The sequence below is a fragment of the Anomalospiza imberbis genome, chromosome 15 (assembly GCF_031753505.1).
Source record: "Anomalospiza imberbis isolate Cuckoo-Finch-1a 21T00152 chromosome 15, ASM3175350v1, whole genome shotgun sequence".
In the NCBI taxonomy this organism is placed as follows: Eukaryota; Metazoa; Chordata; class Aves; order Passeriformes; family Viduidae; genus Anomalospiza; species Anomalospiza imberbis.
In genome coordinates this window covers 1,409,060-1,545,087 of record NC_089695.1, presented here as the reverse complement: position 1 = coordinate 1,545,087, position 136,028 = coordinate 1,409,060, and the positions used below count along the sequence as shown (strand labels likewise).

At 51.9% G+C, this 136,028-nt stretch overlaps 10 protein-coding genes, 2 long non-coding RNA genes and 1 other non-coding gene across 29 annotated transcripts; 6 read left to right on the top strand and 7 right to left on the bottom strand.

Annotated features, from left to right (window-relative positions):
- Window positions 1-1,432: 1,432 nt before the first annotated feature.
- On the top strand, window positions 1,433-19,730 carry DELE1 (DAP3 binding cell death enhancer 1). Its single transcript, XM_068205521.1, has 11 exons — window positions 1,433-1,545; window positions 1,630-1,726; window positions 1,841-1,961; window positions 2,268-2,411; window positions 8,749-8,804; window positions 10,565-10,658; window positions 11,376-11,518; window positions 12,353-12,511; window positions 13,340-13,432; window positions 16,692-16,848; window positions 17,675-19,730. The coding sequence occupies exons 1-11, from the start codon at window positions 1,448-1,450 to the stop codon at window positions 17,929-17,931; spliced, it is 1,419 nt and encodes a 472-aa protein (XP_068061622.1). The 5' UTR covers window positions 1,433-1,447; the 3' UTR covers window positions 17,932-19,730.
- LOC137482889 (uncharacterized) lies at window positions 8,413-9,706 on the bottom strand. Its single transcript, XR_011004260.1, has 2 exons — window positions 8,934-9,706; window positions 8,413-8,632 (listed from the first exon to the last, which is right to left on the bottom strand). It is a non-coding gene; the product is annotated as an uncharacterized lncRNA (long non-coding RNA).
- PCDH12 (protocadherin 12) lies at window positions 18,697-30,801 on the bottom strand (the record flags this gene model as incomplete). Its single annotated transcript, XM_068205413.1, has 4 exons — window positions 18,697-21,373; window positions 26,046-26,221; window positions 27,327-27,421; window positions 27,847-30,801. Coding segments are annotated over 4 exons (3,585 nt in total), but the record flags the coding sequence as incomplete, so codon positions are not given.
- Window positions 30,802-37,513: 6,712 nt separating this feature from the next.
- SMIM33 (small integral membrane protein 33) lies at window positions 37,514-38,940 on the bottom strand. Its single transcript, XM_068205392.1, has 2 exons — window positions 38,811-38,940; window positions 37,514-38,366 (listed from the first exon to the last, which is right to left on the bottom strand). The coding sequence occupies exon 2, from the start codon at window positions 38,348-38,350 to the stop codon at window positions 37,967-37,969; it is 384 nt and encodes a 127-aa protein (XP_068061493.1). The 5' UTR covers window positions 38,351-38,366; window positions 38,811-38,940; the 3' UTR covers window positions 37,514-37,966.
- Window positions 38,941-40,920: 1,980 nt separating this feature from the next.
- Window positions 40,921-59,002, top strand: ECSCR (endothelial cell surface expressed chemotaxis and apoptosis regulator). Of its 3 annotated transcripts, none has more exons than XM_068205516.1 (11): window positions 40,921-41,167; window positions 50,199-50,240; window positions 50,743-50,793; window positions 52,114-52,230; window positions 52,689-52,742; window positions 54,584-54,652; window positions 55,186-55,284; window positions 56,023-56,121; window positions 56,677-56,713; window positions 57,832-57,931; window positions 58,363-59,002. In XM_068205516.1, the coding sequence occupies exons 1-11, from the start codon at window positions 40,936-40,938 to the stop codon at window positions 58,369-58,371; spliced, it is 909 nt and encodes a 302-aa protein (XP_068061617.1). In that variant the 5' UTR covers window positions 40,921-40,935; the 3' UTR covers window positions 58,372-59,002. The 3 variants fall into 3 exon arrangements, 2 of the variants coding, with proteins under 2 accessions (XP_068061617.1, XP_068061616.1); XM_068205515.1 differs by having other exon boundaries at window positions 57,832-58,007; XR_011004258.1 differs by lacking the exon at window positions 56,677-56,713.
- Window positions 59,003-60,764: 1,762 nt separating this feature from the next.
- On the top strand, window positions 60,765-72,810 carry DNAJC18 (DnaJ heat shock protein family (Hsp40) member C18). The gene is made up of 7 exons (XM_068205517.1): window positions 60,765-60,908; window positions 61,030-61,175; window positions 62,501-62,686; window positions 65,381-65,493; window positions 67,279-67,388; window positions 69,060-69,232; window positions 72,680-72,810. The coding sequence occupies exons 1-7, from the start codon at window positions 60,871-60,873 to the stop codon at window positions 72,802-72,804; spliced, it is 891 nt and encodes a 296-aa protein (XP_068061618.1). The 5' UTR covers window positions 60,765-60,870; the 3' UTR covers window positions 72,805-72,810.
- Window positions 72,811-79,429: 6,619 nt separating this feature from the next.
- On the top strand, window positions 79,430-84,512 carry PROB1 (proline rich basic protein 1). The gene has a single exon (XM_068205467.1). It carries the CDS (start codon window positions 79,489-79,491, stop codon window positions 84,109-84,111), a length of 4,623 nt encoding a protein of 1,540 aa, XP_068061568.1. The 5' UTR covers window positions 79,430-79,488; the 3' UTR covers window positions 84,112-84,512.
- Window positions 84,513-85,060: 548 nt separating this feature from the next.
- Window positions 85,061-86,514, top strand: MZB1 (marginal zone B and B1 cell specific protein). The gene is made up of 4 exons (XM_068205520.1): window positions 85,061-85,303; window positions 85,576-85,682; window positions 85,889-85,993; window positions 86,069-86,514. The coding sequence occupies exons 1-4, from the start codon at window positions 85,112-85,114 to the stop codon at window positions 86,241-86,243; spliced, it is 579 nt and encodes a 192-aa protein (XP_068061621.1). The 5' UTR covers window positions 85,061-85,111; the 3' UTR covers window positions 86,244-86,514.
- Window positions 86,515-86,561: 47 nt separating this feature from the next.
- SLC23A1 (solute carrier family 23 member 1) lies at window positions 86,562-91,136 on the top strand. Of its 5 annotated transcripts, none has more exons than XM_068205502.1 (15): window positions 86,562-86,702; window positions 87,180-87,251; window positions 87,442-87,543; window positions 87,635-87,792; window positions 87,865-87,953; window positions 88,030-88,097; window positions 88,235-88,416; window positions 88,994-89,114; window positions 89,218-89,374; window positions 89,503-89,650; window positions 89,742-89,847; window positions 89,924-90,053; window positions 90,240-90,383; window positions 90,525-90,620; window positions 90,738-91,136. In XM_068205502.1, the coding sequence occupies exons 1-15, from the start codon at window positions 86,667-86,669 to the stop codon at window positions 90,983-90,985; spliced, it is 1,857 nt and encodes a 618-aa protein (XP_068061603.1). In that variant the 5' UTR covers window positions 86,562-86,666; the 3' UTR covers window positions 90,986-91,136. The 5 variants fall into 5 exon arrangements, with proteins under 5 accessions (XP_068061603.1, XP_068061602.1, XP_068061604.1 ...); XM_068205501.1 differs by having other exon boundaries at window positions 87,439-87,543; XM_068205503.1 differs by lacking the exon at window positions 87,180-87,251 and having other exon boundaries at window positions 86,592-86,702; window positions 87,439-87,543.
- Window positions 91,137-94,130: 2,994 nt separating this feature from the next.
- PAIP2 (poly(A) binding protein interacting protein 2) lies at window positions 94,131-101,665 on the bottom strand. Of its 3 annotated transcripts, none has more exons than XM_068205463.1 (4): window positions 101,642-101,665; window positions 97,954-98,119; window positions 95,584-95,763; window positions 94,131-94,370 (listed from the first exon to the last, which is right to left on the bottom strand). In XM_068205463.1, exons 2-4 carry the CDS (start codon window positions 98,089-98,091, stop codon window positions 94,305-94,307), a joined length of 384 nt encoding a protein of 127 aa, XP_068061564.1. In that variant the 5' UTR covers window positions 98,092-98,119; window positions 101,642-101,665; the 3' UTR covers window positions 94,131-94,304. The 3 variants fall into 3 exon arrangements, with proteins under 3 accessions (XP_068061564.1, XP_068061565.1, XP_068061567.1); XM_068205464.1 differs by having other exon boundaries at window positions 101,513-101,655; XM_068205466.1 differs by having other exon boundaries at window positions 97,954-98,113; window positions 101,513-101,651.
- Window positions 101,666-104,120: 2,455 nt separating this feature from the next.
- Window positions 104,121-129,901, bottom strand: MATR3 (matrin 3). 9 transcript variants are annotated; one of them, XM_068205455.1, is made up of 16 exons: window positions 129,785-129,901; window positions 120,913-121,991; window positions 116,583-116,644; window positions 116,012-116,053; window positions 115,660-115,763; window positions 115,325-115,375; window positions 114,472-114,524; window positions 113,865-113,990; window positions 113,136-113,261; window positions 112,778-112,948; window positions 111,423-111,554; window positions 110,208-110,251; window positions 109,349-109,739; window positions 107,386-107,779; window positions 106,680-106,801; window positions 104,121-105,185 (listed from the first exon to the last, which is right to left on the bottom strand). In XM_068205455.1, exons 2-16 carry the CDS (start codon window positions 121,801-121,803, stop codon window positions 105,135-105,137), a joined length of 2,760 nt encoding a protein of 919 aa, XP_068061556.1. In that variant the 5' UTR covers window positions 121,804-121,991; window positions 129,785-129,901; the 3' UTR covers window positions 104,121-105,134. The 9 variants fall into 9 exon arrangements, with proteins under 9 accessions (XP_068061556.1, XP_068061554.1, XP_068061558.1 ...); XM_068205453.1 differs by lacking the exon at window positions 129,785-129,901 and adding an exon at window positions 129,422-129,695; XM_068205457.1 differs by lacking the exon at window positions 115,325-115,375.
- Window positions 129,902-132,329: 2,428 nt separating this feature from the next.
- On the bottom strand, window positions 132,330-134,153 carry LOC137482862 (uncharacterized). The gene is made up of 3 exons (XR_011004252.1): window positions 133,773-134,153; window positions 133,234-133,461; window positions 132,330-132,633 (listed from the first exon to the last, which is right to left on the bottom strand). It is a non-coding gene; the product is annotated as an uncharacterized lncRNA (long non-coding RNA).
- On the bottom strand, window positions 132,776-132,978 carry LOC137483350 (small nucleolar RNA SNORA74). The gene has a single exon (XR_011004424.1). It is a non-coding gene; the product is annotated as a small nucleolar RNA SNORA74 (small nucleolar RNA).
- Window positions 134,154-136,028: the final 1,875 nt, after the last annotated feature.

Sequence of the window (136,028 nt, the reverse complement as noted above, 5' to 3'; positions counted from 1 at the left end):
AATCCTTCAGCACTCCCCACTGTTGAGGTGGTTCCTACATTTTGTCACCCCCAGGGCTTAGGGAGCACTCACAGACACACCAAAGCCACAGGAACAACCTGGGTATGACAAGCCTGGGGTGTGTCCCTATCCATGCTTTTCCTAGGAGGAGTTATCCCCCACCCCACACAACAGCAGAGCCCCAGGGACTCTCCCTGTTAACCCAAAACAGGTTCTTTCCTCTGTGCAAGAGGCTGATCCACACGGAGCCGAGGTATTTGATTTATTTAGTTTACATTTTAGCAAACAAAGGCATCAGTGTTCACTGGCTACATGTCACCTAGTTCTCCTATTAATTAGGATTCTATCTTCTATTGGTTAATGAGTCTCTCGCTTCTCATGCTAATTAGTCCCACACTCAGTCCTTCTCCTCTTTTGGGTCAGTGGTTTCTTGGGCCATGGGTCAGTGGTTGTGACCTGCCCCTGCTGGAATTACCTTCTACCCAATCGGAGCTGGTTTCAGCCCAGCTGCTGAGTTGGCTTTATGACATTCTTCCTTATCTTGTGGGTTCTGCCAAATGTCCTTGTGTCTATAAATTCTGCCTGGTGTCCACCATCAGTGGTACATCCTTCTTTACAAACTTCCTCAACCTCCCTGGGGTCTGAGGTCATTGAAACGTGTCCAGCCCTAAACCTTAGCAAGGCAATTCCAAGTAATTCGTCCTCCTAACACTTGGACATCACTTAGAGCTTGTTAGGTGATATTTGTTGCAGGGATTAAATCTCCCTCCTTGTTGATGTGGCTTGAAAGCATACAAAGATCAAGCAGCAAAGAACATCCTTCCTTATTTTTAATTCATTCCACATTCTGCAACAATAAGGCAGCACCCTGTTTCATAACCCCCTTCTCATTGCGTGTTACACGCTGGACAAATTGTTAACTATTTCTGACTCATGAAATGTCAGCGTCATTAGCAAGGTCACTCTGCCCAACAAGTAATCGGTCTTTCGAACACCTGGACATCACTTAGAGCTTGTGAGCTGCTGTTTCACGGACACGATCACCCTTCTTGTCGATTAGGCTGGAAAGCAGACAGAGATCAAACACCGGCGAGCACCCTTTCTTCAGAGATGTTTTACATACTCCCCATTTTGCAGAGCAGGACCCCCCGCGCCCTCAGTGCCCACACGGGACCTCCCTGCCGGGCGGCGCTCTGGGCGCGCTCCATGGCGGCGGGGCCGCTCTAGCCGCGCTCTGTGGTGCTGCTGCCGCCGCTCTGTCCTCGCCCCGTGCCGCCCGTGCCGCCGTATCCCCTCTCGGCGGCGATGCCGCCGCTCCGCCCGCCCGCCCTGTAGCCGCCCTTTTCCCCGCTGTCGCCTGTGTGCCCGCCGTGCCCGCAGTCCCGGCCCGCCGTGCCCGGCCGCCCGCCCGTCTCTGTGGCCCGCGCGTTCCGGCGGGGCGGGCGGGATGTGGCGGCTGCTGCTGCCGGGCCGGGGCCGCTGCGCGCCCACCCCCGCCCGGCCCGCCTGTGCCCCCGGGCTGGGCCGCGGCCGCAGCCCCGAGCGGTGAGTGCGGCTCGGGTGTCCCCCGCCCCGGGGCCGGCGGCGCGGCCCGGCCTCACGGCGCCCGTGTGTGTGCGGTTGTTGCAGGGAGCCCGCGTGTCAGGATGGCCCGGAGCGAGGAGGACGGCGGCGGCCGCTGCCCGGCCTGGTGCCCCGCTACTCCGTGCGGGAGGCCGTCACCTGGGTGAGGAGCAGCGCCGGGGACACCTCGGGGGATCCCCGAGCAGAGCCGGGGAGAAGGGGCGGGCGGGAGCGGGAGCGGGAGCGGGGCTGTTCCCTGACCGTGTTCCCTCCGCAGGGAGCTGTGGGCGCGCTGCTGCTGCAGCTGCTCCGGCAGATCGCGGGGCTCAGGTCGCTGCAGGACGCCCGGACAGAGCGAAGGCTTCCCTGGCGCTCCTCGCTGCCCCCCCAGCCCGCAGGTCAGCGGCTGGGCCTGGGGAGGGCGGCGGGGGGCTGCCGGCTGGATTCCTGCCTCGTGGTGTGCTGGGTGAGCCCGGGAGAGGCTGACGGCCGCTCTCGGGCCCTGGGGAGAGTGCCAGGAGAATCTCTGCTTCTTAACCGTTTGCTGCAGTCCCACTCTGTGTGCCCTTACCTTTGCTTTCCCTTCTGGATTCTGCTGCACGAGCTTTCCTCCTGCTTGTCTTTGTGGTCAGAGGACACTGAGTGCATGCACAGCCCGATGTTGTCACCTGGAGCAGACACAGCCTTTGTGCTCTGTGTTACAGTGGTGACTGAAGCCCCAGCCAGCTGTCCTGGTGAGCAGCTGGGGTCCCAGTTCCTGCAGAAAGCAAGTCCAGAGGCTGTAGCAGAGAATTCATCCTCAGGCATCCCCTCGGGGCAAGGAGAGAGGCAGCCCTGGGCAGAAGCAGGTATGTGCCATGTGCTGCGGGGCAGGATACTCCTGGCAAAGGACCTGGGACTTCCTCCAAGGCAAGCTGGGAGCCACGGAGTGTGTAGCCATTTTTTGACATTACAGGAGGCAGGTGAGAGTGGAAAGGCAGAATTTCAGAGAGATGAATCAGAGTCCAGAGACAGGAGGAAAAAAAACCTCCTGAAGGCAGAGACAAGGCTGTGCTGTAACTGCAGGTGACAACAGCTTTCCCAACAGTGCTCTGCCTTAGCAGACTTATTGCAGCATCCAGTCCTGTTCTTTTATTGTGGACAGATGTTTGCAGCCAGAAGGATTCAGGAGGATGCTGCACCATTGATCTGGGAGACTAGTGTACATGGTGTGAAACTGGAGGAATTATTCTCTTCCTGCAAGATGAGGATGCATTTCTGAGCTCTTATGCCATAGATAAGACAGTGCAAGGAGGTATCAAAGACATTATTAAAATTAGTTTTATAAAAATAGAAATATAGACTCCAACAAAATTGAAGTCTCGCCCAGGAAAGGCTGTCCTACATAGGGAATTTAAAGTCACACCAAGGAAGATCAGATGAGGCCTACAGCTCACTAGATATAGAAACACTGATAACGGCCTCAGGAAAGTTGTTGGAAGCAGGAAGCCTGCTGGAACAGGTGGTAAGGGGAGAACATTCAGTAGCGGTGTAGAAGAGGCACATCAGGAAACCAACCACAGATGTTGGCTAAATCACAAGGTCACAGACTGGTTTGGGTTGAGAGGGACCTGAAAGCTCTTCTTGTTCCCTGCCGTGGGCAGAGACACCTCCCAGTATCCCAGGGTGCTCCAAACCCTGTCCAACCTGGCCTTGGACACTTTCCAGGGATCCAGGAACAGCCACAGCTTCTCTGTGCCAGGGCCTCAGCACCCTCACAGGGAAGAATTTAAATAATGAAGATGCTGCAGAAAAGGTCGGAGCTGTTCCCCATTTTCTGCTTTCTTTCAGAATTTTGGCTTCCTTCTGTGCTGATTTCAGCTACTGCCCATCACTGCTTATCAAACCTTCTCCTGCCAGAGGTTACCATTCCCATCAGTTGGCAAATGGAGCATTTTGTTTCCATGTCTCCTAATTAACTCCAGGAAAACAGCCAGGTTAATTTACCTAAACTGCCAATTAGACTGTTTAACCCATCTGCTTTAGCCTGGAGCATATTAAGAAGCACTCCAGCACTGGCAGGTGACTGGACATGGACCTCTGGGAGGAGTGGTGGGAAGGAGTGGAGACAGCAGTGCCTGCAGTTGGCACAGCTGAACGTCCTGGAGTGACTGTGTGTCTGACAAACAGCTCCTGCTGAGAGTCAACAGGAGGAGCTTTTGGGCAAACTGATAAATTGAACGGTGACAAGTCACTAAGGCCACGTGGCCTTTGTTCAGATGTTCTTCAGAAGCTGGGAGATCACTGAGCCTCTGAGGATGATCTGTAATCCCATGCTCAAACCTGCTCTGTGGCCAGGGGAATGAGCATTGGCAGATTGCACAGCATGGCTTTTAAAAAGGGGTGGGTGGCTGTTGGTTTGAGGCACAAAGCTGCAAAAAAGGTGATTCTAATTTGGTAGAAATTTTGTCACAGGAGATAGGTGTCAGATGCTGGGATGAGTGGGCTGTATCAAAGGTCTTGGAAAGATTTAGGAAGCCATTTCTCAGTCCAGTTTGCTCCCTTGCAGAGACTTGAGAGAGTTGTAAATCTATTAAGACTTCTTTAGAGAAGTCAACAGGCATGTGGAGCAAGATAATCCAGCTTTTAGCTTTCTGAAAATCATCCAGACAGGACCTAAACCAAAGCTATCTAAAGAATTAAAGCTGGTGTGTGGGAACATGGAGGGGTTACTCTTGGGCTGGTAACTCCTTAAAGCACAAGAAAGTTTTCACAGTGGAGAGCCATTACTGTAGGATTCCCCTGTCCTTTGTTAAACCTGCTCTGTTCAGCCCAGTCAGCAGTGATTTGGAAAAAAGAGGTGATGAACGAGGCAGCAGAAGCAGCAAATGGTACAAAATTCTCCAGGACAGTCAAATCTGAAAGTCACAGGCAAAGGCTGCACGAGAGCCAAAGCCAGGGTAATCCCCAGGTGGGTTAAACGAGTGTGCACAGGGGAGTGTGGCTGTAAATACACATGCAGAGTGAGGAGTGTCAAATTAATAATTGTCTTGCAGAGGGAACATTTAAAGTCACTGTGGATGTGCTTTTGATAAGGTTAAGTCAGTGCTCGGCAGCAGTGAGGCCAATTAAATGTTAATTATGGTGAAGGAAGGAGCTGAGGACAAGGCAGTGCTGTGGGTTCATGTGAGTCTGGGATGCAGCCACGTCTTGAGCACTTAAGGAAAAGACAGTGCCTGAAAAACAGGGACAAAACTGCAGAGAAAAGATGACAGGGAGACAATTAAATCCAAACAGAGACTGACTCTTCATCTTAAAAAAAATGAAGTGGCAAAGAATGTGCTGGTGCTCTGTGAAACTGAAAGTGTTGAGAGAAAGAGAATAGGGACAGTCTTTTTCATAATGCTGATATAAAAAGGCAGCACAGAAGGGTCAGGTGGCCGGTTTGGAAAAAAGCAAAAGGCATTTTGTGTTTGGCCAGTGCCCAGGTAAATTGTGGAACTTGCTGCTACAGGCCAGAAGTATAAGTGGGTTCCAAGAAGTGATTAGGTAAAATTACACATTGAAATGAGACTTAATTGGTCCAGCCAAGCCTCCTGCTCAGATCACAGAACAGCTGATTGCTGGAAAGTTCTGCCAGGGAGAGCGTGACTGTATAATCCCTGCTCCTCGCCCTTTCTGCGCAAGCATCTCCAACTGTCACTTGTCAGAGATAATATATGTCAGAAATAATTTGATTTTGCTCCGTACATAAGTCCTCGGGTTACATTCCACATTTTGTTGTGCCTCCATTTTGTGGGAATTTATGGAGAAAAGTCAGGGGGAAGAGATTTGGTAATCTGCATTGAAGAGGGGTGAAAAAATGCAGGGTTTTGTCATGTGAGAAGTCCTGGGAATCTTTCCATGGAAAGTGAAGCTTGATGATCGTTTTCTTTCACTACATTTTGCTTTCTACAGAAAAACCTGCCTGAGGTACAGGCTTTTTTTTCCCCTGGTGTTTAGCTATTGAAAGAGGGTGAGGCTGGCAAAATGAGGATGCAGCAGGAAGCTGGGGAGAGCAGAAGGAAGGGAAGGACAGACGCCTGGCAGATGATGCAGGGGAATCTGGTAGCAAAGCCTTGCCATGAGAGAACAGAGCTCAGAGTGCAGCAGAATGTACCTTCCCTGCTCCAGTTTGCTGCTGCCAGCAATGGCAAGGGATCTTTGGAGAGAATTCCATGTCCTTCCCCTTTCTCTGGGTGTTTCAGTTCATTTCCACACTTGCTGGTGCTGGTGTCCCTGTGCCGTGACAATCTGCTGTTGTTGTGGCAAAGATCTGTGGGATGGATCCCAACATCTCAGCTTTCTACAAGAGCCATTCCAATTTTATTGGAGCACAGTAGGATCAAAACCTATTCCTTTGTTTAAAAAGAAAAGTTCAGGAAATTGACTTAAAACTTGCTTTAAGTAGCATTCTGGATATTGCCACCAGCAAGTCCTCAGCTCTGTGTTCACATCTTATTTTTTTCCATGCAATTTCTGCCTCACTCAGAGGCTTTTTGCTGGAAGTTAAAGGCACAGAGTGAGCAAGCAGGTGATTATAGCCAGTCTCAGTGTTACAGCAGCTGAATGATGCCCTGGGGAGTTGTATTTTACCCCTGGCAGAACTGTAAAATTCGTTATTTCAATTCCGAGATTACAGACATTGCAAAAGTGTGTTTTCATTTCAAAGCACAATGAAACCAATTGGAAACAGTGAAATTTTCCATGAGGCAGAAATTCTGGATTTTGGCCAGCTCTTGTTGTGACTTCGTTCTCGTGGATGTTTTGGGATGAGCAATCTAGGCTGTCTAGGAGAAGATTATTAATTCCTCATTTGGAGCTAGCTGTGAGCAACACTTGATTAGTCCAGGATGAACAGTGGAGAGAGACAAAAATATTTATTAACTGCTGAAGATGTGAGCGTTGGGCATCCAAAACACTGAAAGCTGCAAGACTGCATGGAAAAAAGAATGTGCAGTCATGTTGCATCATAGCATGGCTTTGAAGAAGTAGAAATAAAGTTGCACAGAAAATTCCAGCTGTGATATTCCCATCTTTTAAACATAACCTGAAGAATAATTTAGCTTGCCCAGCCTCAAAGGGGATTCTAAGGGAATTCAGGTCTCCCAGAGCAGCTGTGGCTGACTCTGGATCCCTGGAAGTGTCCAAAGCCAGGTTAGACAGGGTTTGGAGCAGCCTGGGATGGTGGAAGGGTTCCCTGCCCATGGCAGGGGTGGCACTGGGTGAGCTTGAAGTTCCCTTCCAGCCCAAACCATTCTGGGACTCTCTGATCCTTGAGGACTGGGGCTGGGTGTCAGGATATGTTGGTCCCTGTGCTTTTTTCCAGGTGTTCTCTGGGATTGGTAACCCTGATCAGTGGAGATTTGAGTGAGGAGCGGTTTCCCATGGTCGAGGGGCGCAAGGTGCTTCTGCAGGCTGACAGAATTCAGAATTCATGGCTGTTTATTTTTCATGGTTCAGTGGTTTGTCCAAATTACAACATTTTCACAGTAAACAAGGAGTCTCTGATTTAGGAGTAGACACCCATGCAAAATGTACAGTTTCTTTAAAGTGTGGATGTACTAATGCTGTTTAAACAAGTAGCGGGAGAATTCTTAATAGAGACCATTTTTTTTCCATGGGATTTGCAGTTGTTTGTGTGGCAAAAACCCAAATTACATCACAAGGGAGATACACGATAGAGCCTTACAGTGAGAAATATCAGATAATTTGATGCCTGCTCTGTAAAGAAACAGAAAGCACAACTAATAAATTCACAGATTATACTACTTTAGGTGGAATGCTGCACAGAAGTCATGTTTGCCACAGTGATGTTGCTTGTTGGGTGAGTGGGGCCTGTTCAGATAACACACATTTGAATACAGCCAGGGGGGAATTGTTTGTCTGGGAATAATGAGGCTGCAGCTGGCACACTGGCCAGGACTCCCTGTGTGCTGTACAGTACAGGCACTGCAAGGAGCGCTCCTGCCTGCTGCACACCTCATTGCTGCTGCTCCTGGAGCCAAACGGTGCCAGCAGCCCAGGAATCAGGCCCTAAAAGGACATTTTGTTTCGCTTGTGTTGGCTCTCACACAGCTTGAGAGGGAGTCACAGGGAGGGCCCAGCTCTGGCTCAGAGTGGTGGAGGCTCCAGCACCTGGAGTTCAATGTCCAGTGGGATCCAGCTGCTTGTGGTGACCCAGGTTAAAATCCTTGGCCTCAGGCTGTCTCCTCTTTGTGGAGGTCATTGTCCTCTTACAGGGGCAGGAGTGAATGCCACTGTAACCACTGCCAGCACAGTCCTGCTCTGAGCAAGGTGGCTTAGCTCAGGGTGGAGATGCTCTGTCAGATAATTCTGATTGAAACTGGGGACAAAGTGCTGAGCACGTGGCTGTCCCAGTGTGCCTGAGAGGGCTGATCATCCCCTGGCAGAAGCAGGGCTGTACCCTGCAGTGGAATTACCAGGAGAAGGAGATGGGGAGGCAGCCCCCTGAGGGGCTTCACCTGAGGGTTAGGTGTCATGCCCTGGGCGAGCTGGGAGCTGCAACAGTTCTGATCCAGGCAAACTGGGCATGAGGAGGCAATGTCACCCCTCCTGTGACACTGCTGACAGGAGCTGCACCTCAGTAACCCTGTTGGAAATTCAGGAATAGTAGCAAAAAGTCATAAAATTAACCAAGGCTGGTAGAAAAGTGCTGCAGTTGAAAGATGTGAATGGTGCAGTCTTTTTAGAATCACAGACAGGAATCAAAAGGGGCTGATTAGTCGTGTCAGGACTTTCAAAAGGAGGAATTGGCTTTTTAGTAAAGAAGAAAAAACCTAGAAGAGCCAGTGCCTGGGAGCAGAAACCCAGAGTAGAAGCACTTTAATTTGAAATGAAGCACAGGGGTTTAAAGCAGTGATTACAAGTTACTGGAACATTTAGGAGAAGCAGAAGATTCTCTACTTTTGCTGTCTTCACATCAAAACCAGGGCATTTCTGGAGGAGCTGCAGCCGCAGGGCTGGATTCCAGAGCTTGCTTTTGTTCCAAAGGTCAGATTGGTTTGGATTCCTTCTGTTCCTGATGTCCCTGACTGAATGGGAGATCAGATCTTTAGAAAAGAGCTATGGAATAGAGAGGCTAAGAAGAGGCAAAGATGCAGCACTGCTAAACTTTGCTTTTTTGTTGGATTTTTTTTAATGCAGGGGAGTTCCAGATCCCTGTGAGCACCAGGGTGGGGCCAGTTCTCCACAGTGCAAAGGTAAGGTTTCGTTTTCCACCTCCTCTGTCTGCACCTTCCCTGCAGGAACACATCCCAGAGCTACCCCGAGCACAGCCTGAGCAACACACACACAAGACTGGAAAAAAAAGGGAGATGGGATATACTGACCTCTGCTATAGCCAGAAAATTCCAGGATTTACAAACTGCCATCCCCATCCTTTGATCTATCTGTGTAACAGGGCTGCTGGCAAGGAAGCACTGAAAGAAAATGGTGAGAAACACCAAACCAAGCAACCGAACAAAAAAATAAATTCAGCAGCACCAGTGTGTTGCTGTGTATATGCATTTTGATGCAATCTTTCACTAGGTGATTACATGCTGTTGCTATTTTGGTGTTTACCAGACAACCCATGACTGAGGAAGGTGGTGTCACTCCAAACGCTGCAAATCAGGGCTGGCTCTTGTCTGGTAAAGAGGGAAGCACTTGGGGCTTGAAGAGAGTGCATCAGCTCGAGAGTCACAAGGCCATAAATTATATTATTGTTCTTGTTGTGATTAAACCTGCCAATTTTTTGCAATTCACATCTTAGATGCAAATAATTCCCTTTTTAAGATAATCACTCGGCTGAGCAATCGCTCAAGGACATTGTGAGCAGAGTGAGGTAAATTCAGTTTTGAGCAGAGTGAGTTCCTGCAAAAGGCATCAAGGAGAAATCTGCTGAGGGGGTGAGAATGGATCTCTCCATCCTGGGAGGTGCCCCTTGTGCAGGGCTGGAGGAAAAGCCTGCAGCTGGGTCAGGGAGGGGCCTTGGACCTGTCTTGGCCTCTTGGGAGTAGCCCGAGCTCAGCAGTGGAGCTGTGGGTGCCAAGGGGCATTTTCCTGATTCCCTGTGTGCACTGAGCTCTGCTCCACACTCGGGGTGTGGAGCTGGGCTGGGCTGAGCCTCCGGGATCATCCCAGGCTGTTCATTGCCAGGAGGAAAGGATTTGGCTGTGCCCTGCAGGGTTTCAGCACCACTGGGCAGTGCTCGGTCCAGCTGAGGGGCAGCTCAGCTGGAACTGGGTAAAGCAAAGGTGTGAGGGTGTTTTGGCAGGGACTCTGCTCTGAGCACGATGTGGGAGAGAGAACAAGGGGTAAGGTTATTTTTGGAGTGAGGAGCTATCTTAGAATCATGAAATATCCTGATTTGGAAGGGATCCATGAGGATCATCAGTCCCAGCCCTGCCCAGACCCCCCAACAATCCCCCTGTGCCTCCCTGGCAGCGCTGTCCAAAGGCTCCTGGAGCTCGCTCTGGCAGCCTCGGGGCTGTGCCCATTCCCTGGGGAGCCTGGGCAGTGCCAGCACCCTCTGAGGGGAGAACCTTCTCCAAAAATCCAGCCTGGCCCTGCCCTGGCCCAGCTCCAACCGTTCCCTGGGTGCTGTCCCTGTCCCAGGGAGCAGAGCTCAGAGCTGTCCCTGCGCTGCCCCTCGGGAGGAGCTGCAGACTGCTCTGAGTAGGATCAAGTGCAGACTGCTCTGAGTAGAATCAGATATTTGCTGAATTGTGAAAGGTCTGCTGGTGCCTGAAAGGCTGCACCAAGCTCCCTGGGCAGAGGACAGGGGTGCAGTGTCCATACAGCTTCCCCAACGAGGTGGCTGTGTAGGACAGGGAGGGTTTTGTGTGTACACATGACCTCACCCTTCTGATGACTGAACTACCATACAAACAGGTCTCACTGCTTGGTTTCCAAGCCAGAATCTCCTCTAGGGTTGATATGATTTAGCTGTGTTTAATAGCTTTTCTCTCTGACTCCTCAGGGTGACCCAGCTCAGCGAGGGCATTTGGAGGAAGCCGCTTTCCAATTGCAGCAGATTTTCCGAATTGATATTTCCATTGCATTGAATATCCTTGGTAATGTGGAGTTGGTTTTGTTTTGCCCTTAAACCACAGGTTTCTCATTTTGGAGGACCTCCAAATGGTTGCAGGTCTTGTGAGAAGGCAGGGATGGCAAATACCCAAGCTGAAGCCTCCTTTCAGCAATTTTAACTGTGCTTGGAGAGATTTATTGCCCTTTGTCCCATCGTGCCACCTGATTTATCTCAGCATATTTCAGTCCAGACTTGCTTGAAGCCTGCACTCTTGTCCTGACATCCGTAACTGGAAATTAAGCCATCTCTGTCTTTTTTGCAACACAAGATGTCATATCCTTGTATCCTTCTTTTATTGTCTGAGCTCACAGCTTTCCTGGTGAGCTGAAAAAGCAATTGCAGGATTGCAACTCTTAAGAAAAGCAGAAGGAAGATGCAATGAGCTAAGAAAAGTCCCTGCCCTATATACACCACTAGTTGCAGCACTGAAAAGCAAGTTGTTTCTGTGTGAGCCATACGTTGTGTTAGCCTGTGATCCCTCTCTGCCGTGAGCCCAGAAAAATCCCTAAAATGCAGTGTTGCCATTTTTCTTACGGAAACTGTGGAGGGAGGGTTGGTGAGCCAGCTGGAAGTGGCCCAGAGCACTTGGCGTGAGCCAAGGAAGGCCCAGTGGCTGTGGGGGAGGTTGCTGCATTGGAGGCTGGGTTGTGGCTGTGTGTTTTTCCCTGTTTTCCATGGTTTTAGGCTGTGTTTTCCTCAGGGATCGAGAGCATGAGGGCGGGGCACTGCCGGGTGGCCTTCACCTGCTTCAAGCTGGCGGCAGATCGGGGCTACAGCAAAGCCCAGTTCAACGTGGGGCTGTGCTACGAGCACGGCAGGGGCACGGAAAAGGACTTGGAGAAGGTATCCAGGGCCTGCCTGGGGGTGGGTGTGGGCAGCACACATCAGGAGAGGGATCTGTGCTGGGTGCTTGGAGCTCTGGTCCTTTTATGTGGCTGGGAAAGTCATGGAATGTCCTGAGCTGGAGGGAACCCCCAGGGATCACTGCCACAGCTCCTGGCCCTGCACAGACCCCCCAACAATCCCCCATTCCCCCTGTGCATCCCTGGGAGTGGTGTCCAAGGGCTCCTGGAGCTCCGGCAGCCTCGGGGCCGTGCCCGTTCCCTGGGGAGCCTGGGAGAGCCCAGGCTCAGAAGACTCAGTAGAAAATGCTGGAAATAATAAAAATTGCAGCTTTGCAGAGCTGCTTTCAGTGTCACCAATCCCCTCAGAGGGGTGTTTTGAGATCCCTTTCCCACAGCTTCTGAGGGTTCTCCAGGTGCACAGGCTGTGCTACCAGCACCCAGCGGGGTTCCAAGGAGAAACCTGTCATGTCACTGTATTTAAGACACCACTGCACATCCCAGGGCTTCTCAGATCTCCAGTTTGGCTTCCGTAACTCCAGCCTGCCATCTAGTGCAAGCTGGCCAGCAGCTGCTGGAGCTGGGAAGAGCTGCAAAGGCAGCTTGGCTTGAGTCATGGTTGGCCCAGTGCCACCCCCTTCAGCTCGGGCAGGGTGGTTCCAGGGCTCTGGGGTACTCACAGTCCAGTGTCTCACCTGACCCAGCTGATGTTCTGCTGTGGGAGGGCTCTGGGGTGGGATGCAGCTTGTGATGGGCCTAACCAGAGAGGTGAAGCTTGAAGGGAGCTATGTCATGTTAATGGCATGCACCAGCTGGGTTTCTCTCTCTCTCTCAGGCAGGTTTTTATTACTGCCAGGCAGCCAGCAGCCGTCACCCCATGGCCCAGTACCGCTACGCCAGGTACCTGCTCCAGCACGGCCCTGGCAGCCTCCGGGACAGGCACCACAAGGCTGTGGCACTCCTGGAGCAAGCAGCAGGGGCTGGCATCACAGAGGTTGGTGTCCATAGGTCAGAGAGCCAGCAGAGAGCCCTGACTGAAGGGTTGGAGTCGCATCCTAGACAGCACTGGAAGAGAAAGCCTTCCAATGTACTTATCCCTGCTCATAGCACAGAGGTTGGAACTAGAGGATCTTTAAGGTCGCTTCTGACCCAAACCATTCTCTGATTCTCTGTTTATATTCCTGACAGTGTCTGGGAGATAGCCCTGCCTGCAGACGGAGCCACTGTGCCACACATTGCTTGGCTCTTGTCAGTGGGGCTCTTACATTAAACCTTTGGCTGGGAGAGCTGACCTGTGCTTGAAAACACAGCTCAGTTTTCATCTCCTCTCAATTCCAACAGTACAGGTCATTGTACTGGAGGAACTTCCAGTGCTTGAAGCAAGAGCAGATCCTCATTTTGTATCTGTGACTTTCTGAGATGACTCATCTGTGCAGATCTGTCTCCTGCCTTCCTTTCCCAGTCCAGGAGATGCATTTAGGCATGTGCCATCTCGCCTGGGAGAGATGGGAATGCCAGGCTGGCAGTGCCTGTGCCTCCTGGAGCTCACTGGCCAGGGGGTGCATCTGCTGGATCTTGGGGACAGGACACGAGTGGGAGCCATTCCCTGGCTCTGATTCCCAGAGGGAGTTTGAAATGATACTCTGGGTCTCAAATGTGAATTCTTTGTGTTTACAAAATCATGCTGATTCTTCTTAGGGCAGCCCTGCCTCTCCTAAGAGCCCCTGCCACAGTAACCCCAGCATCTGAGCAGCTTGAAAATCAGTAAAAATCCCAAATAATTAAAATCCTGGCTGATCTGGACCATGTGGTTTTGTTGCAGGCACAGGCTTATCTTGGAGTGTTCTACATGAGGGGGCTGCAGCCTCAGGAGAAGAGAGGTCTGAAGTACCTGCTGCAGGCAGCAAACAGTGGGGTAAATAATCCTTCTGCCAGGGATCGTCCTCAGCTTTGTATCTGCTGGTGGAGGATAGGGTTTCTTGGAAACGGGAGCGAGTGTCAGGATTTTGCTGCCCAGTGTGAAGGGACAGGGTGGAGCCTTGGTGCCTCTTGGAGGGGAGATAGGCCCTGGGCACAGACCCTACAGAGACAGCAGGAGAAGTTCCTACAGCACCAGTGCCTGTATCCAGCTTCCAGCACAGTACAGCTTTCCCATTGTGGAGCATCTACACCCTCTTCAGTCAAAATCTTTCACTACTGCATCACTTGGAGAACTTCATTGTGTTTATCTCAAATCTGTTCTTCAAAATTGGCCCATTGTTTCTGTCCTTTTATAGAGAGGATGGAAAGACTGTTTCTGGATTTACTTTTAAATTCAGGCACCTTTAAGATATTTAAACACTTGAATCTCTATTCAGCCTTCCACCATTGTTGCTGTTTCTCTTCACAGGTCACGTTAGATCCCCAAGAATCTTCTTGCATGCACTTTCCCCAGGTGGCCCAGGCTTCTCTTTCTTGAAGGGCAGTGCCACAGTGTGGGCACAGCACCCTCCTGAACCCCCTCCAGCATTTAGAGGAGCAGAAGTTTCCCCAGCCAGGTTTCTGCATCCCACAGTTCTGTTGCTTGCCATTGTCCCCTTGTTTTCAGCTACATTGTAATGGCCAGGGCTTTTTTTTTTTTTTTTTTGCTTTTTTTTTTTTGTCCCTGAAGAGCTTGTTCATTTTAACTCCAGTTCTCACAGCTTTTGTGCAATGGAAAATAATGAATAGCTATTGCCTGTTCTGCTGGCTAATAGTTGTGGTTGTGGTGCCCTTTAGTGTGTCCTCTCTGAGTCATTTCTTTTGCAGGCTGCAGAGTATTGGTTTAGTTTGTGTCTCCGTGTAGTTAAGCTGTTCTACTTTGCTTGTCAGTCTTCTGTCTATTTTTCTAATTCTCCTTTGACCATTTTAAGATGCTTGGACTAAAAGTGGACGCAGGATGGAGGTATGCCATGGATCTCACATAATGAGCTCCTCCGCTTTGTTCTGCATTCCCTTCCAATAATTCCTAGCCCTGCTTGCCCTTTGCCTGGCACTGAGCAGTGATGAGATGGTCTCAGGGAACTATCACAGTGTGATACCCAAATTTCTTGCTATCAGCACTGCTTTGCATTTGGCAATTCTGTTTCCTCTGTGATTGTGTTGCCCACTCCTTAGGTGTGTGAGATCTTCTTTAATTAATTCATTATAGTAAGTTTGACCATTTTGAATGGTCATTTTTATATAATTGTAAACTTTGCTACTTGGGTTTTCACCCTCTTTCCAGCATGGAGACACTCTCAGTCTGGTGGGACAAGGCCTGACATGCCACAGCAGCTCAGACATCACAGTACACAGTATTTAGTTCTAAATCTGCTTAAGATCTCTCCCAAGCTTCATCCTTGGCTCTTTTTTTCCAACCTGGAGTCAGAAGTTTATGCTGAACAGTATCACATTGAGCTATCCCATTACATAGATGATTGGCATTTACTGGTAATGCCTTAAAAACACAAAATATGTCAGGTAACTGGAGATCCTCAGGTGCACCCCGGCATGTTTTGGTCAGAGTTCTCAGACCCCCAGCATCCTTCCTCATCTCTGCTGCTCAGAGGATGCTGTGGATGCTTCAGAGCCTCCAGCCTTGAGGGCAGACATCCCAGGCTCCCTGGGATGTCCCCATTTTCTTGGGAGAAGGGCTCCATAGACAGGTTCACTTCCCGTTACCCTGCAGTTGGAATTTATGTTTAGTTGGCTGAAAGAACACTGGGCATGGATGAAGCAAGGACAGCACAGTTTAGCACAAATCCAGAAAAAGGAAAACAGCACAAAAAGTCACGGATTCAGCGTTTCTCTGGTTGTTCTCTCTGCTAGAGCTGAACTGGGAACTCTGACAAGTGTTTTTCCAACACCAGAACTGTGTTCTGCTTTGTTTCCCACTTTTTATCCTCCCTGATTTCCAACATGCAGCCACAGAATATAAGCCCCTAATAAAGAGTTCTGTTGGAGAACTGAGTCTGACCTGCAGATTTCCAAGGGTGTCGCAGTCACTTCTGCCGTGCTAATTTGGGGATCTCCCCTCGCTGCAGTCTTGGCTCTGAGGTGTTCATCCTGTGAGAGATGGTGGTGCAGCTCTCCTGATTGAACCCTATCTCTTGTCACAGCTGAAGTGCCAATCCTTCAATGTGTTTATCTCATCTCTAAAGGAGTTTATTGCTGTCATAAGCTGAGACTTGCAACATTTTGCAAAGCACCCACTCACCAACTTCTTCACTTGCCTCTACCAGCTACATCCTAGACAGCAACACTTGCAATATGTTCTTTTCTAGTGGCTTTATTAAACCTTGCTACTTACTTGGGTTGTTTTTTTTCCTTCCTTTTTGTTTTTGCAAAGCCTCGTTTAGATTATGTCTCTAGCAGTCGCACTCTTCAGGCTGTGCTGATGGCTTTGTTGCTGGAAAGGTCTGTGTGACCACAAGTCTTTTTAATGTCTTCAGGAGTGTCATCCTGCTTTCCTGCTCTCTGAGATCCTTTGCTCCCATTGGATCTCAAGGATAAACTGCACAGCTGACACATAAACATGTCATGGGTTTGAATTTGGCTTCACTGCAGTGCCAACCTTTGCTTTCCAGTTCATTCCCAGCAGTTACATACATCTGAGTGGTTCAGGTGCTTTTTCTCTAGTGCATATTTGCTTAATTTACTTCATTTCTCCTGCCTGAGATTTCTTCTGGAATAGAATGAGGTGAGGCTGAGCAGAAGAGTGCTGCACTCTTGTGTTAGAGGGGAATTTCCCAACCCTTGGCAGCAAGCACCTCTGGGCCATTTGTGATGTTTTCACAAGACTTGGGCTTGAACTCTCTTAAGGCAGTCTCAGGGTGTGCTTGGAGTTTGGGTGGGATCAGGATGTGGCGCAGTCGGGGCTGCCCAAGATACCTCAGCTCTGACCTCTGAGACAACTGGGATGCTCTGCAGAGCCAGCTGCTCCTTTGTTCCCCAGCCACAGCCCTGGGTGTTGAAGGGAAATCAGTGAATTTAATTGGAAAGGGATGGGAAGGAGCAGAGCCAGATATTATGCTTCTCTCCAGGGGACTAAACTACTGAAGATACAGCCTGAGGGATGGAGCAGTAAACTTAGCAAGGTGACCAAAGACAGAGCAGTAAACTCTGAAGAAGGTGCTAAAGACTCTGTTTCCTTTCCTGTGTGTTTGCTGTGCCAGGATGCCCAGAGCAGGTTCCAGGTGGGCGTTTGCTACGAGCAGGGCCTGGGAGTACAGCAGAACCTGGCGGAAGCACTGAGGCACTACCGGCAGTCGGCAGCCGCGGGGAACAGGCAGGCCCGGGACAGACTGCGGGCATGGGAGCAGGAGCTGCAAGGTACCAGGGCCAGCAGGGCACCAGGGGCTGGGGGACTGCATGGGCAGGTGGCCCCATGAAAGTGAGGCCTGTATTGCCAGAGGAGGGCCCGCACAGGGCCACGGCACAAAGGAGTTCTTTGTGCTGAAGGGAAGGCACCACTTTTCCTCCTCAGTTCTTTCCAGTCCAGTTGGAGAAGCTGTTCCCATAGTATGATGTGTCACAGAATCATTTCTGTTGAAAAGACCAACTGTGTCCTGGGGGACACCAGGCCCCCAGTCCTGCGGGCAGTTTTGGGCACCACAGTATCAAAAAGACATTGAGCCATTAGAGAGTGTCCAAAGGAGGGGGAAGGGTCTGGAGGGGAAGCCTTGTGAGGAGCAGCTGAGGGCACTTGGTTTGTTCAGCTGGAGAAGAGGAGACTGAGGGCAGAGCTCATTGTGGTTTTCAACATCCTCCTGAGGGGCAGCACAGGGCTAGCTCCAGTATCTGCTCCCTGTGACCAGGGACAGGACCTGAGGGAATGGCTGGAGCTGTGTCAGGGGAGGTTCAGGCTGGATACCAGGAAAAAAAGGTTTTTCACCCAGAGGGTGGTTGAGCAGTGGAACAAGCTCCCCAGGGCAGTGGGTACAGCACCAAACACCAGACCTGTCTGAGTTCAAGAAGCATTTGGACAATGCTCTCAGGCACAGGGTGGGATTGCTGGGGTGTCTGTGCAGGGCCAGGAGTTGGACTTGATGATCCTTAGGGGTCCCTTCCTACTCAGGATATTCTGTGATTCTATGGTTGTATGATCAAGTCCAGCCTTTGCCAGTGTCATTAATACTTTGTTTTTCTTTACTTTCAGATGTGCACACAAAGCATCCATTCCCTTCAGGATTAAGAGCCTCCTCCTCCAGCCCCGATTTCTGGACTATTGAACCTGTGTCTGCAGGTCTCCACAGCAGCCAGCCAGGACAGTGTAGCCTAACCCTGCCCCACTCCTGGAGCACAGGCACACTGCACATGATGCTGCTCAGCAGTGCAGGATGGAGCTGTGCCTTCAGAGCCAGGACAGTGCCAGTGGAGCTGCAGGGCTGGGAGCCCCAGCACTGCTGGCAGTAGAGCAGGCAGTAAGTGACACCAGCAGGCAGAGGGCAAGGCAGCCCTTGGTGTGGGCTGGAACCAGGCTGGCAGTAAAAGGAAAGAGAAAGCTCTCTGTTCATGGGACGGGAGGCATTTTTAAATACCTGGGCTTAGAGAATTAACCTTGTGATATCTCCTGCACCACCAACTCCTCTAACTTCCACACGGGGATGTTGCTTCTGCACCTGCATTTCTGTATTAGAGCCAAGCTGTGGCTGCCCCTGGATCCCTGGAAGTGTCCAAGCCCAGGCTGGATGGGGCTTGGAGCAATCTGGGCTAGTGGAAGGTGTCCTTGCCATGGTAGAGGGTGGAATGAGATGAGCTTTGAGCTTTTTTCCAGCTCAGACCATCTGTGGTTCTGCACCACAGTGGTTTGATCTGGGGTTCTTATTGCCCTAGCCCTGCATGTCTTGCTCATGGTCCCCCAGGGAGGTTTGCAAGCCACCATATGGGGACGTTGGCAACTAACCCTGGGGTCATCCTGGCCCTCCCCCTCTGAGGCAATTTCCTCTCTCTCTCCGAGGCAAGTCCCCACAGTGCCCCTGCTACCAGCACAGTATAGGCTGGCTCTGTGTTGCCATTATGGCAGTTTAGTCTGCTTTCAGACCCGGGCAAGAAGAGAGTGAATTCTCATCACTGGGCAGAGTTTTCTATGGGATGTGACAGATCCACCTGTGGCAGTGAGGTGACAGCTGTTCCCGGCCATCCTGCACCATGTCAGTGTCCTTCTGTCCCCACTCCTCCTGCAGCCCTGGCAGGGAGCTGCTCCCACGGACACACCTCTCTGAGACACAGTGAGCAAGGTTTGCTTCAAAATCCATCGTGTCCCTGTTTGCTGAGCACACCAGCTCATTTTCAGCAGAGTGGATAAGGGATGCTCCCAGCGGGAAGGCACCACTGGCAGGCAGCAGCAGCAGGCAGCTGGTGTGATAATTTCTTCCACTGGGGCAGCTGAATCCGGAAAAAGGCATTTGTTCACACCAGTTTAAACTGGTTCAAGGGCATCTGTGCAAGCTGCCCAGCTTCCTGTGGCCCTGCTGCTCTGTGTAGATCAGGCTCTGCAAAACAAAGGCAATGGCCCCATACTGAACTTCTCCATGCAGCAAGGGAGGGGCGCAGCCAGCCCTCAACACATCTGATTGTTCTTCTGGTCTGCTCTCTCCTTCTGCTCAGACCCAGCTTTCTTAGACCATTTCCTTTATCAAGCAGGATACAAGGAGCAGGAAATTCCTGGGGTGGATTTCCTATGCTGTGATAATCCAGAGTGTGCTTACGCATCGGTCAGGATGGGAGAGGGGCTGGGGGGGGCTGAAAGCAGTTTGCAGAATCAGGAAATTGAACCAAGAGGGAGGAATTTGTCTCCTTTTAAACCTGCTTGTTATAAGGTATTTTTGTGTAAGGATTTTCCTCTGACAGGAACATCAAAGCAACTTTGCAGAGGGAGATGTGAGGTTGTGCTGGCTGTTTGTCCCTCTGCCTTTGCTCCCAAGGTGCAGAGGACTCCCACAGGGCTCAGTCACAAATGCCTCCCTCATGGTTTGCACAGCTGCATCTCAGTTAGAATCTGGCTCTCTGACTTTGTTTTGGTGCAAGAACCTGTTTTGTTTGTACAACAAACCAGCAAGAGATTTGTGTTAGCAGAGGAGCAGCACGAGCAGGCTAAGCCAAACCCATCCGTGGATGAATGCCAGACATGGGTTCATGTGCACAAGCATTTTGGAGACTCAAAATAAAACAGAACATTTTGGATATTAAAAAGTCCACCTGGAGAAATCTCACTCTATTGCTCTTGTCATCTAGCCCCAAGAGCAACAGAAAGGGGTAACTTTCTCATTTACTCTGTTTTAAATGATCTGTGTGATTGTCTGGTGCTGTGGCTTGTGTGTGTGCACACCTGAAGCTGGGAACTGTCACCTCCAAGTACATGGAAAAGAACAGGGGTAGGATACCTGAGATGGTCCAGGAGAGCCCAGAAGCCCTTACCTGCCACCCCCACAATGCTGCATGAGCCCATGGGTCAGCACTGCCCTTCCCTTCTCCAGGAGTGCAGAGGCACAGACACCTCTGTGCTTCTTCCTTTGCCACCAATATCTTGGTTTTCCCACCCATGCTGTTATCCCAAAACTGTCTTACAGCTCCCAGACAGACAGATCAAAGTGAAAACCCATAAAAAGGGTGAAGCTTGTGACTGAATATTTCAAAACAGCATTTTCACACTTCCTTTTTCCCAGGTTACCTTTGGCAGACTCCAGCCATCTGGTGTCTGCTTTTGGGTAAGGACTGTGCTCCAAAATCCAATGGTCTCAAAGGAGAGAACAGAATAGAATGGAATCATTAAGGTTGGAAAATACCTCTGAGAACATCAAGTCCAGCCTGTGATTGATCCCCACCTTGTCATGCAGCCCAGAGCACTGAGTGCCACATCCAGTCATTATGGAAAAGGAAGTGATGGGCAGTTGGAGCAGCCATAGGAGACTCCAGTGCTGATTTTGGGGGCTTTTACAAAATGCCAACTTCCCAGTGGCAGAACCACGGAAGCTGGAAAGACCCATGGGAGACAACAGGCTCATCTCCCCTTCCCCAGCTGCCACTTCAGGCTTTCTGCACATACATTATGTCAGCTACATTGCTGACAGAGAGGGTAGTGTTAGAAAAAAACAGTTTTATTTAAATAACTGAAACCCTGGAGCCCAGCTGCAGCAGTGTCTGTGACAGGTATTTTCACAGTCTGTGATCACATGGATGTATCTCACTGTGCTGTGGTTGTTCTCACAACCCCCTTGCCTGGGCCTGTCCTGGGAGGAAAGGGCCCTCCTGCTGCTGGGTGGGGTGGGAGGCTGGCAGAGCACTGGGAGAGCAGGGTGGGAGAGGAGGAAGGCAAGGACAGGCAGGTGGAGGGGAACTAAAGGTGAAATCGATTGTGGAGAAATTTGATGGAGCAAGGCAAAGGAAGAAATACACCTGTCTAGTCATGGATCATACAGTGACCCTGCCGGGGCTGGAGATAGGGTTGGGCACCCCAAATCTCTGACTGTTCTCTCCCTGCCACAGCCACAGAGCTGCTACAGCCCTGGAGCAGCATCCCCCAGACCAAGGCTGTGCCCGCGGGCCGACAGCTGCCGCAGCAGCCCCGCGCCCGCCTCGCTGTGCTCCTGCACCTTCTGGGACAGGATCATCTCAAACAGGGTGCTCATCTCCGACAGGAAGGTGCTGGCCAGCCTCGTCCCACCGGGGTCAGCACCAGCACCTTTGCCAAAGGTCTCAAAGGTCCTTGGTTTCTCCTGCCTTGCAGCTTCCTCATCCTCAGGGGAGCACGGCGACTCGGGGCAGAAGACGTTGTCCTTGTAGCTGCTGGTGAGGGGCAGGGACAGCCGGGCCACCCACTCTGGGTCTGCAGCTGTCAGCCTCTTGAGGGCCAGCTCTGGGAGGGACAGCACAGCAGGGAAGAGAGGGGAGAAAATAAATTGATAAAAATATTGATAAATGAAAATATCTAAAACCAGCTGAGAGGCATGACTGTAAACAGATCACTGGTGACACCATGCAAACCAGCAGCTTAAAAAAGGCAAACAAAATAGAACTGGTTTGAAACTATTGGGGGATTTGTTTTGTTTTAAATATAATAGCCATTAGAATCACTGTACGTTCTCATTTGTTGCAGTCTCAATTGGCACTTCACTAAATCGCTAGCAGAGCCTGAGAGAGGGAGGGTTTAGTACTGGCTGAAGGGGAGCAGACAATGAAAAGCTTTTCAGGAGGAAGTGTTGGACACAAAGATAGTGGACTTCCCTTCAGGGTCACTCCAGGGTGGGAATTTGCTGCTAAGGAGGCAGATTGAGACCAAAAAGAAATGGGTTACTGTGAAAACAATAATACCAGAATGAAATTCTGGATTATAAAATGCACAGCTGGATGGTTAGAGACTGGGACCGAACAATTGAGCACTAAAGTAGTTGCTCCTCGATTGGAAACAGCTGAGGAGCAGGGGGAGCCTGGGCTGGGGACTGGGGCAGGCTCGTTAGTGCACCAGTAATTTGATTGTGGCCCACAATGGGCAACTGGAGTCACACAGAGGACTCAGGGTATTCCCTGCTGGCAGGGAGGCACAGCCAGGGTGGATTGTTACTGGGTCTGATTAGGGGAATTACACACAAATCTGATTATCCATCTCTGGGAGAGGGAGCTGAAACGACACCAGTAGGGAAAACTCTGGAGATGAAACCAGGAGTGATCCAGGCTGACACAATGGAGACCCCAAGAGCTGGGGGTTGCTGCTCCTAAGGAAGCAAGTGCTCTCCAGGGATTTGACTGCAACCTGTCATCATTTTGAGGACATACGTGCCAGCAGAGGAAATCTTTATGCTTAAAATAGTGTTGGCAAGAGAAGAAGTGATTATAGCTGTCCATGAATAAACATCTCCTGGAAAATAAAGGAAGGACCCCATAGCAGGGAGAGCCTGGAATAGCTTCCTCATCAGACAACAGGAAGGGGAACAGGGATTCTTGTTTCTTGAGGTAACTGGTAAACAAGAGTCTGTGCTGTGGTGCACAGAGGCTGCATTCCAGCCCCTCATTGTTCCTTCCCAAAGCACATCCCAGAACCTCACGGGCGTTCAGAGCAACTAGCCAGTTTAGGAAAGGTGTTGGGAGCAGCAAAACCTGACTGGTAACAAAACCCAGCAGTCCCAGAGTGGCAAGGGCTGGTGTCACTGTAGTAGTAATAATTGTGTGGCTCTGACTAAAAAGTGTCATCTGAAAGGAGGGTCCCCATTCCAATGCTCTTGTCCTGATTCCAGAGGGTGGTCAATACCCTGCCACAGCTGGGACCTGGGATCTGCAGTCAGGGACTGAGACAAGGCTCCTTCCTTAGCCAGCCAAGCAATTGCTCCTTCTTCTCTGGAAAACAACTGTCCTGGTATGGGCTGGGGGCAAGAGCTGGGACTCCAGCCTGGTAAGGAGAGAAGGGCAGATACATCCCTTAGATTTTTGTTTCAGCTAGAGACCCAAAATTCTTTTGTGTTGCTTCACATCCAGGGTTTCTTGCTGCAATCTCAGTATCTGAGTTGCAGTGACTGTTCCTGGAGATATCACCCAAGTGTGCTGCAGGTTTAGCTGTAAAACATGCAGTTTTCTCCTCCCCAGTCTGCAAGAAGCCACCTCATTCCCTGAATATTTGGCTGCCTCAGCTGTGGAGCAGGGCACAACTGGTCTGCTCTCTGCAGGGAGAGCTGGGCTGATGGTCCCGTGGCCATGAAAACCTCATAATTAGGTATGTTTAATTTGACCAATAACTCTTTACTGCCTTGTTTTAATGGTGTTTTGGGAGCAGGGGTTGTTTTTATCATCCATAAAGTTCTATCTCTCATCTGCTGCTGGGAGTGCTGTGCTGGGCTGCTGGGGGATCAGAGCTAACAGACGGTGCTGGGAGTTCATCCCACAACATCAACAATCCCAGAGCTGCCTGGGCTTGCAGTCCCCCTGCTGGGAACAGCACAAAGGCCCAGCCAGCCTCCGCCAGCTGTTAGGATGCTCCTGAGCACCAGCAGAGCTTCCTTCCTCCCTCTCAGGATGCAAGTCCACGGCTCTGTTTGTGTCTGGGAGAGGAGGAAGGAGCCCAGAAGCTCCGGCGGCTGCGCTTGGCCGCCTGTGCAGGCAGGTCTGGGCTCCTGGGGAAGGTTTGGCAGGTCTGGAACAGATCAGCCTCTGGGCATGGCCAGCAGGAATCCACACAGCCTCAGCATTCCCTGCTGGCGTGGAGCAGGCTGCCCAGGGAAGTGGTAGAATCATCATCCCAGGAATGGGGATGTGGCACTGGGGACACGCGTCACTGGTGGACGTGGCAGTGCTGGGGAACAATGGTCTGGAAGGGCTTTTCCAGCCCTAATGATCCCATGGAATTCCAGGACTTTGTCCAAAAGGATTTTTTTCCTGTCAAATCCAAGGATCACGGGAGATGGTGCTTCATGTGGATCAGCCTCACCATAGCCCAGATTTTCTATCCTTGTGTGGGCAGGACTGGATCCAGAGCTGCTGGGCAGCTCCACCAGTCCCTTTTCTGGGATCAGGGCGTGTCAGTGCACCTGGGATGGAGCTGGGCTCCTCTTTGCTCCCTGCTCTTGGCTGCAGGACCTCAGAATCCAAGGAAACTTTTAGGTCTCAGCCTTTCCTTCGTTTGCTTCTTACTGGAATAAAAGAGCAGGGAGGCAAAGTGGGAGAAGCAGCAGGTTCTGTCCCAAAAAAAGGGTACCAAAAATGCCCAGCTCTGGTATTCAAACCACCAGCTCTGAGCAGCAAAGCTCATTGAGTTTCTCTTTTGTGGAGGAGCACAGAGGCTCCACAATGAAATTTCTGCTACAGGACATGAGTCAGCCCAACTCTTTCAAATTGAAATGCCAAGAGAGGAGATTTTTAGAACAAATCAATAAAAGGAACATGTAGAAAATGTCAGGCCCAGATGGTATTCACCCCGAAGTGCCAGAGGAACTCAGTTATGAAATTGCCTGGTTTATTAGCTGCTGTTCATTAACTACTGCTTCAAATGCGGGATCAGAGGGAGGGGAGGTGGAAATGGTGACAGGAGTTTTTAAGCATGTGAAGGTGAACCCAGCCCAGGCAGATTCAGAGAAGTCCTTCTGTGCAAGGCTCAGCACAGAGAGCCATGGAGCTGCTGCTCCCAGAGGAACCACCTGACATTGTCACATGGGGAACTGTGTTCTGGAAATTTGGAAGGGCTGCATGGAGAGTCCTGGATGACTTTGGACAAGGGTCTGGAGTACCAGGACAAGGGAATGGCTTCTCAGAGCCAGAAGGCAGAGATAGGTGGGGTATTGGGAAGGAATTGTTCCCTGGGAGGATGGGCAGGCCCTGGCACAGGGTGCCCAGAGCAGCTCTGGCTGCCCCTGGATCCCTGGAAGTGTCCAAGACCAGGCTGGACATTGGGCTTAGAGCAGTCTGGCACAGCGGAAGGTGTCCCTGCCATGGCAGGGGTGGGAATGGGATGGGCTTTAAGGTCCCTTTCAATCCAAACCATTCCAGAATTCAATTCTGTGAAGGCAGAGGTCACCTGAGCTGATGGAACAGCACCAGCCAGGCTTGCAGGGGACCTGAGCCATGCCTGAATTTACAGCCAGGTTCTGTAGGGACTAATATGTGTTAAAAGCTGGGAAATGAGGGTAGGAATAATTAATCTTCCTCTCCAAGAGAGGTCATTAGCAGAGTCCCAGAGTATCTGCTCAACACTGTGATAAATGACATGGCAAGGGGACAATGTTGGTGTTGACTCCACTAAAACCCAAAAGCAGAGGGTTGCTGAAGGACCTGATAATGCTGAGTGCCATGAGCAAAACGTAGCTGGTGAATTTCTGTGTCACTGTCAGATAATTGTCCCAGGGAACAGCAACCTGTCATGTGTTGATGGCTTTCCCTCCATGCAGAGGAGGGATTTGGGAGTCGCAACAAACAGGGCTCAGAGCTTGGGCAGGACAGGAATGAGGAACACACCAGAAAACCTCCTTGTACCCCTGGTGGATCCTAAACACTGTGCACAATTTTGATCATACATCTCAAAAAAGATAAAATTAGCAGCAGGTTGGTCACAGGAGATGAAGAGGAAGGAGGACCCAGTGGGGCTCTGAGGGTAGATAACATCTTGAGCGGTTTGACAAGGACAAGTGTCCACCTTTCTCACTCTGCATGGACCAGAAGACCACGAAGGGAGGGCTCAGGCCAGCATGGGAAGCAGTTCACCAGCTGCAATGTGAAACCGGACCTCACCCCTCAGCAATGACAGAGGCCAAGTTCACACATCACTAAACCCTAAACCTCAGCATACACGTCCACGGGAGGGAAGAGCAGCCATAAACACATGGCAAAACCCAGCATGAAGCTCAGCAAGTCCCTTGGCCTGCTACCAAGAGCCTGGAAGTTCCAGACATTGGAACTGTCCCTGCCAGAGCCACTCTGGGAGGTGCAATGTGCCCTGGCTGCTGCAGGCCAGCAGGACCTCCTGGATGGGGTTAGTGTGGGTTACCTGAGGAGGAATCACTGCTGGAGCCCCCCAGCCCCACCCTGTCCCAGCAGCGAGGTCACCTCACCTGCCTGTGGCTCCAGGAGGGTCTCCAGCTCCTCTCCCACGAGCTGCTGCACGGAGAGCTCGAAGGCGCTGTCGGAGTCACGGTCCCCGGCCTCGCTCTCGCCGTGCCCGCTGTCCTTGGTGCTCAGGCAGTCCGTGTCCAGCCCCGTGTCCAGCCCCATGTCCAGCCCCGCAGCCCTGCCAGGGGTCACAACACCCAGGTCACTTCAGCCCCAATGAGCCCTGGGAAGGGACTCTTATCTCCCCAAAATGCCCCAGAGAGGGGCTCTGGCCACCGTCCCCATGCATCACTCACAGCACTAAAGGCATTTTGAGTGCCCATCATTTAATGAGTTTTGGGAGGTTGCTCCACATTTCTTGCCTGAAAGGGTTTTTATCCTTCTGCAGCAAGATCAGAGAACCACAGAAGGGTTGGAAGGGACCTGAAAGCCTAACTCATTCCAACCCCTGTCATGGGCATGGACATCCTTCATAGCATCCCAGGTAATCCAAGCCCCATCCAACCTGGTCTGGAACATTTCCAGGGGTCTAGGAGCATATCCTGAGCAAACAGGAGCCTGCTGGCTCCTCCCCATTAATTCAGAGGAGCTTCCCCCTGCAGGACCAGGTGAGGAGCACCCCAGATACCCTGGAGCTGCTCTCCCTCCCTCTCCATCCTCTGCAGCTGCAGGTGAGAAACGTGGAGAAAGCTGTGTCTGCCCATGGCCTGGCCAGGTGGGGACAGGGGGATGAAGGCAGAGATGAAGACTCAGCATCCTCAGGAGTATGTACCCAGAGCACACAGCATCATTTAATGAAGCTTGGGGATATCTTTGGCACACAGCTGGGATATCTCAGTGCCTCCAGCCCTGTTGCAGTTCCTCACTCATCTGGCCCCTGGCACAGGGTCAGGTGTCCCAAACTCATGTTGGCCAGCACTAAGAAAGTGTCCAGAGCCATGAGAACACTCATCCTTGTGCTGCTGCCTCCAGAGCTGGGCCCCTCTGTGCTCCTGAGCACCCAGAACCATCGGAGTTCTTGGCAAGGGATGGTTCATGGCCATGGAGGAGCCAGGTAAGTATGGAGGGACTTGCCAAAGGTACCCCGGGAAGGAGGCAGAGAGCAGCTGGATACCACTGGGAGCCAGGACCAGAGGAGCACAACGTGCCCCTGAAGGGAGAACCTCCAGTCTCAGGAGATGAGGCTTTTCCTCGTGTGCCTCTGCCCTCGGAGGTTTTGGCCTGGTGGGGCTGGAGCAGGGGAAGGGGGCGTGGGGAAGGGAAGTGCTGGGAGCCAGCCTTACCTGCTGCCGTTCTTGGCCGTGTACTTGTTTCCCCTGTAGTTTGTTTTGGGCTGGAACTGGCCCTGGTGCAGCAGGGAGAGCAGCTGGGAGATTTGCTGCAAGGCAGGAAAAGCCTGTTGAGCCCCGGGCTGGCCACTCAAGCTGCTTCCTGCCAGGACGTCCCTCCGAGCCCCCCGGCCTTTTTATAGCGTTTCCTCCTCCTGCAGATGGCTCAGCATCCCCGCACCGGGGGAAAAACAAACGCTGGGCAGCCCACCTGGGCCTGAGCTTCCCCTGCACCCCTCCTGCTGTTCCCTGTCCCTGGGATTGTCCCCTTCCCCCTGTGACAGCCCCGCTCCTGCCTGTCCTGCTGGGGTGACCCTGCTGGGGTGACCCTGCTGGGTGGGGGTGTTTGTTCATCCTACCCAGGCGAAGCAAAGCCCCTCAGGCTGCACATTCCCACCACCGCAGGGTGGGCACGGCCCAGGCAAGGAAGGACTGGGGGTGCGCACACTCTGGGAACGCCCGGAGCCGCTCCTACCTGCACTGGGGGCGACTCCATGGCGAATTCCCCGGTCGGGCTCTGCTCCGCCAGGGCCACCAGCGACAGCCGGACCAGGCTCCTGAGGATCTGCTGGTGGGGCTGGGGCTGCCCGGCTGCCCCCGCACCCACGGGCTGCTCGGCTGGCACTCGGGGCTCTCCCATGGGTGGCTTCACCAAGCTCTTGCCGTGCAGCGGTGCCTCCGCGGGGCCCACAGCCTCCTTCACCGCGTGTTTGGCTCTGTGGGGCGGGCAGGGCCGGCGCTGCAGGACGGGCAGCTCGAAGGCGCCCTGCTGCTCCTCTGAGCCTTTTTGTGTCCTCTGATTCCTCAGCGTCCTGTAGAGAGTGGGGGTGAGGTGGAGGGGCGCCTGTGGGGACCCCCCGGCCGCAGGGGTGGCTGTGCCGGGCTGCTCCTCCTGGCAGGCCGGGGGGGGCTCGGGCTCCCGGGGGCGGCCCCGGAGCAGCGGCACCAGGTGGATGTCGGCCTTCTGGATCTGCCTGTGCGGCTTCTTGAGCTGCTGCTGCCTGCGGGCGTCCTCTGCCTCCCGGCAGTTGTAGGCCATGCCGTCCTTCTTGTCCTTCTTGCGCAGGGACAGGGTCAGCGCCAGCAGCAGCACGCACCCGCCCAGGAGAGCGGCCAGGCAGATCAGCAGCACCACGGAGAGACCGGGCCAGCCGGGATCCCGCGCTGACATCTTGGAGAAGGCCCCGTGCCGCCGGAACAGCAAGCGGAGCCGAGCCAGGGTGTGCAGGGGGGTGTCCCCCTGGTCACTCACCCGGACCAGCAGCTCCCGCTGGCTGCCGGCCAGGCTGCTGGCATTGCTGGCATTGAGGGACACCTGCCCCAGGAGGGGGTCCAGGATGAAGAGCCCGGCATCATCCCCACCCACCAGATCATACCGGAGAGCCCCGTTGATGCCGGAGTCCACATCCTTGGCCACGATGGTGAAGAGGAAGGGGTTGGCAGGGCACGACACGAGTGTGGCATTGGTCACTGCCACAGCCCCCTGGGTGCTCCCATTCCCGGGGACCACCCAGCAGCACCCAGTGTCCACATTGACCAGGACAGAGAGCGTGGCCACTCCTCCCACCAGTGCTGGTGTGGTGATGATGGGTGCGTTGTCGTTCCGGTCGAGCACAGCCAGCCTGATGGAGATGTTGGATGCCAGCTTGGGATGCCCTCCATCCTCTGCTGTCACCAGGAACTCCAGGCTCCTCACATGCTCATAATCAAAAGCTTGGAGGGCAAAAATGTCTCCAGTGATGGGATCAACTGAGACCAGCCCCAAAGCAGAGGGGTCCAGGATCCTGTAGGTGACTTTCCCGTTGGAGCCCAGGTCGGGGTCGGTGGCACGGACGGTGAGCAGGAAGGCAGGTGCTTCACTGTTCTCATCAACAGCAGCCTCATAGACGGCCTTCTCGAAGGCTGGAGCGTTGTCGTTGACATCGCTGATGCAGATGGTGAGGTGTTTCAGCACGGCCAAGGACAGGTCCCCCATGTCCCGCACCACCAGCGTCAGGTTGTACTCAGCACGCCGCTCGCGGTCCAGCGAGGCGTTGGTCAGCAGCGCAAAGCTGTGGCTGTTGGTCCTCTTCAGCCTGAAGTGCTCGTACCCCTGGCTGAGGGAGCAGAGCACTTGCCCGTTGGTTCCCGAGTCGGGGTCGCTGGCTGTCACCAGGGCCACAAAGCTGTCCTTGGGGAGGGCCTCGGACAGCACGGGCTCCCGCGCGGCCCAGGTGACGTGGACATCGGGAGCATTGTCGTTGACGTCCAGGACCCTGACCAGGACCTTGCAGTGCGCTGGGATGGGGTTGGCGCCCAGGTCCCGTGCCTGCACGTCCAGCTCGTAGGTGTGGGTCTCCTCATAGTCCAGAGGGAGCCTCAGGAGGATGCTGCCCGTGCGGGCGTCGATGCTGAAGGTGCTCAGCACCTCGGGGGGCGCGTGCCTGCTCAGGCTGTACTCGATCTCCCCATTGGGACCCTGGTCGGGGTCAGTGGCCGTGACCATCACAAGGAGGGTCCCGGGCTGGGCGTCCTCCCGAACCTCCACCGTCAGGGAGCTCTCTGCAAACACGGGGCTGTTGTCATTGGAGTCGAGGACAATGACTTTAATCAAAGCAGTACCTGATTTTGGTGGCTCCCCGTGATCAGTGGCTGTCAGCACAAGGTCAAAGGAGGAGTGCAGCTCCCGGTCCACCTCCTTAACCACGACGAGCTCCGCGTGCCTCGTCCCATCGGAGCTGGAGACGACCTCCAGAGCAAAGTGCTCGCTGGGGGAGAGGGCGTAGGAGCAGCGGGCGTTGGGGCCAGCGTCAGCATCCAGGGCTCGATCCAGAGGGATCCGTGTCCGCAGGGATGCGCTCTCTGAGATCTCCAGCTCCAGCTCGGGCGTGGGGAACCGCGGCGCGTTGTCGTTGACGTCCATCACCTGAACCTCCACGTGGATCAGGGCCGGGTTCTGGGCGGCCAGCACGTTGAAGGACACCCAGCAGGGATCACTGTGGCGGCACAGCTGCTCCCTGTCCACCCGCCCGGCCGTGCTGAGCACCCCATCCCCACTGCCCACGTGCAGCGGGAACCTGCCGGGGGTCTCCATCAGCTGGAAGGTCTCGGCCACCTCGCCGCTCTCGCCGCCCTCAAAATGCTCGGCCAGGCTCCCTATGACAGTTCCCGGGGGCACCTCCTCCAGCACCCGGTACTGCACCGTGAACGTGGCCACCTCCTGGGCATCGGCGCTCAGGAACAGGTACCACCACCACAGCGCCGGCAGCCGCAGCGCCGAGCGGCCCCAGCCCCAGCACGCTGCTGGCAGAGCCCCCGCGGCCCCGCCGCGCTGCCATGGGCTGTCCCGCCGGCCACCGCATCCCTGCAGAGTCCTCAGGGCCACCGCAGGGCCTCGGCATCCTCTCCCAGCTCCGAGGGCCGTGGGGTCCAGCCAGAGCTTGGAAAGGAGGGGAAATCACAAGCAGGGCTGGTGGTTGTCCCCCGCGCTGCCATCACCGGGAGCTCCCCGGGCCGGGACAGCCCGGAGCGGAGGGACCGTCCCCGGAGCAGCCACCGGCCGGCTGGCCGGGCTGGGATGGAGTGGCCGACATCCTATGGAAACCCCACCTACAGGAAAAGGGAGGACCGGACCGGTACAATGCCGGGGCGGGGTGGGGGCTCGTGGGGCGGCACGGGCCCGGCTGCGAGAGGGTGTGGACGTGCCCTCCGATCCCAGCCGGGGGGGACCGTCACCGCTGTCACCTGCAGAGCACGCTGCCCAGAAGGTGGGATTCCTGCAGGCCCTGACCCACCACAAACCTCTTGTGCTTCAGGAAGAGGTGATGGACTCCTGCTCCTGCATTGTCCCAAAGCCTTGTTCCCCACACTTTTACATCTCAGACTTTGACATATTTTCATTTTGTCTAAATCCAAGTGCAATCCCTGCTCCTTGCTCTGCCTTTGGAGGGCGATGTGCCCGAGTCACCTTTCCCAGTACAAAGGTGATGATGTCACCAGCTCCAGCTGGACATACCAAAATGAGCTGATGAATCAGCAGGAGCGTGGCCACACCAAACACAGCCGGGAGGGCACGAGGGAAGGAGGGAGGTGCTGGCACATACAGCCTGTGTCCGTTCAGGCCTCTCCCCATCCCTGCATCTGTCTGTCCTGGCTGCTCCCTCTCTTGGCACATGCTCCATCCCAGCTTGGCTCAGTGCTGATTTCCCTGGCGTCACTCCTGCACCATGAAATCCCTTCTTGGCCTTATTTCAGCACCTCACCCCAAGCCCCCACCTTCAGGCTGCCCAGCTGTTGCACAGTATCACCACAGCTGGCCAGCTGTGCACACACAGGTAGCACAGCCTGAAGGTGTTCCATGTATTCCTCCTGAGCCTGCAGAGCTCCCAGACCCCAGGCTGGGTTTGATTTGGTCTTGAGGTGACTGAAGGCATTCAGGACAGGGAAGGTCACATGGAATTTTCTTTGGCTGTTATGGAGTATCCTCAAGGTGTGGTTGGAGCCCCACCAGCCACGTCATCTTTGTGTCTCCACACCTCCCAGGCAGCCTCCAGCTGCCTTTGGTGTCCTGTGCCCACCTCGCCCTCTCCTCCTGCTTTTCCAGCCTTGATGGGCACCCCTGTCCCCCCAGCCTATTCCCATCCTCCCCCGACTCCCCTCACCGCTCTGGTTTTCCCAGGTGAGCCTCTGCTGACATCACTTTTCTTTGTCATGGCGAATTTTGATGCCCCAAAGAGCAGCAAAGCCAAAGCCACCCCAGTGCCACGAGCTGTGCCCTCAGCACAGCGGGAGGAAGGGACGGTGCCGCGGGGGTGGCCGGAGCCCGGCGCTATTCCTGGGCTCGGCCCCAGCTCCAGGTGACCTTTGCCAAGTCATTTCCCTGCTTTGTGCTCGCGCTTCCTCCCGCGCAGCCCAGGGCTCTCCCGGAGGGATGATCCCCGCTCGCTCCCCTCACTCCCGCTGCCCACGGAGCTCCGGGTGGAGAAGCGGATGTCTCGCAGCCCGTGCCCAATTTTGGGAGGGGAGATGGGAAGGCCACTTCCTTCTGCTGGGACTGTTATCCCTCCACCTCGCGTTTTTTAAATGCTTTTCCTTTTCGGGAATGGAGCGGAACAGAAGAACCGCGCTGGAACATCACAAGGGAAAGGAAATAAATATGACACCCCAGGACTGTGGGGGTTCCCTGAGGAGCCCTGCGTGGGGTTTCCTTCCCCCATCACCTCCCAGGCCCACTGCAGAGCAAGCCACTCTCCCCGAGTGCTCCGTGTTTAACCCATCACTGACACCACAGGAGGTGAATTCCCCCTGACTCCAGCACCCACCTGCCAGACCCCACTTGCTGCCACCCCCACCCCTCAGCTGGGAGGATTCCAAACCTCCAAACCACTCATTTTCCTCCCCAAAGACAGGGACCAGGTGGGATTTTGAGTACCAGTTTGTTCAGGGAAAGGCTGGGAGGAGTACCTGTCACCAGGCTGTGAGCCCTCTGAGCACTGTCCCCGATCTGGCTGCCCAGATCCCAGCACTGGTGACAAGTCTGGCCTGCCCAGGAGGAGTTGGAGGAGCTCCTGCATGAATTATTGATGATTCTTCAGGAATAAACCCCTACAGACCAGGCCTGTGACCCCCAGCCATCAGAACATTCCCAGCTGGCAGGAGGATGCTGCAAAAGCATGGCTGAGCTGCAAATCAGTGCCGTGAAGAGAGATGGACAGAGTAAAGCTGCAAGAAAATAGGAAAGAAAAACGGGGTCGAGCTGAGACTTGCCAGAAGCACAGGCAGGGAAATGAGATCTGGTGCTAAAAACAAAACTTGTTTCCTCCTGTTTCCTGTTCACACCCCAGCAGGCTCCCGACGTGCTTCAGGACCTCCATGGACACTGCGGTGCCTACAAACAAATTTCCCCCGCTAAGGTTTAGACTGCACCTGAACCCTTTCATTTAAAGCTCAGGAATTCTTACCAGCAATGTGTGCAATGTTTCCTTCAGCTCCTGCCCGATGCTGTCCGTGCCCAGAGCAGCTGGAAATGCCATTATCAGGAGTGCAATCCTGGCTTCTCTGCAGCTCAGCTGCTCTCCAGGCTCCAGAGCAGGACACAGGCACACCCTGAGCTCCCAGGGGTGCAGAGCTGTGCTGGAGGCACCACTCTCCCTGTCCATCACCTGGCAGAGAGCAGCACCACCAGGTTATTTCGAGCTCCACTGCACAGCTGGAGATCTTCAAACTTTGTCATTTTGGGCTGACACAGTGTTAGCCTGGGACCAGGAGCTGTGCCATAACACAGCAGGGAGCAGAGGGCAGCTTGAAATGAGAGTGAAGAGGCTTTTTCACATCTAATAATTTTCTCTGATGAAGACAGGCTGAGAGCTGGGGATGTTGGACAAGAGGAGGCTCCAGGCAGACCTTGAAGCCCCTTCCAGTGCCCAAGGCCTCCAGAGCTCCAGGAGGGTTTGGGCATCGCTGCCAGGGATGCCCAGGGTAGGATTGTTGGGTGTCTGTGCAGGGCCAGGAGCTGGACAGGATGATCCTTGTGGGCCCCTTCCAACTATGGATTGATTCTATGAATTCTGTTGTGATTCTATGAATTTTCAGCCCTTCAAAGATAGCCTTTGCTCCTCTAGAAGCATCACTCCCTTTTCAGTGGGCCAGCAATCTCTCCCTGAGCTTGAGGTGTGTGAGGTGCAGCTGCACAAGGGAGCCCAGAACCTCCCCCGTCCTCAGCTGCCTGCAGGGACCTGGGAGGCTCCTGGGGGCCCTTTCTCAGGAGGAAGATTCCCCCTCTCACACCAGGTACGGAGCTCTGCAAGAGGTGGAGGGACCTTCCCTCGGGGTGGCCTGGCTCTCCCTGAGCTCATCTCTGTAAAACCAGCAGGTGACACCGGCTGAAGGTGACCTCCCCGTGCCACCCGCTCCAGCCTGGGCTGCGCTGCTCATCCTCCACCACCATCACCAAGCACCCGGGTGTCCTCGCGGGCTCCTCCAGCGGTGCCTGCCCGGAGCTCCCGGTGCCTGCCGGGGCCGGGGCGGGCCGGGGCAGGCGCCGTGCAGTTGGATTCCTCCACCACGAGAGCCCACTGCTGCTCCGCGCTGGGCTCCGCCGCTGTCCGCGCCTGTCCCCGGCGCCGCCCGAGGGGCTGGGGGTGCTGAGCCCCCCAAACTCTCCCCACAGAGGGGCTGCGACCGCCCTTCTCCCTGCGCACGGTCCCGGGGGGCTCCGCCGCCCCCAGCCCTGCAGGGAGGCTTGGGCGATGCTGCAGCTGCCTCCCCTCCATCCTCAGCCCGTGCTCTGGGTACCTCCCTCCGTTTAGCACGGTTTTCGGGTTCTTCCCTCGGTTTCACACGATTTTAGGGCGTTTCCTCCGGTTTTGCGCAGTTTCAGGGTGTTTCCCTCGTTTTTCCACGATTTTAGGGCGTTTCCCTGGGTTTTACACAACTCTGGATTTTAGGCAACTCTGCAGCATCACAAGCAGAGTGTCCCCCAAACGCCGCTGTACCCCCCACTAAATCCTCCTGTGGGGGATTATAAAGGTGCCTCCCCTCCTGCAGGGCAACACCTTAATTAGGGGGGAAATAAAATGGGGTGCAGGCGATCCCTGATGAGGACAGAGTTAATTATTGATGTAGCCGCTCCTGAAAGCTTCCCCAGGCAAAAACCTGGTTTTGAGCAAAGCAGCTCCTGCCTGCCAGGCTCCAGGAGCTGCCCTGCACAGAGGGGACGATAAGGAGAGTTATTGTTGCTCCGTGCTCATAAAAGGATTATTATTAAAGAGGGGAAGAAAGTTGTAAGAGAAGTAAATTGGGCCAGGCTAGGTGTTTGAATAGACGGGAATAATGTTATGGTAATTTCATGCACGGCTCTGCTGCTCCAGGACCCTGACGTGTTTTATAAAGCCCGGTGCTACAAAAAGCAATTCTGTGAGCAGAGAGAGGGAGAGCTGGCCAAAGAGAAACGAGGAGACGCTGTAAAAATGATGTTTTATTGTGTGGGAGAAAGCAATGAGTTGAGATCTAACCCTTGATGTCCTTCTGGAGGAGAAAGCTGGCAGCATATTGTCACTCGCTTGTATGATTCAATTTGCTATTCTAAGTCTTACAGTAATTTCTTTCCTGTGCTCCAAAAGCTTGTATCCAAATTTCTGTTTGCAAATGAAACACATGGAAGAACTCCCCAAGGCTGGGGCTTCAGAGCTGGATCTTCCCAGAGTGCAGAGGCTGCTGACAGGGTGGGGGCAGGGGGCACCCAGCAGCACCACCTTCCACTGCCACTTTGATTTGATTTTAGTTTGACAACCCAAAACACCTGAACAACAACCCGGGGTGGGTTCCCTGTGCTGCACAGGGTAAGTGATGGATCCAGCCCCGGCACACTGTGACATCAATCAGACCTTTACGAGTCCCCAGCGGCTGCAAATCAATAAGTGCCAGCAATAATTACCCATTTTGTCTTCCTCTTTATTAATATTTAGACGTTTTTAATCTTTTCTCTCTAAACATGACGTTTCCCTGCTGTGGGTGTCCTTCAGAGGGAGCTGCCAGGAAAGCTCCTGTTCCTCTAACTAAAGGCTTGGAGCTGCTCCCTGAGCAGGAATGGCACAGCCACCAAAGCTGGGGACAACTCTGCTGCCTCAGCCTGGGCAGGTGACACCAGCTGATGTCCCCAGGAGGAGGGTGCAGCCTCTCTGGGTGTCACAGTGCAGATCTCGTGATGGTCACAAGTGGAGGTGACCACAACCCACAGATGTCATTTAAAGAGATCATGGAATGGTTTTGGTTGGAAATGACATCCAGTGTCACCCCCTGCCACGGCAGGGACACCTCCCACTGTCCCAGGCTGCTCCAAGCCCTGTCCAGCCTGGCCTTGGGCACTGCCAGGGATCCAGGGGCAGCCACAGCTTCCCTTGGCACCCTGTACCAGGGCCTCAGCACTCTCCTAGGGAAGATCTCTTAATTAGGAGAAATCCCTAGAGGTGATTATCTCCTCAGGGGTGCTGTTAGGGATGTAGACATTGCAAACAAAGCCCTCTTTTGATGTGGAAAGGGGAGCAGGACTCCACAATTTTCAATGGAAATGACAGCCCTTATCTCCTCTAAAACGAGTGTGGGAGAGCTGATAATACCCTGTCAGCCCTGGAAAACAAATGGGAGCAAATTCAAAACAGAAAACAACCCTCCGAAAAAGTAATATAAATTACGTTTGTTGTAGATACAAAAAGTTTACAGCAAGTCCAGCTTTAAAGCAAGAGAAGGGCTGGGAATAAGTGAGAGGAGGGATCCTGAAACATCTGGCACATCGGGAATACCTCCAGCACCTGGAGGAACAGGTGAAGCCCATCTTTTCTCCAGCTGTGCCCACAGGGATCTGTGCCAGGGATCTGAGGGCACAGACCTGGCTTTTCCAGCCTGGGAGAGGTGGAAGCTGTATCCTGACTTTGGGCTGTCCCAGAATAAATCCTCGGGGGGATCTCAGAGGCTGCTCCCTCCCCAGGCACCGCAGACACTGAGGTCCTGCACCCACCATGGGAGGAGAAACTGAGACTGCAGAGATCCCGGTGCTTCCAGCAGCAGAGACCCCAGGGCTGAACAGGGACCGTGCTCTGACGCCCCAGGAGCCTGCAGGGCTCAGGTTTCACCTCTCCTGATCCCTCTGTGCCGCCTCAACGTGGTTCTCCCCAGGGTGACAGAGCCACCTCAGCATCACCCCACTGAGGGTGACAGTGCCAGCCCCACCATCGCTCCTTCCTTGGGGCAGCAGTCAGGGATGGGGACAGAGAGATGACCACAGTGAGGGTGACCTCAGTGAGGGTGACCACAGTGAGGGTGAACTCGGGTCTCCCCGTCCTTTTGCACAGAGATGCTGCAGGCTCTGCCCAGTCACATGAGCTTCCCCTCTGGTGCCAGCACCTCCAGATGTTCAGCCAGCTGCGATGTGCCATTATCACCTCTTGCCTCTGCTGTGTCACTGCTCTTCTCTCACCCACCTCCACTGGGGACAGGACACGTTGTCCCCTGTCACTGGCTCCACCCAACACAGAATCAGGAGCTGCTTCCTCTGCCCTCCTCTCCTCTGGCTGTTTGCCCGAGAGGCTGGCGGGGCTGGCAGGGGCAGGACATGAGGCAAAGAGTGGCTGGAAGCTTCTCATACAAACAGTATAATGAAGACACCGTGAGTGTGGAAACATCTTTCACTGGAAAACAATTCCACATGATGCAACTTCCAGCTACTGCCAGGGCGCTGAGCACAGCCCCAGAGCTCCCAGATGAGGCAAGGACCAAGGCAGCTCTTCTGGCCACTCCCAGGCAGTGTGGGACAGGTAAAACCAGGGCAGGTAAAACCAGAAAAGATGCTAAAGCTGCCTCACATAGGCTGAGCCAGCCCCAGAGCCCAGGCTGGGACCCAGCTCCTGCCTGGGGACAGTGGCACCCCTGGGCTGGACTTTTGGGGGCTGAAAATGGGTCTTGAACCTCCTGGCTGAGCATTCCTGGGGCCAGACACGGGTCTGGGGAGGTGCAGCCTCTGCGTGTGGGCAGCAGCGAGTCCCGGGATACACGAACATCCCATCCCAGCTTTTCCAGTGGGACGTGTCCCTCAGGCCCTGCCCAGGTGGCCCCGGGCCGTGTCACAGGTAGGTGATCTCGATGACATTGGGCTCAGCACTCCCGTGGGGAAGGTGGTGGTTGCAGGAGCAGTGGCAGGTCACTCCAGCCGAGTCCATCTTCCCGTGGGCATCCAGGCGCCTCCAGTCCGTGAGGAGCACGCTGTCCATGTGCTGGGCCATGGGCTCGTGGTGCAGCGTGACCTGCACCGTGCGCAGCTGCGGGCCGTAGTGCACCACCAGCACGATGCACACGGCCAGCAGCACGAAGAGGACAACGATCACCGAGATCACGGGCAGCGCGTCCGATTTCTTGGTCACGCTCTTGACGATGGAGACGGGAGTGAAGGCGGCCACATCCTGGGGCTCGGGCTGTCTCAGCTGGCTGCCGGGCACCGAGGCGTTCATGGCTCAGCGGGGTGACCTGGCACGGGGACACGGGAGGTGACCACCGAGCCGAGCCCGTCCCTGTCCTCGTCTCCTGCCCTCGGGCCCACAGCTCCTGCCTGCGCGTGCAGCTGCCAGGGAATGGGACGATCCCGTGAGCATCCCCTCCCTCGGGCTCGCAGCGCAGGAGAAGTTTTGGTGTTGAAGGCTGGGGCTTGCAGGATGAGGCAATCCCTGCATCCCCCTGTCGTGGGCACCTTTGGACACTACACCTGGCTCTTGTGGGGAGCCCTCTGCCCTCCCCTCTCCACCCCCAGCCCCACGGTGCTGATCCAGGACCAAATCCCATGGGAACCTCCCAGGGGGACCCAACCCTCGCCAGAGACAAGATCCCGTGGAGCCAGCACGGGTGGGAGCAGGGGGCAGTGGGAAAGGAAGGAAGGAAGGAAGGAAGGAGAGCCCTGCCAGCCCCACGGGGTACCTGGGCGTCCCTGCTGCCTGGGAATCATCGTCTCCGGCGGCAGGCTTGGGAAGCTGCCGGCGGGGCGAGCAGGACGAGCTGCGGCTGGGTCTCCGGTGAAGGTGCAGCCGGACTCACCTCGGAAGTTGCCACGTCACGGCCCGGCCCCGCCGCCGCCGGGACTCCCCGGGCGCACGGGGAGCGCCCGCTCATCCCGCGGGCAGCGCTGCTCCCGTCCCTGCCGCTGCCACATCAGCGCTGCCGCCCTGCGACCCTCCTGTCCCCCGCTGCGGGACAAGGGCCCTTTTGTCTGGGGAGAGGCACCCTCCCTCCCCCTTCGGCTGCAGGAAACCTCCCTGCTGCCACCAGCGGGGCGTGAAAATTGAATGTGGTGAAGGAACGGGTGTAAAAAAATCCCCTTCGGCATGTGAGCTGTTTGCGCAGCCCGGCACGGTGTCCCCACGCTGTGCTCCGGGCTGGAAGGGCCCTGTCCCCAGGGGTGGCACAGCCCCGGGGGTGATGGTCCCTGCCGGGGGTCCCGCTGCTGCAGAATTTGCCCATTTGCCAGCATGGCTGCGGGGTGAGTCCATGGGGAGCTCTGGATGCTTTGGGCCTCCAGTTCAGTGGTTGGACTCAATGATTTTGGAGACTTTTCCATCCTAAAGGATTGTGTGAGCTCCTGGGGGTCACAGGCAGGAGCCAGAGCCAGGTCAGGGCTGGCACATCCCTCCCCTCACACGTGTCATCCCCCTGGCCCAGGGGTGCCGTGTGTCACACCCTCTGCCCCAGGAGTGACCTTGAGCACATCGCAGAGCAGAAAATATGGATCCCTCGGAGTTTCAGCCATTACAAAACGCATCTTCCCATCCTTCCACCCCAAAACACCACTGCTCTTACCTGCAGGCTCTCAGCAGACAGGCTGGGGTGAATATCTGGTCTCTGTCCTTCCTGCATGTGGGGAGGACACAGTGGGAAATGCCTTTTCCCATCCAGCCGAGCACCCAGAAGAGATTCAACTGCGTGTGAGCTTCTGGGTATTTGCACTCATTTCAGTATTCAGTAAAACCTTAATCTACAGCATAATCTCTGAGCGTCACATCTGTGCAAGGGACAAAAGGATGGGGGGGCTGCTGGCAGGGGGTTTGTCCCAGCAAGGCTGCTGTGGAGGCCACCAGCCTTGGGTCTGGTGGTTTTCCTGGGGGCTTGGAGGGGTTGGAAGAGACCCACAGAATCTGAGGAGCTGTGCCTTGCATGGGGGATCATTCCCTCCAGTGCTGCTGCTGTCTGCCAGCTGTGGGAACAAGGATTCTGCTGGCAGCCTAGGACACCCTTGATGCTCTCCATGCAGTGAAGGAGAATCTCCTTGGCCTTTGGTTGAGGCTCTGTGGCTTTTGGGGGCTGTGGGAGGGGGCTGGACCAGCCCCTCAGACCAGCAGACAGAATCCTCTGGCTTTGCATCCTGAACACCCACACAGAGCCCCTGAGGACACAGCATCCTTTCCTAGGTGGAGACACTAAAATGCTTCTCCTCCTGCCAACCCCCACTGACATCCAGCACAGGATAAAGCAGAACCCCTGGGGTTCACACTGTGACAGGCAGGAGCAGCACAACACAAGGTCAGGGCCAAGAAACCACGAAACCTCGGGCTGGATGGGGGCAGCACCAGCCCAGCTTTCCAGTTCCTGCCCTTCTCCAGGAACCGGGGATGGGGTAGGTCCGGGCCCAGTATGTGCTGTGTGTCCTGCAGGGTGCTGCCTGAAGAGGAGCATCCCAAAGTCACCATCCCAAAGCTGGCATGTCCCAGTGCCCAGACTCGCTGGAGCTGCCCAGCGAGGCACAGGGTACAGGGCAGGCCCAGCTGCTGAGCTACCCTGGCCCCACAAGGAGCAGTTATTCCTAAATTCTTCACGGATGTGTAAGAAACGCCCTCTCAGGTGGCAGGGAGGCTCCTCCAGCAACTCTTACCCCAGGGAGGCTGATGTGGGGGGGGGTGGGACCTGGGGTACATCCCACCACACACAAAACACCTCCCAAAAAAATCCCAGCACCGTAAGGAAGCCGCTGAGACCCAGAGCAGGGCATCCCTCCGAGCGGGAGCCGAGCCCCGGCAAAGCCCGGCGAGGTTTCCTATGCCGCCGGTGAGCGATGTCTCACATCCTCCCCGGCCATAATGGGCTGAAAAACACAGTTCCCCTGTGGATTGAGCCCGTTTCCTCCTATTCTTTAACAGGAAGCTGTGCGAGAGTCAGCCCAGGCAGGCGAATCGCTGCTCGCGGTCCCTCCCGGGATGGCCAGAGGCTCCGCGAGCCGCAAACCAGCGCGGAGATGCTGCTCCCGTCCCTCCAAGCACTGCTCTGGCTCCTCCTGCTGCTCCCAGGTGAGCTGCTCCGTACCGGGGAGCACGAGGCTGGACGGGGGGATGTGGGGGGCCCGGCTTCACGGGGGGCTCCAAAGGCAACCGGGCAGAGGCTGGGAGCTGCCACTGCAAAGCTCAGCCTTGCAGCTCAGCCGGGCTGCTGGGGAAAACGTGGCTTTGTCAGGTTTGCAGGGTTTGTTTGGCACTGCTGGAATACAAGGATTTGTTTGCAGGTTAATGAAAGGAGTGTTTCTGCTGAGGGGTTTGGAGTAAGTGACTTTTGTCAAATAAGAGTCAAGGTGGAATGTTTCAATGTACAGGACATTGTTTTCCTCAAAAATACTTTTTATTTTCACTTTTTGCTCTCATTAATATCAATACAAAGCCCATGTGCAAAGCTCGTGCAGAGCACATCTCGTCCTTGCTGTAATAATTCTGCTGCTTGGGGTAATTATTCTTTAACTTCTCTTTCCCATCTGAGTCGAGGTGTGGGATGAAGGAGCTGGTTTCCTGCTCCAAAGGATGACAGGTTGCTTTCCCTGCATTGTCAGGCCCCTCTTGCCTTGCTGACAGCTGTAGTAGCTGGGAGCTGGAATACATTCAAAGGAATATAAAATAATGTGTCTCCAAGTCTGAGGTTTTATCATTAAACCATAGAAGCTGCCTCGGGTTACAGCCACTGTGCTGGTAATAATGGGATTTTTAAAAGGCAGAGGATCATAGAATGGTTTGTGTTGGAAAGGAAAGATCATCTCATTCCATAGAATATAGAAAGCAATTCAGTTTGTAGCTGTATCATTCTAAGAAATCAGAGCACATGGATTGGAAATTTTGTCTCTTCATTAGAGGCCAACACTGCTGCCTTCAGCAGAGGGGGGATTTGTGCCTGGGATCAGAGTAAGGATCACATTAAGGGGCTTTGAGCACCTTGGCCACCCTGTGACACTCCTTAATGCCCACCCAGAATGCTGCTTTCCCTTTTAAAACTGCTTGGAAGGGCTTTTATGGGACAGCAATGGCACAGAGGGGGCCAGGCCCCTTCCCTGGCTGGGCTGCACCATGCCAAGATCCACTGAATGAGAATCCCAGAAGCACTGCCCAGAATCCCAGAATTCCAGCTCCCAGGAGCACCTAGTGCTGCAGCACTAGGTAGAAGAGGTGCCATTCTCCATCCTTCAGTCTCGACAGCATCACTCTGTCCCCTCAAAGCCACCTGTCTAAAATCAGGGACAGGGACCGTCCCCCTCCATGGTCACAGCACCGTCACACCTCTCCCACCAAACCGGCCTTCCCTGGAATGTCCTGCCTCCCTCTTCTGCGCTGATCCAACAGCCACAAAATGGCTTTTTAATTTCATTTTTAATTTTACAGCAAGTCCCAAAGGTGGTGCAGCCCCTGGGGGAAGCTTCTGCACAAGGCAAAGCAGCAGCTTAGTGAGAGGGGCAGTTGGGCTCCGTGGTGCCACTGGTTTTCCGGCACACCAGCAGCTGGAAAAGGGAATTAGGGGCTCTGGAACAAGGCTCCCTGCTCTGGGGGAGATGGATGTAACCTTGAGGAGACAGAGAATCAGCTTTGGCTGGACACTAACACCTGTCTGGTCCCACACAGGCCTTTCTTGCTTTTGCTTGGTGCAAATTCAGTATTTTATTAATTTATCATTTCCTAAATTAAAATTCTTCATTCTTATGGTTATTTCTGAAGGGAGGTTTGAATTAGGGAAGCTCAAACTGTTATTTTGAAATTGCTGAATTGGGAAGGTCTGGCACATTTCCAATGTGGTTTTCCTCCCCCTAGAAACACTTAGCAGAAAATTTGTCCAAACAAACCTCTTCCTATAGACCCTTTCCATTACAATGGGCAGGCATTTTCCAGACAAAAGATTTCCACTGAAAAAATTCCTCCTCAAAGCTGATGAAAACCCAGCAGGATTTCCCACTGTTGTTGTTCCATCCACTGCTCTCCTTATCAGTGCCACAGCCGTGGATGGATAATGCCATGAGAAATGTGGTATTTCAAAAGCAGACATGTGGTTTGAGATATATTTTTGATATAATCAAAAAGATGGGTGCAGCTAAAGGACAGGCACCCGGATTCCAGATTTGCATCCTCAAACCAGGGCATCCTAAAGCAGATTTCTCAGCCAAGGGCGAGGCCAGCCCAGCCCTGAGGTGGTGAACAAGGAAGAGAAAGCAGGAGGTGGTTTGGAGAAATGTTTGCTCACACAACAAACTGCTCCCTTCGGTAACACGAAACCCCTCGGTGACTCTGCAGATCTGACTGCAGCAGCTTCCAGGAATTCTGTCCCATTTACAATAGGTGAGTCAACAACAGGTGTCCTTGCAGGAGGTGCTGCTGGTGTCCCAAAGCCAGGAACGTTCCTGCTGGGAAGCCAGGCTGGAGAAGGGAGCTGGGGCTTCTGCAGCACCAGCAAAGTCCCAGATGGGAGCTCTCGTGGCCCCAGTTCCCAGAGGAGCCCACCCAGCACAACCCAACCACCTCAACAAGGGAAAAGTTCCCATCTGAGTCCAGAGCAGGCACCAGGATGGTCAGAGGGATGGAGCAGCTCTGCCGTGGGGGAAGGCTGGGAGAGCTGGGGGTGCTCACCTGGAGAGGAGAAGGCTCCAGGGAGAGCTCAGAGCCCCTGCCAGGGCCTAAAGGGGCTCCAGGAGAGCTGGAGAGGGACTGGGGACAAGGCATGGAGGGACAGGACACAGGGAATATACTTAAGTTGAAGGAGGGCAGCTCTGCAGGCGGGGTCTCACCTGAGTGAGGCAGAGGGGCAGAACCTCCCCTGCCCTGCTGCCCACACTGTGGGGATGAGATGTGTGGGGATACATGAAGGGTTAGGAAATGTGGGAGTAAAACCTGGGTCATTCACCAAGAATCTGGACTCAGATTGTCAGGCCAAGATGCTTTACCTGACCGGTAGCTGTTGCTTCTGTGAGACTGGAACCTGTTCCAGGCAGAGTTATCCTTCAAGTGCTCCCCTGGCACTCAAGCCAGGACACTCAAGAAAAGCAGGTGGAAAGAACAGGATTTCTAAGAAATCCCTTAGCCACCAGCCCAGCCCCTTTCACACCTTGTCTCCTGAACCAGTCCCAGCAGATCACATTCCTGCTTGGTGGTTTATAAACACCACAGAGCAGCACTCAAATAAACCTGAGGAATCTCAGAATCACTGGAAAGAATAATCAGTTTGGGAACAGACTTGGAAAGTCTCCTCTGTAAACTGCTTTGAGCTCTGCTAATAAATAATATTATTAAAAAACTGTAGGTAGGCAAAAAGCACCGGATGGGCTCCGGGTCCCATCAAGCCTGAATTGGTGGTGCTCACATCTTTCATTTGCATTGGGTATGGAGTGATTTCCCCTCCAAAATCCCAGACCCATCTCCAAACCTGAGGAGCAGCATGGCCAGGAGAAGGACAGGACCCACACCACCAGGAGCAAACCCAGAGCTGTAAAATAAGCAGGGCAGGAGGAAACTGGAAGCAGCAAGTGAGGGTGATGGAGCAGCAGGCTGGTGGAACAGTGGGGGTGCAGCCAGGAGAAAAGTCAGGCTGCTTTTCCTTCCAGGAACAGCCCCTTCACATGGAAAAACCAGCCCTGGGCAGCAGCAGAGCCGCTCTGTGCTCGCAGCTTCCCCACATTGTTTGTCTCCAGGGTTGTTTCTACATCCAAGTGGGTTTTAATTGCCTCCCACTAAGATCTGCTTTCAGACTGGCTCACCAGAGAGGAGCAGGGAATGTGGTGCTTGGAGAGGATGCCCAGGCCCAGCCCTTGAGGACGAGCAGAGGAAGGCGACGATTAATTTTAATTGCTGATGAGATCCGGGTTTAATTCCCGGCTTTCTAAACTTTCCATAACACTTTGACTGAGTCATTACAATTCAGAACAACTTGGCAGCCAGTTGCCAACCCCCCCATGCCATTTGGGAATTAGGCACTTGAACACTTCTGTGGATCTGGCCCTGATTTGGGCTGTCAGTTATCCACCCTGCAGAACAACACTTTTCCTCTCTCTCCTCCACAATTCCCACCCCACCTGTTCTGCTGTGAGACCTCCAAGGCAGAGACACCTTATTTAGGCACTTAATAAAACAGGACCTAGGCTTTGGGAGAACTCTCTGCCTTCCAGGTTTCCTAAAAGAGAATTTCTTTCCATGTAGAAGTCCTAAGAATTGGGTGTTGCTCACTGCTGCTGTGTTTCACCCAGGAAACAGCTGCACCTGTGTTAAGTGGCTGTTATTATTTTTGTCTTGGGTCATCTGACAGAAGTGCCAATATCTGAGTTGCAAAGCCTATTTTTAGCTTGCTGGATCTCTTTTCTGAAAGCATATTCAAGCACAGGGTGACACAGAGGTGCAGCACTGCAGGTGGAACAGCCCCCAAAACTGCCAGGGAAGGGATGAGTCCAGGGTTCCTTGTCACTGGGAATAGATGCTCCCTCCCATTCAGCAGTTCTGAGTGGACAGGAGCAGTCCCTGTGACTCCACACCAGTGCCAGAGGTCCTCCCCGGTGACTCCAGCCCTCCATGAACACAGGCTGGACACCACAAGCCTGTCCTGAGCCTGATCTAAACTCTGCTGAAACCTTTCCAACAGCTAGCTCAGGTCTCTATAGGAGGGCCTGGCAAAGTTTGGGGGTTTAAAGTAGTCCCTCTCTTTGGTCAGCAGCTGGAAAAACCATGCTTTAAATGTCTACAATTGCCAAAAATAATACCAAAGCAGAAATACCTAAAATTCACCCATCTTTCGGTTGACATCACCCTCTTTCTGCTGAGGAGTGAGAGGGGTGAGCTGCTGGCTTTGGCAACATCTCAGCTGCCATGCGAGAAGGCTCCAGGTCAGTCTAGACACACCTAACCCCACAGAAAAACAACTGCCAAAAACAGGAACCCAAAATTCTCCTGTTTACCCTTTGGAAAAATTAAGGAAAGCAGCGAGCACCAAGCACGAAATGCAGCTGCAGCCCCAACGTGCTCCTCTGCAGCCCCGCAGCTCCGGTGGCGAACTGGGACTTTCCCATGACAGCACGAGCACAAAGCCGTATTTCCTATCGTAAATCCCTCAGCCAGCTCCCAGTCTCCACCCAGGACTGCACAATCCAGCTGTAAATCCTTTGCACCCAAACACACAACGAACTCCTTGGCAGTGCTTGCCCTTGTGGAAGGGCTTTGATGTTTATTGCAATTCCAGCTGCGCCAGCCGTGTCCTGATTATTGCTGGGAGCTGTTTATACAGCCAGGGCTCTCCGTGCTGGCAGCAGCCCTGAGGAGGGAATGGTTTCCAACTCGAGAATCCCCTGGGATATCTGCAGGGAGCCGTGACACGTGGCGTGTTGTGTTCACCCCATCCTGCCGCCCAACCCCACAACGGGAGCTTGGTCTCATCCTGCCTTGCACAGATCCATCCCTCTCCTGTGGGACCAGGGATGCTGAGCACCCTCCCCAAAAGAAAACACCCAATAGAACAGGGCTTTTGCTTATTTGAGTTGGCAGGGAAGGCACAACAAGCAGCAGCGGCCAGAAGCTGGAGCCAGGCCTGCTGCACTTTGAAATGAAGTGTGGATGTGTTTAGAGAAGGCAGGGCCGTTTATTCCGGAGCAGAAAGCCAGAAGGGATCTCCAATCCCTCAGCCTCTCCAGAGCAGGGCAAGCATCAGCCCAGCCACTGGAACTCTGGGAACTGAGCAGTAGGAAAAAAATGCTTTTTCAGCTTTTTTACAATAATGATAAGATTAGGTTTGCAAACAGAGAACTTCAGAAGGTCTCCAGCGTGACTCTCAATGACAGGATGAACTGCAGTGAAGAAAATGTTGAGTACAATCATTTCTTCCTGTCCAAGGGATGCTGGAGCTGTCCCATGGATGGTCCCATCAGAGATGGCAGAGCAGGGCAATGTCACCTCCCTCACCCTCAACTTCCTCCCACCCCCAGAGGCTCTGTTCAAGCTCTCAGATTTCTCCTCATCTGCACCAAAAATGGTGGAATAAATGTCCAGGTCAGCACCTTTATTTCCCCTTTCCCTTTGGCAAAGGCTAGGTGCAGACAGCAGCTCTTTCCCCAGCGATTCTGGGTGCTTCCACCATGTCCATGAAAAAGTACCTGGGAGCATTTCCATAAGTGTGCCACAGCTACTTCTCCCCTCAGGAAAACATGACAACAGGTCCTGCAAGGGAAGTTTGGAGAAAGGGGAGCTGTTTGAGTCTGGCAGCTGCTGGAGGATATTGACCCTCATGATGATCTCTGCACTTTATTTTTTGTGCTGAATGTAGAGAGTATCTTAAGGCATTTTCAAACCAAATCCAGAATCATATCCCTTCCTCAAAAGAAGCATCTCTACCTCTTGAGGAAGGGCAAACATATGCCTAAAACATTATTTTTTCCCCATTATATTAATTGATTTAGTAGGTGATGGTACAGCTGCCCATAACCCTGTCTCTTACTACCCTTGATGCCTTGTGAAGGCTGACCTAGAACAGAGACTAGACAGCGTTAAAGAATAAAGCAGGGGTTTATTAAAAGGATCTCCTCCATGGATCCACCTTCGGCAGCACAAGAACCCAGCCAGGGCTGCACCCAGGATGAACCAAAATGGTCCCAAAATGCACAACCGCTCCCAGGGGCTCTCACTTTTGTCAGTTCTCCTCCATTTGCACACTGGAGTTCATTGTCCCATTCCAGCTCCAGCCCATGCAGTCCCATCCTGCTTGTTTTTCTCTCTTCATTCCATGCGTTGTTTGTGCTCTTGGGCCTGAGATTTGGATCATTTTTCCTTGGTCCCCAGCTGGAGAAGGAATTGTTTTGTCTCCCTGCTCTGTCCAGAGAGCTAACCATCCCATAATATGAAGCTCAGAACTGCACACTAAAGCAGCACAGAATCTGAAAAATAGAAAAGCAGAAACCTGAGGCATCACCCTCGTTCTCCTTTGAATTGCTCTTCAAAACCCCCAGGGAAGGATATCCCATAAATTCTCCAACACAATCACTCCTAGCACGTCACCAGCCCTGTGCTAAGGCTGGTTCCTATTTCCCAGCCTCCCCTTTCCTTGCTGCACATAAAGGTCCTTATTTCCTGATCCTGCTCCAAACAGAGTCAGAAAATCAACCAGTCCCTTCCTCTCTGTGTGATTAAAAACCTGATCTTGACTCCTCTTTCATGGATTGAACAAGACAGTTTTCCCAGCCTGCTGCTCAGTGAACTAGAAGAGAAAAATATGGAAAAGGTCTGAAAAGTCCAGTCTGATTTTCACAGCCAAGCCGTGTCTGGGAATAAACCACATTTTATTATGTATTCACCATGGTTTACACACTTCCTGTCTGGCTGGGATCATTGTCATAAAGCCTCAGACACAAAAACAATTACGGCTCCAGAGCAATTCCATGAGGAAAATGAGATCAGTCAGGAACTCTCTACACCCAGAGGGTGCTGAAGGTGAGCTCTGAGCCAGAACCACACTCAGGGCTCAGGGTCTCCTTCCAGACACCCCTCCCTGGCCAGGCCCTCAGCCTCCCCCAGGCACCAGCAGCTCATGGACCTCCCCCAGAGTTCATCTATACCACCCCTACAGCTCCTGGCATCAAATCCTGGAATCAAAGAATGCTTTGGGCTGGGAGGGACCCTAAAGCTCATCTCATCCCACCCCTGCCATGCCAGGGACACCTCCCACTGTCCCAGGTTGCTCCAATCCCTGTTCAGCCGGGCCTGGGACACTTCCAGGGATCCAGGGGCAGCCACAGCAGTTTTCAGCAGGTTCTGGCTGAAAACGGGCACTGCTGTGCCCTGGCTGGTGCTGCCCTGGCTGAACCCTCCCCTGCACCCCCTGCAAAGGCACTGCTCCCATCACAGAGCCCTGAGGCATCATGAGGGGACTGTGTGCTGGAAGAATTCAACCCTGCTGTCCCTTTCTGCCCAAATCCTTTTTCTTCCATGGGACTCTGGTGAGATGGATCACCAGGGCAGTCAGATTCAGCTGCTTTCTGAACGTGTACTGTCATTTCTGTCATTAAACTTAACCACGGAGAGCACCAGGGTCACCAGCAATAACCATTTGAAAATCCCAATTAGGATGTACATTCCAGCAATGACAGACTCAAAGTCACCTTCCCAAAGTTAAACCAGCTGGGTTGGATTTGAGCATTTAAAGGGTATTTACATTTTCCAAGTCTTGTCCTCAAGTGTGGGACATTTCTTTCTCCCATTTTCAAGGGCAGTATTTTTAATTGGCATCTCATCTAACCCTTGGAGTTGGACTAGATGACTTTGAAAGTTCCCTTCCAAACCAAAATACTCTGCTCTGTGACTCCACGAGCACTGGACTCCGGGAGCTGGGGCTTACAGGAAAACATCACAGATGCTGAGAGTGGAAATGTGAGGGATTGGGGCAGGGATGCTTTGTCATGAATCCAAAAGAAAAGCAAACAAATAAACCAAACAAAGCCACCTTTCAGTTGAGGAACTGGGGACTCACCGAACACCTAGAACCTTGTATGGACCTGCAGGACTACCCAGCCCTACAGGGAAGGCAGCTCCTGAGGGCTGCAGCTCCCTGCAGACTCACAGCCCCGGGCTTCAGTTTCCCAGGACACTCAGGACAGGAAGGAGAACAGTCCCATCAGCTCCTGGAAGTCTTTACAAACCTCATCCATCCATTCCTTAAGGTCTCAAGGGAACAAAGTGTTCAGATGTGTGTCTTACCTCTGAACAGCTCCACAACACAGGTCACGCACCCTTCTGTGCCAGGGCTGGGCTGAGGCAAACAGCTCATGGGGAGGGAATGACCCCATGGATTTCTATGGCCCCCCAAAGGGGAGGAGGACATTTATCCTGGCTGGACAAACTCCACTACTAATTTACTCAGAGACTGGTAGTTTTACACTCAGTAAAACTTCTTTGCTACCACTTCTCCGCTAATGCTTTTGGGGCAATCCCATATTTCAAAGTCATTCCCACAGAAGATGAGGAAAACCCAGACCGCACAAGGAACAAGAACAGCAGTGTGTTAGTGACCACCACAGATCATCACCACTCACACTCTGCTCTTTCCTTTCAGGTTCTACAGCTTCCACAAACTCCTCCACCCCCGCTGGAACAGGTACCTCTCCCTTGTGATGTGCTTTATGTGTCTGTTTGGATGTGGATGCACGTGGAAATGGGGGGATGCAAATTTGGGGAGAAGCCTTAAATGGGACCCTGATTCCAAACTCCCATCTGTTGAGGGATCTTCTCCCAGGATCCTGCCTCTGCCCAGGTCTCCAGGGGACATGGAGGGCACTGTGCCCCAGAGGGTGACCTGGCTTGGCTCCCTTTTGTCCGGAAGGGAGCGAGGCTGTGTTCCAGGAAGCCTGGGGAAAGCAGAGGGATCCTGCCTCATCTTTGCTCCCTGTTCCCCCAGCTGTTCCCTAGCAGCAGTGGATCCATGGAGCTGGTCCCTACAGCCACACCAGGGACAAACCCTCTCCTCAGCATCTCTTGTTCCCCTCACCCTTTCTGCTCTCATTGGCTACCATGGCCCCTTTCTGGCCCATCCTCCAGCCCTCCCTGTGGGATGCCACCAGCCTGGAAATGTCACTTCTGTGCCTCTGCTTGTGTTCCAGGTCCATCCCAACCAACAGCACCCAGCCCTGAAGCCAAGAACCACAGCTCAGGTAATGCTCAGCTGGAGACCAAGGAGGCTTGGGGACATCCCAGTGGGGAACTGGTCTGACCTCAGTCCAACTGGGCCACCCCGCAGTAACTGGGGCTGTGCAGAGGACAGTGGTGAGGAGAAAGGAAATTCTGTGGTGTCAGGGCTTCTGATCCAGCTAACTCATCCTACAGGGATCAAGGCACAGGTGTGAGCAAAACCAGGGGGAAAAATCACTAAGTTGAATAGGGAGAATGAGATGATCATAGAGGGGAATCCCACAATGGTTTGGCTTGGAAGAGACCTCAAACCTCATCCCATTCCCCATGGGCAAGGACACCTTCCACTATCCCAGGTTGCTCCAAGCCCTGTCCAGCCTGGCTGGTCTTTAAGATCCCTTCCAACCCAAGCCTTCCTATAATTTTTGACATGTACAGAAAATCGATTACACAAGAAAATATCTCTCCAGCTCCATATCTGTTAGTGCCCACTTGAATCTTTGGAGACAGATCTCCTGCTATGGTTCAGGAAAAAAATAAATCTAAGCATAGCTACCCTTCCAGAAGGACCCCAAAAATATCAAGGAATAAGATCTCAAAAAGATCTCTGCTTCTGCTTCCAAGCCTTGCAAAAAAAAAAAAAAAACAAACAAACAAAAAAAAAAACAGAGAAACTTAGTCCTAAATTCTAATATTTCAGTGAAACATTTGGATAAAGGGGAAAAAACCCAACCACACTAACCTTGAAACCATTTCACCATTTTCTCAATTTATTGGAAAGCCAAGAGCAGTCTAGACAAGGAAGTTGCCTATAAGTTCCCAGCTGGTGATCCACTGTTCCTTGCAAAGGGATTATTGAAAGCTTTTCCCCTCCCATCTTGCTCTGGATCAGGTGCAGTTTGGAGCAGGTTGAGGCAGAGGATGGAGCCTCCAGATCACTTCAAGAGCTGAATTATTTGTGCTTGGAGACTCTCAGTGAGATGAAAGGTGAAAGCTGCATTTCAGAACACACAGAAATGATCGTGTGGTGCCAGGCAGGTCAAGTGTCTGGTGACAAAAACACCTTCACTTTTCACAGCAGGGAAGGAAGCAGTGGCAAACCCTGACTTTCTCCATGTGTTTGCTGAGCTCTGCCAGCTTAGCATCTCCTCACAGTGAAGAGCAAAAGGAAATTCCAGAGTACAAGAGCTCCTTGACTCTGAGCAGGATGAAGGCTATTTCCATGCTTTCCCTAGCAGATTATTCCTAACTCTCAAGAAATTTGAGGGCTCTGCAATAGCTGTGCCCTCTTCAAGCTGTTTCTGAGATGAACCTTTTGAAGTAACACCACAATTTCCCTACAGAGCCATCAGTAAAGCCAACACCACTGACCAACCTGAGCCTCACCTCTGTGGGTCAAACTACTACAGCCAAACCCTCCCCCACCACTACAAGAAACCTGACAGCAACCACTGAGCGAGGTAAGGATGGAAAACTCAAATATTTGCTCAGGCAGGACCTGTTTGTGCCTCCCTCCTTATCCAAGCCAAACTGCAGGCACCAGAATATTTGGCCTAGTCCACACTGTACTGGTTATTCAGCAATTCTGCAAATATTGAATTTCTCCGAGTTTTTTGCTGAAAGAGCAGCTCATTCCAGATGGACAGAGCCAGACCAAGCCCATATGAGAAAATCCAGATCATGCTTTATCAAATATTGGAGCAGCTCCAGTCTCCCCGGCTCCCTCTCCCAAGCTCACCTGTCAGGTACACTCTGAGCTGACTCCACACCTGGCTAACTGGGCATCCTGATGTCTGCCTGGAGGAAAAGTATCATGCAAATAAAGATTTTTACTCCATGGACACCCAGCAGCTCTCCACAGTGGAATTTGTAGGGGCTTCCCAAGTTAATTGTCCTTTCCCATGTTTTCTTTATCTAGATGAAAAATCCAATGGAAAAAGAAGCACGGCAGCTCCTTCTCCAACACCTCGAGGTACTTTGTCCCTTTAGAGACTAACAATAAGATCACATAACTTGATGGCAATCCATGGCACAAGTTCTCTAAGCATGAGTCTTTTTTGGGTGGTAAGCCATCCAAAATCACATCTGGTGTCTTTATAAGCAGTGATAAAACACAAGATAAATGCTTTTAACATCCTCTGCTGGGATGAACTTTAGCAGCCAAACAATGGATCTGTGTTTAGGAGAGGGGAGCCCTTTTAAAATCTTTTAAAATAAATATAATTTTGCTTTTGACAGTTTGCTTAACCCAACCTGTAAGTACAAATTAGAGAATTCAGTAAGAGTTTTCTCAGAATAAGGGCAGACTCCAAGTGACTGGAAAACTGTAATCTGACAACTGAGCTGATTCTCCATTAAAAATTCAGCCTCAAAAATCTGCAATGGTCAAGAAACTGCTCTGCCTCTCCAAGTATCTCTCAGATGTCTAACACAAGCAAGGTGAGGAAGCTGTGGCCAGCTGTGCCCACACAGATGCCCACCCAGCAGGGCTGTGCCCAGCTAAGCCAGGAGCCCTTTGCTCAGAGCAGATTGCAGACTGTTCATTCCAGCCCTGATTTACCACTGAGAAGCTCCACACATCTTTGAATAAAGATGCTGATGCTTCCAAAAGCCAGGTTTCCCATTGTGTGAGACCCAACATTTCTCGGGGATGGGGTATCTGTGCCAGGCTCGGCAAAGCACAGCTTCTGCCTGTGGCTAGAAGAACAATTTCAGAATTAAACAAAGAATTTGATGAGTGGGGAAAAAATGGTACAGCAGCAGACCCTGCTTCTCCAGGCTGTTCTGCTCCTTGTAGCTTCTGAAATGGCTAGATTTATTATTTCACGCCTTTCCCCCTTTTTCTTCTGGCTTTTGGCAAAATGCCATTCCGAGTCAGGGATGTTTGCTGTGGGATAGGACCTGGGTTCAGCTGCTCCCCAGGCAGTGCCAGAAGCTGTGCACACCTCTCCAGGCACCACATCCCCTTGGTCAGCACTGCTGCTGGGAACCTGGGCTTGGGAAAGCAGGGAAGAAGATCCTACTTGACCCACAGATGATCTTGTAAAGCTCTGAAGTATCACTTTGAGTCTCCTGACAGGGCCTGTAGCTGCTCATTAAGGTCGATGCAGACACTCTGGCTGTTCAACAACAGCCTGGAGGCAGCAAAGGATGTTTTTTCTCTGTACAAGTGAAACACAAGGGCTGGCTTTACATTTCCTTGCACAGGCACTGGAAGCAGCTGTCATAAACCAAGCAGATTAACACAAGCCAGTTTACCCCACTGAGAACAGGAGTCCCTGCTTGGACAAACCTCTGGGCTGCCACAGCTAGACTACACATGGTGTACAAGTTAGTCCAACTCAAACGGGTTTAATTGCTTCTAGATAACCCAGCATAGCAAATCCACTAATTTCAAGTCCAGGGACAAGCCAAACACTCATTCCACACCCACAATCTGCAATATTTTTTCCCCTAATCAGACTTTATTTTAAAGTCTCAGTGTTTATGACCTACAACACATCTGTAACCTTCCCAGCTCAGCCTTCCAGACTTGCCTTGCTGTTTCTGCCCCAATCCTGTAGCTAGGACTGCAGACCCTAAAGAGTTAAAAAAGGGTATTTGAATTGTGATTCCCTAGGTTTCCATTTGGATGTGGAAAATAGGACAAAGTATGTTTGGTGGGAAGCTTTTAGTATGGAGGTGGGAGTATTAATTGCAGATTTTCCCAGATATCACTGGCACTACTGTGAATCCATTCTCCTCTCCATCAATTCCTCTGGTTCTTGAATGTCACTGGAGGTCAAGACTCACATTTTGTGTCTCTCTGTGCAGGTCAGGATCCCATGAGGAATGAGAGCACCACAATATCAGCGACTCAAGGTGCTTCCTCCTCACAGAGAGGTGATTCCTGCTCCATATTTTATATTCCTCTGCACAGCCAGCAACAAGGCCATCACACAGCTGTCTTCAAGGCAGCATGGACAACAAGGATTTCCAGAGGGGTGCTGAACATCCCATCCAGCCCTTGAAAAGCCTGTAACACACTGCAGAAACAGCACTTCAGGGCAACCTCTTGAGCCTGAGAACAGCAGGAGAGGTGCCATTATGGCAAAAGGTTGTACAAGCAGGAAGGCTGGACAAATTCCCTCCTCAAATGCAGTGCCAGCGCTGACTTTGACCTTTCCCCACTGGGGTCCCTGAAGGAAACCCTGTGGGTGCTCTCAGCTTGTCCATAAAAGGGACCCCACCAAGGCAATGATTCCACACAGGTCTTGCTCACTTTGCTGTTAATATTGATGGGCCTGGCCAGGATCCAAACTTGGTCTCTTCAGTGAACTACAAGTGAGAGTTAGGGCCTCTAGCATTGCTAGAAATCCTCTTCCCAGCTGTGGAAGAATGACTTTTATGTAAATCTACCTTTCTCCCCTCTGTAGGCGCCCCAGAACCCATCACCCCAACACCCAACTCCTCCAGCCAATTGCCTGAGCCCACCCCGACAGACGAGAAATCACCGCTGACGGTGGCAGCTTTTGGTAAGGTCTTGTGCCACCTGGGACAGGAGGGGGTTCTCTTTCGTGCTGGCTTGGGCACTCAACTTCAGGAGGCCCTGGCACAGGGTGCCCAGAGCCACTGTGGCTGCCCCTGGATCCTTGGAAGTGTCCAAGGCCAGGCTGGACACTGGGGCTTGGAGCAACATGGGACAGTGGGAGGTGTCCCTGCCATGGCAGGGGTGGAATGGGATGGGTTTAATGTCCCTCCCAACCCAAACCATTCCAGGATTCGAAGTCCAAGGGATTCTTAGCAGGGCAAATTTCCTGTGCAAAGAATTGTTTGATTTATTGAGGCCTGATGTCAGTATCAAATCTACACTTGATTTAAAGTGTTTAAAGATGGTTTATGGGGCAGATAACATCACCCACAGCCCTAGCTAGTCTCTTCCTGTTAGATTACTTATTTATGTGGCTTTACACACTTTCGGGATAAGATTTACCTACTGTAGCAGGAGCATACGGACTCTTATCAATCCCCAGTGTAATCAGCTGACTTCTGCCTTCCTGGCACTGCCTTACCAATTAATTATTTATTGATTAAGTATTCATAGAAGCCCTTTGAGGTTAAAACACAGGAGAATAAAGCTATTTGTTCTAACAACTGTTTACTTCTTTGCCTATTACGAACCATGCTCACATTAATGAAAATATTGACTTCCCAGCCAAGTTTTGATGTCAGAGTCTCTCTGCTACTCAGACAGTTCTTTCCTCTATCCCCAGGTGTCATCAGCTTTGTCGTTATCCTGATAGTGGTGGTCATCATCCTGGTCAGCGTGGTCAGCCTGAGGTTCAAGTGCAACCACTCCAAGGACTCGGAAGGTATTTGTCTGGGAGAATCTGTGCTTCCCTAATCAACAAGTCACCAGTTTCCATGTGGATTCCTAATTCCTAAAAGATGCATTTGAAAAGCTTACACCTTGGTGGGAAGGTTTGGAAGGCAGACTGGAACATGGACTGAGCAGTCAGGAATGCAGTGTGACCTCCTTGCCAGAGCCCTAGCCCAGCCTCATCTGGATGCGGTCTCAAATTTCCTACAGCTCAAATTCCAAGAGGTGGGCAGCTCTTCCAGCAAAAATCATGGAGTTTGACACTCCTTTTCCTTAGGAATCCCATTTCCCACAAAGCAGTGCCCAGCAGAGGGCAAGGCTGCTCTGCAGCAAGGCAGAATCCTTCCTAAAGCCTGGCAGGACCAGCAGGTCCTGCCTGTACATCCCCTTAGCTGAAGGGTTTTCTCTAATCAACTCCCAAGTTTCCCCCCCAGTGTCTCCAATCTCATTCAGATTTAATTTATATCCCTGCATGAAGTAATTCAGAATAGAGCTGACATTTTATGACTTCTCACCTCTACATCACCATGTGTTTTTCTCCCCCCAGACAAACAGAAACCAGGAACCTCCATGGTATCAGAGAGGTAAGGCTGCTCCTGCCACCCACATCTGATTGAGGGTGCCTGTTTTATCCCAGAGCTAATTTTAGCAAGGAAAAGAGTCTGCTTTGGTTATTTCAGGTGGAAGGAAGCTTGTCAAGACATCTTTGAGAGAGTTAGAAAAGCAAAATCAGCTTTGATCACACCTCATGCTCTGATAGAGACATAGATAGAAGATCATTATTTAGGGGGCTCATCTCAAAGCTGCACTGAGAGAAGACTCCCCACCTTCCCAAAGGAGATTGGTTGTCTTGCCTAGATAGAGCCTTGAGGTCTAAACTCTAGTTTCTGGATCTCAGAGCAGTCTCAGATACCTCCCAAGATGCCCATTACTGTTTCCCAGTGAGAGCAGGACAAAGGAGCCCCAGTTCAGAGACATCTGGAAGAGAAGCATCAAGCAGAGAATGGTCCATCAGAACGCCATGGTCCGTCACTGCTATTCCAGAGGAGAGGCTGAATGTGGGAAAACAGCAGGAAACAAGAGCTGGAAGGGACCAAAACATATTGCTGCTATTTTTCCATCTGATAATTTCCTAAACCCTGCTTTGGAAAGGGACCAGGGACACAGGGAGCACAGTCTGTGAGTATTTAGGTGCCAAATTTGCATCAGCATCAGTGGTCACTAAATACCCTTAATGATCATGATCCAAGAGATCTCAAGCCACCAAGGCAGAACATGCCAGAAAACAGGACAGTGCCTAAGGTTCCCTGACCCCAAAGTCATCCAGCCTCCACTGGCAAGGAATGCACATCCCAGCCCTCAAGGTAGGAAAAAGGGGGAATTCCACCTTCCAAAGCCTTGTAACTCCCTATAGATGGGCCTGAATCAGGACAGCAGCTCAGTGGGTGGTGGAAACCAAACCTGGTCCCCCACACCAGCCTCAGCCTTGCCTGTTTGTCTCCAGCTCTCTACAAAGAAATTTTGTCCTTGGAGGTGTCCAAGGAACACCTGGACGTGGCACTCAGTGCTCTGGTCTGCTTGACCAGGTGGTGATTGCTCAAAGGTTGGACTCGATGATTTTGGAGGTCTTTTCCAGCCTCAGTGACTCTGTGATTCCCTCTCTTGTTTCCCAGAGTAATTAATTATCTCCTTTCTTTGGCAGCTGCTCAGCAGACACGAGCCAGAAGGGGAACAGCATCACTCTGATCTCCATGAAGAACATCAACACCAACAACAGCATGAGCTACCCCCCATCAGAAAAGGTTTCCTTTTTCAGCCTTGCTTTTTAGGGAATCAGCTGGGGATCATTTCTCTGGCTAGATAAGAGCATGCCTTGAGGTATTTCTTTGCTCTTTTATTCCTTCAGAAATATGACAAAAAACAGCTGCCACCAAACTTCTAAAGGTCCAAACTGCTTCCAGTGAGCCTGGTGAAAAGTTTGAGTGCCCATCTCAGGTTTACCTGGGCTGGCTGAACTCGAGGTGCCAAGTTTACCTCATGTACACAGGTGACATCACCTGTGGCCAGCTGCAAAAAACATCCCCATCAGTGCTCTCAGGTCCATCCCCCATGAGGAATTCTTATCATTTTTAGTTGTTTTAAAGCTGGGACTGAGTTTGGGAGAACACATTGCTCTAGTGCCTTTGTCAGCCCAGCCACGCCACTGATGAACCGCATTTTGTTCTTTTGGCAGGTGCTATGAAGCCAAGAGACCAGAGCTTGAAGCTGACATGTGACAACCAGCAGTGGCTTTCTAGGTTCTTTTTTTTTTTTTTTTCCTTCGGGGAAAGAGCAAGGGTGGACTTTATATATAAATTATTATGTCTTTTCTGATCAGTACATTTACAGTAGTGTCCTACATAGCTTCCCCACCTGGGGCCTAAGGGCTTTCTCCAGTTACAGCCTGCCACTCTCGGTGGTTGATATCTAACTCTATTTTTGATATGCCTTCAAACACTCAGATAATTCCAGCAGCAAGAAGCACCAAGGCACCATCCACTCCACTAATAAACCTCTGCCTTAGATGAATGGCCTTTACAGTCTGTGCCAGGCAGCCACGGGCTCATTAATCAGCATGGCCCCACGTGGAGCCAGACCCGTGCGTCGGGAAAGCCTGATCCGAAGCTGAAGGCCTGATGGGACTTAAATGCCCAAGTTCTGGGTCAAATCCCAGCACGACTGCTCCAAGCCCCTTATGCCCGGTGCCCTCATTGTCCTCACAGCAGTGCGATGGTCACATCCCCCTACCTCACAGGGTTGTTGTGAGGCCTCGTTAATCCCTGTCTGTAAAGCGTTTGGAGAGCCGTGAATTAAAGGTGCTGCTGAAATGCAAATTGCCATCTTAAACACTTTATTATTATTATTAATTACAATGGAGCTTCGGGAAGGCAGACCGTGATCTCTCCACGTGCTCAGCTGAAGAGTCCCTGCATAGATCAGGGTTTATCTCAGTGTAAAATGAATGGCCACAAGCAAAATGCTGAGCGCCTTCAGCTCCTGGAGTGTGGCAGCCCAAGTCTGCCAGGAGAGCTTCCACGGGAAATTCAGGTTGGATATCAGGAAAAGGTTTTTTACAGGAAGAGTGATAAAGTTCTGGAATGGCTGCCCGGGGAGGTGGTGGAGTCACCATCCCTGGGTGTGTTTAACAAAGCCTGGATGTGGCACTGGGTGCCAGGGTTTAGTTGAGGTGTTGGGCTGGGTTGGACTCAATGATCTTGGAGGCCTCTTCCAGCCTGGTGATTCTGTGTGATTCTGTGTGATCTCCACCACTGCTTCCCCAAAGCTTCCTGGGACCAGGAAGAGCAGCATCCCCTTGTGCAATGCAAGAGGCAGCTGTGCTTTGCAGCTGGCAAGGAAATGTTCAGGAAAAAAAAAAGGCAAAAAAAAAAAAAAAGCAACATTTTCAAAGCTCCTGGTAAAAGCCAACACACTTTTAACCTCTGACATCTGCACTGGGCAGTTTTATAAGTTCTTTCTTAAATAAATGAAGCTTTTCTGGTAACATTCATGAAAAGTAAAATGTTGTCACTCAGCCAGGCTCCACCAGACTGGTGAATTTCCTTAGCACAGAGTCCCAGATAATTCCCTATTAGATGGACCCAGACAGCTCCAGGTCCCAGAGACCTGTGACTCCACACATCGAGCACAAGTAGATTTTTAGTGGAAGTAAAGCTTTAACAAATCTCCCTGGACCTCTGAGATTCCATAGGATTTCACCACTGCTTTAGTCTTCCTTCCTTTGACCTCCTTCTTCCCACAGGCTCTTGAAGGTCTTAAAATGAGGGTGGCAGGCCCTGGCACAGGGTGCCCAGAGCAGCTGTGGCTGCCCCTGGATCCCTGCAAGTGCCCAAGGCCAGGCTGGACACTGGGCCTTGGAGCAGCCTGGGATGGTGGGAGGTGTCCCTGGCAGGTGGGATGAGGGGAAACCACCAACAGCATTAGCAGTGATGAAGGCAACCAGGAAATGTCCTGTAGTGAGGGACCAGAACTGGGCACAGCCCTCGAGGTCCCCCAGCAGTGCCAGCAAGGGGACAGGCCCTGCCCTGGTCCTGCTGCCACCCCAGGGCTGGCACTGCCCAGGGGCCATTGGCCTCCTGCCCACCTTGGGCTCACATCCAGCTGCTGTCACCAGCGCCCCCGAGGCCTTTCTGAAGCTGTTCCAGAGTGTCCAAAGGAGGGGCCGGGCTGGGGAAGGCTCTGGAGGGGCCACCCGAGGAGGGCTGAGGGCACTGGGCTGTTTCAGCTGCAGCAGAGGAGCCGAGGGCAGGGCTCAGGGAAGGAGGGAACGGCTGCAGGGGGAGCTTTGGGAAGGACATCAGGGAAAGGTTCTTCCCCAGAGGGTGCTGGGCACTGCCCAGGCTCCCCAGGGAATGGGCACGGCCCGAGGCTGCCAGAGCTCCAGGAGCCTTTGGACACCAGGCATGCACAGGGGGATTGCTGGGGTGTCTGTGCAGGGCCAGAACTGGACTGATGATGCTGTGGGTCCCTTCCTGCTCGGGACATTCCACAGTTCCATAACTGCACGATTCCACCATTCCATGACTCCCGCTCCCCTCAGACCCCCTTCATGACGTCACCGCCCTTCGCCGTGACGTCACACCCCGCCGGCGCCGCCGGGCCCGCTCCCAGCAGCCCCCGCGCACAAGATGGCGGCGCGGGGCGGCGGGCGGTGAGCGCGGGGCGGCAGCGGCCGCGGGCCGACATGACCTACACGGCCGAGCAGCTGGACGGGGTGCAGCGGTGAGCGGCAGCGCGGGGCCCGCGGGAGCACGGAGGGCGGCGGGGAGGGGGAGGGTGGAGCCCGGGGAAAGGCGGGGAGCGGGCCCGGGGCGCCGCGGCATAACCCCGTGTGCGCCCTCAGGATCAAGCGGTGCCGGGATTACTACGAGATCCTGGGCGTGAGCCGGGACGCCGGCGAGGAGGAGCTGAAGCGGGCGTACCGCAGGCTGGCCCTCAAGTTCCACCCCGACAAGAACCGCGCGCCCGGAGCCACCGAGGCCTTCAAAGGTGAGGGGGCCTGGGGCGCGCCGTGAGCGGCAGCGGCGGTGCAGAGGGGCCCGCGGAGCCGGGCGGGGTTACGGACACTGCAGCGTCCTCAGCGAGTCCTGCTGCGGCTCGGCAGGGTTTGCATTTCTGTCTGCAAAATGCACGTCTCCCTTAGAAACGATGGGAAATGCGTCCCAGGTGTCATTCTGAGATACGTCTGAGGAGCTTTACAAGGGTCTGGAGGGATAGGATAAGGGGAATGGCCTCTACACTGTCAGAGGACCGGGATGGGTGGGATGTTAGGAAGAAATTCTTCCCTGTGAGGGTGCTGAGGTCCTGGCACAGGTTGCCCAGAGAAGCTGTGGCTGCCCCTGGATCCCTGGAAATTTCCAGAGGTAACTTGGATGGGGCTTGGAACAACCTTGTCGAGTGGGAGCTGTCCATGCTGGTGGCAGGGGATTGGAATGAGGTGATCTTCATGGCTCCTTCCAGCCCAAACCATTCTGGGATTCCATGATACTGAAGAAGGTTCAGAACTTGGAACTGACACTGCCCATGCAGGAGAATTGGGTGTTTGTCATCAAAAACTGCTCCTTGTCAGGAATAAATTTTTATTTTTATATATGTATGGGAATATGAAATTGAATCCAGTGTGCTGTATCTGTTATGCTGCAGTGTTACTGTGTAATCTCATACATATTTCCCCTTTCCATGCAGCCCAGCACAAGGAAAGCCAGTGATTCATTCAGTCTGTTAAAACAAGGAGCTTCTGGAGGGCTTTTCTTTATCTGTTTGTGTTTGGGTTGTATTTGTGTGTGAACTTGTTCTGTCAGAGATCAAAGAAGAAGATGAGCCAAACAAACCCTTCTGAGTGGTTGGATGTGAAGTGTGAAATAGATGTGCCACACAGCTTCAGGAGCATCTCAGCCAGCAGGAAAAACTTGGGATAGCCCTACGCATTTTAATTGGTGCCTGCACTTATTAACTTTGTATTAATTGTCTGTGGGATATGGAGGTGCACTCGGACCAAACTTGCGTGTGGCTTGAGCTGATAAAATGCTCCATTCTCACCCAATTTCTTGGCTGAAGTGAACTCTCATGTCAGTTTTACAAATATTTCAAGTCTCTCCATATACTTGGACACTTTTGTATTTCTCGTGGCATCAGTGACAGCAGGAAGTGGTTTCCATCACAAGTAATGGCAGGGCTGTTACACATCTTTTTTAGAAGTATCTCAATCTTTGGCCAAGCACAAATTTCCTAGGCTTGTTTGGGCTTTTTTGGCTGCTCCACTTGCAAAAGTGTGAGCTCTGGGAATGTAACACTGCTTTTAATTCCCTCTCCAGCTATAGGCAATGCATTTGCAGTTCTGAGCAACCCTGAGAAACGGCTCCGCTACGATGAACTCGGGAGTGACCACGAGCATGTCAGCACTGGCCAGGCCAGGCACTACAATTACTACACAGAATTCGAAGCAGACATCACACCAGAAGAAATATTCAATGTGTTTTTTGGTGGGCACTTCCCTACAGGTCAGTACCTGGCTGCAGTGGTTTCAAAGGGCAGTGGACTGACCAACCCCAAGGGAGCGGTTGGAGCTGGGCCAGGGCAGGCTCAGGACGGATTTTTGGAGATGGTTCTTCCCCCAGAGGGTGCTGGGCACTGCCCAGGCTCCCCAGGGAATGGGCACAGCCCCAAGGCTGCCAGAGCTGCAGGAGCCTTTGGACAGCGCTGCCAGGGAGGCACAGGGGGATTGTTGGGGATTGCTGGGGGGTCTGGGCAGGGACAGGGCTTGCATGATCCTTGGGGGTCCCTTCCAACTCAGCATATTCTGTGATTCCATAAACCATGAGGAAGTTCAGCTTCCCTTGGCACTGCTCAGGGAGTTGATGATACATCTGAAAAGAGCAGAAACCTTTCCACATTTGATTTCTGCCTTTGCTTTATTCTCTCCATCATCTGAAACCAGTCATGGTGTGGGAGGTAACACAGGGTGTGAATGAGAAGGGATCAGAATTGTTTTCCTTGATGGCTGGACTCAGGGACCTCAGAGGTCTTTTCCAACATGAACAGTTCCATGCCTGTGTTGTACTTGTGGCATCTGACAACATTCCAGGCTCAGCTCCTGGAGCTGTGGTCTCAGGGGAAACAGGAGCTCCTGTGCCTCACAGCAGCCTGTGCTGTAATGGAATTACAGCCTGGGAGCTCAGCAAGTGCTGCCTGCCAGGAAGGGAGCCAGGATCCAGGGGGTGTGCAGGATCAGTGACACAGCAGTGGGAGCTGCACCTGGAGTAGCTCTGTGCATGTCTCAGCCCAGCCTTGGCATTTGTATTTGTAGGAAAAATACAAAGATCCTGTAAGATCAGGGGATTGAAAGGAAATCTGAATGTTATGAGGACTTCAAGGGCCTTCCTGGCAGCATCTAAAGAATTGCTTTAGCACTCCTGGGAACTGTTCACCTCCAAGGTGTCACAAAAAGTGAGGTACACACCACTTACTACAGCCTGAAGACACACAGATGAGTAGTTACTTACTAAAGCTTGCTGTGAGTGGCGCATCTTGCAGCTAAGGGGACCTCGGATCCCAGACTTGCACCAGTGGATATGCAAAGCCAGCCCCAGCATGGTGTAATTCCAGCTGGAGTCTGCTGCAAGTTTTCCATCTCTGACTGTGCACCTGGATGTGCCCTACGTGGGACTTGACAGTCGTGGAATGGGCCTGTGGGGGACAGGGATGCTTGGAGTTGAGGACAGGAAATTGAGGAGCTGTGGAAGGATTTGTGTATGGAGCATGACAGGTTTATCAGGGAGATTGGAATGAAGGAGAAAATGGAAATTTTTGGCAAAGCAGCAAAGCGTAAGAAAATAAAAATATAATTTTGTAGTAGTGGGTGTTGGTAGTAAACAAGAGTTTCCTCACTGGCTTTTGAGGGCAGGTTTATGGATTTATTTTAACTGAGCAGTTTTCCTCTATGGATATTCCATGGAAAAATAGTTAAATTTAAAATGTTAAATGTGATAGAACTCAAAGAAGTCTCCACTTGGCAGAGTGTTGCAGTTGTAATGAAGAGAGGCTACAAGTTCTTGGCATAAAAATTAAATGCACGTGGAACAAAAGAAACTGCTGCCAGAAATCCTTGGAGAAACTTAAAATTTGGGAAAACTTTTTTTCTAGGCACCCCTATAAAAGCCATTCTTCTTTTCCCACATTGGTTGCTTCTTTTCACAGCTTGATAAAATGCTGTCTGAGCAATGTTGAAGGATAGAAATAAACTTTGTTTTTTTCCCAAAAGAAACTTTCCTCCTTGGAGCCAGCCTGGCTTGGCTCACTCTTGGAGCTCTGACTGCACACATGCCTGGAGCTTGGAAAATCCTTGAACAAGCAGTGGAACAGAGGTTTTGACACAACAGCAGAGGTCACCTTTGCCCAGGTTTCTTGCAGAATTCTTTGGGAAACTCTAAAAAAGGACAGGATAAGAGTATAAAATAATGTGACATCCTTCCCAGGGCTTAAAAATAGTTTTGCATTTCTGTTGTGATGATAAGCCACAGATTTCAGTCCTCTAACACAAAGATATTCAGAATTTCAAAAGAGGAGAGCACAGCTATTATTAAGATATTCATATGGTGATAAAATCAGATCCTGAGCTTCAAATTGAGGCAGCAAACACAATTCTTCCCTTATTTTAGATTTTTAAAAAATATATCAGCTGCATTCCTTGTGCAAGAAAGAAAATCCTGAATTCTTCTCCTTTTTTACTCTTCTTAAATTCTCTTTCTTTATTATAAAATAATTAAGTGAAATTATTAATGGTTTGAAGGCAGAGGAATTAGAAATGATGGTAGAAGACCACATTCAGTAATTATAGGAGACCATAATTCACAGCCTGAGCTTGGTGAAGCAAATTCATTTTCCTGCCACAGCCTTGCAAGTGAATGTGACACAAACAGCATTAAAATATGAGATACAATCATACAAATCAGAACATGTTTCTGCAGCTTGATTTAAATTAAGATGGATTAGAGCACACTGCAATTTCTCTGGTAGGCTTTTTGGAATAACATTGTGGTGGTGTTTTCTGAGGTGGTTTGTGCTGTTTTCTCTGAGATCTCCCAACTGTAATTCAGGCTGTGGAGTATAAACCTGGATCATTCAATAGAGGCTGAGGAATCCAGGTGAGTACCAGCAGCTGGGTGAGACATGAGTCTGTCCTGGTTTCTTTGCAGGGAATATCCACATGTTCTCCAATGTAGCCAGAGATGCTCACTATTACCCACGGAGGCACCGGGCCGAGAGGGCATGGACACAGGAGCCAGAGGAGGAGGAGCACAGGCCACAGGTAGCCAGGAGAAGAGATCTCCTCAGCTTAAATATTTAAACATCTGAGCAGGGTGAGGGATCCTCTTCCAAAGCCAGGACAAACCCTCCCATGCATGAGTGCTCAGTGTTTATCTTCAAGGGCCGCAGCCACAGTGGATGTTTTCTTTGTCACTGGATTGGCTTTTATTAACCACTGCTGGGAAGATCCATTGTATTTATAGCCTCTCAGGCCCTCCAGTTTCTGTCACTGGGGGTTTTGCTGCTGCTTGCTTTTTGCAAGCCCCAGTGCTTGGTAATCCAACAACAATGACTCCAAATGGGGAATGGTGATGGATGTGGAAGTAGTGGCTTGTCCTCAAGGTGTATTTAATCCTTCAGTAAATGTGCACACAGGGGCTGCACAGGCCTCCTCAGCTGGGGACAGGATGGGCCTGGGACACATTTCTGCCAACTGAGACTTCCAGATGAGACACAAGGTGTCCTTTGTTGTCAGTGCACATACACACCTGCCACCTGCCTTGGCAAGATCTTGCTCTGGAGACAAGCTGTTAACCTCCAGGGATCATTCTCCAAGGAAAATGAGTTTTGCCTTGTGAGTCTCAGGCTCAGGAAAAAAAAACTGGTACAGCTGACAGACAGCTAAGCTGGGGGAAGTGAATCCAGCCCCTCGTTTCAGGAAAGACACTTGAGGGGCTGGAGTGTGTCCAGGGAATTGTACAGAGCTGGGAAGGAGCTGGAGCCCCAGGAGAGGCTGAGGGAGCTGCAAAGGGGCTCAGCCTGGAGAAAAGGAGGCTCAGGGGGGACCTTGTGGCTCTGCACAACTCCTGACAGGAGGGGACAGCCGGAGGGGCTCTGCTCCAGGGGACAGGGACAGGAGGAGAGGGAACGGCCTCAGGCTGGGCCAGGGCAGGCTCAGGGTGGACACCAGCAGGAATTTCCCCATGGAAAGGGTGCTCAGGGATTGGGAGGAGCTGCCCAGGGGGGTTTGGAGTGCCCATCCCTGGAGGTGTTCTGAATAGCACTGGAGGTGGCACTGAGTGCTCTGGGCTGGGGACAAGGTGGGGATCAGGCACGGCTGGGACTCTGTGGTCTGGGAGAGCTTTTCCAACCTTGATGATCCTGGGATCCTGTGAATTCTACCTACTGTTGTATCAGGAATCCTTGTTGCTATCCCGGGGCAGAGGGCTCTGTGCCTAAATAGCTGCATATTATATTTTCCTCTGCATAATAAAAGGCATTTTAGAAACCAGTTTAGAAAGAAATGGAAGAGCAGAAGGAAAGATCAGTGTTTTCTCTTTGATAGTGTTTCCACTCTTTTGTTCTGCTAAATGAATCCAATCAAAAGCCCCAGTGCTTGCATCCTGTCTGAAGTTACTGCATGGGAGCTCTTAACCCTTTACTGCTCAGGCATTAAATGCAGGGCTTGGGCAGAGGCTGAGATCTTTACAATGGAGCGCGAATTCAGAGGCTGCAGGAAAGCCATAGGCACACAGGAATTGCAGGGTGTTGCTGCAGGCTGGATTGGACACTGACAGGTACAGTAGTGCTGTGGGCGCTGTGAAGGAAGGGGCAGAGGAAAAGATCATGGAAAGAAAATTGTCTTCAAGAGTGTTCTGATATTATTAATAAAGGTTAATTAGAAATTTTAATGTCTTCCCTCTCAAAATCCTAAAGTACTTCCTCTTTTTTCTACAAAGCTTACATGTAACATGTTGTTGATCTGTGACTGATAGCCTGGCTTCTGTGAACAGATGCTTTTTTCCATCTCTGTATTTTCTTAACTGCTAATCTTTGTACTTTTCAGAATTCATACTCTGCATTTATCCAGTTGATGCCAGTTTTCATCATCATCATAGTGTCAGTTATAACCCAGCTGATGGCCACCAACCCACCCTACAGCTTATTCTACAAATCGTAAGTCCTTTAAAACCACATTTTTCTGCTGCTGCTCTTTGCAGTATGGAGGCAGATGGAAGTTGGGTTTGCTAGCAAAATGCACATTAATGTTCTGCTCTTTATAGGAAATGTTACCAGTTTGTAAATAAAGAAATACCAACAGCCTGCACTGGTGAGTTCTGAGCACTGTGAAGTTACCTGTGGGGAGATTCAGTACACAGGGTGCTGAACTGTGAGGGTCAGAATCCTTCCTCAGCTGTCGTGGAATGGTTTTGCACAGTGATACAGGATGGGGGGTGTGGATGTAGATCAGCCTCTTCTCTGACCAACCCCCAGAATCTGTGGACCACCCCTGAGGTTCCTCTGGAAAGCAACTAAAAAATGAAACCTGTGGTTTGCAGTACAAATCCAAATCTTTTCTGGAGCTTGAATTCCACTGGAAGCTCAACAAATCGCTAAAGCCTTGAAATGCCCTGGTTTAACCTCTCTGGGGAAGCAGGGCCCTGGGGGCTGGCGGGCTCTGGGAGCAGAAGGACCCCACCAGAGCTGCTGTGCTTTGAGCTGCTGGGGCAGAGGAAAACCCACATGGTGCTCTCAGCTTCCAGGGCTGGAGGAGGGAAAGAGCTGACCTGGACTGGCCCTTACCGAGAGAGGAGTGGGACTGGCAGCTTTGGGGCAACCAGCAGAGTGCTCCAAATAGTCCCCTTGTTCCCTTCTAGGAGTACAGCTGCTCAGGTCCAGCCTTCCCCTCCTCTCCTCTGCCAGAGCAGCCCAACAGCCCTCATTGTTTTACCACATGATGTCAGTGTGAGGCCCTCAGTAAAGAACAGGAGGGTGGATGTTTTTTAGGGTGGTTTGTTTTTTTTTTTTTTTTTCCCAGGGAGTGTTTTTGCTATCTGCCAGTCCCATGTGAAACCTCCCACGCTGCCCCCACAGCAGCTGAGCTGCTTTTCTTCTCTACCTCCCCTTCTCCTGGTGATGGGAGATAGTCAGGCCTGAGCCTGGTTCAGAGTTAGGCTGTTTATCTAGATCACAGCCTTAAAACACTGAACAGCCTAAAAACCAAAATAAACTGGGAACACCTCTGAGACAGAGTGAGAAGGAAAAGAGAAGTCCAGGAAAAAGGGACAGACAGGATTCTTTTGCGTGTAACCTTTGTGTTTTGGCTGCCTGCCTCTCTCTGGGCAGTGATTTGAGCAGAGGCCTTGGGTATCTGCTCAAATAAGGAAATTCACTCCAGGAGTGTGGTTTAACCCAGTGACTCTGTCAGGGGGGCTAATTCTTCCTACAGGGTATTTTCCAGCCTATTCCATGCCTCATTTTGCTTACTTATGATTATAAAACCCTAAAGAAAAGTGTAACTAGAATCCCCCCTGCTAAGTTTTATTTCTACTAAAGGATCCAAAAAATGGGAAAATCCAGATCCAGCTGCATTGTTTTTATAGCCTCTGGGATATTTTCCTGTGGTTGTAGCAGGAGGGTGGATTCTGTTTGTACTGCACAGCTTGCTGTCCCTGAGATTGTAATTTCTTGACTGGATGGTTGAGGGAGCCATAATCCTGCAGAAATGAACTGTACAAACATTGCTGTAAATATTTTCCTCTGGAAATGCTAATGTGGAGAAATAGCTCTTGATTTCTTGAGGCCTGAACTGCTGAAGCATCTGACTTTTCCCTGCTGCTCCCACAGGTCCATAGGCCACGTTGTCAGCAGAGAAACAGAGAACTTGCAGGTGCCTTACTACGTTGATAAAAACTTTGAAAAGAATTATCAAGGAGCAGAACTTCAAGAGCTTGAGAAAACAGTTGAGAAAGATTACATAGACTATATTCAGACCAGCTGCTGGAAGGAGAAACAGCAAAGTAAGTTATTTCTGTCCCAAGGGTGTTTCAGAGGCTGGAGGGTGGCTGTGCTTCACAAAGCTCTGCTGTTTTTAACCTCCGTTTCCAATCCTTGTAACATATCAGCCTTGCACTGGTTTAAGGTGTCTCACATCTGCTCTTAAGACTGAATTTGGTATTCTTGAGATCTGTCAAAATCATTTTAAGTGATTCTGAGAGATGAGTGGAAAGTAGTCTTCACCATTTGAGACACTTTTTTCCACTCAGGTTTTATGCTTGAATAACCCTTAGTGATGTTTTAAACATACAACCCACCACATTTATCTAGCCCTGACAGATGGCTAGGCTGGAAAAGATCTTGAAACATCACCTATTCCATGTTTCCTGTGCTGGAGCAGAATCAGTTTTGCTTTGACTGGCTCCACAAAAAGTTTCTGTAACTTTTTCCTTAAAATTTCTCCAGGAGAGTCCAGAATGTGTCCAGGTGCTCTTGGCTCCCTTGCAGTGGGCTGTGCTGCTGGTATCAGTTTTCAGAGCATGCTTCTGTGGTTTGGGTGTTATTTGCATTTTCTATCTTTAGCTGAGTTAGAGATCATGTTTTTCACAATTTTCAAGTCTTTCAAAAACAAGAATTGAATGCAGAAAGGAAGAACGCAGATGTGAGCATTCAAAATCGTTTTTCTCACTCAGCCCTGAGTGGATCAGTGGCACAAATAAAGTCATGTTCACTCCATATTTTATTGCTTGTTAATTGCCACTAATCTGGTTTGTTGAAGGGACAGCAAATTCCTGCTGTTTGCAGAATGGTAAGAAATAACAGAAGTCAAATCCCAAGGAGTAGCTTAGGCTGGGATGTTGTGACTGATTTTATTCACCTAAAGAGCTCATCACCTTCAAATGAGTCAACACCGAGTAGTGCTGTGTGTAAAGGAAGTTGGAGCAAGTTGTGTGAATGTACAGTAGCAGCAGACAAGCTGTTTTCACACACTGGTGGGGGTTTTTAATTGCTCTGTGCAGAACATCCTCAGCACACTATTAAAAAGTGTCTTTGCACTTGTTTTCAGTTTCTTTACCAATTTATCTAAAGAAGGCTCATTTAATCCTAAAGGAGAGGTAACAGTAGTGTTGCTGACTCCAGGCTCCTTACAGGTGTTTGATGGGAAGGCTTGTTTTGGCTTACTTTACATAAAAATTGCCAATCCTGCTTTTAAAGAGGAATAAAAATATGTAGGCTCTGAAGTTAAAAAGGAAAAGAACATATATTATAAGACCATAAAAGCCCTGAAGTTTTTGGTGTGTTTAATTTGTGAGCTTTGAGTGTCTGTGTCTCCAGGGATAATGTGGATGTTCATACTCATAAATGTACGCTTGCTGAAGGGGAGAGTTTATTTCTTACAGAAAAATCCCTTTAATTGACCTCGTGCAACTGAAAGTCACCACACTGTCTCTTTCACAGGGAGCTGGAGCTGAGGAGAGCCCAGCCCCAAAGAGGGGACAGGGTTTGTGAGTCTGAGAGAGCCCAGGAGTCAGGGAGGGGAGATGATCCAGCCTGGAATGCTAGGTGCCTGCCAAGCCGTGCTCCTCCAGAGCTTTGTACACTCAGGGTTGTGTTAGTCACCAGCTGCAAATACATTCATAGCAGCCACAGTAAGCGTAGCCTGAGGCCACTGCTGTCCATAAAAACTCACCACTTCCAGAGTGCTTCCCATCCTGGCCATAGCTGAGACTGGGCTGACCTTAGGACAGTCATGTTTGTAAAAATAAACTCTGAATACAGGATGGACTGCTGGGGAAATGTTCTGCAGATGCTGAGGCAGATCTTAGTCAGCTGTTGCTGCACAGTGTTAGTCCCTTAATCCTTGCTGAAGTGTTGGACTTGATGTGATGAGCTTTCTGTCAGTTGAATGTCTATTTATAGTACATTTGTTGTGTTTACTGAGGGCACGTTTCCCTTGAGCACCAGCAAAACAGACAGAGATGTGTAGTACAGGAACAGCTTGGGTTTTAAAGTCCTTGATTTTAAGACTTGAAAAGCATTACCTGGTGTCCAACAAGCTTAAGGAAAACCTTTAAAATAATGGATTGGTTGTACATTGTTCAGCCAGTCAGTTTTACAGTGCTGCAGCAGACTCAGCAGAGCAGTGTGTGAAAGTTGGTTGTGCTGTGGGTTTGGGTCTTCTGAAATCTGGGGCACAGTTAAGCTCAAAAAGCACATGCCAGGTTTTACAGGAGATGGCTCAGCTGTAAAGTGAGGCTGCAGAGAGCTTGGGGTCACAAAAATGCAACTGAAAACTAAATCAGGATAAGTATCACAGAACCATGGAATGGTTTGGGTTGGAAAGGACCTTAAATCTCATCCAGTTCCACCCCTTGCCATGGCCAGAGACACCATCCACTGTCCCAGGCTGTTGCAAGCCCCAGTGTCCAACCTGGCCTTGGGCACTGCCAGGGATCCAGGGGCAGCCACAGCTGCTCTGGGCACCCTGTGCCAGGGCCTGCCCACCCTCCCAGGGAGGAATTTCTTCTGTATATCCAGTGTAAATATAGTTGGAATGCAATATTTTAGAACCTCCTTGAAGAAAAGGCCTCAGAAGAACTACTCTGTAATAGATTGAAACCCACAAGGAGCAATGTGATGGAATGAACGCTGTCAAAAGTGCAGGGAATAATTTTCCTCAATTGGGTAAGTGTAAACTGAGATTCTCCACTGCACAACTCCAGGGACTCTGGGCTCAGGGACAATTTCCTGAGCCTGGTTTTTACTGGAGGCTTGACAAGGCTGTGCCCAGCACTGCTCGAGTGGCATTTTGGTTATAAACCTGTAAATGGATTCCTGCTCTAAAATGAGCTGTTCCTGCCTGTCAGTTTGTGAAGCTTTTCAGTGAGTGGGAGGAGGGTTAAATGGCTTTAAATTTCAGTGGGACAGGGACAGAGGACGTAAGGCATGAAAGGATCTATTGAAGTTCTTTCCACTCTGAATAATTTTGTAAAATGAGGGGCTTGTAAGGTGTATAAAAGCTCTTTGAAAAATTGAGTGTCATCAGGTAGCCTGTGCTTACGGAGATGTTGACCTTTTCAGAAGTAAATTACTGCTGTTCTCATCGGTGCATCTAATCCTGCAGCCAAATTATTCTGCAGGGAGAAAACTATATTAAGACTTCCTCAGCTAATCAGCAAAAGAAACTTCTCTGAATTACTGGGAGGAAATAATTTAAACAATGGGATTATTTCAGTTTTATGTGGCTAGAGAAGAAGGGGAACAAAATGCAAAGTACATTTGAGATTGTTAATGAAAGGGCAGGGAGGCCTCTCAGACAAGTCCCTTGGGTAGCTGTTCACCTCCCTGGCTTCAATACTCGCAAAAATTAAAATTTAAAAGTGCCACAAGGATAACAAAGCACTTAGAAACAGTTCTTTAAAAGGAGGCTCAGGACTTCATCCTAATACATCTTTTTTTTCATCTTTCAGAGTCTGATTTGTCCAATTTGGCCAAGCTCTACAGAGATGAGCGGTTAAAACAGAAAGCAGAGTCCCTGAAACTTGAGCACTGTGAGAAGCTCTCCAGTCTGATTGGGATGCATAAAGGGGGCTGACCGGGACGCACACGTTCCATAATTTTATTTATTGCTGTTTTAACTTACGTTTTTATTTTCCTCCATGTGAAAAGGAAGGAGTCTGTTGTAAAGAGTCTGGATACTGGAGTCCTTCTGCAGGCAGTGCAGAGAGGGGCCGGCACGAGCTGCAGGGCTGCTGTTTGCTGTAATATATCCTGTACATTAGATTTGGTTCCCAGGACCAGTGGCACTTTGTAAATTCATTTTCCAGGACACACTCCGAGCTCGGACCCCAGCTGCATGGGTGGTTTGTCTGCCATCCAGGCTGTGTGTGCTTCCCAGGAGAGCAGGCTCCTCTCTGCTTCCCGTGTTTCCTATGGATCGGCAGCTCTGGATCCCCGGACAGCACCGTGCTCAGGGCTGGGTGTCACCTCCCCCTGTCCCTCCGGGCTGTGCCACAGAGCTGGGGGGGTTCCAGCGCAGGAGGGACAGTCCCTGCCTGAGGGGAGCCCCAAGCACATTCCCAGCTCTCCTGCTGTCCCAGGGATCAGGCCAGTGCTGCTCCAAGGGAGGGCTGTGCCCATCCTGACACCAGCATGGGAGTCTGGGAACTGCACCCATCCCAGTGTCTGCCAGACTGCTGGGAAAGCAGAACTGTGGTCATTCCCTCCTCTGTTTCCAGTGGCATATTTTGAAGCTGGCTGTTCATTCTGGTTTTTATCTGCACACTCCCCCAGCTTTCCCAGGATCCTGCATTTTCCGGTACAGTTCTCATGTAGCATATTTTTACTCTGTTGAGCAGCTATGAATGTTTCACTATAGACATGATATTGCAAAGAAAAAGATCCATGTGGCAATGTCCTGTTTTTTCTTGATCCTCCTTCACGCAGCCAGGCCTTGAAGGGCAGGTTGATGCTGGGATGTCCTGGTGAGCAGCAGACCAACGTTAGACTGGTGTTACTCCAGTTGAGCACCGTGACCCCCCCGAGGCAGTCTGGTGTGTGCCCTGCATGGAATGAGCTGCTCTTCCAGGGAATTCCTGTCCGGGGTGGGGGCTCAGAGCAGCACTGCTCCCCTCTGACCCTGGGAATGGGAGTCACTGACACCTGAGCAAGGCTCTGCTGTTGCCATGTGCCTGAAACTCGAGTCACACAGGATGCACAGGTGGCCTTGGCTGAAACCTAAGGAGTAAATGCTCAAAAGCTTGGGAAATGGCAGGATTAAACCTGCCTTTGAAGCTCAGACTGTCCATGTGCTGGGCACTGGTGCAGTGGTGTAGGAGTCCCACTGGACGGAACTGGGAATGTTGGTGCCACAGCGTGTCCCCTCCATGTCCCTGTCCCATCCATACAGCCCTGGGAGGTTTGGCAGGAAAGGAAGCTGGGGAAAAAACCCTTTTCTGGGATCTGCATGAGGATGAGGGGTTGGTTTGAGGCCTGGTGCTTCTGCACACGAGCCCTAAACATCCCAGCTAGGAGGAGGACATGCCAGGGGCAGCAACAGTGCTGTGGTCAGATGTCATAAAAAGGAAAAAAAACTGACACAGTGACTCTCTAAATTGCATTTTTATGCCCCATTTGTAGGAAGCTTCATAGGAATGTGGGGGAGTTGAGTAGAATTTTTGGGACACCTGGAACAGGAAAGCACCGGTGAAAAGGGCATTTTGAGGTGGTTGGTGTGGAACATTCTTAGTGCCAGGGTTTAAGGGCAGGGATGGATGATGATTCCAGGTTGGTGGCTGGCACAGTAGGCAGCCTTAATTCTGATATTTCCCACTTTTGAGCACATGAGTGTACAAAAAGTGAAAATAATGTTGTTTTTTATATATTAAATAGCTTGTAGAATATATTAGAAATCTATTTAAGTGGTTGGACTTCGTTCCAGGGTTGGGATCTTCATTCCTGTAGAGGGATGCAGGTAGGGGGACCAAATCCGGCGACTTCCTGGACTCACGGAGTCCTGCATAGAGCTTGAACTCCTCCACAGCGTTTTGCACTGAAACCAGATTGTACCTTTCATCCAAAGAGCTCGAGTACTTGATGGAGACCTCCTGTGGGAAGCACAATCAGCTAGGAAACGCAGGAGGGAGGTAAAAACATCCCCAAAAGCAATAAGTGTTTTGTTCCTGAGCAGGGTCAGGGTGCTGTCCTGGTGTGTGCTCTGAGGGAGGGCGTGTGGCTTGGCTCTTCTGCGGTGACAAACAGGACAAGCTGTGTTTGTTGGGTGCTCCTCAGGGAAAAGGACAATCCTCTCTGGAGCCCCTGATGTGGAAATGCATCGCTGTCCTTCTCCAGAGGGTACTTGGGGTTCTTTGTGGGGCTCTGACGGGAGGAGAGGGTGTTCCTGGGCGCACCAAGCACTTGCACATGGGTCTGTGTGTGTGTATATATCTATTTATTTTTAAATAAAGACGTGACATCGCTGTGCCTGTCCGTGCTGGTCCGAGCCTGACGCCGGGAGGGCTGTGGGGCACGGCGGGGACGGGCCCTGGGAGGAGGAGGCAGCTGCCATGTGCCGCGGGGTGCGGGATCGGGGCTGGGATGGGATGGGTGTGGGGCTGGGATCGGTGTGGGGCTCGGATCGGGGCTGGGATCGGTATGGGGCTCGGGATCGGGGATGGGATCGGGATCGGGGCTGGGATCGGTATGGGGCTCGGGATCGGGGATGGGATCGGTGTGGGGCTGGGATCGGTATGGGGCTGGGATCGGTATGGGGCTGGGATCGGTGTGGGGCTGGGATCGGTGTGGGGCTCGGATCAGGGCTCGGGATCGGTGTGGGGCTCGGGATCGGGGCTGGGATCGGTATGGGGCTGGGATCGGTGTGGGGCTCGGATCGGGGCTGGGATCGGTATGGGGCTGGGATCGGGATCGGTATGGGGATGGGATCGGTGTGGGGCTGGGATCGGGGCTGGGCTCGGGATCGGGGCTGGGATCGGGATCGGGATCGGGATCGGGGCTGGGATCGGGATCGGGATCGGGATCGGGATCGGGACTCAGCCCTCCCCCGTGTGTGAGGGGCCCGCGGGCCGGTGTGGGCGGGGCCTGCGTTCCCGCCTTCGCTGCAGGGGCGGGGTCTGCTCGGGCCCCGCCCCGCGGCCTGCACGTGACGGGGAGCCTGGCGGGAACGGGACGGGGATCGGGAACGGGACCGGGATCGGGAACGGGACCCGGGATTGGAAACGGGACCCGGGACCGGGATTGGAAACGGGACCCGGGATTGGAAACGGGACCGGGATCGGGAACGGGACCGGGATTGGAAACGGGACCGGGATCGGGAACGGGACCCGGGATTGGAAACGGGACCCGGGATTGGAAACGGGACCGGGATCGGGAACGGGACCGGGATTGGAAACGGGACCGGGATCGGGAACGGGACCGGGATTGGAAACGGGACCCGGGATTGGAAACGGGACCGGGATCGGGAACGGGACCCGGGATTGGAAAAGGGACCGGGAGCGGGAACGGGACCCGGGATTGGAAAAGGGACCGGGAGCGGGAACGGGACCGGGATTGGAAACGGGACCGGGATTGGGAACGGGACCGGGATCGGGAACGGGACCCGGGATTGGAAAAGGGACCGGGAGCGGGAACGGGACCGGGAGCGGAAACGGGACCGGGATTGGGAACGGGACCGGGATCGGGAACGGGACCCGGGATCGGGAACGGGACCCGGGATTGGAAACGGGACCCGGGATTGGAAACGGGACCGGGAACGGGACCGGGATTGGAAACGGGACCCGGGATCGGGAACGGGACGGGGATCGGGAACGGGACGGGGATCGGGAACGGGACCGGGATTGGAAACGGGACCCGGGATTGGAAACGGGACCCGGGATCGGAAACGGGACCCGGGATCGGGAACGGGACCGGGATCGGGAACGGGACCCGGGATTGGAAACGGGACCCGGGACCGGGATTGGAAACGGGACCCGGGATTGGAAACGGGACTGGGATTGGAAACAGGACCCGGGATCGGGAACGGGACCCGGGATCGGGAACGGGACCCGAGATCGGGAACGGGACCGAGGGCTGGGAACGGGGCTTGGAACGAGATAGGTGCTGGGAACGGAACACGGAGCAGGGAGCGGAACAGGGGACGGGGCAGGAAGAGGGATCTGGGAACAGAACTGGGAATGGGGCAGGAGCAGGAAACAGGACAGGGACCTGCGAACGGAGATGGGAACGGGACAGGGGCTGGGAACGGGACCGAGGGCTGGGAACGGGACCGAGGGCTGGGAACGGGGCTTGGAACGGGACAGGGAGCTGGGAACGGGGCTTGGAACGGGACAGGGGCTGGGAGCGGGGCTTGGAACGGGACAGGGGCTGGGGCTGGGAGCGGGGCTGGCCCCGCACACGGCGCCGTGCGGCCGCCGGTCGCCCCTGCCCCGCCGTGGCCCGGCCCGGCCCCGCTCTCTGGCCCGTGGCTCCGGGGCTCACAGCCCTGGCACCCACCCGGCATCGCCCCCGGGACGCCCTGGCACGGGGATGGCACACAGCACCCTGGGGTGTGCCAGTGCCTGAGCTCCCAGGGGCTGCCCCGTCCCGGATGCCCAATCCCTCCTGAACCCGAGGCGGCTCTGAAAGCCCCTGCCAAGCTGGGCCGGTGTTTCCTGCTCCTCCGGAGCAGCAAAAAGTAGCTCCAGCGTGGGAGAGGCACATCCTGCTCTCAGCAGCCACCAGCAGCCTTCCTCCTCCTCCTCCTCACCGCCCGTGCCAGCCTTGCCGGCACTGAGGTGAGCACGCACCGAGCTGGCACAAAATGCAGGTTAATAAGCAAATGCAGTGGTGAGGCTGCAGGCAGTATCACGCTGGCTTAAACATAAATCAGTGTTTAATTAGCAAGTCTGGCTCATCCGGGGTCCACCCGCTGTTCTGTAACGCGTTAGTGCCCCACAGGCACAGCCCAACCTGCTCTGGGTGCTGGGAGCTGCTGGTTGGGTTTCATGTGGCAGGAGGAGCCCAGGGGTCTCTCCATGGCCTCCACAGCGAGGGCCAAACCCGGAGCAGCAGGAGGAGGTGACGGTGCTGCAGCGTGGCTTGGCGTGGTGGCAGCCCGGGGCTGCAGCCAGGGCAGTGGCAGCAATGCCCGGCCAGTTCTGCTGCTCCCACAGCACCCCCAGAGGGGCTGTTCACAGCATCCTTGGGATCCCAGAATCACACACTGGTGTGGGTTGGAAAGAACCCCAAAGGCCACTCCTGCCATGGCAGGGACACCTTCCACCATCCCAGGCTGCTCCAAGCCCTGTCCAGCCTGGCCTTGGGCACTGCCAGGGATCCAGGGGCAGCCACAGCTGCTCTGGGCACCCTGTGCCAGGGCCTGCCCACCCTCCCAGGGAAGAATCTTCCCAAAATCCCACCTAACTCTGCCCTGCATTAGTATGAAGCCATTCCCTGTGTCCTGTCCCTCCATCCCTTGTCCCCAGTCCTTCTCCAGCTCTCCTGGAGCCCCTTTAGGCCCTGGCAGGGGCTCTGAGCTCTCCCCTGGAGCCTTCTCCTCTCCAGGTGGGCACCCCCAGCTCTCCCGGTCTTTCCCCTGCCTCACTCCAACACTCGTGCTCCGCACAGTCCTTGCTGCTGCTGCTGCTGCTCTGACCCAGGTCACCCCGGTCCTGCTAAAACCACAGTGGTCACAGTGACAACAGCTGTGACAAGTGACACGGCACCACCGGAGGCTGCGAGGGTGGCAGGAGAGAGCACCGGACACCCGGCTGCGGTGTCCATCCGCTGTCCATCCGCTTCCCGGCACCCAGTGGGAGTGCTGTGGGAGGTGGCATGGCCCCTGGAGCTCTGTGGAGAAGCAGGGCCAGGGATGGCAACTCCAGCACTGTCCTGGCAGTCTGTGCCTGTGCCTGACCATGGGGAAAGGGATTTGGAGGATTGAAATCCCACAGACACACTCCTTCTTGCACAAGGCCACCACACCAGTGAGCACTGCCGCAGGTCCCCTGCAATCCCTGTGGGCACAAATGCCACCTGCAAGCCCAGCCCAGCTCAGCAGTGAAGGGTTAAGTGCCAGCCCAGCTCTGCGGGAAGCTTTCCTCTCCTCCTTGCCAAGGTTTAAATTTAGTCCCTGCATGAACCCAGAGAACGTGGGCATCGGGTTGCTCTGGGATTGGCAGTGCTGGGGAGCACCTGCTGCTGCTGTTTCATAGCAAAAATTCCCCCAAAAGCTGGGACTGGGCTGCAGCAGCGCTTGGGGTGGGCAAGCTGCAGAGACCCTCGCGCCATCCCACCACTGGCTTGGGGTGTCCCCAAAAAAGACACATGGATGCAGTCCTTTGGTCAGCTCCTGTGAATGCCAGGGGTGCTCCATGCCCGGGTTTGATCCCAAGCCTTCAGTTTGCTCCTGGCCGCTTGGATTGGCTCTGGGGGAGCTCCTGCTTGGGGTAGGGTGTATTTAAGGGAAAGCCCAGCATGGACACACCATTGCTGTGGCGAGGTGGGCAGTGCACCAGGAAAAGAGCCGTGGTGAGGAAGGAGCTGCAGCTCGAGATCCTGCCGTGCCCTCAGCACCGGGGATGGGACACCCCCGGAGGGGCCTGCAGGTCTCCCCCGCTCCCGGGCAGCCCAGGCCGTTCCATGGGGTCACACAGGCGGGAGCTGTATGGGATGTCCTGGGACCTGTCCTGCGCTTTGGGGAGAGCAGGGCGGGATGAGGGGCAGGGATGAGCCGGCGGCCCCCCGGCAGGTCCCCGAGGCTGGGGGCGGCGGTGGCATCCCTGCAATGCGCTTGGCATCGGCTGCCCCGGCTGGCGCTGCCCGAGTCCATGTGATCCGGGGCTTGCCCTGTGCCGCCGCCGGCTCCAGCCGCCGGGACGGCGAGGGAGCCAGAAGGTCGAGCCAGCGGCCCCGGCAGAGCGGCCCCAGCCCCGAGCAGGGTTCCCCGGCACCAGCTGAAGCCCCCGGGCTCCTCCCTGCCACCATGCCCCGCGGGAAGAGGGACCCGGTCCTGCTGTCCCCCGCCGAGCTGCCCGGCCCCGGGGGCGAGGGTCCCCGCGCGGCTGGGGACGGCCGGCGCTCCGCGGAGGAGGAGGAGGAGGACGGACACCTCCCGGGGCTGCCCCGCGACGACCTCACCAAGAGCATGTCGAGCTCCTCCGTGTCCTCCTACCACTCCGCCCTGTGCTCGGACGGCACGGAGACCTTCAAGGACTGCCTGGAGTTCCTGGACGAGGAGGGATCGCCCGGCCGGGCTGCCCCGGGCCGCTGGGCTCCGGCGGGGGCCCCCGGCGTGCCCCCGCCGCCCGGCCCCCTCGCCCGCCCGCAGCGGGCTCAGCTGTCCAGCGCGGCTAAGAATAGCCCAGCGCCGGGCCAGGGGGGCAGGATGGGTCCCCTCGGTGGGGACCGGCAGCCTGTGCCGGCCGCGGCCGCCGGCGGGGAGCCGGCCGTGCCCCGGCAGCCCGCGGCGATGCTCGCCGGGGCTCCCAGCGACTCGGACGAGGTGGACGGCGAGGTGCAGGCGCTGACGGCCAGGGCTTTCCGCAGCCTCTCGGGGCTCCCCGGAGCTCGCCTCGACATGTGCAGCTCCCACACCTCCTCCAGCCTCTCCAACTCGCTGTCGGAGGACGGCGGGCGGCCGCGGCGGTGGCCGGCGGGCGCCGGGGACCCCCGGGGCGCGGCGACAGCTCTGCATGGCAGGGTGGGCTGGCCTTTCCCCGCCGGCGTGGACGGTGAGCTGCTGGGCAAGGAGCAGTTCGAGTGCGTGGACGTGGAGCTGGAAAGCGGCGAGGCCAGGAAGGGACACGGCAAGAAGAGGACGGTGCCCAAACGGCAGATCCTGCTGAAGAGGAAGGAGAGGAAGGAGACGGGCTTTGGCCCCAGGGGGGATGGCCCAGCGCCCCAGCCCCCTGCCAGGAAGGAGCCCCCCAGCAAGGGCAGAGCCGTCGGCGAGGACTTCAGGCTCAACTACCAGCAGTTCATGAAGGCGGCGTCCCTGGAGGCCGGCACCGACAGGACCAGGGCGGCCTCGTGCCTGGTGAAAAACGTCCTGGCCAAGAAGATGCAGTACGAGCAGCGCATCAAGATGGAGCAGAAGGGGCTGCGGGGCAGCTCGACCTCCTCTGGGCCGTCCTCCGCCGGCACCGACCTGCTGGGGGATGGTCTGGAGGGCAAGTCCAGCTCGCTGTCCCGCTCGGACTGCAGCTTCTCGGCCGAGGACCTGCGGAGCGGCGGGATGCCGGTGGCCGCGGGGAGCACCGCCACCACCATCCATCCCACCAAGGGCGTGGTGCTCAGCGAGGCGACGAGGGAGACTGTCTGCAACCTGAGGAAGACGTTCAACGAGCTCAACCAGCGGATGAAGTACCAGGAGGTGCTGGAGGGCCGCTGGCTGCCCGCGGCCGCGGAGGAGCACACGTCGGAGAGGATCTGCTACCAGCGAGCCCGCGCCTTGTTCGAAGCCCAGCCCGGGGTGGGGAAGGTGCTGGATGTCGCCCCCCGGTTTGCGAGGGCGCCGAGGCCGTGGCCCAGCTTGAAGGAGCGAGCCATCGGCCCCATCCATTCCCAAAGCCTCCCCTTCAAGGCCGAGAAACGGGCGCTCCCCGCCACCCCGCCGCGCCGCCCCTTCGCATCCTCCCGGGCGCAGGAGGCGAGGACGCTGCCGCAGAGCCAGCCAGAGAAGCCACCAGCAGTGCCCCGCCGGCCGCCCAGCCCCGGCACCATCCCGGCACGCCGGGGGTCCCCGCCAGCCGCGCCCCCCAAGCCAGAGGAGAAGGGGAAGGGGCGCGTCCCGCAGCCCCGGGACGTGCGCAAGCTGGTGAAGAGCAGCTACAGCCTCAAGTTCGGGACTGCCGGCGCCTCCCGCGGCACCGTGGCACCGGCGAGCAGCGGGGAGCCGCCGCCAGCCACCCCTCTGGTCATCCACTGCACCTCGGTCCGCCGGGAGCCGGCGCCGGAGCCGGCGGGTGAGGAGGTGCTGGCAGCCCCCGGCCGAGAGCCAGCCCCGGCGTGTGCCGAGGGGCCCGCAAAGCCCCCCGGAGGCCAGCCCGCAAAGCCCCCCCACAGCTCCCCCATCAACATCACGAGGGTCCAGGCCACGCGGAGGGGCGCGGCCCCCACGGAGGAGCCGCTGGCATCGCCCCCGCGCCGGGAGCGGAGCGAGCTCAGGCTGCCACCACGGGCCCCGGCGGCCGAGCGGGTGCCACACGTGGAGACCCATCTGCACGTCCTGGTGGGCCGGCCGGGTCCCGCGGCCGGGGAGAGCTCCCCGGCTCAGGGCAGCGCGGTGCTGCGGGCAGAGAAGACCGTTCTGCTGCCGCCGCCACCGACGAGTCCCGCGGAGGAGAAGGAGGTGCGCGGCCGTGGCAGCGGCAGAGCGCTCCCCGCTGCCGAGGGGCCGGAGCCGCTGGGGCGGCGGCCCAGCAGCGGTGACAGCCGGGACCCCCGAGCCGGAGCTCCGGGCGGCAGCAGCGCCCGGCCGCGGCCTGCGGAGCCGGCGGCGAGGAGCGCGGCAGAGCCCGGTGCCAGCGAGCAGAGGCAGCAGCAGCCCGGCGGTCGGCGGGTGTCGGTGGGCAGCGGGGCCTCTGCCGGTGGCACCGGCCCCGCCGCCCCGCTCCGAGCCGGGGACAGCAGCGAAGGCCTCTCCGGGCGGCTGCCGGAGCAGAGGGGGACCTGGGAGCACTCGCCGCAGTGGCCGGCGGCTACCGAGCCTTACCCGCCTGCTACACCGGCAGACAACTCCAACTACTTGGCAATCCCCGAGAGAGTCCCCAAATCCACGCTGATGCCAAAACTGTCCTCGGTCCCCAACCCAGGCAGTGCATCCTTTGGGACCCCCTTTGTCCCCAGCTCGGCCAGCGCCTCTTTTGGGGCTCCCTCAGCCCCCAACCCAGCCAGTGCCTCTTTTGGTCTGGTCACCAACGTGACCAGCTCATCCTTTGGCTTCCCATCAGCCTCCAGCCTGGCCAGCACATCATTTGGGACCCCCTTAGTTTCCAACTCCAACAAGTCTTTTGGGGCCCCTCTGGTCCCCAGCCTGTGCAGCACATCCTTTGGGAACCCCTTGGTCCCAAATCCATCCAGCGTGTCCTTTGGGAACCCCTTGGTCCCAAATCCATCCAGCGTGTCCTTTGGGAACCCCTTGGTCCCAAATCCATCCAGCGTGTCCTTTGGGAACCCCTTGGTCCCAAATCCATCCAGCGTGTCCTTTGGGAACCCCTTGGTCCCAAATCCATCCAGCGTGTCCTTTGGGAACCCCTTGGTCCCAAATCCATCCAGCGTGTCCTTTGGGAACCCCTTGGTCCCAAATCCATCCAGCGTGTCCTTTGGGAACCCCTTGGTCCCCAATCCATCCAGTATATCTTTTGGCTCCCCTTTAGTTGCCAATCCATCCAGTGCATCTTTTGGGTCCCCTTTGGTCCCCAATCCATCCAGTGCATCCTTTGGGTCCCCTTTGGTCCCCAATCCATCCAGTGCATCCTTTGGGTCCCCTTTGGTCCCCAATCCATCCAGTGCATCCTTTGGGTCCCCTTTGGTCCCCAATCCATCCAGTGCATCCTTTGGGAACTCCTTGATCCCCAACCCTGGCAGCTCATCCTTTGGGTCCCCCTTGGTCAGCAACCCACTTCCCACTTCCCTTGGGCATCCATCAGTCTCCAACATGGCCAGCTCTTTCTTTGGATCCCCTTTTGTCCCCAACCCAGCCAGCGCTCCACTGGGAACCGGTGCCTATCCCTTTCCTGGTGGGGAAATGCCCTGGAGCAAGCCCAGCCCTGACCCCCCCCTGCCCCGACCCCTCGAGGGCTCGGCTGCTGTGGGGCCCTCAGCCCAGCCCCACCTGGAGGATGCTCCTCATTTCCTCAGGGGGACCGATGGTCCCTCGCAGAGTGGGAGGAGCAGGCAAAGCCCCCCCAAGCCCTTCTCCGCCGCCGTGCCCGCCCAGCGGAGGATGCTCGTGGATCCCAGCAGCGGGAAGTGCTACTACATGGAGCCGCCGCGGCAGCCCCAGATGAAAACGCTCTACGACCCCGAGACCGGGCAGTACCTGGAGGTGCTGGTCCCACCGGTGGCATCACACACCGGGCTCTACCAGGCACCTTTCAACCCGCTGGTCATGGCCCCGGGGGTCTATGGCCCACCCTACGCACCTTACAGCGGCTTCCCGGGGCTCCCGGCACCGCCGCCCTCCGCCCCCTCTCCGCCGCACCCCTCGCTGCCGGCCGCCGACGACCCCGGGACCCCCGGCTCCGCTCCCAAGGGCGAGGGGCCGTCCCCTGCCGGGGGTGCTGACTGCGGCTACCTGGAGAGCCTGTACTACATCCCCACGGGCATGCGGGCCAGCCCCGGCCCCGAGCAGCCCCCGGCCCGCGCCAGCCCTGCCGCGCCCGAGGGCTCGCTGCTGCGGATGTGACGGGATGGACCCGCGGGGATGTCCCCTCCCTTGGCCCGGCTTAGCCCGAAGTCAGCATCACCCCTAGCACGGGAGAGCCTCCCTGGCCACGGCTGGGCTGGCAAAGCGCCGAGGGGTAGCGGGCACTGGTTGGACTTCACTGGCTTCTCATGGAAACGGGGTCAAAAAGGGTATTTTCTGGTGTGACCACCTGGCAGCCCTAGGGGGACATGGAGTGTGGGCCCCGGCCAGCAAAGGGAACACAGAGGCCCTGCTTCCCTCTGTCCTGCCTGTCCCATCCCAAGGATGACCCAGGCTGGTTCGCACAGGGGGTGATGGCCTGGCCACTCCCAGACATGGCTGCAGCACAGACACCCCAAAATAGTAATAAAAATGCTGAAACAGCTTTGAATCTGCTTATTCGTCCTGTGTTTGTGTGGTCTGTAAAGGGAGACGAGGGGCTGAGGCACTTGGAACCTGCAGTCCTTCTGTCTGTCTTGGAGTGTCCACCAGAGAAATCCCAGTCCCGAGGAGCAGGAGGGGACTCTGCAGCCATCAGTGCACTTCAAACCCCAGCCCTCAGCGCCAAACCACAACCATGAGCCCCAACCACAACCATGAGCCTCAAACCCCAGTCCTTAACCCCAAATCCCAGCTCTGAACTCCAAATCCTCACCCAGCCCCAGCCCCTGTAGGTCCACACCATCTCGGGAAGCACTGAGGTTGAGGAGAAGGGATCAGGCTGAGTTACAGGATTGAGTTACAGCAAAAACCTCCTGGAGAGGGGGCACTCGGTCGGGGACACCCCATGCACAGCCCCCTTCCTGCCGCGACGCCCGGGTCGGACGAGCTGCCCCAGCCGGATGCAGGTGTGTGCTGGCCGCGCCTCAGCGCCGCTCGCCAGTCCCAGGGGGTTTATAGCCCGCCCCGGGGTTTATAGCCCGCCCCGGGGGTTTATAGCCCGGCCGGGGGGTTTATAGCCGCCCCACGCCTCCGCCCCGCACTTTCGGAGCGCGGCAGGATGCGGGCGGCGCTGGCAGCGTGCCTGGTGCTGAGCCTGCTGGGGGGGACAGGGGCCGAGCACACGTGCGGGGACCCCCCCGCCGCCCCGTCCCGCTCCGTCCCCGCGCCCCAGCTCAGCCCCGAGGAGCGGCTTTCGCCCCACATGCCCGAATCCCTGCGCTGTGACGCCTGCCACGCCATCGCCTTCCAGGTGGGGACCGGGGACACGGCACCCCAAAAGCGGCAGTGGAGAGGCTTCTGCCTGGGGAGATGCTGCTGCTCCTCTGGGGCACGCCCCTGATGGATATTCCCCATCGGCACCTAAAAAAAGCCTTTGGGGGCTCCTCATGGACCCTCTGACCCAGATGTGCTTGCTCTGCCGGGGCCGCGAAGAAGGGGGTGCAGAGCCCAGCCCCGCTCGGGAGCAGGGTCACGCACAGGCTGCCACTCTCACTGCCCGGATTCTGCCTTTTTTCACCCCAGATTGAGGAGCAGCTGCTCAAGGCAGAAGGGAAGGTGGGCAAGAAGGCTCTGAAGGAGTCGGACTACATAGAGGTGCTGGAGAGGAGCTGCTCACAGGACTGGGAGAGGTGAGCAGGGTGTCCCTGGGATGGGGGTGTCCCTGCGATGGGGGTGTCTCCGGGGATCAGGGTGATCCCAGCTACAGGCGAATCCCCAGGGGTCAGAATGCCCCCAAGAAGGGTGGTGCCCGAGGGAAAAGAGTGCCCCGGGGGCGTCCCCAGGGACAGCGGTGTCCCCGGCGACCATTTTGCCTCCAATCCCCCTCTCCCCTCAGTTACGGGGTGCTGGAGCTGGACGGCGAGAAGCGGCTGTCGGGGCCGGGGCTGCGGACGCAGGAGCCCCTGAGCGTGCTGGTGTCGGGGGGACCGTGGCCGGGCAGGTGAGCCGGGGTTTGGCGGTGCAGGGGCCGGGCACCGTCCCCTCGCCGCCAGGTGACCACCGCGGCTCCTCGCAGGCTCTCCAAGCTGTGCCACGGCTACGTGGGCGAGCGGGGCGAGGCGCACATCTACGGCGCGCACCGGCGGGGCCCGGCCGCGCTGCGGCAGCTGCTGTGCCACGGGGACAAGGGACCCTGTGCCGGCCGCAAGGAGCGCCCGGACCCCCGCAAGGCGCTGCAGAACGAGCTGTAGCCCGGCGTGGTTAATGCTTAATGCCCCGGTGACCTTCGGAGCCGACTTCGTCCCCAGCGGGAGCCGACACGTGCCGGGAGGTGGGCGCCTTCCCGGTGTCGCCTGTCACCGATGTCGCCGCTGTCGCTCGACGCCCGGCTCGGCCGTGCCAGCAGCAGCGCGGACTCCGTCCGGGCGAGCTGGGAATTACTCTGTAACCCGCGGGCTCTAATGTTTCACCTCGGCGCTGCTTCGGGCGGGTGCAGCCCCAATTAAAGGAGTTAATGGCTGATCCGTGCCGGGGCTGCGCTCGCCGGTTTCACAACCCCCAGCCAATGGCCGCCCTCCCCCTGCCACCGCCACCGCCCGGCCGGGGACTAAAGTCCTTCCCACGGCCATAAAACCCCCCGAGCGGGGACAGCGCCGCCGGGGACGCGTCGGAGGATGGGGACCCGCTCAGGAGACCTGGCTCAGCCCCAGGTGAATGCAGGCGCCGTCTCTGTCCCCATCCCCATCCCTTCCTCGGTGTCATCCCAGGGCGGTGGGGAGGGAGGTGGTGGCCAGGGACACTGACCCCAGCGATGGCCAGCTCAGGGTCAGGATGCCCTGCTGGGGCTAGAAAGGGCCAGGATGAGACTGGGGACTGCCATGAATCGCGGGACCAAGGGGACATGCTGGAATGCTGCGGCTGGGACTGGCTGTGCCACCTTTCCCATCATCACCTGCAGGGGGGAGCCCCCTCCAGACTTTCCAGGAACAGAATACCACGTAGGGCTCGGTGGGTTTGGGAGCCCAGACCCCTCCTGGGGGTCAGAGCGGGCACCGAGTGGGACTGACAGGAAACACGCCGGGCCATGGCCCGGTGTCGCCCGCATCCCTCAGAGCAGAGCCCAGCCCCTCTCCCGTGGGACACCTGGGTCCACACTGACCCAGCTCCCCCCTCGTCCCGACTGCCAGAATGGGAACTTGGCTCTGGCCCCCGCGGGCTCCCTGCACACCCCTGGGAAGGAGCTGCCTGCAGCGGGTAGGGTGAGTACCGGGGCACCCCACGGGCAGCACCACACCCCAAATCCATCTGTGACACACCCGCAGATGGAGGTCAGCCAGCCGGGACCCCTCCCATCCCTGCGGGCACAGGGGCTCCCATGGGGCAGGGTGGGGTGCCCGTCCCTGCACGCAGCCCCAGGGTGAGAAAGGCTGAGCTGTGTCCCCACAGCAGGACCCCGGCGCGGGCACCAGGCCCCCCCGGCCAGAGGTGGACATGCTCTACAAGATCGAGGATGTGCCCCCCTGGTACCTCTGCATCCTGCTCGGCTTCCAGGTACAGCCTGGAAAGTGTCAGACCCCAAATCCCCGTTCCCTGCAGTGTGGGGCACCCCCAGCCCCGCTGAGCCCCCCCCCTTGCCCCGCAGCACTACCTGACCTGCTTCAGCGGCACCATCGCCGTCCCCTTCCTGCTGGCCGAGAGCCTGTGCGTGGGCAAGGACCAGCTCACCGTCAGCTACCTCATCGGCACCATCTTCACCTGCGTGGGCATCACCACCCTCATCCAGACCACCGTGGGCATCAGGTAGAGCCGCAGCCCCGCGGGCCCCCCTGCCCAGCCCCGGGCCCGGGCGCAGGCATCCCTCTGTCCCCACAGGCTGCCGCTCTTCCAGGCGAGCGCGCTGGCCTTCCTCGTCCCCGCCAAGTCCATCCTGGCCCTGGAGAAGTGGCGATGCCCACCTGAAGGTGAGGGCAGGGGGGTGAAGAGGGTGTCCAGCTGCTCCCCACCCCCCAGGACCACCTCACTGCCCTTCATCCCCAGAGCAGATCTACGGCAACTGGTCACTGCCACTCAACACGTCCCACATCTGGCAGCCCCGCATGCGAGAGGTACATCCTGCCATCACCCTGCCATCACCCTGCCACCACCCTGCCACCACCCTGCCACCACCCTGCCATCACCCTGCCACCACCCACAGTACCCCGACTCCCCAGCAGGCTGCTGACACCCTCTTCATGCCCTGCAGATCCAGGGGGCCATCATGGTGTCCAGCCTGGTGGAAGTGGTCATCGGGCTGCTGGGGCTCCCCGGGGCACTGCTCAGCTACATCGGGCCGCTGACCGTCACCCCCACCGTGTCCCTCATCGGACTCTCCGTTTTCCAGGCGGCTGGTGACCGGGCTGGCTCCCACTGGGGCATCTCTGTGCTGTATGGCATGGGGACACAGGGGACACGGGGGACAGGGGGGCAGGGTTGCACAACACAAAGCCAGGAGGATGTCAGGGGCACGATGTGATGCCTTGTGAAGGCTGACCTAGAACAGAGACTAGACAGCGTTAAAGAATAAAGCAGGGATTTATTAAAAGGATCTCCTCCATGGATCCACCTTGAGCAGCACAAGAGCCCAGCCAGGGCTGCACCCAGGATGAACCAAAATGGTCCCAAAATGCATGACTGCTCCCGGGGGCTCTCACTTTTATAAGTAATGGTCCATTTGAATATTGGGGTTAATTGTCCAATTACAGCTCCAGGATATAAAGTCCCATCCTTATTGTTTTTCTCTCTTCATTCCATGCATTGTTTGTGCTCTTGTGCCTGAGATTTGGATCATTTGTCCTTGGTCCCAGGATAGAGCAGGAATTGTTTTGTCTCCCTACTCTGTGAAGAGAGCTGACCATCCCATAATATGAAGCCCAGAACTGCACACTAAAGCAGCACAGAATCTGAAAAATAGAAAAGCTGAAACCTGAGGCATCAGAGGGATCCCGTCTGTCTTTGTCTCCAGGACCATCTTCCTGATTGTCCTGTTTGCCCAGTACCTGCGGCAGGTCGCCATCTGCCTGCCCGGCTACCGGCGGGGCCGCGGCTTTGTCCTGCTCCGCATCCAGATCTTCAAGATGTTCCCGGTAGGGACTGGCTGAGAGCATCCTGGGGCGGCCCCAAATCCCCCCGTTTACCCCCACGTGGGCTCAGGAGCGGTGCGGGAGGGTCCCGGTGTGTGCCCCGCAGATCATCCTGGCCATCATGCTGGTGTGGCTGATCTGCTACGTGCTGACCCGCACCGGAGTCTTCCCCAGCCGGCCCGAGGAGTACGGGTACAAGGCCAGGACGGACGCCCGCGGGGAGATCCTGTCCGTGGCACCCTGGTTCCGCGTCCCCTACCCCTGTGAGTGCCCGGCAGCCCCGCGGCGCCCTGGCCCTGGAACGCCCGGGGGGGCCCAAAGTGGCACCGGGGAGCACCAGCTGGGGCGTCCTGGGCTGTCCCCAACACTGACCTGCTCTGCCCCCGGGCAGGCCAGTGGGGGCTGCCCACGGTGACCTCAGCAGCCGTGCTGGGCATGTTCAGTGCCACGCTGGCGGGCATCATCGAGTCCATCGGGGACTACTACTCCTGTGCCCGGCTGGCAGGAGCGCCGCCGCCCCCTGTGCACGCCATTAACAGGTACAGCCGGCTGTTCCCCCCTCCACGGACACCGGTCAGGGATGCTGCCGGAGAGTGGGATGGGCACCAGCCCGACCGTGTTTTTCCCCAGGGGCATTTTCACCGAGGGCATTTCCTGCATCATCGCGGGGCTCTTGGGAACCGGCAATGGCTCCACGTCCTCCAGCCCCAACATCGGCGTCCTGGGCATCACCAAGGTACCGGGGTCGGGGAGGGTCCCGGCTCGGCCGGGGGACGCAGGCACCGTCACCGGCTGCCGGTGTCTCTGCGCAGGTGGGCAGCAGGAGGGTGATCCAGTACGGCGCCGGGATCATGCTCCTGCTGGGGACCGTCGGCAAATTCACGGCGCTCTTCGCCTCCCTGCCCGACCCCGTGCTCGGCGGGATGTTCTGCACCTTATTCGGTAACTGTCTGCCCCAAACACAGCCCTGGGCCACGGACGCGGAGCCTCGGGGGCCGCTGAGCCCAAGGGTGCAGGGCGGGTTTGGGAGGAACGGAGGCTCTCGCATCCTCACCGCGGCTGGGGCAGCCCCCGATGCCCGGCCCAGCGCGGGCACCTCCGCCTGCATCGCCGCGTCTCTGCCGGCAGGAATGATCACGGCCGTCGGCCTCTCCAACCTGCAGTTCGTCAACATGAACTCCTCCCGAAACCTCTTCGTGCTGGGCTTTGCCATGTTTTTCGGGCTGACGCTGCCAAACTACCTGGATTCCCACCCCGGAGCCATTAACACAGGTACCGCCCGCCGGGAAGAACCGCAGTTTTGGGAGTTTGGGGAGAGAGGAGGGCAGATCTCCCGGCGTTCGCCCACCCGGGGGAGCAGCGGGGAAATCCGGCTCCTCACAGCACCCCTGGCTCCATCCCACGCTGTCGCAGGTGTCCCCGAGCTGGACCAGATCCTGACGGTGCTGCTGACCACGGAGATGTTCGTCGGGGGGACCATCGCCTTCGTCCTGGACAACACCATCCCGGGTAACCGCAGCACACGGGCCGGGGAGGGGGAAGCAGCGGGGCTGGGGCAGATTCCTGTTGATTTAGAGCTGCCGGAGGCGATGGCAGGGCCGGGGGGTGACGCTGGACACCCCGCAGGGACGCAGGAGGAACGAGGGCTGGTGCAGTGGAAGGCAGGAGCGCACTCGGACAGCATGAGCAGCGCCAGCCTGAGGAGCTACGACTTCCCCTTCGGCATGGGCGCGGTGCGGAGGAGCCGCTGGCTCAGGAACGTGCCCATCTGCCCGGTGTTCACCGGCTTCAGGGCCCGGCCGAGGGGCAGCGGCAAGGCGGCCGCAGAGGGCCCGGACGGCACGGACGGGGGCTCGGTGTGCACCAAGGTCTGAGCGAGGGGAGGCTCCCGGGACGTCCCGCCCCAGCGCCGGAGGAGCCGAGCCGAGCTCCCGGGGGGCTGTCGGGGTTCGGTAGCGCCCACCAAGGCCAAAGCCAAGGCTGCCGGTGCTCGGCTCCAACGCGGGGCTAGGGAAACACAACGCTGCTCTTGGGGGACACGCCGAGCTCCGGGGTACAGCCTGGGGACCGCCGCCCCGTGCCGTGCTCCGCCCGAAGCTTTAGCTGGCTGAGACTCGTCCAGCGCTTGCTGAAGCCCGTCAGCCACATCGGAGCCAGCCGGGGCCACCAGCTCCCACCCGGGGCCGCGGATTTTCACGCTGTGCCCTCGGCTCCGGCACGGTGACCCAGCAGCTGGCACGGGCTCTGCGTCGGGCAGTGTCCAGACCAGCGTTAGGATGCCTAACTTAAGACAATACATTAAAAATGATAAAATATTCAAGGGCACGTCCCCCGCTAGTGTCTGTGCTGCCTCCTGCACCGTTCCCTCGTCCTTTGTGCACCGCAAAGGCATCAGCACCTTTGACCGTGCTCCTCCTGGGCTGCCAGGCACGGAGACACGCTGGATTTCTTCCAGGTGGGCTCCGCCTGAACCCGGTGCTGTGGGAGAGGCAGCTCAGCACAAGCCCTCGGCACACCCTTCCTGCCCCGGGAGCTCTGGAGCGCTGGCTCTGTCCTGGCCGTGCTGGTGACACTGCCCCATGCCACCGAGGTGCTCTCAGCTGCAGGCACAGAGGTGGCTGACCCCCAACACAGCGGGGTCAGGCCAGTCCTTGGCCTGGATTTAGCACCAAAGTTGAGCTGAGGCAACATTGCACAACCCTGTCACAGCCCGGGGTGGCACCGTCACACACTCACTCCCAAGCCTGAGCAGGGGGAGAAGTGAGAAAATCTGTTAAAAGTGAAGATGATGGAAAAAAAACCCACCCCAACTTAAAATAAACCTCAAGGGATGCAAATACAATCACTCCCCACCTCCCACGAGCACCAGCCTGGCTCTGAGCCCCCTCTTTGGCTGCTGTCCTGGCGCTGGTGCCCAGCAGGGTGTCACAGGCTGTGACACCTCTCTGGCCAGCTGGGTCCTCTCCCATTTCCCTGTCCCCCAGCCCACCCGCTGGGGCTGGAGCAGGACTGAGGGGAAGCCTGGGGGCAGTGCCAGCGCTGATCGGCGCTGGGTGCCACCACCTCCGCTGCAGTCACACCCCAATCCCAGCCGGGTTGTCATGGACAGCGGCAGCTCCTCCCCAGTGAACATCCCAGGGCTACGGGATACAGGAGAGGGACAAAGCCAGCTCCAGGAGAGCAGCCACGGCCAGGCTGGCTGCTCCTGGCTGCTGCACTCAGCTGCCACCACCCCGAGGTGACGGTGGCCATGCTGTGGACAAACTGCAGCCACGCAGGACTCGCTGGTGGAACTCCCACTGCAGATAGAAATCAGCTGTGTGTTATTTGCTGACCTTTTTATTAAGGAGCTCCAGTCTAAACTCTCCCAGGTCGGGGGAAGTCCTGGAGAAGTTTTGCCAGCCCTGTGCATGGGAAGGGAAGGCAGTGCCCGGCTGGAGCTGGGGTAATTCCGTTATCACTTTGCAGAACAGCAGCAGAAGGGGTTGGTGCAGCTGAGCTCCCTCAGGACAGAGAGGCTCTGCTGACACAGCGAGGTGGTTCTGCTGCAGGGCAATACCTGCGGGAAGGCCCCGCCTCACCCTGCCCGTCCTGCAGAGCTGCAGCTCCAGCTGGGCCCCTTCGGTTTAATCCGAGCTGAAAAAGGAGATACTAACAGCGAGGCTGGGCTGTCCTGAGCAGGGTCTGCGCTTGATCCTCGTGGGTCAAACTCAGGATATTCATTCCATGAAGCAAGAGTGGATGGGGCTGTAGGAGCTGTTGCAGCCAGCACCCGACGCCAGCTCTGGGGCTCCTGTGCCAAGCACCAGGCAGCAGCTTCTGAGAGCCCTCAGCTGCTCCCAGGGCTTCCAGCAGGGCCAGGCTGGGAACAGCCACAGGGAAAATGATGGGAGAGCACAGAGTGGGAGGAGAGGAATAAATTCCCATCCCTGGAAGCGTCCAAGGCCAGGTTGGACAGGGCTTCGAGCAGCCTGGGTCTCTGAAGTCTCTTCCAACCCAGAGCAGTCTGTGATCCCATGGAGAGTCCAGCTTCAGCCAGGATCCCGGGCCATTGGGTTGCACAGTGCCAGTCCTGTCCTCCACACGCTGCCAAGTGAGTTCCCGTGCCAGATGCCCAGTTATGAGACAGCCACCACATCATTTCTACTATTATTTATTTTTTTAAATATTTTTGAAAAAATATAATTTTTTTACAATATTTTCAACTTAAACACTATTCACACTGAACACGTATGGCAGCTTAACCTACCCAAATATGAAGTTTAAGAAGCCAAAATTGTTCTAGCTTTATTAAAAGAAAAAAACCCCAAACAACCAAAAAACCAAAAAAAAAAACCCCAAAAAAGTCATTGTGCTGTAGACTATTGTGTAGTGATGATTAAACAAAGCAAGGGAAAAGCACCACTCAAATCACTAATGCTGGGGTTTGCCTGGTTAAATCCAGCTGTGGGGAAGTCGGATGCTAAGGGTTCCATAGGCAGTGCTATGTGGGATGCCTGTTCTTGGCAGGAACTGTGATGGATCTCACACCTCCCTGACCAGCACGAGAAGGGAAGGTTTCTAACATGATCACACACTGCAAAGGACAGGGAACTGCTTCCTCCCAATCGCCTGGATGTTAGTTCAGGAGCTGAGATCTACGACTCTGTACAGGTCTGTGAGATTTGGGTTAAGCTCACGCTGCTTCCCAGGATCATGATGTTTTGTAAGGGGGGAAATTAACATTAGTAACAACACTGATACCTCAAAGGAAAGTTAGCTAATTTGCATAACAATCAGATCTCCTCACTTTCACTTGGAAGTTAAGGCATTATCAGGTGCAAGCTAGCACCAGTTAACACATCTTTAGTTAAAACCAGACCATTCACCGCAAATTCCAAGTCCTGTTTAAAAAGTCAGAGTCTGCAGAAGGTTTTATTAAAGTGGTACTTTGTCTCAACTTGACTGGTGCTTCTTACCTCACTGCCTCCTTCACACAGAGCCAGGGCCCAATTATGTTTTCATTAAACTTTTGACAGATTTACTTAATAACAGTCTCAGCACTTTTATTGAGCATGCAAGACTAACAAAACTTTGGCAATGCATAAGTGTAACACAGTGACAAGAAGAGAGAGCTTTTACAATTAAATCTTCTAATACTGGCTTCACAGTGTGGAAATTGTGCTACATCCACCAAAAGAGGGCCCAGTCTACTCAAATGTTTAAGTACTTCACCCCAGGAACAAACTCCTTTGCGTTTGGATTCAGATTACTCTTGACCTGAGGAAGAGAAGAACAGAAATTGAGGTGAATATTTATTTTCAACTTCCATTTTCAAGCTGAAGACAATGAGAGGCAAAGGTTTATGCATTCAGAGTAACAATCAGGTATACAATAGGCTTCTGACACTTAGCAGCAATCTATAATCCCCAGAAAAGCCCATTCCTCTGTGCTACTCCCTGAGTTATCCAGCCTTCCTTAGCACCACCTGAAGTTTCAGCTGGATGAGGGCTCAGGGAATAAGCAGCAAACCACAGGCATGCACCAAACCCAGCAGCTTCCCCTCATGCTGAAATAGCCTTTTCTCAAGTTGAGCTGTTAAAACGTGCCATGAGGTTTTTAAATTTTGCTTATTTAAGCAAGAGGTGACTTGTTCCAGGAACTTCAGCCACTTCTGGGAATTTCTTGTGTATGAGCACTGTATTGATTTTTTTACATGTCTCTGTCTGTGACTCCCCTGTCCTGTCCCTTGGCAAGCTGCTGCTGCTCCATGCCCTGCAGTTCGAGGTGGGCACCAGCACCTTCAAAAGGAGCTCTTTATCACAAAGAAATGGAGGATTAGGCTTTTCTGATCTTCACTGAGGCTCAAACTGCTGCATGCAGCTGCTTCAGCTTGGGAAGGTCAGGGTCTGCATCTGAATCTCAGAGCAGCTGTGTGACAGGATGGTGTGGGGTCTGTGCTCTGTGCGAGGAACTGTGGGAAAGTCTATGAGGGAAAATAAGCACACACAGCCCTTTCCTTTGGGTTGAGCTCTGCACAGAAGTCACATGGCAAAAAGAGGGAAATGATCACAGTTTAGCTGCTTTCCCCTTCCCTAGAATTGCTCCAGAGATCTGCTGTGGTTCTCCCAATCCCAACCAGACCCTGGGACAGGGCTCAGACCAGCCCAACGTGTCAGTGCTGGCAGATGCCCAGTGACCCTTTCCCAGCCCTGGCTCCACTCAGTGCCCTTCTTTCATAACATCCCACCCACTCCTGGAGTTGTGCCATGGGAAAGGCTGCATGTGGGTATGAAGAAAGCCACCAAATAGGTCACTGGGCATCTGCCTTCATCCCATGAAGACACCTCCTTCCCACCTACCCTGCACAGCCAGGCAGGCTTTACCAGGCTCCTTCCTGCTGGAAAGAACTTTCTCTTACAATAAGCAGCAGTAAACCCCTGCCTTGCACAAAGACTTGAACTTTAGAAATAGAATGAGAAGCTGAGCTTACCACCAGATCCTCCAGCGGTGAGCTGTCACTGATAACAAGGTCATTGAACTGGTCCTGGATTTGATCCATTGTTTGTGGGAGATCACGGGCTGGAATAAACCATTCATGCTCCTCCTCCTCTTCCAGCATCTCCTGGAAACAACGCTCGATGAATTCTTCTTCCCACAACTCCTCTTCAATCTGTGCAATGAAAACAACCTGCTTCAGCAACAGATCTATTGTGAGCTCGAGGGGGGGGTTATTCCCAGGTGTGTGCACTCAGCTGACCGTCCCAGCTGTCCAGCAGCACCCCAGCCCAGCACCATGTCCATGCAGCAAGAAGGACATCAGTGCTTTGTCCAAGGGATTGGGGCTGCAGCTGAAAGGAAGAGGCAGGAAAACCCTCAAACCCCAGCTGTTTTGTTTGCAGCTTGTTACGACCTAAAGGAGAAGGAAAATGTAGGTCCCAAGCAAAAATTTCAGCTGTACCAACTAGTCTGGACTGAGCTCACTGCAAGCATGAGGAAGGGAGCTGTGCCAGCACACAGAGTCAGGAAACACTCCCCAGGAAAGTGTCGGGCAGGACTCCTGGGGAGAAAATAAACCCTGCCTGTCACCTGGAACAAGCAGCCTCTCCTTGCTGCCAGTGTGTGCTCACCCACTGTGCTCTCCTGGGGAACCCCACCTGATCCCAGCATCTGTGAGGAATGCAGCCCTGCTGTCCTGGGAGCAGGACAAACCAAGCCAGGCAGAACTGACACACAGTGCAGAGATTAAAGCAGTTTTCCTTGGTTGTTCAGTAAACAAGCTTTGGAGCAAGTTCATCTTTCAAATTTTCCATGTCCTGCATCAGAGTGTTTAAGAGAGGAAAGCAGGGAAACAGAAGCTGGTGTGAAGGACTTGCCCTGACACAAGGGAATGGAAAACTGATTCAGGACAGATTTAGAAGTTCACTCAGTGGAAGCTCAAACAAGTTTTCCCATCTACCCTTCTCTCTGAAATCAAACACCTCCTCAGTCCCGGAGTGGAAATTCAGTTACCACAAACACCAAATCAAAAACATTAACACCAGATTATCAGGACTGCTGCGCAATCTGGGTCCTTGCCCTTGGGGCAAACACACCCACGAGCTCACCTGGTGCTCTGGGGAACAGGGACTCATCCCCACATGCCCCGAGCCACCGCCCAGGCACTCCAGAGGCACTCCAGAGGCACGGAAGGCTGACTCAGTGATTCCCCCGAGCAGCACTCCAGTCTGGGTGGCACCTCAAGAAGACACTGCCTCCCTCCTGCTGTGGGCACGTGGACACACACTCCAGTTACACAGGGCTTGCCCAGCTCCAGGGGCTTGGTTACAGGCCTGTACCCCTACAGGTGCCTCCATGGCAGCTCCAGCAGTACCACATAACATTTAATTCCTCAAATAGCTGGAAATTAGGACTGCCTGCTTTTATTTTCCAGCTCCAGTTTAACTTGCTCAGGCTCCCAGAGGGCCGTGTCTGCGGCAGCAGGTGACCAGGCTGCCTCAAGTGTGTCTGTCTGAACAAGACCCTTCTCCCCTCACATTCCTACCTTTCCTCTGCTCTGACAATGGAATCTGTGCCTGAAAAATCATGGCACGACACAGCTCCTTCCCAGAGAACTACACTCCCTGTATGCTGTGGGACAGTTCCTGGGAGAAAAAAACACCAAACAGGAAACAATGCACAAGAGGGGAGAGAATGGAGGTGTTGTGAGCAAACCTGACTCTGAATGAGCTCAGAGCTGCTGGCACCCTGAGGATCCCATGCTGGCAGCTCAGCACCCAGCACAGCCACAGCTGCTGGAGCACAGGCAGCAGCTATGGAGAGCACAGAGCAAGCTGGGAATGGGAAAGGGGTGTGGAAAGAGGTGGGCTGTTCCCAGTCTCCAGAGCAGGAGAGAAAAGGGTGACAGAGGCAAGGCGGCAGAGGAAGGTAAGGCTTCCTTCCCACCTGAGAAGGGAGCTGTAAGAGTCAAGTATTAAAATGAGCAGCTGTCACCCAGCACCCTGGGGAGCAGCAGTGCTGTTCCCAAGGCAGGTGTGCACCTGGAATTCCCCAGCTCAGCACTGGGGCACAGCATGTCCACACACGAATGCCTCCAGGCCAGCCCTTCCCAAGTGCCACCTGTCAACTCTTTGTTCTCCCCTCCCTCCTGCAGAAGCAGGGAATTAATGGATGCATTAGAATGTGCTGCACTTCCTGTATTTTCCACCAGGACTACACAAGATCAACATTTAGTGCCAGAGCAAGGGAGACCTGTTTGTTCCCCAGGATTACTCCAGAGAGCCGATCTGGTACTTCAGCTCTGTCCCTTCAGCTGGGAAGTGACACAGGACAGATGGGCCACTGAAAGCACGGAATGACTTGCCTGCCTGTTAAACTCCTCCTCGTTCTCCATCCACATGTACTCAGCAAAGGGGTTGTCATCCTCGTGGGAGTGCCCGTTGATGATCACATCCTCGCTGATGATGCTGGGGCTGGTACTGCTGCGACTCGGGTCCTTCATGGCTGCCACTCCGATCCCAAACCTGCAACTGAGCAGGGCAGCAGTTAACACCTGCAGATTCCTCATTCCCTGCCCTGCACAAGCCCAGCCCAAGGGAATGGAGGCTGCACCTGCATATGGAGGCTCCAGGCAGCCTTGCCCTGACTGCAGCAGAGCTCTGAGATCACAACAAGGAACAGCATCACAAGCACCATTCCCATTGTGTGCGGATTCCAGGGACAAATTCATTTCCCAACCTGAACCTTCACCGAAGCCAAGCACCATGGCCAATGAAAAGTGACAGGAAAAAACAGGAAGCACACGTACTTGCCAGTAGGAAAATATTTAAACACTCAAAAGGAGAATTTGTTTTCCAAAGCACTTTTAAGTGTTGTGTGAGATGGCACGAGCCAGGTTTCACAGCCCTTTCCTGCTGGGAAACCTTGCAGGGAGCAGAAACCATGAGGAACTGACCCTGCACAGGGCCACCTGGAAATCTGTGTGTTCTGAGGTGACACAACATTGCTGCCCTTCTGTACCATGCCCAAATACACAGATCAACACTGGAAAAGCTCAGTATTTGTTGGATACTATTACTGGTAGTATCAATTTTCTTTAAACAGCATGCAAAATGAGACAATGCCTTAAAAAAACAAAAAGGACTTAAACAACCTGACCGAAAAATCCATGACTCAAATAAATTTGAATGTTTTTCTCATGTTAAAATTCACAAAGAAAGTTGCAGCAGCGAGTGAAAATATTTTTATTTTATTAACAAAACTTCATTGTCTGCGAAGTGATCAAAAAGTGACTTCTTCAGAGAGGAGGGTATCAAAATACAGCCTTGTTGCTACTAGAGTACAAGGGCTTATCATGCAGCACCTCACATTTTCTCTTTACATTCCAGTTGGTCCTGTTATCTAGGGAATTAATGCAAGTTTTGGTTCAAAACTCTTGATAATACCAGCTAAAAACCTGCCACATCTGAGTGACCAATTAAGAAAAGCACAAAGAAGAAGAAACCTGCCTGGCTTGCTCTGTTCCACAAATCCTTTGATTTGTTCCTCAATCAAAGGCAAACCCCAGCACGGAAGTCACTGCAGCTCCCTGGGAAGTGCCACAAACGGGAGCAGATGCCTGTATTCCACTGTGTATTCCACCGAGGGAAAACAGGTTCTTTTTGATGTTCTTTCAAAACAAACTTGCTGAGGATTACTGGCAACATTTACATAAAACAGGAAAGGACGTTGTGTTTAACACCCCAAATCAAGCTTGAAATTTCTTTAAGTCACTTCAGCTGTTCCCAAGCAAACACACGGGATGGAGTACAGGAAATAAAGCCTAAAAAACCTAATTTCTTCCCCTGCCCGCCCCCCTCCCGCCCCGTTTACTGGCATGTGTTTTCACCTTATCTTTTGTGGAGCTAATCTTGATATTATTATTTTCCTGAAAGTAACTGCCTCAGCAGTGAGGAACTCAAGCAGCTTCTACACAAAGGTGCCTGTACACAAGTCCAGAATGGCAAAAATAATTTTAAAAACCAACCCAAACCCAACAAACCAACCCTACTCGTTTGTGTAAACGCTTGGAAGGGTAATTTGTTGAATCACAGGCCAGCTTTCCCATTTCTGAAGCGTTCCCACCAGACAGGAGCTCCAGCTTTAGGAGGGAGGGAAGTCCAGCTTGGACCAAAGCAGCTTTGTCCACCTCTGCCCAAGGATGATGGGGATGATCTTCAAGAAGGACCCAGGCTCAGCCTGAATATTTGAAGTTTATCTGATGAAGCCCTCAGTCCATTCATGCCTTTCCCACAGGGAAACATGCCCACACTCACTTATCCTGCAGGAACACTGAGGAAGCCTCAGGCCCATCCCTCACTCACAGCACTCCTGATTTAATTTTCTGCAGCTTCCAAGAGAACAAATAAACCTTCCAGAATAAACAAACCTTCCCATTTCTCCCCTTCAAGACACACACCAGGTTTCTGTGCTCACGTGTGAGGGAGGACAAGCTCAGTCTCGTTTCACCAGTACTGGTACAACCTTTTCAATCGGGGAATTCTGAGGGGAAGAGCCAAATGCCACTTCAGTCTTGCAAAAAGTCCCAGTCTAAGCAGGCTGCTGCAGGACACAAGCCTCAGTGCCAGGCTACACTGCTGCTAGGAATAAAAATAACCCATTTTCCATCTGGGAGTAGGTGGGAAGCAGAGGAGTTCAAAGCTCCTCACTCTAGAAGAGGAAACTAACACTGGCAGTGCCAAGGAACAGAAAACAGGGAGAATTCTGCCATGGTGACACACTGTGAGGTTCTGACCCAAGTTCCTCTGGGATTTTGGTGTGGAGTGGGGGAAAAGAGACTAATAAAAATCAGGATTTGTATCTTTGGAATGATGACAGAAATAAAAAAATCCTCTAACATCAGATTTCAGTTAAGCCTGAGTTGTTTTCTGTATGCAGTGTGGAGATTGTTACTCCAGAACATCACTGAGGCCCATTAATTCACCCATTTCCCTGAATTTTGCTGCAGTTACAGCCATGAAGAGCCCTTGACCGACCATCATTAAAATTCAGAGCTTTGTGACTGAGGAGTCTGCATTTAAAACCCAGTCACGAAAGAAGATTATCCACTGCCTTCTCCGGAGGTGAGGTCAGGCCTAATTCCATGCAGCAACCACGGGTCCTTACCCTAACCCGCCACAGAAAAAAAAAGAGAATAATTAAGTAAAAAATTACGATATTTCCTTTAAGCACTTAAAAATAACATGGTTTTAGTGGGAGCTGCAGATTAAAGGAAGGTGTTTTAGAGCAGCTCAGCCAGAAGTCAGTGACTTGTTTATCTCCCGGTGATTCCTCCTGCGAGTCGGCAGCGCTGGCCCAGCTCCTCCTTATCTATGGAGATTAGCACCCGGCTCTTATCGACGGAGCTGATTATAACCGTCTAATAATTCCACTCGCCCAATAAACAGATTTCTTAATCAAATCCACGCGGGACGCCAGCGCTATCCGATACAAACGCCTCCGAGTGCTGCGCTGGAGGTTACCGAACGCAGCCGCCTCCCCCGCGCGGGGCTGAGGCGGAGGCTGTGGGAGCAGCGCCCCGGTGGGGACGGGGTCGCTCGGCGGCTGGTCGGACCCGCTCCGGGGCCGTGTTTCGCTAACAGCGGGGCCGTGTTTCGCTAACAGCGGGGCCGCCGCCAGGCGGTGATGTCGGTAACCCGGCTGCCCGCAACCCCGGGCCGCGCCGCTCGCTGCCCCGGCCCCGCTTTGTTCGGCACCGGCCGCCCCCGCAGGCCCCGGATGGCGCCGCAGACAATACCGAGGGGCGGCCCCGCCGCGGGGGGTGGAGGCCGCGGCCCGGCGCCGCCTCGGGGGAGGGGGCGGCGCCCTCGAGGCCCCGCGGCGGCGGCGGCGGTGCGTGCCCCGGACCATCCCCCGCCTCTCACCTGCGGTGCGCAGAGGAGCCGCCGCTCCGCCGTGACCCGCCCGGACCCCACCGGACCCACCGGCCCCGCTCCGCTCCGCCCGGTCCGCGCTCGGCCCGGCCCGCCCCGCTCCGCCACACACCGCCGGACCTGACGTCACTTCCGCCAACGCCGGGCCCCGCCCCCTCTCCCCCGGAAGCGGCGGCGGCAGGCGCGCGCCAGGCCGCAGCACCGGCAGAGGGGGGCGGCGCGCTGCACGCCGGGACGCGTAGTCTTTCCCCTCCACCCCTCCCGGCCCGCGGCATGCCGGGAGCTGTAGTCCCGCACGGCACCTGGCGGCCATTTCGCGCGGCGGCGCGGGGCACGCCGGGAAGCGCAGTTCGGCGGGGCGGCCGCCATCTTGTGGCAGCGGCGGTGAGGGGGCGGGGGCCGAGGACCCCCGGCGCTGCGAGGGATCGGCGAACGCCGCGGGGCTCTCGGAGGGGACGCGACCCATCCCCGTTAGCGGGCACCCCCCGAGAATCCCCCAGTGTGAGCCGGGAGGCGCAGAGCCCTCGCCTCACTGAGGGAGGAGATAATGGAACACGGGTGGAACAGCACTTCTGCTCACTACGAGGTGTTTCTGCACGGGTCGTGCATGTTAAGGCTCTGTATCAGGAAATGGAACACCACAGAGACTCTTTTTGAGTACGTGCCGAGGCTTCAGCCCCATTTACAAAACGGGTTCAAAAAGCCATTTTTATTCTCTTTGCTTCTCCTCTCCCTTTTCCTCCGGGGAAGGTGGGCATGCCTTTCCTGCCCTGCTGTGCCCTCACCGTGCCCATTCACAGCCTCACGGAGGCACAAAACCAGCCAAAATGTGGAGCCACAAACGCTCCCTGAGCCGGCCGGCCCAGCTGCAGCCACGCGTGGCACACAAGCGGCTGGAAATGCCCAAGTGCCTGTGCCTTCGTAGCGACTTCATCAGCCGCCATTACCAACTTGTCCCAGGGCTCCCCCACAGTCCATCAAACACCGTACAGTAATACCCCTGCAAGCATCAACCTTAGAAAAACAACACCATACTCTTGCTACTCTCATTTCACAATTTCCAACTCTACAAATCCAGCAGGATGTGGTTTTCTCATCCCCAAGAGGCCTCTCTTTCTACTCCATCCTCACAGCTGAAACTGGCGCCTGAAGCGCAGAGCCCAACACTTCACACTCAGCCTCGTGCTCTGGGATTTCCCTCACCGTTCACAGGGCAGTTATTCCCAAATAAGCAGCCCACGAGACCAGCGTGTGTGTCTGCAATCCGTCCTCAAGATCAGTTTTTTCTGGCACATTTTCCTCAGAAATTACCCTAAGGGCTCTATTCTCCCTAAGCTCTGCATGGGAACAGAAGACACTTTGCAGAAGCAGTGGGTTTGATTTAACTTCTGAGGTGTAAAAGCATCCTGACACTTACAATCACTCACACCTGGGAATGCTTTATGTTTAAACACTAAACATGATGGAAACAGGTAAACACATGTTTACCTGTTCACAGGTCAGCACTCACACAAGTTACAAGATCAGCACAGGTATTAGCTAACAAAAGGCTACTTTAAAAACTGAATGTAGTATTTTGATACATTCATCTTAAATGCACATTGTAAGGAAACATAAAAGACCTATGAAATAAATGATCTGCCAGCCCCTGAGAGAAGGGGTGCCTGGTCCGTAGCCACGGCAGAGGGACTCGACAGCCTCTGGGTGACAGATGAGTGACAAATGCCACCTAACTGGGGCTCCGAGCCCATCCTTGACTTAGTTCTGCTTTAAGTGCAGAGCTGCTGGTGCCTGTGATTTCTTCCAGGGGCCTCAAGACTTTAAGATTCTATAGGTGCCTGACATTTAATCCATTTCCTACAAACCCAAACATCACTTTGCATACTAATGATGTCGTGTGCACAGAGCAGTAACTGCACTCTGTACAGGGATGAGTCACTGCATAGTAAAACTTTTAATTTGGATGTGCTGTTTCAACAAACCCTGCACTGGAGCTGCTCCTCAGCACTTCTCCCCTCTCCAGGCCCCTCACAGAACCTGCTGCCCTCGCTGGAGGTGGCTCAAGCTCTGTGAGGGACTGCAGCCCCTGGGGTGAGGGTGCAACACAAAGTCACAGCTGGAAAAACAAGTTCTAGAGACTTGACTTGCACACAACACGAAGTCCTGTGTCTGCTGGGTGTGTCTGCTTAAGGAAGGACATTTTAACTTCATCAACACTCAGCCTCCTGCATGCCAAACCCCTTCTGAGTCCCAGATCCTCCCTGGTGGAGGCTCAGGCTGGAAGAATGGGCCCCAGTCTGTTTTGTCTGCATGAAAGGGATGTGGCTTCAGCCTTGATGAGAACACCCCGAAACTCCAGAAATAAAAGCGTCAGCAGAATTTACCTACCAGGGTTTTAGCAAGTGATATTTTAATCTGTTTGGAAAGGCAAGAGGGTTTAGGGAAGAGAAAGAAGAGTTATGCAGGAAGCTGCTGAAGCAAAGGTGTTAAAAACATGCACATTTTAAAAAGAGCTCAAGTTTTGGTGTGGTGACGTGACACAGGATAAGGAGTTCAGCAGACACACTGGTTAACATGCCAAACATCTATAACAAATCACTGTGGTCTAGCTTTGTTTATTGGGAATCACTTTAGTAACCTGAAGTCACAAATAAGCAGTAAATAACAAAAACTACAGATAAACACAGGTTACACATGCAAATTCCTGTTCACATCTCACATGTGCAGGTACATTAAGTGCACAGTTCTAAAGAGTCTTGACAAAACCAAGTTTTAACAAAAAATGGTGTTAAAATGCAGGTATGAAAACCTCCATGTGAAGAATATAAAGATACCTTTGTCCCCTTTAGGACTCCAATGCTGCTTTTGATATACCAGAGATGTACGACAGCGACGAGATTCAAGTAAAAGCAGGAAGAGCTCAAGGAAATAATACTGGTCAGAGAATGGGCATTTACTTCTCACTAAAAATACACAGAATAGCTGAATAGGAAAGTCTAGCAAGAGCTTAGGAAAAAAAAAAATCACAAAGTTGTAAAGCTGACTAATCACCAATTTTCCTATTTGCTATAGATAACAGCAGTGACATTAAAAGAAACTGCAATTCAACATTTAAAAATGCAACTTACATTTAACGACTTTTCCAAAGTGAAATGCAATGACAGCCTTACACTAAAAATGAAACAGCTGCTAGGCTCAGACCAAAATACGGAATGTTCTAGATAAAATAAAAATACAGTATTACTTTTCATTTTTTATTCAGAGTGGAATTGAAAGACAATTTCTGAAGCTTGAAAGTAGTAAGTTCCATTTAAACGCAGTTTTCTTCTCATAGACGAGCTTTCCACAAGGGTGCAAGATTTCTTTTTCTGTAATAGCTTGAAGTGTCAAATGAAAAGTTGTTGCCATTCTCACATTAAGAACAAACTGTTGTCATTAACTTAACTGCATATGCTTTTTGCTACAACATTTAACACATGAACAGACCTATAATGCCTACTGTATCTCACTAAAACAAAAAAGAATACAGTATTTCCATCTACTACTTGTACTGCTTTTAAAAAAGATTAACATTAAAAACAAAGCCACCTTTTCCTTACATCCTTCCTTCTTTTTAACCTTCTTTCTTTTGTCTGAAGTCTTCTGCCATTTTATCCAGAATTTTCTGTTGAAAGAAAGCAGTTACACTGGGGATATATTTAAAGAGTTTCTCACAGGCACGACATAAAGAAGGGAAACATAAATCTCATTTTCAAGTTTAAAATCTGTGAGCATCAATTGCAATTGAAAGGTTGTAACTAACAAGGCTGGCACTTCTCCCTGCCCTGGAGTGGAGCTCTCCTTGGCAAGCCAAGGGAATTCCTTGCCCTTTTGTCATGGACTTGTGACATGACCGAGCCACTTACCTGGGAGGAATCTGCCCTCTACAGAGGCACGGACACAGCATCTCCCCTCCCCGGAGAAGGGTTAATTTGGAAGTCTGAGGAATTTGGTACCACTTTGATGACATTTGGCAGCAACATCAATTCACCTGTTTCATTTTCCCAGCTCTCCAAGCAAAGGAGACTTCCATCTCCAAGCAAGTGCCACTGTGAAACAGAAGCTGCATTCCCCCTTTCCTCCCCAATTCCAAACCCCACCAGAGTCACACAATCACTCACAAGCAGCTCAATGATCATTTTTGCCATGGAAAAAGCAAAGCAAATCATGTTTCATTCATGTAATAATCCTCAAAAATTGGCATTTCCCCCCCCCCCATCTTTTTACATCAAGGCTTTAATGTCCCATAAGCAGGTACCTCAATGAAAAAAAAAAAGAAAAAAAAAGAAAAAAGAAAAAAAACCACTATGGTGATGGATGATGTGGATTTTCTTCCTACAAGATCCTGCATGGGAACTGATTTTCTGATCTACTCCTTCACTGTGTTGTTTGATGACAATTTTTGTGCCATCTGCCTTCCTGGGCCCTCTGTTTATTTAGGGGTTCCCTGTTACTGCAAGACGGCAAATGTTTGAATTATGAGGTGCCACATTCCCCTTCTCTGTGGAGCCCCTGGGGTTTGCTTTCAGCTCAGGGATCAACTGCCCTGAAATGCATTAATGTGACACTGTAGGACTGTCAGAATTCCTTTGGGATTGCCCTTTCCTCGAGGTCATATTTGCAGCTCACAGTATGAAGTTACAGCAGCAGCATTGTCACTCATGCCATGCAATCATGTGATACCTCATCCAGTTAGAAAACGGAAAAAGTGCTCACAAAATCAGAAGTTGCAAAGGTTTTTGCTTTTGTAAATATATAAAAACTTCATCTTAAGCTTTGTTGACTGGTTGAAAACACTCTCAAAGGGACAACCGGAAGGGATCTGGGCCATCTGTATTTACTCTGCATCACTACTTCGAAGCCTGGCCTTATTCCAATTGGAATTCCCTCTTTAATCCAAATTTACAAGATAAAAAATGCTGGAGCCACTCTTTAAATTGTGTATTCTGCATATTGTTTTCACAAAATGAAGTTTTGGAGAGGTCTGTCTAGAGTTAAAAGTTACTGAATAAGCCAATTTCCACTGCCTGAAAGGTATTTTTATTCTCAGTCCGGTCTCGTTGAGCTCTATTCCCCAGAAAGAATCAAGCCATTTAAAATGAACAAGTTTTTGCCTTACCTTCAACTTTTGATAATGAGGAAGGCTGCTGCAATGGGTCTTTTTTGCAACATCTTCATTTGTGTAGAACAGGGAACACAATTTGCAATAAAACCCTGTTTTGGGTACCACATAATTCACACCTAGAGGAGTAAACACCACAAAATAAACTAAGAGATCTACTCTACATCATTTCTTTTAATGTCATACGTCATTTCAGCTAAATCTTAAAACCATAATTCACTTTACATTAAAAGCTGCTTTATCTTTAAAAGTCTCTGTTTTAGTTTAGTCAACCAGGGGCCTAGTAGTAACTAAATATGTGCAGGCTTTTTTTTTTAATTTAGAAATTAACCTTTCAGATTAAGGGTCTGTTTTATTGGGTCCTTCAAGAACTCACAACGTTTTGTAATCAGTTTTGGAGTATTTAATATGACTTTGAACTATTACCCCTGTTGTGCTTTGTGCTAGCAATTGAATTTGTGCTGCTAAAAGATACCTCTGTCAATTTCTGCCTAAGGAAAGGGTTATGAAAAATGCTATGAAAATAAGGGAAAAAGGAAGAAAATACTGGGTTTAGGGCAGGAGTGAAAAAGGGGGAGGAGAGGAAAGCCCTAAAATGAAAGGCTATGGGGCAATGTATTGCCAAAATTAAAAGTCAGATGAAATGAGAAATGCTACTGCAACGCACAGAGACACTTTGGAAAAGAAATGGAAGCAGTCTTACCAACAGGAATGTTTGGCTGGTACGGCCCAATCCTAAACTCATCTGGAACAAGAGGTTTCTCCAGAACACTCTTTGTTTCCTGCTCGCCCTGGGGGTCTGCGTTTTCCTGGGTGTTTTTCTCAGTATCCTGTGCTGTTGCAGCATCAGAAGCTTCAACACTTTCAGCCTTGGCATTCTCTTCGCTTTTCGTTCCGTTTTCTAGCGTTTCACCCTCCTGCTCTGGCTCCTCAATCTTGTCCACCTTGATCTCTGCCAAGCTGTCTTCGCTCTTGCCCGCAGCCTTGGCCGCCAGCCCGGACTTGCGGAGCTTCTGGTGGTCGGAGTCCTCCTCGTCGCCGACCTCGTCCAGGGTGACGAAGCCCTCCATGCTGCGCGGGAAGCCACCCACATAGCGCTGCGGGGACAACGGGGCCGTGTCAGCTCAGCCCGAGCGCTCCCCTCAAACCCTCCTGAGCTTCACAGCACAAATATGTTCTCCAAACCCCTCCTGCAAGAGCCGCCTCGCTCGCTCAAACTGTTACTCAAGGTTAAAGCAGCTCTTTTTGTTCCCCACTGGCCCAGAATCAAGGATTCCCTTTCACAATGATTTTTTTGCATCAGGAGTGGTCACTGTTTCACCACAGCAACATAATTTCAACTTAAGAATGGAGCCAAAACCATTTAAATTCTCAAGATGAAAGTTCTTTTAACATGAGTACCTTAAGTGATTTGGAGTGCACAAATTTTATTTTTATTTCAGAGTCCTGTAAGATCCTTGAATTCATGGCCTGAATAGAAGGCAAAACCTTACCAGAAGTATTCTGCCCCACTAATGGTATGAACGTTCATTAAAAAGAATGAAAAGTTCTTTTCAACCAGCAGAAAGCTTAGAGCATCCACATTAAAACAACCACTAAAACACAAACAAAACCCAACCCAAACCCACCAACCACCCAAACTGTGAAGGCCTCTCAAAATTCAGATTTCATTAGAAGCAGGACTGTCTAATTTCTGAATTTTTGGAAATGCTCCTGCTGATTTGGAGATATCACTATTCCACATACTTAACGGCATCTCTGAGTAGGACTGAGGCAGCATTAGATTTGTGAATCTGGGTCTTCAAGGAATGAAGTTTGGCTCTGAAGCAGTTTCTCACAGCCAATGCCCACATACTAATAAGGAACACTAAGAAAACTGGGAAATGCCTTTGCATGGTCAGTATCCATCTCAGCAACACTAACCAGGTTCCTGACAAAGATCCCCCAAAACTGAGATCCATGCACATCTCATTAATTAATTAGGAACATGCCTTTCTTGCAAAACAACATTCCAAGTCAACAAATCACTGAAACTTTGCAAACTACTTCACAGAACTGAGTATGATTAACAAAGCAGGTAGGACATAAAACCCATGGGAGTGTGGGATGATGTGGTGAGAAAAAGGGAAATCACACCAAGTAGCCTGTGACTGGAAACATCTTGAAACCAATTCTTGTCTTTCTCCAGTGGGAAAGGGGCCCTGGCTAACTGCAGATGGCCCTCCCTGCCCCTCAGAGTAAGGTGTACATCCAATTCTGTCCAAGCCCAGATTAGCCTCAAGCCCCCGGTACATTATTTTTTGAACATCATTTCGAGGCTCAAGAGTAACTACAGTCAGCTTGCTGACAAACTGCTCGGGAGAACACAGCTCCTGGCTAAGTATTAGTCAAAAAAAGGGTGAAGAAAAGAGCAAGCAAATCCCCAGCAAGCAACAAGGCTAGAAGCCCACAAATTAAAGCTTCTGTCAAAAGACAATCAAGGATTTTTAAATGAATCCATGTGCAAGTTACATCCAGTGACATCTTCCATTTTCTTCACAGGAACTTTAACACCTGTTTCTCTCCAGACAGGTTTTAAAGACCCACAGAGGAAGGTATGCAACAGAATGTACATGGTGTGCTACCTAAGTTAGACTGGGCTTCCCCCATCTCACTGTGTGAGTTACCTTTTTAAGCTTTTTCTTGGCTGCTGGAGTGGCTGCAACATTCCCCTCAGTTTTTACAGTTGCATCATCAGGTGTGTCCTTTTTTTCCTCAGTAGCCACATCAGCTAAATTGGCAACATCCGCATCCTCTCCTGCTGAGCTGCCACTTTCCAACAGTGCTGCTGCCTCCTCCTCATCCACCAGCAGCTCATCTTCAGACTCCAGGAGTAAACTGGGCTCATCTTGCTCTGTCTGTTCCCCACTTTTGGCACTTGAGGGCTCAGCAGCATCCTCCTGTTTCTCCTCTTTCACCTTTTCTTCTGCATTGCCACTTTCAGGTTTCTGAGCAGGTTCTGTTTTGGACTTCTTATCACTGGGAGAATCTTTGCTGTCTGGGGAATATGTTCTCTTTCTGTAAAGAACAAAGAACACTGCTGCTTGTAAACCCGGAGAGAGCCCAGACATTACTAAAGAAAAAAGATCATATTTCTTTAGACAAGCCTGGAAACTATTGTGTTTCAGTTCAGAAAATGGAAGGCTGAGGGAAACCCTGAAGGACATAATTCTTCAAACATACAAAAGGCTGCTCCAAGGAGAAATTATCCTTACAAGACAGGACAACCGCTTGTGGGTTTAAATTGCAGGAAGGCAAGGCTAATTAGGGACTGCAAAGGATTTCCTGAGGAGCCTGAAGAGGCTTTGAAAGCTCCATCATTAGAGGAAGAGGGTGGGTAGTATATTTGAAACAGTTAATCTCTGGGCACAACCACCAACCATTTGATCTCAAAGCTTGCCTGACTCTTGTATTGTTTCTATACTCTGAATAAGGTATTTTCATATTTTTGTTAAACAACATCATGCTTTAACAACAGGAAATTACCTGGTTTTATCCTTTTTCAGCAGTTCAACTCCTTTGTTGGGAATCTAAAATAAAAAAATCTGTGAGTCACAGCAGACTATGATTTACCAACTGCTACATTAATTCAGACCAGAATCCAACCCAGCCAAGTGCTTCCAGCTACATAAACCCCCAGGAACTCTGTCCATGCCACCCATCAACTGATCAGTAAACCTTTATTTCATGTCAGACAGGACCAGACCAACCTAGAAATCCCCTGCCTTTATTCAGAGGAATTATTCAATACAAAACAAATGGGATATCCTGCTCCAGAAAATTCACAGGTAATTCCTGGTTTGTTTATGAACCAACAGCATGTAGTGCAGGCACTGGCACAGATCAGTCCTAAGCTGTCCTTTTCTCCATCGTTAGTGGAAAACATTTAGCAGACTCCCATCACTTCACCTGTTTATGAATTACTGAACAGGAAATGTCACTTGTATTCAAGTGATTCAATCTATTCAAATTGCCACTAAGTGCTCATTTTGCTGCACTAGCATGTGCAACAGTAAGATTTGTTCATGCTCCACAACAAAGCTGATGTTTCTTGGAGACAGCCTGACAGTTGAGATTTCTCCTGCTTTTATTATCACAGAATATTCTGAGCTGGAAGGGACCTGTAAGGATCATCAAGTCCAGCTCTTCAGTGAATGGCCCAAAAGGGTGGAACCCAGAGCCTTGGCAGTATCAGCACCATGCTCTGACCAGCTGACCTCCTCTCAGTTTTCTACCTACTGTCCCAGTCTGATGAAGAAACACCTACAATTGCATGAATATTACCCTGGTGTTATGTAAAAAACTCCCTTTAGTCAGCCTTTCCCTCTATATCAGCTGCAAAGGCAGAGGTGCAGTTCTGATACATTTTAAGTTTTCACAAACCTTCTTTATTTTTATAGATTAAGGGAAAAAAAAAGGATCCCACATTAGAGAATGTTCTAAACGGAGTAATTTTAATTAAAATCTACATAATTTACTCTAAAATGTGAATTATAGTAACTGTTTGGGTTTTGTTTAATCTGAATGAATAGCCTTTAACTTGTCCTCATAACACCACACTCGTGCCAAGTAACTGCACTTGAGGAGCCAGAAATATTAAAGCCAACTGTTCAATTTTACATGCAACACTGAGTTTTCAATAAGAAATAGCTGTCATCTATTTCCCTCTACTTCTTCAGCTACAATTAAAAAACTCCTTACCCTTAACACCAGTTTCTTGTACTTTTCAGATAAATCCACTTTCACACATCTGCCTTGGAACCAAAGTGCTTTGTTGGCACAATGCTCAACCATGGCCAAAGCATCTTCTCTGGTCTCCATCTCAATAAAGGCCTGAAAAGATTAAAACACACATTAAAAAGACTCTGAAACACACAACGCTTTCCCAGGCAAAGTGATTTAACTTAAAACAAAGCATTTCCAAATACTGAAACAAAACTACGAGGTTCAATTACATCCATCCTCACCAAACACTTTAACATTTACCCAAGTGCTCTGCAAACCCCAGCTTTCCCATTCAGAACATCTGTTCCAGGGACAGTTCTGAAATTTAACAGGCATTGGAATAATCTGCCAAAAAAGTCACCATCAAGTAAAATATGATATAAATAAAAAAGTATCAGGACAACAAAACTCTTATTTATTATTTATGTACCGGGGAATTTCAGGGGACCTGTGCAACTACCTCAGTATTTCATTTTTGGTTTTTGACAGAAGGCTGAAACAGAAAGGCAGCAACTGCTGCTCCTCCAGCTTTGTGAGGAGATCTCATGAGGTTGCTGAATGAGCTTTAAACAAACACATCTGGGTTGGAGTATCCCTGCCAAAAAACTGAAAGCTGTTTCAGCAGCCAACTTAGACAGCAAAGGGATTTTGTTTTTCCAGTGAAGTAAGGTCAGGGAGGACTTCCTAGGGGGTCACACAATAGTTTAGTAATTTTTCACTTCTCAAGTGTGGCATTAGGGGATTCAGACACCCACCTCTTTGTAAAAGCAGTGGAACTTCCTTTTTTAACTCAAGGGAGCAATGAACTGGGACAGTAAAGCTTAAAAAAATTTAGAGCTAAATAGTTTAAAGTCCTGTATATTTCTAGAAATCTTGTCCATGCACATCCAAAGCATTTCACTATACACATGCAATGGTCGGTCTTCAAACCTTTCTCTTCCAAGCTAGAAAAGCACAGGACCGCTTTTGTTTAGTTTTGAAGAATGAAAAATAAAGGGTAGTGGAATATATTTATATTTCATAGGAAATGGTTTTTCAGCCCTAAGAAAATAATCCCAAGGCTCCATGGAATCTGCATAATCAAATAATTAAACCTCCATGCTAAAATACCTTTTTTTCTGTTTTAAAATCAGCTCATATTCCAGGGACACAGGAAGCATCAAGGAAGCTTCACAGGAAGCTCCAAGGCAAACTCCCAACCTAGACAGACCCCGGATCATTTCCAAACTTGTGCCAGAGCACAAAGTCCACGCGTGCCCCAGCTGAAGGTGTAATTTCTTCCCATTTAAAACCCCCTTGAAGCCCTGCCCCAGGGGCTCCCCTGCAGTCACCTGGCTTTTCATTCTCATGAGGATGTAGTTCTTGATCTTCCCGTAGGGCTCAGCCAGTTTGAGCACAGCATTGTCAGAGTAGCCCGAGTGGGGCAAGTTGCTCAGGTGGATCACACGACCAAGCTCTGGTTTTGGTGGCTCAGTCTTTTGGTCAGGCTTACCCTCAGGTTTCTAAGATGAAAAGGGAAAAACATTTTTTAAGACCTATATATAAAATATACATGGGTGACTGTCCCTTGATTAAATCTGATGCACTGGAAAGTACAGAAATTAGGAATAACTTTACTGCAGCAGCCTCGTAACACTGACTACCCCAGATTAAAATAAGGCAATGCTAAAAAAAGCAGAAGTGTTTTACCTTTATTCTCTTGTATTTCTGTGACAAGTGGACTCTGACTGGTTTACCAAACACCAGGGCAGGTGTTGTTGAATAATACTCCACTGCAGCCTGGGCATCTTCAGTGGTTGACATTTCAATAAATGCCTAAAATCATACAAAATCAAATTAAGTGCTGCTCTTTCAGGAATCTAGTTTTGTTTAAATTTTCAAGCTCTTCCATTCTTCCTTTTAAAAAGAACTGCATCAGAAATGAAAACTGCTTTTTGGTTACAATGTGAACTGACCTGCAGAACTTGGCAGAAACTTTATTTAGGTGCCCAAACAGAACTAGAACTATTTTTTTGTTTACATTCCACCTAGATTTGGATTCAAAACATTCAATTGCTTCCTGCTTTTTCCACTTCAATGGTATTGCTTTTTTCACACTACAAAATAAGACACACTCCATAATACAAACTAAAATCAATTAAGTTTTCAGATAGTTTTCAAACAAGAGCAGAATGTGGTGGTGTTGAGAAAGCAATGAACAACCAACCAGGAGGATTTTTCAACATTTAAGTGAAAAATGCAGTAGTGCAGCATTTCTGGAAAAACACTCTTCCTTTCCCACATGTCCCTGATGACAAATGTGGCATCTCACTGGGTGGCTGAGCAAGTCCTTTTCAAAAGCAAAGCTCAGACAGTGACATGAAGCCCACCAGAGACACCAGCCAGCCCCACCAGCAGTGCCCTGGGACCCAACCTTACCTCATTGATTTTGTTTAGAATCAGGTGATTTGTGATTATCCCAAAGGGCTCAACGAGCTGAAGCAGCTGATATCTCAAGTTTTTTCCCCTCTGGAAATCCATGATGTGCACAACTCTGCTTGTTTCCTGTTGAAGACAAAGCATGTGCACACAACATGAAAAAACCTGAGTACCAGCAAACCCAAAGTCTGCCAAGGCTCTGCTCTACTGGTGTAACTGTTTAATTCTTTTAAAACTATTTTTATCTATCTTCACTAGTGACCACAACAAGATGCACCCAGAAAAGGCACAGAATTTCTACGGATTTCCAGAGCAAGATGAGTGCCATGCCAAAGCTGCCTTTCCTTAAGTTCACTTCCCACAGCTTCATCATGAAGAGAATGTTCAAAGAAGTTCTGTACAGTTTTGGAATAAATATTTTGTGGAATACTCAACACAACAAACTCCCAGTCTCATGCCAAAGCTTCAGTACTTCCATGCAAATTCCAAAATCTCACTTCTAAAGACAATCAATTCATTAAACAAACAAACAAAATCCACACCTTAAGAAAACACAGAAAAATTATACAACAAAAATGTGAGTTAAAAGAAGAATTTCAATACTAACCACTCTGCCCTTCTGCATGTGTCTGGGTCCTTGCATATTTCCATTTCCAGCTCCTTTAAGAAATTTAAAGAATGAACAAGCTTAGTTCAACCTCTAAGACTGGGATTAATGTGTCTCATGATGAGTTCTTAAAAGATATGTCACTTGTAATAGCAGAGTGAGATCAAATTTTAAAAACGAATTATTTCATTGCACTCTAAAAAAAGGTTTCAATTTATTTCAGAACTCTTAACTTAGGGTCCTCATCCCTGCTCCTTTTCTTCACTCTAAATTAGAGTAAGAGCTGCGTTTATTGCTGTTCAGGAACAGCAGAGAGTAAGTACAACCCACTGGAAAAAAAAATCACCTGTTTTAAACAAGATTTGCCAGAGGAAAACTTCTCTGTTCACAAAGGATGTGAAATATCTTTATTTAAGTCACTCTTTATACAATTGAGGATTTAGGTTCTAAAACACCACCAATTCAATTACAATACCCATTGAAAAAACCCAAAAACCAAACACAAACAAAACCCCTCTCAAATAGTTTGGCCTATAGTGAAATCTGAGATATTTTGAAAAATTAACAGTGTTATTTTAATGTAATAAAGTATGAATGCATCTATAATCTAGAAAGCATCCAAAATGCTTGTACTGAGTCAGGATATCCAGCTAAATTAATTAGTTTTGCTATGTTGGTAATTTGAACTATCTAAAAGGTAGGAACCAAAAGCATCAGGCAAGAATCTGATTCTTAGCCTCCTTTCCTGAGAGGAAGAGGCTTGCATCATCCATCTTTCCACTTCTATTCCCATTTATTTCTCGATTTCACTTGAAAATAAGGGGGAAAAACACTTAGGACACTGAATTCTTACCAGAAAACTGCACCAACATGTAGCTACTCAGAAGACAGATAGAAAAATCTCCTACATAGGAAAAAAAAATCCAAGTGCTCAACACATGTAGATTAATCTCAGTTAAAAATCACCAGCCAGAGGGAGCTGGCAGCTGGCAAAAAGGTGAAGTGTGGGAACTCAGTACCAGTCTTTAGTCCCACCACTGCCAAAGTATTTCAGTTCTCGTGCTGAGAAAAGCATTCTCCTTTGTTCTTTTAAAACACTGGTAACAAATCAAAAGAAGAGTAAAAAAAAAACCCAAAAAACCTATCAAGAAACTAAGCTTGGTGAAGGTAGGTGCCTGCTGAGGTTACCTCTGGGCCCAACAGGAGGTCCTCCAAGGTGGAATGGAGGTGGTGGTGGTCCCAGAATTCCCGGTGCAGGGTTTGTAGATTGCTGCAACATAAAGGGATCACCCCTAGAAAGAGGAGAAAACACAGTGTCATTTTAAGGCAAGAAACTGTGTAGCTTTAACTCACAAAACACCCTAATTTCAGCAGAGCTTCTATGCAGACAGCTCAGGCTACTTCTGCTGCCCTTCAGCTGGAAAACAAAGGGAGGAATCCATCTGAACCAAAGGAAGTGTGCTGTTTCACATAAAATGTTAGGAACTCCCTCTGCTTCAAATGAACAATTACAAATACTTCAAAAGGAATTACTACTTACATTCCATGTCCTGAATCACTGTCAGGATTCCATTCTGGGTATCTTAAAAGAAACAAAATTAAAAGACAGTGTAAGTAACACGAAATCTCCCTTAGCTGTGTAACACAAGCAGCGATACCTGGAGGTGTAAGACAGCTGCAGCAACACTCCAGGCCCACTGCCAGAGCCATGAGCAGCACTGACAGAAATGCTGCTCTTCAGGGCAAACTCCCTACTCTGTTTGCAGAAATGGTGGTTTTACAACAAAAATGTACAAGTTGGTATCAGTAACTACAAATACAACAGAGTCTCAACTGCTAAGTTCCAGCTGTTACATATACATCAGTAGGATTCCAAAGCTATGAACCAGGATCCCCTTTTGTCCTGAAGATGCTCCAAGTTGCTGTTATTCCCTAGAAGGCACAGTAAGTTTTCTAAACTTCCTCTGTGTAACAGTTATTTAGAATCAGGGAACATCCTGAGCTGGAAAGGACCCACAAGGATCACCCAGTCCAACTCCTGGCCGTGCACAGGACACCCAAGCATGGCAGGCTGAGCCCTCCTCCCCAGTTACTGTACTTCCAGTTCATACATTTCGAGCAGCAGCTGACAGCGGCGGCTGTGAGTCGCTCCATTGATGTGATGGTTCCACTCCTGCAGCAAAGTAAACAAGGCACAATTAGCAGCCACACAGGGGAGTCCTTCCCACAGAGCCATGGCCTACAGCAGTGTCTTCTCTGCTAAGCTGGAGTTTTGCAGATCCATAGAGAATGGAATCTGTTGGTGGTGCTTGGAGGAGACACTGACACTGGACCTACCTCTTCCCTGCTAACCTGGCTGAAAAGGTGTCTGATGGGAACAGGGCTGCTCCTGCCTCAGAGTGCAAAGCTCCCTGGAAAACTCCAGCCCAGGCACAGAGGGCCATGGCAGCCTTTGGAACTGAAGGCTGTTTGTATGTCTCCAGGCATTGCAGAATTTCCTCTACTCTGCTTCATTCCTCAGTTTTCTACGGATTAATATGAAGTAAACACTCCAATTTTAGAACCATAAAGAGGCCAAGAAATTGCACGGAATTCAGAAAGGAAAGACTAAAAGAAACCTAAGTGCATAGCTAGGACAAACTACAAGTATACAGGTGAAACATAAAATATATGACCACTCGAGGAGGGGAATAATAAATGAAAAAAGCAGATCTAATCCAAGATGGTACAAAGGAGAAATAATGAAATCGAACCAAATCATCCAGGTAAAACTTCTCCTGGTTCTGGTTTTAGCACTAGAAAGGAATGAGGGATTTCTACTTTTTCTCTGCAGACCGTTTTAACTACAAAGGGAGTTACTTATTTTAGTGCCTCATCTCTGTATCTTCATTTTCTTACAAGTAAGAGCACAAATCTGTGCTGTATTCACATTTGTGAAGTGACAGAAGCTCTGGAGTTTCCCTGCTGCACATCTGGGAGCCACAGCCTGACCTTCACTCTGCTGCTCCTCAGGGAAGAAAAGCACCAGCAGAGATAAACGGGGGGGAGAGTCATTCAAGAACCTTGGGGCTGAAGGTTTTCTCCAACTGAAGGTTTTTTTCTACCAGCCACGTTTTCAACTATGAACACAAAGTGCACTGGCAACTGTGGCTCTTCTTCAGCACCCACAAAGGATTTCTGCCTAATCCCTTATTTTTCCAGATTTTTGGTCCCTGCCACACTACAGCCATTCTGGATACAATGAGACATTCCCAAGGCTCACTGTAGCATTCCCATATGCTAAATGCCTACCCTGCACTTCCTACAAAGGAAAAAAATCTCAATTTGAAGTCTCTCAAAGTACTACAATATTACTCCATGATGCTCCTGACATGGAACAAGATGAAGTCATCCCTTTTATCAAGATGTAAAATGAGAGCACCACTTTTTCTTGTTAACTGCACAAGATGTAGGCTCTGCAACTATAAATAGGCTGGCAATTAGGATGAAAAATACCCACCAGAAAAAAAAAAAAGTCTATGAACCATTCAATATGAAGTTTGTTCAGTTCAACACCTGCTAACATTACACTCTAGAAAACAGTGCTTTAAACCCCAAATCCCTCTAAATTTGGGGGCACAGTCAGTAAAGCCTCAGTGGCTAGTTCAACCAACCATAACATGCTTTCAATCTGTCTCAACACAAAACTGATGTAGAAGTTATCTGCAAACTACAGGCAAAATTCAGGAGATTTAATTCTCATTCAAATGCTTCTCAATTGGCAAAAAGAGGGATGTGATTGTAACTTCAGATTTTTCTCCTCCAGGGAACAATGGTAGCTCATCTACATTAATTTTTTAATTACAAAATTCTTAATCTGGATTCTCTTTGCTGCCTGCACCCATTTGGAAGCATCCCTTCCCCAGGGTTTTGGGGCACCAGATTATTTGCATTTACAGGAACTCATTGACACAAAGGCCCCAAGTTAAGCAAGAGAAAACCTGAACTGAGTTTCTGAAAACCCAGATTCCCCTTTGGCTCGGTCGATGCAGGCCAGAGGACACGCTGTTCCTCAGAAAATGAGGCCACACTTGAGCACCTAATTTTAGCCAGCCCTCTGCCAAGGCCACAGCCAGGTTCTCCCTCTGAGATGTACCAGGTTCAAGCGTTTCACCTCCAAATTCATCTGCTCGGGTTGCATCAGCCTTTGTCTCTGGCAGGAAAACAATCCCTCCACATCTAACACCTCACTCCCCGATCAAGGGATCAGCACTGACAAAATGCCTGAAGTAACTGGGGCACAATTTACTTCACAGACAGAAAATAAACTTGGTCTTAAAATATACACACATCAAATTAAAGAAGCAATTAAGAACATCATTAAAATAAAAAAAAGAAAAACCACCAGAAGACTACTCTGCCAATTTAAGTTACACTAAGGATGTTTAACACCTTGCTTGCATTTAAAATACACATGGCTTGATCAAACACTTTTAAAAATCGCTGATATTTTTATCTGGAGGTGGGGAAAATTATATTTTGTTACTACAGTAATAAATTTACGTAGTCCCAGCTATGAAAAGCATTCCCTTTCTGCTTTCCATAAATTTCCGTTCAAATCAGATTACTTTAAAAGTTATGTTTTACTTGATTTGATTTTGTGGAAGACACAAAATAAGGAATTCTGTAATGGTTGGGTATGCAAAGCAGAGGAAAGAAGGAGAGAAAGAGAAAAATTCTTGTGGTGACATGATTTCTGAAATCAGAAATAAAGCCCCAACTTGGGTCATAAGAACCAGATGATCCAATCACAAATATTTTACTGTGTACTAGCAGTTTTAAAGTCAAAGTATGTTCCTAAAAAATAAAAGTTACAGAAGAGGTCAGCCACTTAGGTTATGCTGTTAAAAGAATTTGGTATTTCTCATACCTGGAAAGGTATTTCCACGAGGATATCCTTTCATTAGATCTGCACTCCAAAGCACACTAAGAGCCATGAGCCTTTAAAATAAAGAGCTAAAAAGAACCCTACTTACAGGATTACTGGTTGCCATCTTCAAGGGCCTCAGAAGTTAATATGTTCAATCTAACCAAATGAAGTCCTTTTACAGAACTGAGCATGGCAGCTAAACTGTTAACACTTAAAACTTTAGTGAAAATAAACGTCAAATACAGGAGACAAGAAACCTGGATTACTGTATTTTATATCAAAAGTAATTAAAGCAACACAAGTTCATAAACTGTCAGATCAGGTGGAGCCATACAGCATGTGCTCTAGAAGTGGTTTGATCCTTTCCTTGCAGGGACAGAATAATTCTTGTGTTTCAAAAAGATCAGATGTACAGAACAGCACTTTTTGAGAGGTAACTGTAAAGAAATGGTTAGTAACAGCAATTCCACATTGTATCAATTTTACAGTAATAGCACTTATTATGTTTTCAGTTGAAGGCCTTCAAGCTAATTAGCCACTAATTGTGACAAGAGGGGCACTGTATTAGCCAATTAGCCAATTAAATTGCCTAGTATACTGGAAATCAGCAAGATGAGTACATTGGAAAAGGTGAAAGTGAGAAGGCTCTGAAAACACCATCTGAAACATGTTGAGTAACCTGCTCCCTTTGCAGAGCTGCACTAGGCGTGGATAACTAAGAGGGAAGTCTCAGCATCACCGAACACACCCGAAGATCCACTCTACTCGTGAGCCAAGTAAAGAACACTACTAGGAACACAGAGCAGGATACTGCAACAGCAGACTGATTGCTCGGAGAGTCTACAGGGATAGATGCAACATGTGACAATAAAAAGTGAGTCTGAAGTGTTCTAAGAAAGTTGTGAAAAAAGGAGAAAAATGACGACAAATTTCAGCCATAGTATGAGATAGAGTGTTAAAGTGAAATTAAAAAGGCAAGAATGAGCTAATCTAAAACGTGGTTTTTACTTTTGCAAATAAGTTCCAGGGCTCTACATTAACTCTTTCCCTCTGGACAGGGAAAAAGCAGAACTGTGCAAGAATGCATCTTAACTACATATAAATCAGCAATCAAGACAGATGTGGAGGAGAGCTGAAACTAGCTTCCAGAATGGCACAGTAGATACACTGCAAAAAAACCCCAAACCAACAAAAAAAATACCAAAACCCACCCCAAAACTGCTTGAATGCCAGATGTTTGTGGTTAAGAGAACATGTAGATGTAAAATATAAACAAGATATCCCAGTAGATGATAACTGTTTGACTTGAAGTTAAGCAATCTGGGCAAATAAAATACATTAATGTAAAGCCCTGGTTTACAATGTTTGTCAACAATTACCTTGCAAATAAACCAAGTGCCTTTTTCACTCTCAAACCAACTTTCAGATCATTTCAAAAGCAACCAGGCCATAGAAATAATTAAAGAAATAGGTAAAAACAGAACAGATACTACAACGTAAAGGAAAATAGAAGTATCTGGTGCATAACTCACCTTATTAGAATGAACTGGCATATCACATATAGAGCACAGATGGGGATAACCCTTCGGTAAGAATCCATGGAAGTCTTCAATATTGCTATTTGGAGGAGCACCTCTCTTTTTCTCAAAGAGAGATCTCTCGGGACCAGGACCACGACCCATTCTGTCATACTCACTGTCAAATTTATGATAGTTATGCGAAGTCTCACCATAAAAAGATTCATCCCTACACCTTTCTCCATCTCTCAATCTGTCATCTTCATAATCCATTCTGTCATAATAACCAGATTCTTGAGAACGACTTCCATGGTCATAGTCAACCACTGGGTTGAGACTAGGACCACGATCATCAAAGCTATCTCTTCTAAAATGCCTTTTTTCTTCCCAATCATCCCTAGGTACTCTGTATGGTGGCTCCCGTGTGGATGATCTGCCATCTCTACCATAACCTTCTTCAGCTCTCCTCCTTTTAAGTTGTAGAAGGATCTGAGGCAAGTTTTCAGGAGTGATCTTGTCCTCGGGATAGCGACTCAGTTCATCTAAGTCTCTAGCAGACAGACCAAAGCTGGCCAAAATGTTTGTGGCCTGGTCTGCATCTCCACGGTGCTGAGAAGACAAAGAGAGCGGACCTCTACTTCCAATGTTAAATATAGACTGCAAATTATGGGAAGAGGTACTACCAGAAGACAGTGCACTATGAGATCCTTGTTGGTTCAATGAAGAACTCATTCCAAGATTCATTAAGCTAGCAAGGCGTGCAGTACCCTGGTTCATCCTTCCAAGAGATGCTGGCATATTTAAAGACTGGGTAGCAGCAGCAAGAAGGCCTATTCCTGCAGAGAGGTCACGCCCATGACCTTGTGAATCCCTACTCAGAGATGACTGCTGGAATGACTTGGACATTGTAGAACTAGAGCTTGTCTACTTTATGGATCAAAAAAATTCTTTTTGTTTAGTTTTTTTTTAAAGATGGCTGCCAAGAGAGCTCACACTAGAAAGCTAGGCAAACTTCACTTCAAAAATGGTAACGCCAAGAAAGAGGATCAATAATGACTGCAGATCTTCTTCAAGCTGAGAAACACCAGACAATTCTGTAGAAAAACAAGCAGTTTTAGTCATAAATCCCTTTAAACAGATGCAGTTTTAAACTTATGCATCATGTTGATCTAAAAAAACATTAAAGATCTCAATCTTACAAGGCTTTTATCACATAACAGATTCAAGAGTTACCCAGAACCTACATATATTATTGCAGATAAAAATACAGTAGTGTTTCCTATACATACTACTCTTCTTCCACAAAAAGCTATTTTCACACTGAAGAAAAGTGAATTTCAGAAGTTTGCGATGTCTGAAAGCATCTATAAAGTTTACTGACATGTAAGCCTTGATCTCTGGTTAATGGCTTTGTTCATACCCTACATTACTGTACTATGTCTGCGAGAAGAACACCAAAAACTTGGGCCCATAGAATCCAAGATGACTTTGGCATATAACATATATTTGAAAATGAAACCTCTACCACCACAGAACAGGACGAAAGGAAGTTAAAAGTAACTGAAGTCTGGGCAAAAAGTTTCTGCTATAAGATCTGTAAATAAGACCAAACATAATATTCAGTCTTTATGCGGTAAAATTCCAATTACTGATGTGAAGACAGATGTGAACAAGAAAAACAAGTTTTACATTTTGCAGGAAGTAAACAAGACCTCTTGTTCCAATTGCAGTCACACTGCTAACAGCCTTTGTGAAGGGATTCTTTACTCTGTTACATGGCAGCTGTGACATCAGCCTGTACTCTCAGACCTCAAACTAAACAAGGTCAGGCTTAGTGCTGGGATGGGAGACCCAAGGAAAACCCTGCTCCTGCAGGAAGAGACCCCAGTGAGTCAGGAGATGGCACCACATCCCAGCGGCACTGCCTGCCTGGGGCTGGCACTGGCACCGTGACCACATGTGGGAGTTAAAGACCCTAAAACACTGCTCTCAAGAGAGAAGTGACTCTTTAGTGTCCCATTAAAATACTAATCTAGCAGTCAAATATTTGGTTCAACTGCATTTACACAAAGTTTTAACTAAACAGTCTATCAATATCCGCAGCACGCTGCAATGAATAAATTTCATAAAATGTTCTTTTAGGGCAGAGCAGAAATAACTGTAACACTTCACCCCATCCTCCTCCAGCCTTGGGACAGATACACAAAGTTTAAAGCAATTCAACACATAAAAATATTCCAGCAGGAATAATCTGCTCTTGGGTCCCTGACGCCGCAAAGCCCTTTCCAGCGTGGGCACAGCAGTTCTGCTTCTCCAGCACTGCCACCGAGGAGCGCACCAAACACAGAATCACTGGGAAAAGAAACAGGCACAAACTGCACAGCTGCAAATGAAGTCAGCTCCCAAGAGAACAGGTATGTCTGGGGAGGAATGGAAAGGACAAAATGAAAGCAAGGACTTTTCCTTGAAGGGAGCAGCTCTGCAGAAGGCAATGGCTCTTGTACTGGAAGGAGAAGGAAAAAGATCAAGGTTAGAGGTCTTTAGCCCCACTGCCTGCTCAATGCACAGCCTGTTCCAACAGTGCACGAAACTGAAAAGCACTTGGTTTTTCTTCTCTATAGTAGGAAAAAAAAAAAAGGATTCCCTGAAAAATACACACAATTTTACCTCTGCACAGTAACTCCTTTATACAATTTGCTACAATTTAGGCTCCTTTATACAATCCAATTTATATTCCTTTATACAATCAGCTATAATTTGCTTGATCTGTTATCAATGCATCTAAAGTAATTTCAGCTACATTTTTAAGATTCAAATACACTGGAGTCACTAAAAGAAGCTTAACTGTGTGACATTTGTTAAGAATAAGAGATTGAGAAACATGGGAATGAAAATAAGTTTGAAGGTTCTGAGGCAGAAGACAGAAAAACACTGCAAAAAGCTTCAGAGGACAACAGTAACACGAGAACAGAGGGGGAGCATACCAGGTGAATTCTAAGGGAGCTGTCCCAGAGAAGGGGGCCACACTGGAGGACACCTGAACAGAAAGCACTGAAGAGCTATATTGTAAAAATCAAGGGTCTTTTGAGTTCAAACAGAGAGGAACTCCAATATTCACCTGGGTCCCATGCTTTTATCTTACATTCATTCACTATTCTTCAAAGTACTTTTATGACAATTTTACAAGCTAATCTTTACTCATTCAATTTTTACACCTAAATTTCCTCCTAGTTCATTCACACACTTTCAGAAGGGTTTGAAGCTGAACTTACTGGACACTTCATAAAATCAGGTATTCCAGAGGGCTTTCTGAGCCTGACCCAGCAGCAATTCCACAGATACTCCTGTGGTCAGGACAGGCTCGCTGTGTCCTGCTGTTAGTGCAAGGACACACACTATTCAAGTTTCCACTAAATCAGGAAAGTTCTCCACGTCTCAAAAACACCCTTTATTTGAACAAATGCTCCCTAATCCTCTTGTCACAGCTGTCAACTGGCAGTTCATTGTGTGCTGCTGCAGAGATTAGCAGGGAACAAACCCCATGGCACCCCGGCCTGGCAGGACCAGAGCAGCAGGACCCAGCGGTGCCATGCTGAGACCCCACACCAGAGCTTTACAGAATGACACCCAGCTCCTGCAGCTGCAAACACCCAGAGAAGGGGCAAAGGGAAAATAAAAATAGGAAAGATGGGAGAAAAACCAAGACAAAGACACAGAGAGGGACAATCTTATGGAAAGGCGTGAAGTGGGACAGTGTAAGACAAGCGTATGATGAAGACAGAGTACACGTCAGCAATTGGTGCTAGTCAGGAAATGCCCTACATCCAATTAGGTACTTGAGTACTTAAATTGATAAGTTTGAATATCATCAAAAAAACACTATTTATCACATCACTCATCTTGCAACGGCTGCTGCACTCCACTCCTAACCAACCCTGTCCTTTAAGACAACAGAAAGAGGTGGGGGAAGAGCTCTACCCTCACACCAAAGATGTTTAACTTCCACAGGGTCAGGTTTAACGTGATCCTAAGGCAGCACTTCATGTGCTGATGATTCCATGCCAGTATCTGACAGAGACAGGTTCCCATGGAGCAGGGCCAGCTTTTGAGAGAGGGTGCCATCAACTGAGTCACAGCAACAAGATGGGTAGGATTGAACAGAGCTGCCTCGAGAGCCAGACAGGAGTTAGTTGAAAGTGTTATGCTACTTGTTCTCCATGTAACTTCAGCTACTCTGGGAACAGACAGGCTTTCAGATACACATTTTTTTAAGATCTGTGGACAGAAATTTGGCCATATTAAGATTTGAAAATATATCATATCAAGCAATCTTGAAATAAGTTGAAAGTCAAAATGTTATTAGATTTCCAGACAAATGCAGACAATGAAAACAATTTGTATCTACAAGTTGCAAAAGTTTTCTATAAAGGCAGGCAACAAAAATAAGGCATTTGAATGCTACAGAGTACACCGTTATCAAACAGAGCCCAAAATGAGGCTGATTTTCAAACACTATAGAAGGTTTTTCCTCTTAGTGTAAATCTGAACACATCTTTTCAATAAAGCTTATGAACTCTTGCTCCAATATTAAGTTTGACCTGAGAACAGAGTTTAATTCAGTGAATTTTTGGAATATATTGATCATGCTGAACACAACCTCAGCTTGTCACCTTTTATGGAACACAAATAGGCTGAAATGTCCCCAGCTCCCTATTCCTTCTGCCACTCTCAGGGCGTTTCAACCTATGCACAGTTACTGTAATTTTAATGTTAATCTTATTCTTAAAACAACACATCTTTTAACCATTTCTCTTCCACTATTTACAGGAAAAAGACTTAAAAATGAAAAGTAACTGTTTTCACTTTCTAGTCAGTTTCACTTTCACTTCAAAACACATTTAATTAGAACAAATAAATTAAGTTCTGGTAAAAACATGAAATTATCCACAAGCTGAAAAGCACACCCTCATTTTGTAACAACACACTGCTTTTGCAAACCATACACCCTTGGGAAAAAAGTATCACAGAAGCTTTTGGGAGTCTGCTCTTTGGATGAACATCTACAAGTCTTCCTCCTCTCTTACACATCGTACTGGGTATGGCAATCCCTTCTGCCATGGGAGAATTCTTCTGCTCCTTGGCAAAACTGGCTCCAGCACATCATGGCAAAAAGAGCTATTGAGGGAAGAGATCTGGAATTTGGACACACAGCCCGCCCATGCTGCTCAGAGAATTAATGGTAGCAAAAACAAGAACTTGCAAGTAAATTAGAAGCAGATGTTATCTAGCCGCTGAATGACCAAGTACAATGGATTTCAAATCCAAGGGATTAACTTTTGGACAATACAGAAAAGGTCACTGTATTGTCCAAAGGCAAAGGAGGCATTGCCCAGCTGCCTTAAATGAATGCAGATTCTTGCTCATTTCAGCTCCCGATACTCAGTGGTTATTTAATATAGCTGTTCCACATGCAAGAAAAGCACTCGTCTTGTTCAAGCCACCTCAAAGGTCATGCCCTTCATGAAACTTCAGGAGCACCTGGCACACAGGACTCATGCTTTTTCTGGGCACAGATTAACCAGTCTGCTTCAGGCACAACAACTGGAGGAGTTTCAGTTCTTAGGATTATGTTTATCTTCATCCCAGGGACCTCTTGATCAGAGGAACACAAAATATCTGAGAGTTGAAGTGACTGTAACAAAGGATGGCTTCAGAACAGGGAAGTGTAACATCTGAAGAGGCATATTTACAAATGGGGAATTAAAATGACTGGTTTAGCAGTCAAGAATCTTTAAAGAACTTACAGTTTTCAACATCTGAATGCAAAAAGGAACACAAAAGAGGTTGGTTTCCTAGTTCTGCTCATTATATAATTTAATATATTCAACCAGCCCTCTTTTGTAAGAGGTGCATTTATGCCTTTACAGAAACAGAAGTAGAAAAAAGATTCAAGAACAGTAGAGAAAAAGACAAAACCCATGTACTTTTTGAAAGGGAAAGAAATAACACCCAGAAACAACAGGTAACTGTTGTCACTGTGGTGACCACACCACAAACACGTAATATGGCTTCCAGCCATTCCTTTCTACTGCTTTCAATCCCACTGACACCTTCAGAGTCCCCACTCTCCAGTAAGATAGATGCACACAGCTTCCTGCAGCTCCAAAAAGCTCCTTGGGCCATTAACAGAGGAGCTCTGCCAAAACCAGAGTCTCTGTGGAATGCTCTGGGATTTCACTGGGAAACTGGCAACACAACTGGGTCCTCATGCATGAACGACAACACAATCCTCCTGCATTTCCAGCAGGTGTGGGGACCAACAGCCCCTCAGACACCAAAATTTTGAAACCAACCCCAGAACAATTCACAGACCAATTTTTACCACTGGAAAAAAAAAAAAAAAAAAAAAAAGAAAAGAAAAACCTCAGTAGTTCTGTGTTCTGATCTGGTAACCTGGATTTCCATCTGCCTCCAGGCATTTCCAGGGCTGGGATAAAATCCTGGTCTTTCCCAGCTGAAATCCTGCTTGAGGTCACAAGAAGCATGCTAGCTGCAGAGAAAAATCAAAGAACTGTTTCATTGGTTCAGTGCTCCAAATAACAGCCCTTTTGTTGAAATTATGACTGCACAATATGGTACTTAAACACTCACAAACTAAATGAGTTCAGAAATATAGTGAAGTATTTGCTTTTGTTTTCAAGACTTCTTGACTCAGAGCTGATGAAGAAAGGAAGCAACACTGAAAAAATCCACTCATAAATTAACAAACTGAATGGAAATAATTTCATTGCAGCTCTGCTTGCAACAGCTTCTCCCCCAGAAGCCTGTTGAGTATTACATTATAAAATACCTTTGTGTTCACCAAATCTCTCAGCAGAGACATGTGCAAGTCACAGCAAAGGGCAGTACACAGCTTTTCCTAATTTTCACCCAATTAATGAGTGTTCTTATTTAATTGCAGTCCTGCATAAACCAAGAGGCTATAATATAACAGCCATATCAAACTTCAGTCTGGAGCCCCAAACACTGACTCTTCTTCCCCCCTCTTTAATTGATATTCAGTTTTTATCTGTAGAACATGGACAGCCACATTTTAAGGACACATTTAGGAGTTTCTCTGGGGTTCTTTTCCCACCCTTTAGTTCCAGGATGTATGTAACACCAAGTGCACAATGCAGAAGCATGAACACTGGCTTGTCACTTCACAAACATGCCCAAGGTCTGAGTGCCAGTATCTTCATTCAGAATTTAGTAATGAATCATTTCGGGAAGTTTTTTTGACAAAATTCAAGACAGAAGTACACTAATTTCTTGGGAACATAATAAAAATGTTAGTATGTTCCACTACACATTATAAAAATAATTTATCATTTTAGCACATTGAAAACTTAAAATATTAACGTTTCAAAATGAAGAAGACTAAATCACTGGATCAATAGATTCTTTGTAATGAAGATTCTGAAAATGCACCCTTTCCTTCTCCCCATGAAAACTACACAGACTGCTTTAAGAAACTTACTTTTTTGACCAGAGCTGCTCCCTACTTATCTGACTCCAGGAAGTTAGGACCACCTACAGTTCAAAAAACCTGAAGAATTTAAGGCTGAGTAAAAAGAATAAAGATTGTTCAGCAGCTTGAACCCCTATCAGATACTTTTTTCCCAACGGTCTGCATCGTGGAAAGAAAAACAGGCACACATTTGGAATCTGAGGGATGGTTCAGCTTTCTTTCAACAGCGTAAATGCCTCATTTATCATTTAACAAAACAGTTTTTCAAGCTCCTAGAAAGTCCTTTTCAACTTATGGTTGTTTTCAAAATAGGTGAACTTTGTATCTCATTACTCTGACTCTGGAAGCAGAGTGTGTACATTAAAGAAACGGAATGTTATCAATCCACCACAGGAAGAAAAAAAAAAAACCAAAAACATCCCTGGAGCTTGATTTGTAAGCACAGCCTGAATCATATGAAAGTGAAACTGAGTAGAAAGAGAGGTCAAACGGCTGCCTGCACTGTCAGGGTTCTTGTTGCTCACTTCATTAATTCTTAAGGCCAGATGGGCATCAAAACCAGCAGTTTTAGGCTCCAACGGCCTTCAGAGAGTTAAGGAAGGAGGGAGGAACAAGGCCGCCTGCGAGGCCGCGGCTGGCGCCAGCAGCGCATGCAGGGGGCAGGGGAGAGCTCCGGGCGCTCCAGGCAGCGGGAAGCGCGGTGGAGCTGGGCCACGGCCGCAGCGCCGAGGGGCCGAGCGGGAGCCGCGGTCCCCGGGACCGGCGGAGGCGGGTGGCGGCGGTCGGGGCTTTGTTCGGGCCCGGCGCGCCCGCAGTTCCGGCTGGCGGCGGGCGGGGGCGCCCCGGGGGCCGCGGCACCGGCCGGGCCGGGCCGGGCCTGCGCGTGACCGCCGCGCGCCGGCCCGCGCCCCCCCCGCCGCGCGCTCCCGCCTCGCCCCCCCCACCCCTCACGGCGGGGCGGCCGCCGCCGGACCCCGAGATGGCGGCGGGCCGGGGGCGCGGCGCCGCTCCTACCTGCGGGCCGGCGGGGACGGAACGCGGCGGCGGCGCCTCCCGCTCGGTGCGGCGCCAGCGGCGGGGGAAGGGAACGGACGGACGGACGGCGGGACCGAGGGAGGGAAAGAGGGACTGAGGCGGCTGCGCGAGCCCCGCGCGCGCTTCGCCGCGCTCGCGAGAGCACGCCCGCCCGCTGCCCGCCTGCTCACGTGCCCGGCGGCGGCCGCCCCGCTCGGCTCCGGTATCGCCGGTGAGTCCGCGCCGCTCCCGCCGCTGGCCGGGACCGCCCGCCCCGCCCGCCGTGAGGGATGTGGGGTGTGGGATGGGGACGGGGAGGAGGCGCAGCCGGCACGGCTCTCGCGAGAGGCGGGGGCCGCTCACCGTGCTCTCGCGAGAGCGCCGCTGCACCGCGCGCCGCCAGCCCGCCGCCCGCGCCCCGCTCATTGTCCGCGCTCCCGCGGGGCAACATGGGAAGGCGCGCGGGGCGGGGCGGCGCGGGGCGGCGGCCACGCCCCCCGGGAGGAGCGCGGGGCCCGGGAGGAGCGCGGGGCCCGGGAGCGCGGGTTCGCGGGTTCGCGGCTGCCCTCAGCCGCCTCCGGGTGTGCCCGGGGTAGCCAGGGTGTCCGGGACAGCCGCTGTATCCTCCGGTCCGCACGCTGTTCTCTGTGTCCCAGGGCACGCCCACGGGCAGCCAGCCCCGCCAAGCCCGAGGCCGCTCTCCTCAGCACAACGCAGGTGTCACCATCGCTGAAATATTCAAAACTCGGGGCTCTCGCTGGCTGTGAGGCTCGTTAGAAGATTCTGGTAAAACGGCCCTGCAGCCGATGTGCAAGGCTGTGCTGTTCCTCTGATCCAACACTGCCGCCTTGTGCTGGATGAGGAGAGGTCCCTGTGCTGGTGCCCTCCTGAAATCCGCGAGTTGTGGCCAAAGTACTCGTACAACCCCTCAAGTACTATTCGTTCGCATTTATTTCGTAGTCAACATCTTTCTTCCCTATTTAATTTTGTGGCTAAAGAACCGGTTTCTCCATTAGCCTGGAAACCGCTGTGCTCCAGCAGCTTTACGAAGGTGAGGGCATGCACGTGAATTCAGGGAAAGCTCCAGGGGAAAGGAAAAATCTGCCTCTTCAATTCATCACAGGCTGATTTTTCTTCTCTGTAAGTAGCTGGAGAGCACAATGAAACAATAATACAAGGTATTTTATAAAATGGAAGTGGTACAATATAGCTGTTGAAATAATATAAAAATGCTCAGAGAACAATCACAAGAAATTCAGCTCTTAACAAGCTCAAGGTAAGAAAACAATTAAGAGCTCAAAACAAGCCCATAAATCTCAGTTACCAATCCTCCTGTGCTGTGGTGCTGCAGAGCAGTAAAAGCAGAGCAAATGTAAAGCAATCCAGCCACTTTGGCCTAGCAGAAGTCATATATAGATTGCAAAATGTATGGCGCTCCTAAACAGAACCATAAATCACGCTGTCATTTCCCAAGTACGAAGGCAGGTCCTGCTCCATTTCCTGCCTTTATTTCACTGCCAGTCTTGGACCTCATGGGCTCTCTCCCAATTCCCTTTGCTGTCTGTGCTCGAGGCACCAGAGCAGGGCCAAGGTGAATCTTTAAGACCTTTATCGATCGCCTTTGTGCTGCAGAAGGAGCTGCATGGTGCTGACTGTCCCCTTCCTGCCGGAGGTGACACCCCGAGCTCCAGAGCCCCGAGCCTGTGCTTGTGCTGACCACTGGAGAACCTTCAGGACATCTCTGTTTTTTATTTTCCAGTTGTGCACAAAGCTGGAAGCTGGACATGTCCCAGAACCCCAGAAGTCCCCCGTGCCCTGGGCTGAGCCCAGTGTGGGCAGCAGGGCTGGGGGGATTCTGCCCCTGTGCTCAGGTGAGCCCCCACCTGCAGAGCTGCCCCGGCCCTGGGCCCAGCACAGGGAGGAGCTGGAGCTGCTGGAGCCAGCCCAGAGGAGGCTCCAGGATGAGCAGAGGATGGAGCAGCTCTGCTGGGAGGAAAGGCTGGCACAGCTGGGATTGTTCACCTGGAGAGGAGGAGCTTTGGGCTGAGCTCAGGGTGGCCTTGCAGGGCCTGAAGGAGCCACAGGAAACCTGGAGAGAGACAAGTGACAAGGGATGGAGGGACAGGACACAGGGAATGGCTCCCACTGCCAGAGGGCAGGGATGGATGGGATATTGGGAAAAGAGCCCCTATTCCCCGTTTTTTGCCACTTTTGGGAATATCTGCTCCAGCAGCAGAGCCCCCTGACACAGCGAGTGTTCCTTGGCTGCCAGCAGGCAGGACCCTCCCGCCATAAGGGCAGCAGGCACTCAGCCCTGGGAAAGAGGAGAATTGCTGGGCACAACATAAATCCACCAGGAAACCCTTGATTAGTTTTACAGGTAGGACTTGTTCCTACAGAAACAACAGAACTCGGGCTTCAACCAGGAAAAACCTTTATTCCCCAGTGGTTAGTATTTTAACAAGTATTCCCATGTGCAGCACAAAATGTGTATTCAAAGCTCTGGATATTCCGGTGGCAGAAGGGCTCATGGCTGAACTAACAGCGTCAGGGGCATTTATGGAGTCTGGATTACTTCACAAACCCAGGGTTTCCTAGATGATTGCAAGGAATCCAACTCTCATCTTGGAGAGCAAAACACTCCTTTTGTTCCAACTTTTGCATTTAAACACCATTTTTGTCTGAATCCCTGATGGTCATCCTGCCCCTCCCCACCAGTTCTGATGTATTTTACGCATTCATCAGCCTTCTCCAACCTTCCTTTGTGGGCTCACTTCCCCCCAGGCCTAGGGATGAGAGCTGGTGCCTCACTACAGCCTCTCCAGTCTCCCACAAGAATTCAACACCACTCTCAAATCCTGCTGCACCCAACAGCCTTGTAAGATAATGAAAAGCAAACCGAGCAAGCTTAAATATAAATATGTTTAATTGAGGTCATATAAAAATGTATGTCCGACAAGCAATGAGAGGAGATTAACAATGAATTGTACACATAATTCTTGTTTTATCTTGCCCCAAACCACCTTTGATGTTTCCAATTCCTACAGCCACATTCTGCAAACAAATTCTTCTCCAGCTGCCCTGTTGAAACTATGGGCTCCAGGTTTCCATCTTCTCAATGCCTTTCAAACAAGGCTCTTCAAAGCAGCATTGACAGCTTTACTTCTGACCACTCCTGCTGCTCCAGCAAGCCCCACACACCAACAATTTACCTGTAATAAAAACCCAATAAAGACAGTTGAAAAGCAGACCTCTATTCAACCCTTAGCACTGACCAGTTAATTAGCTGACATTTACTTTTATATAAAAGATGCACATTAAAATATTTGCAGCAGAATTTTCTGTTTTCTGTGTGTTGTCTGCATCCAATCTAGGCTCTAACTCCACGGGCAGGAGTTACTCCACTCTCAGGCATGCAGAGTGCTGCCAAAACCTGGCACCACTGAGCACCAGGACAGCCCCACTGGTGCCAGGAAAGCTCAGCAGCACCTTTCTCTCCCAGCAGCATAACACTGGCACAGGCACTGAGCAGCCACGGGCAGCTGACTACTGCTGGGAGGAAAAAAAAAAATAAAACCGGAGGGTTTACAGGGCAGAAAAAAAGTGAATGCACCTCTTTGATGATGCCTACTCTCATCAAGGCTTCATCCAGCAAGAGCAATAGATAAGCTAAACCTACTGCTGGATAAACCATGTTATTTCCACCCTGGGGACCTGATGTTAGCACAGGAGCCAGCAGACGCCTTTTAGTTAATTCAAGACAGCAAAACAAATATTTCTGCCCATTTCCCCTTGCTGGCTCACCGTCACACCTCACCCACGTGGCTCCAGAGCTCTCCCTTTGTCTCACGGGCAGGTTATCCCTTCACATCTCTCCGCAGGCTCTAGTGCCCTCCTGGAGAGCCTCCTTGGCTGTCCCAGCTCAGCACAGCTCGGGGCTTTCACACACGGCGGGGTCGGGCCACCTCAGGGCTGCTCCTTCGGGCGGCTGCCGCCCCCCACAGCTGCGGGTCACCGCGGTCCCCCCATCGGCTGAAGGCCTAAAGAGAGGACAGCAGAAACATCGCGAATAATCCGTTAGTTCCATCTGTATTCATAAAGCTCAAAGGCAGCGGCCTGGCTTGTGGCAGAGGACAAAAGCCAGCAAATCGAGCGAAAGGCTGAGGAATTAATGCTGAACAGCACAGCCGAGCAACACCCCAGTCCCGGGGCACCGCGGGCTGCAGCGCCTGCCGGCCGGCAGTAACAGCTAAATTAAATAATGTGAACATTTCACGTGGTGCCTTCCGTCCCCCGAGCGCCGGTCTCCAGCCCCGCTGCCGCCGCCACCCGTGCCCTGCTCCCCGCTCACCTCATGGCGGCGGCGGCCCCTCATGGCGAGGGGGCCCGGCCCGCCAGAGCCGCTCCTTATCCTCATGGCGAGGGGGCCCGGCCCGCCAGAGCCGCTCCTTGCCCTCACGGCGGCGAGCTGAGGCAGCCCGGCCCGCCAGAGCCGCTCCTTGCCCTCATGGCGGCGAGCTGAGGCAGCCCGGCCCGCCAGAGCCGCTCCTTGCCCTCATGGCGGCGAGCTGAGGCAGCCCGGCCCGCCAGAGCCGCTCCTTGCCCTCATGGCGGCGAGCTGAGGCAGCCCGGCCCGCCAGAGCCGCTCCTTGCCCTCATGGCGGCGAGCTGAGGCAGCCCGGCCCGCCAGAGCCGCGCCCGCTCCTCACGGCGGCGGGGACGCAAGAGGAGCGGAGGCGGCCGCGCTGCCGAGGTGGTTCCACAGGCACCGCCCCGCTCGCTTCGGCCGCTCGCCCCGGGGCGGGCAAAACCCCTCGATTATCAGTCACAGAGCGGCTTGGCTGGGAGGGACTTTAAAGATGGTTTCGTCCCACTCCCTGCCATGGGCTGGGACACCTTCCACTATCCCAGGTTGTTCCAATCTCCGTCCAGTCTGGCCTTGGACACTTCCAGCATCCCTGACAGAGCCAGAGCAGGAAACACAGGATCTGTGGAGCTGGCAGAACTGAACTCAAGCACCAGCTAATGGGAAGCAGAGGGCTGGTGAGCTGCGTCTGCTTGCCCCTGATGTGTCCCACTTCAGGCACAGGAGGTAGAAGTGCCAGCTCAGAAACAGCTGCCAGCAACAAAAATCCAGCCCTGAAATAAGCAGAGAAAAAGTTGTGGTGCTGCCAAGTGCCTCGCTGGGAGAAGCACAATTCCACACCTTCCCTGGCCTCCACTGGACGCCTTACCGTCAGCCCGGTGCTCTGTGTATCCATGTCTGGGCACAGCAGTGAAACTGTGACCTCCCTCACTGGGGCTCCATTCAAAGGAGGTTTTTCTCTGGGCTTTGTGCTCCAGTGAGACATTTCAGGGCCTTTCCAGAAAGCCTGGCATCCCTTCCCGATGCTCCTCATCTGCTTATGCTCTCAGAGCTCAGCAATGAACTCAGCTGGAGCTGTGCCTTGCCTCAGGCAATCACCCACTCCAGCTCTGTCTTCTTCAAATGTTTCAGCTCTATTTTCAGCCCAAGGCAGGCAGCTATTCTTCCTGGAAGTGGGGTGCTCCTCCCTGGCTCAGCCTGATCCTGCCTTGTCCCGGGAAGCTCTGGGCTCGTTGTGCCCAGGACACGGCTGCGTGCAGGGAGAGAGGCTGGTGCTGAGCAGAAGGAGCTTGGTGCTTCCCCCATCAGTGATGAACCTGGGGAGGAACAGCTTTCTCAGCTATGCCCAGTGCAGCACAGCAAATGCTGTCTGGTGGAGAGAAGGTAAGAGCAGACACAGAGCACTTCATGCTCTTGTTCCTGGAGATCTCGCTGCCCATGGCCTAGGACACGTGCCCACACAGGGATGGATGATGACTCTGCCACGACCCTAAGCCACAGCTTCAGTCTGGAACTGTTTAATTCATTAGCACAGCATGGGGCCCAAATTAATATGCTTTGTCTCTTTTAATAAGACATTTTCAGCAGGATTGGGCAGATACTTCAAAAGCTTCCTGAATGCCAAATACCAGAACTCAGGAGCTCTCAGTGCCAGAACCAGTCTCTCACTTCCCAGTACAGATTCCCTCTGTGTGCACAGCTTTTCCTCTGCTTGCTTGCCTTAGAGGGGGCCTCAAACAAAGGCCTGCACATCACTTGTGAACTTTGGGTGAAAAGCGTCAAAGCAGATGAAGCACAGCAGCTCTGCCATGGGACTGAAGCCCTTTTCTGTCACAGGAGTGTGCTCTCTGCATCAGTTGCAGGCAGTTCCTGTTGTTCATCTTGGCTTGATGAGTGCTAAACAGATCCTCCTTTTCTCCTGCAAGTGTTGTGGCGGGCCTGAAAGGACTGAGATGCTTTGTTCCAAGCCAGATTAGAGATATGAGTTACTACAAAACAAAAGCCCAGCTAGCCGTCAGGAGAGTTCCTCCAGTCTAGACACAGGCTCCCCTGAGCTCCCTGCATCCCAGCACAGCCCTGCAGCTTGCGTTCAAAACAACTCAACAGGCTCCAGAAGCCTGGGTAACCTCTGTCGAGTGAATGTTCAGTTACAGCATAAAGGAGGAATCACATCTGAGCGATTTTGCTCCCATAAATTAGCAGGATGGGTTAGACCAGGACATGAGCACTGTCTGCTGGCAG

Bases quoted from the DNA above. Each gene is read 5' to 3' on its own strand.
- DELE1 (XM_068205521.1), top strand. From the start codon at position 1,448: ATGTGGCGGCTGCTGCTGCCGGGCCGGGGCCGCTGCGCGCCCACCCCC. The intron at 12,512-13,339 runs GTTGGTGTCCAT...GTTTTGTTGCAG, and splicing joins CAGGGGCTGGCATCACAGAG to GCACAGGCTTATCTTGGAGT. The intron at 16,849-17,674 runs GTACCAGGGCCA...CTTTACTTTCAG, and splicing joins ATGGGAGCAGGAGCTGCAAG to ATGTGCACACAAAGCATCCA.
- SMIM33 (XM_068205392.1), bottom strand. From the start codon at position 38,350: ATGAACGCCTCGGTGCCCGGCAGCCAGCTGAGACAGCCCGAGCCCCAG.
- ECSCR (XM_068205515.1), top strand. From the start codon at position 40,936: ATGTCTCACATCCTCCCCGGCCATAATGGGCTGAAAAACACAGTTCCC. The intron at 56,122-56,676 runs GTATTTGTCTGG...TTCTCCCCCCAG, and splicing joins CCACTCCAAGGACTCGGAAG to ACAAACAGAAACCAGGAACC. The intron at 56,714-57,831 runs GTAAGGCTGCTC...TTTCTTTGGCAG, and splicing joins ACCTCCATGGTATCAGAGAG to CTGCTCAGCAGACACGAGCC.
- DNAJC18 (XM_068205517.1), top strand. From the start codon at position 60,871: ATGACCTACACGGCCGAGCAGCTGGACGGGGTGCAGCG. The intron at 65,494-67,278 runs GTAGCCAGGAGA...TGTACTTTTCAG, and splicing joins AGGAGGAGCACAGGCCACAG to AATTCATACTCTGCATTTAT. The intron at 69,233-72,679 runs GTAAGTTATTTC...TTCATCTTTCAG, and splicing joins CTGGAAGGAGAAACAGCAAA to AGTCTGATTTGTCCAATTTG.
- PROB1 (XM_068205467.1), top strand. From the start codon at position 79,489: ATGCGCTTGGCATCGGCTGCCCCGGCTGGCGCTGCCCGAGTCCATGTG.
- MZB1 (XM_068205520.1), top strand. From the start codon at position 85,112: ATGCGGGCGGCGCTGGCAGCGTGCCTGGTGCTGAGCCTGCTGGGGGGG. The intron at 85,304-85,575 runs GTGGGGACCGGG...TTTTCACCCCAG, and splicing joins GCCACGCCATCGCCTTCCAG to ATTGAGGAGCAGCTGCTCAA. The intron at 85,994-86,068 runs GTGAGCCGGGGT...GGCTCCTCGCAG, and splicing joins GGGGGACCGTGGCCGGGCAG to GCTCTCCAAGCTGTGCCACG.
- SLC23A1 (XM_068205501.1), top strand. From the start codon at position 86,667: ATGGGGACCCGCTCAGGAGACCTGGCTCAGCCCCAG. The intron at 87,544-87,634 runs GTACAGCCTGGA...CTTGCCCCGCAG, and splicing joins GCATCCTGCTCGGCTTCCAG to CACTACCTGACCTGCTTCAG. The intron at 87,793-87,864 runs GTAGAGCCGCAG...CTGTCCCCACAG, and splicing joins CAGACCACCGTGGGCATCAG to GCTGCCGCTCTTCCAGGCGA.
- PAIP2 (XM_068205463.1), bottom strand. From the start codon at position 98,091: ATGAAGGACCCGAGTCGCAGCAGTACCAGCCCCAGCATCATCAGCGAG. The intron at 95,764-97,953 runs GCAAGTCATTCC...TTCATTGCACAG, and splicing joins AGGAGGAGTTTAACAGGCAG to ATTGAAGAGGAGTTGTGGGA. The intron at 94,371-95,583 runs GTAAGCTCAGCT...TCTCTTCCTCAG, and splicing joins CACCGCTGGAGGATCTGGTG to GTCAAGAGTAATCTGAATCC.
- MATR3 (XM_068205455.1), bottom strand. From the start codon at position 121,803: ATGTCCAAGTCATTCCAGCAGTCATCTCTGAGTAGGGATTCACAAGGT. The intron at 116,054-116,582 runs GTATGAACTGGA...GTTTCTTTTAAG, and splicing joins TGTCAGCTGCTGCTCGAAAT to ATACCCAGAATGGAATCCTG. The intron at 113,991-114,471 runs GTTAGTATTGAA...TGTCTTCAACAG, and splicing joins ACATGCAGAAGGGCAGAGTG to GAAACAAGCAGAGTTGTGCA.